At 42.4% G+C, this 144,179-nt stretch overlaps 1 protein-coding gene and 2 long non-coding RNA genes across 3 annotated transcripts; all 3 read left to right on the top strand.

Annotated features, from left to right (window-relative positions):
* Positions 1-30,426: 30,426 nt before the first annotated feature.
* LOC117527108 lies at positions 30,427-43,461 on the top strand. Its single transcript, XR_004565440.1, has 3 exons — positions 30,427-30,439; positions 37,530-37,536; positions 43,396-43,461. It is a non-coding gene; the product is annotated as an uncharacterized LOC117527108 (long non-coding RNA).
* Positions 43,462-46,795: 3,334 nt separating this feature from the next.
* LOC117526669 (solute carrier family 43 member 3-like) lies at positions 46,796-97,679 on the top strand. The gene is made up of 12 exons (XM_034188722.1): positions 46,796-46,985; positions 53,952-54,081; positions 58,307-58,353; positions 58,451-58,527; positions 59,201-59,293; positions 59,400-59,539; positions 59,628-59,794; positions 65,676-65,816; positions 66,261-66,368; positions 66,502-66,688; positions 70,385-70,508; positions 97,575-97,679. Exons 1-12 carry the CDS (start codon positions 46,796-46,798, stop codon positions 97,677-97,679), a joined length of 1,509 nt encoding a protein of 502 aa, XP_034044613.1.
* Positions 71,870-83,967, top strand: LOC117526257. Its single transcript, XR_004565245.1, has 4 exons — positions 71,870-71,939; positions 76,774-76,775; positions 83,573-83,585; positions 83,956-83,967. It is a non-coding gene; the product is annotated as an uncharacterized LOC117526257 (long non-coding RNA).
* Positions 97,680-144,179: the final 46,500 nt, after the last annotated feature.

Genomic DNA, 144,179 nt, shown 5'->3' with positions numbered 1-144,179 from the left:
AGAATTAACAGGAAGCCAATGAAGAGAGGCCAATATGGGTGAGATATGCTCTCTCCTTCTAGTCCCCGTTAGTACTCTAGCTGCAGCATTTTGAATTAACTGAAGGCTTTTCAGGGAACGTTTAGGACAACCTGATAATAATGAATTACAATAGTCCAGCCTAGAGGAAATAAATGCATGAATTAGTTTTTCAGCATCACTCTGAGACAAGACCTTTCTAATTTTAGAGATATTGCGTAAATGCAAAAAGCAGTCCTACATATTTGTTTAATATGCGCTTTGAATGACATATCCTGATCAAAATGACTCCAAGATTTCTCACAGTATTACTAGAGGTCAGGGTAATGCCATCCAGAGTAAGGATCTGGTTAGACACCATGTTTCTAAGATTTGTGGGGCCAAGTACAATAACTTCAGTTTTATCTGAGTTTAAAAGCAGGAAATTAGAGGTCATCCATGTCTTTATGTCTGTAAGACAATCCTGCAGTTTAGCTAGTTGGTGTGTGTCCTCTGGCTTCATGGATAGATAAAGCTGGGTATCATCTGTGTAACAATGAAAATTTAAACAATGCTGTCTAATAATACTGCCTAAGGGAAGCATGTATAAAGTGAATAAAATTGGTCCTAGCACAGAACCTTGTGGAACTCCATAATTAACCTTAGTCTGTGAAGAAGATTCCCCATTTACATGAACAAATTGTAATCTATTAGATAAATATGATTCAAACCACCGCAGCGCAGTGCCTTTAATACCTATGGCATGCTCTAATCTCTGTAATAAAATTTTATGATCAACAGTATCAAAAGCAGCACTGCGGTCTAACAGAACAAGCACAGAGATGAGTCCACTGTCTGAGGCCATAAGAAGATCATTTGTAACCTTCACTAATGCTGTTTCTGTACTATGACGAATTCTAAAACCTGACTGAAACTCTTCAAATAGACCATTCCTCTGCAGATGATCAGTTAGCTGTTTTACAACTACCCTTTCAAGAATTTTTGAGAGATAGATTGATCATATTTAAGATCGAAGCATTAAATAATGGTAGGGCTTCCTTGAGCAGCCTGGTAGGAATGGGGTCTAATAAACATGTTGATGGTTTGGATGAAGTAACTAATGAAAATAACTCAGACAGAACAATCTGAGAGAAAGAGTCTAACCAAATACCGGCATCACTAAAAGCAGCCAAAGATAACAATACGTCTTTGGGATGGTTATGAGTAATTTTTTCTCTAATAGTTAAAATTTTATTAGCAAAGAAAGTCATGAAGTCATTACTAGTTAAAGTTAAAGGAATACTCGGCTCAATAGAGCTCTGACTCTTTGTCAGCCTGGCTACAGTGCTGAAAAGAAACCTGGGGTTGTTCTTATTTTCTTCAATTAGTGATGAGTAGTAAGATGTCCTAGCTTTACGGAGGGCTTTTTTATAGAGCAACAGACTCTTTTTCCAGGCTAAGTGAAGATCTTCTAAATTAGTGAGACGCCATTTCCTCTCCAACTTACGGGTTATCTGCTTTAAGCTGCGAGTTTGTGAGTTATACCACGGAGTCAGGCACTTCTGATTTAAAGCTCTCTTTTTCAGAGGAGCTACAGCATCCAAAGTTGTCTTCAATGAGGATGTAAAACTATTGACGAGATACTCTATCTCACTTACAGAGTTTAGGTAGCTACTCTGCACTGTGTTGGTATATGGCATTAGAGAACATAAAGAAGGAATCATATCCTTAAACCTAGTTACAGCGCTTTCTGAAAGACTTCTAGTGTAATGAAACTTATTCCCCACTGCTGGGTAGTCCATCAGAGTAAATGTAAATGCTATTAAGAAATGATCAGACAGAAGGGAGTTTTCAGAGAATACTATTAAGTCTTCAATTTCCATACCATAAGTCAGAATAAGATCTAAGATATGGTTAAAGTAGTGGGTGGACTCATTTACATTTTGAGCAAAGCCAATTGAGTCTAATAATAGATTAAATGCAGTGTTGAGGCTGTCATTCTCAGCATCTGTGTGGATGTTAAAATCGCCCACTATAATTATCTTATCTGAGCTAAGCACTAAGTCAGACAAAAGGTCTGAAAATTCACAGAGAAACTCACAGTAAGGACCAGGAGGACGATAGATAATAACAAATAAAACTGGTTTTTGGGACTTCCAATTTGGATGGACAAGACTAAGAGTCAAGCTTTCAAATGAATTAAAGCTCTGTCTGGGTTTTTGATTAATTAATAAGCTGGAATGGAAGATTGCTGCTAATCCTCCGCCTCGGCCCGTGCTACGAGCGTTCTGGCAGTTAGTGTGACTCGGGGGTGTTGACTCATTTAAACTAACATATTCATCCTGCTGTAACCAGGTTTCTGTAAGGCAGAATAAATCAATATGTTGATCAATTATTATATCATTTACTAACAGGGACTTAGAAGAGAGAGACCTAATGTTTAATAGACCACATTTAACTGTTTTAGTCTGTGGTGCAGTTGAAGGTGCTATATTATTTTTTCTTTTTGAATTTTTATGCTTAAATAGATTTTTGCTGGGTATTGGTAGTCTGGGAGCAGGCACCGTCTCTACGGGGATGGGGTAATGAGGGGATGGCAGGGGGAGAGAAGCTGCAGAGAGGTGTGTAAGACTACAACTCTGCTTCCTGGTCCCAACCCTGGATAGTCACGGTTTGGAGGATTTAAGAAAATTGGCCAGATTTGTAGAAATGAGAGCTGCTCCAGCCAAAGTGGGATGGATGCCGTCTCTCCTAACAAGACCAGGTTTTCCCCAGAAGCTTTGCCAATTATCTATGAAGCCCACGTCATTTTTTGGACACCACTGAAAAAGGCTGAGTACGCACATATTTCGGGCGTATTTAAATGAAACACAACACTGCAATGAGCAGCTCTACAAATACGCCAATGTGACAGGGGCTTAAGGGCAGCAGCTCATAGATCAGCCCAGACAACACTCTGCCTAACACCCTAAACCATTTCTTTGCATGCTTTAGCATGCAGAATGTCAGAGCAGATCCTCAAACCACCTCATCAAGTGAAGAAGCAGCACTTGTCCTGCAGCAACACCAGGTGAGTTCTGCTCTGAGGCGCATCAAGTCCTCAAAAGCGGCAGGACCGGACAGGGTGTCAGGCCACACACTGTTCACCAACATCTTCAACCTCTTGTTGCAACAAGCTGCTGTTCCCACTTGTCTTAAATCCACCACTATCATCCCTGTACCAAAGAAAACATCCGTGACCTGCCTTAATGACTATCGCCCTGTCACCCTGACCTCGGTAGTCATGAAGTGCTTTGAGAGGATCATCCTGTCCCACATCAGAAACATCATCCTTGTAGATCTGGTTAGATACCAGTTTTCCTACCAGAGGAACAGATCTGCAGAGGATGCAGTCTCTTTGTTGCACTCCACTCAGCCCTGACCCACCTGGACCAACCAAATACATACGCACGGATGCTCTTCATAGACTTCAGCTCCACCTTCAATACAATAATCCCCTATAAACTGGTTCAAAAACTCCAGGATCTTGGACTTACCACTTCTCTCTGCACATGGATTATGGACTTTCTCACCTGTAGGCCGCAGAACATCAGGATAGGAAGACATACATCCACCACCATCATGCTGAACACTGGGGTGGCACAGGGATGTGTGCTCAGGCCAGCCCTGTTCACACTCTTACCCAGGACTGCACCACCATCCACTCTTCGAACACTGTGGTGAAGTTTGCTGATGACACTACTGTAGTTGGACTTATTAGTGACAATGAGGAGGCTCTCTATAGGAAAGAGGTACAGCATCTGAACCAGTAGTGTTCAGAGAATAACCTGCTTCTGAACACACCAAAACCAAGGAGGTCATTGTGGATTTCAGGAGGATCAGGAAGATCATCCCATGACCACTTCATATCAACAGTGAGACGATGGAGGTTGTGGACAACATTAAATTCTTGGGACTCCACATCACCAGTGACCTCTCATGGTCAGTCAACACCTCCCACCTGATGAAGAAGGCACAACAAAGGCTCTTTTTCCTCAGGAAACTGAAGCGAGCTGGTCTCTCCCCTCAGCTCCTGGTGAACTTCTACAGGAGCACTGTGGACAGCATCCTCTGTCAGTGAAAGGCTCATTAAAAGTCTGCTAACGAGTCTTTCATTGGATTCAGGTGTGTTGGAACAGGGAGACAACTAAGAGTATCAGGAAGGTAGCTCTCGAGGACCGAACTTGGCCACCCATGCTGTATGGTATGCCAGTTGCACAGCAGAAAACAGAAAACACTTGGCTTGGGTTGTGAGGACAGCCTAGAGGATTGTTGGAGCTGAGCTTCCTGTCCTGGATGCTGTGTATGCTGGACGCCTGCAGAGGAGAGCCACCAGGATCTCCACTGACCAAACACACCCTGGACACCATCTGTTTGCCCCATTCCCATCAGGGAAGTGAATCCGCAACATAAAAACCCAAACTAGCAGATTGAGGAACAACTTTTTCCCCAGAGCTGTATCCTCCATGACTCCCCCCCCCCCCCCCCCCCCCCCCACACACACACTCATACTCACCAGCTTCAGCTACCATGTCAGCCACAGACTCTTGCACCTCCTACTGGATTTTAAACAGCCATAGGCAGTGCAATTTTTATATCTTAGTTTACACTGTTGCAAGTGACAACATGTCTGTTGTTGTCTCTTGCAACTTATTGCGCTAATTTTTTTTATTCTTATTTATTTTATCTTTTATGTTTAATCTTTACTGCTACTGACTGGTTGTCACCAAAGAAGATTTGCTGTTTATTACAATGACAATAAAGTCTCTGTTATCTCTCTTATCTCATCTTACCCTATTCTGGAGCTTTCCACACAATCTGTAGCTCATCAACAGGGTGTATATAAGCTTCACTGGTTGCACTAGTTCTCTGCCAGATTGTTGTGCTTTATGCCATCACTTCCAGCTCTGTTCATGTGTTTTTCTAGTTCTGCTTGCCATGCTGTTTTTTTTTTTTGATCACCTGCCCATTTGTATGACCACGCCTTTTCCCCTGCTATGACTGATTTGTTTGCTGTTCTTGGACTGCCTTTTTGTGTACCAGACGTAACCTGCTTTACCAACCAATAAGCAATCTTAAATTTCAGAGGTGTGAGTTTGAGTCCAGCATTTGTGTCCAGATGTCTCTCTCTACTCAACTTGATACCGAATCTCGAGCTGTGAGACTCAAATCATTCTTTGTAGGCCCAAAACAGACTCCTTCCTTGCCTTATCAGTGAACAGAACTCACTCAACCCCAGCTAGATGGCCTGAAGAACAGAGGTTAAAATTCTCACTCACACTGCTACAGAATTCTGTGTTTGAACAAAATGCTATTTAAACAGTGAAATCTAATATAATTCACTCCAGGAATTGCTTGGACGTAGCAAGAAAACCACTCAGCATGTTGTTTTGTTACACCTACAACAAGGGATGCTGCTATAGTCCAGTATGTCCCCTCAAACTTCTGCTGACAACACCACATAATGTCAACATGAAAAAAGTATTTTTTCAATTTTTGCAAATTTATAAAAAAAAAAAAAAAAAAAAAAAAATCACGTTTACATTAGTATTCACACCCTTTGCTTAAAACTTTGTTGATTCACCTTTGGCAGCAACTACAGCCTCAGGTCTTCTTGAATATGATGCCACAAGCTTGGTGCACCTGTCTTTGGGCAGTTTTGCTCATTCCTCTTTGCAGAACCTTTCAAGTTCCATCAGGTTGGATGGAGAGCGTCAGTGCACAGCCATTTTTAGATCTCTTCATAGATGTTAAATTGGATTCAGGTCTGGGCTCTGGCTGGGCTACTCAAGGACATTCACAGAAGCAACTCCTTTGATATATAGGCTATGTGTTTAGGGTCATTGTCCTGCTGAAAGATGACCCATTGCCCCAGTCTGAGGTCTGGGGCACTCTGGAGCAGGTTTTCATCCGGGATGTCTCTGTACATTGCTGAATTCATTTTTCCCTCAATCCTAACTAGTCTACCAGTTCTTTCCATTGAAGTATTTAAATAATGTGCAGGTTAAAGTCTTTCAACAATATGATGCTGCATTAGAAAAGAACAGCAATGGTTAGTGAGTAAAATATAATCTGTTCAGCAGGAGAACAATTTGCTGTTTTCTTCACTGTCTCCACTGTGTTTTACCTTAAACTCTAGGACATGAGCGCAAAAGTGTTTCTATGAAAATGTAGATGTTGAAAAGCTTATTATTTGGCTGTGAAAATAATTTGTTAGAATTTTATTTTATTTATTTATTTATTTTATTTGCTTTAATCTAGAGCAAAGACACTTTAAAGACTAACACACTGAGGCACTGTCAGTACATTAACTTTGCTTCCACTTCTTAGACTTTAATATGAAATCCTGCAGTTGAAATACAACAGTGAGAAACCACAAACATGTTCAGCCTCTGTCCTTTCTCTGATTGGCCAGCTTCTTACAGTGGAGGCTGATGTAGATCGGGTGAATAAAGGTGAGCAGAGACACCGCGGTGATCACCACGTTCAGCTGACAGTGAGAGACAGACAGAGTAAAAGAGACAAACTGGATTAGACCCAACTATGTAGTCATAAGTTTACTCTAACAGTAACTCATGTTGATGCCAAATATGAGCCTTGTTCAGTGGCACTTTAACCACTTGGTGCAGACATTTTTTGTAGCCTGAGAGCCACGATCTCAGACAAATGAACCCATGTTGTGATTCTGCTTTACTCACGGTTGATTTGTGAACCCTGAAAATTTAGACTACTGTATAATATATTGTATATTTTTTGGTCAAATTCATTAACTTGCAGTTTCAGATAACTCACGGATCAATTTTGTGGACACCAACTCACCCTAGTTATAGCTGCTCACCTGTATTTCTGTTGTGCTGCCTCGGTGTTTGCTCTGCTCTGCTCCCCCATCCCCTTCTGTAGCTCCAGGCGCTGCATCACGGAGCTGATTTGCCACACCTGTCAACAATCATCCTCACCTGCATTTAAGATGAGGATGTATTTGATTTTTCCACTTCACACTCACCAGAAACTCAGTTCAGCTCTGTTTCTGTGTAGGCTCTCAGTTGTCCAGATGGTTTCCATAGTGGAGAAGCTTGAATCTTCGACTGGACTGCGTTGCTTCATGCGAGGATGTTTCGCTTCAAATCGCAGAAGCTTCATAAGCTAAAATTCTTGCTCTGGTAGTCTGACTTCTGTCTTGACTCTTGTAGAGAAGCATGAACAGAAGCCACAAAAGCTGGAGTTTTAAACCTAACCAGACCCCTCCTACCTAGAGGCAGACTGCTATAGGCTAGTGACTAAACAATAGCTCTAATTAGGACCTATTGTGCTCTAGTTAGCACCCTCCTAATGACAGGGCAGCTGTCCCTCCTAATGATGGGATGGACGCTTCTCCTGCCGGCTCCCTTGATGGCTCTCCTGATGACGTGAATGTCTCATTACCATGAACAAAAGACTGAAACTGCTTTGACCTGAGTACCCCATTGTAAACAGGGGACAAAGCATGTCTCAGACCCCCTCCCCGGTTAAGGCTGGGTTTCAACTGTTTCACAAAGAATGCCTCCTTGACCCCTCTCTCAAACCATTTCTTCTCTCTGGCTAAGATTTTAACTTCCTTGTCCTCAAACGTGTGGTTAGTGTCTTTAAGGTGGAGATGAACTGCAGACTGAGGTCCACTGGCGCCCTCTCTGCGGTACTGGTATAGCCTATAGATTGGAGCGAGTGGAGAAGACAGCCTTGACGTCTTTCAGGGGCATCCCTCCCAGTCACTGGTTCAGATATGTCGATGACACATGGGTTAAAATCAAGCAACAGGAGGTTGAGGACTTTACAGAACACATCAACTCGGTGGACTCCCATATCAAGTTCACACGTGAGGATGCCAGAAACAACCATTTAGCCTTCTTGGACTGTGATGTTACGATTGGAGAGAACAGGCAGCTCCAGACATGGGTTTACAGAAAACCCACGCACACTGACCAGTATCTGCTCTTTGGCTCAAACCACCCCCTTGAACACAAGCTTGGGGTGATCAGGACTCTTCAACACAGAGCCCTACAGGTGCCCACAACTGCAGAGGGAAGGGCTAAAGAACAACAACTTGTCCGGAAAGCCCTCACAGTATGTGGGTACCCACGATGGTCCCCGGACAAAGTACAGAAGTCCCAGAAAACAAAGAGACCAGATAGACAGGAGACAGAGACAAGAAGAAGAGGAGTGTCTCTCCCTTATTTAGCAGGAGTAGGGGAAAAACTACAGAGGATCTTCAGACAGCACAAAATCCCAGTTTACTTTAAACCGGTTAACACCTTGAGACAGAAATTACTTCACCCTAAGGACAGGATCCCTAGTTACAAACAGAGCAATGTAGTGTATTCTATCAGATGTCAGGAAAACTGTAACAAACACTACATAGGTGAGACTAAGCAACCTTTACACAAAAGGCTATACCAGCACCGCAGAGATGGCACCAGTGGACCTCAGTCTGCAGTTCATCTCTTGAAGCGAAATGTCCTCACATCAAGCAACCCCGTCCAGTCAAAGATTCAAGCTTCTCTACTATGGAAACCACCTGGACAACTGACAGCCTACACAGAAACATTGTTTCCACCATGCTGATCAGAAACTTTGAACTATACTTGTTTTTGTTGATCAAATCAGAGCAATAGGCCGGCTTTGTAGCCAGTAGTGGTTATAGTCTAAAACAGCATTGCGCCACAAGAGGTGGTATACTTCTAGTTTTGAACTAGACCATTATCGTTCTTGACCTATAGTCTTGTTCTTGAGGCCACATAAGCGATCATTAAAACTAAGGTGACTGTGTTTTGGGGGTGTGTGGTTCTAATATAGGTGGCGCAATCGTGTCAAGTGTGGATGTCAGCACTGAGTTTAAGCTGTCCATAAAACTGTCTCCTGAATGGTCATTTTTATATCAGGTATTCTGGCTCCAAGATCAGTTGCAGTTGAAGGGTTGATGTGTTGCCGCAATGACAAATAAGGTTCTTGTTCCAGAAAACATGGCAATGAGACTGTAAACTGAATAAGTGAGTGATCAGAGATGCAAGAGGCATGTCAGTATTTGTGACAAAGATACCGCGAATGAGGACCAAATCCAGGGTATTTCCACTAATGTTGAACCCTGAATGCACATCCATATTGTCCATGAATGAATGGCAGAGTGGGACAGAAGGCTTGTTTATAGTATGAATGTGGAAATCACCAACAATCAGAATGCTATCTGCACAGGTTGCCAAGTTAGAGATAAACTCACCAAATTCATCTCAGCATTCAGAATATGGGGCGGGAGCCTACATACAGGGACAAACAGCATGGTTGATTTTTATTTTTCTGACCTTGGCGTAGTATCCTGGGCAGAGCGGAGAGTCAGATTTTCAAACAAATTATATTTTAGACACCCAACAGCCAGTAAACTAAACCCAGATTTGCTTGCTCCATATCATGAAGGGTGTGACTAAATGAGTACGCTGGTGGGCAGGCTTCATTTAAGGGAAGGACAGCAGTAGGTTAAAAATAGGTTTTACATAAACCAATCATATCTAAGTGGTGTTCCATAATTAGTTCATTTATCAACAGTGATTTTGAGGACAGTGAACTTATGCTAGTGACCCAAACTATGGGGTTAACTATTGGACTATTGCGATTTGTGGGTGGTTCTTGAGCATTATATATGTTGTTGTTCATTCGGCTGCTCCCGGTTTTTTGTTCGGGGTCGCCACAGCGGATACAGTCAGATCCGCATTGGTAATTGGCACAGGTTTTACACCGGATGCCCTTCCTGACGCAACTCCAGTTTTACCTGGAGAAACACACACAGCCACTGGTGTTCCAAAGAGGTCTACCATCCAAGTACTAACTGCTTAGCTTCTGAGATCTGACGGGATCAGGCGGGATCAAGCAGACCGGCTGCTTCTAGAGCATTATATATAAGATAACTAAAATCAGGTTTAGGTTTAATAAAATTCCACGTGAGTTGTTGGTAACAGGTACAAAATGCTTGATGTTACAGGAACAGCTAGTGGGACATCCTCAATTTTAATGTCATCCAATGTAGTAATGGGTATTAGGTTTGCAAGGCATCTCCCTCGATGCTCTTCATGGACACATCTGTGTAAACAGGCTACAATCTCAATCTGATGAATTTGCCTCCCTGCTACATAAACTACATGATCACCATAGTGGATTTTCTGTGCTAATTTCCCCGCTAAGCTAATGGATTCTGTGGCCACATTAATCATGTGCCCTGCAGGTTCTCTAATCGTGCTACGTGGCCTGCTGTAGACAGTGGTGGGGACAGTTCCGCTAATCTGCTAACTGCTAATTATAAAAGCTAATGTTTTTATTATCGGATTAGCTTTTCAGATAACTTTGAAAACCATCAGCGGACCAATTATCTTCTGATAAATTTTGGTCCGATAATTTTTAGACCCCAAACTTATTATTGCAGGCTTAGTGAACAAAGTTTTAACAGTTAAACATTTTTGAAGTCTGATACCAAAGATTTGAGAACCTACCTATTTAATGTTTTGTAGTTGACATATAGTTCTATCATCCACAAACAGAGGAGAGCTGGCTTCAGAAGAAAATGCTTTATCCTCTGCAATCACAGAAGAACTTGTCACAGAAGAGAAACAAAATGAGAGCAGAAAAAATAATTTCTCTTGACACTCTACGAACTAGCCGACAATATCACTCAAGTCATCAAGAGGCATACAGTTTTAACTTATGGTTAAAATTATAACCAAAGTAATTTCGGACAAGTTACTTAAATTAACGTCATGTCTAAAGTTTTATAAAGTGAAAATATCAGCTATATATTTTAGTTTGAAAGTATTGCACTAATTTTAAAGGTTTCATTGTGGACATGGTGTATCCACAGTGCATTATGGGTACCATAAAAGTTCACGATAGGAGAAATGTATTTGAGACGCTCTGATTAGGCACCACATGGACAACAGCATTAAACCCTTTGTATATTGTGCCTAAAACTCTCGTGAATATATTCTCTGGGTTTATAGACATTGTCACTGTGTTTGTTTTATGTAAAAATGCCAGAAGAAGCTCAGGTTGCTTTTCCATTTTTTTCATTTGGAATCACTGTGAGCTGCAATTGCTTCCTGTTTGCTCTATAACGTCCTGCTTGTCTTTTTCAACACTGTCTGTCTTCTTTGTTTCAGAGTAATATATATAAGATGTCTGAATTTCGGTTTGCGTTTATTAAATTCCACGCAGATTAAATGTAGCAGACACGGAATATTTATTTGGAATATTTGTTTTAGCAAGTTTTCAGGGTCTCTACTGCCATCTCCTGGCCAGTAGTGTTCATAGCAGTTTTTGCCCTAAGTATTGAGCAATCCCATAACCCTTTTGCATGCCAGAGAGTTGATGCAGCATCTTTGTTGAAAAGAAATAAAAATGTACATTTTGGCTGTATAATGTTTATTTAAAATTATCGTCATGTATTCTCTCTGCTGTTTAAACCGCAGCAACTCTCTGGCATGCAAAAGATTATGGGTTAGGGTCTGAGCGTCTGGGCACCAGTAGATGGCAGTGTTCTATTTATTTTGACCCCGGTTATATTAGATGGTTGTCTAATCACAACTTGGCTTTTGGCTTTTGCAAATGGCTTTTTTTTTAACATATGAAAAAATGGCATTTTATTTCATCATATTTTACAAAAGCACATTTAGATGTAAACTAACACACACATCACATTAATGTGTTTGTTTTTACATAGAATGAATAAGTCAATCAATCAATGTTAGCGGAGGCTCATTTTACCCATAATCCCTTTGGCATTTGTGTATGTTTGTTACAAAACTTCAGAATTAATGCATTATTTAAAATTAAAAGATATGTGTTATATTGTAACTTTGTACAAATGACAGAATTGCCATTAATGTAGTTATTCTATCCAGAGTAATTTGATTTATGAACCAAAACCATAAGTCAAACTACTTTATTTTCCAAGACCTCTGCCTCACGGCGGAACTGCTGTATGCGGTTAAGGAATAGTAATGACTTTTGGTGGTCAGGCTTTTTTTTTTTTGCTATGGTAGAGTTAAGCTTAATGCTTCTCAACTGCTTCAATGCTGCAGAATACGTAATAAACAAGAGCTTCCAGCAGGGGGCAGAGCGCACAAAGACAGAAGTGGTGATACATTGTTTGGGTTTGTGATTGTGGTGTTAAAACTCAATTTTCAAAGTTATTGGTTAGCTGTAGCTTCCATTAAATTTTGGGGTGGTTTATCGGTTTAGCTTTATAAAAGCTAACTTTGAAGTTAGCTGATTAGCTGTTATCAAAGCTAACTTTTTGGTTAGCTGTGCCCACCACTGGATCTCAAGATCTCTATCAACCTTCGCAGATAAGATGGTGACACCTTCCCCAGTTCTCCAGAAGCCGAGGCAATTTCGCAGAGACTGCACGTGGAGAGAGGTTAAATGGACTGTGACATGACGACACAGACGAGACACACCTGGGAAAACACAACAGGAAGAAAGCCATGACAATGCACAAGAGACAAGGGATTTCAAAGTAACATGGGCAGTGCAGAAGACAGGACAGACAGGACAAAAACACTTCTGCTCTGTTAGATCCAAACGTTTATCAGTAACTGCACCAAATCCTGCACCTGCAGATGTTCAAACTGTAATATTCCTGAGACATGAATGAAATGGTAACAAATTAAGAAGTTTGATTACAGTATTAAGCTGAACTGAATTCAGTCCAAAATATGACATGTTCTTCCTTGGCTGATGCACATACTTGCCACCAAGTCACAGTGACTGAATCGAGAGGCAGCAAGCTGGTTTGTGAAACTGACCCATATGGTTGGTCCTTAAGGACATGTTCGCATTTATTCAAGTGCTCGTTAAATTGCCACACAGGGAGCTCAGTCCGTGTTCCACATCAGTACAACCAGACCACTACAACCGCCCAGTTTCTCACATCTCCTCAGCAGATTCCTTGACCATCACGTACCTATGTGGATGGTTTCCTTCACCACTATTGAGTGATAGGAGGTGCAATCAAAACCACATTCTTTCACATCTGGTTCTTGTATTTGAATCAGCAAACAACAAACCACAGAAGAGTTAAGACACTTACATAGAGAGGATCACCATGGAGCTGGAAATTAATGATGTGCAGCATCGGAAACTGGAGAAGCAGGAAGACAGTTAATACCAGACAGTGGAGTCCAAATAACTTCCCAAAGTGAGTCCTTGGAAAGCTAGACGGGAGAGATGAGAAAGTGTCAGTGGAAGAAAAGGGAACATAATTCAGAACATTACAAAAGTAGAATTTTGGACCAAAGTGTCAGATGAAATCAAAAGCAATGATAGTTGCTTTGAGTAAAAGGGTGTCTTATTGCTCCTTGTTAGTCTGGACGTGGCTACAAGACATTTCCGTCCAGTGGTTCGATAACAGAACAGAACCCGACGCAGTGAGGAACAAATATTCCTGTTTCTTCACTTTCTGTAAAATAATAACAAATTTGATACATTTTTCTTTGTTTTGATTTGGAATAGACTGTACAGTGTTCCTGGTGCATTTGCGTGCATGGAAATAAAAGCTATTCTCAGGATTTTGGACTTTTTTTAAACACACTGCTATTATTTTCAACACAACTGTATGTGATTAAATTTTGGAGGTGATCTGGAATATATTCTGGAACTGAGATCCTGATGAATATTTGCAACATTGCAACATGTAAATCACAAACTTGTGAAATCATGTTGATGATATTTGGTGAGCAGATTGATAATGTCCTAGAAAATGAGCGCTGCTATTTTGAATTTAATCCACAACATGTATCCCCCCCGAAACAGAAAATATTGTGACAATATTGCAAATGGGGGGAAATAATTTGTTACATTTACTTTGACTTCTGCTTAACTGAAGACAGTATGAACCCAACATATGTTACAGCCAGCGTGACCAACCAGTCGATTGCATAATGTAAACAAAATAAATAAATCTGGTGCATTTCTTTCTGTCTGCACCTGTGCAGAGTATGGTTTGTATGCTAGCTTGTAACTAAGGAGTTGAAAAGGCAGGAGAAGTTATACTTGAGTGACTGGATACTACAGTGGTGGAAGATTAAAAAAAAAAAACTAAAATGTACGAGGTCTGTTAGAAAAGTATCCGACCTTTTTATTTTTTTCAAAAACCATACGGATTTGAATCACGTGTGATTGCATCAGCCAAGCTTGAACCTTCGTGCGCATGCGTGAGTTTTTTCACGCCTGTCGGTTGCGTCATTCGCCTGTGAGCAGGCTTTGTGTGAGCAGTGGTCCACCCCTCTCATCGTTTTTTATTGCGAATAAATGTCTGAACGATTTGGAGCTTTGCTGCATCAATTTTTTTCCAGAAACTGTGAGAGACCTCCAGGTGGACACCGTTCGGAAAATTAATATGGCTTTCAGGGACGATTTTATGGGGATTACACAGATTAAGGAGTGATCCAGATGGTTTAAAGACCGCCCACAACTGCTGAGAGCATGCTGCGCTCCGAGCGCCGATCGACAGGCTCAAACCCCGCTGAAACAACCAGATCATTTCCAACGTGAAGGCTTTGTTGATCCGGGACGTCGTCTGACTTTCACAAAAAGGCAGAAGGCGTGGATATCAGCACTTTTTCGGCACATTCCACTGTTACAGGAGTTTTTTTCATGGAAAGAAAAGCGGAGAGAGGCGCCACGGAGCCGTTCATTACGCGGCACAAAACCACCTCTGTGTTGGTCTCACAGGACGGCTTTCAGGTGGATTTCAGACGGCTGTCGGTTGCTTTTCAGTCGTGTGATTATCCGAGAAATTGAGCATGAGCTGGACATGCCCCAACATGTCCTGTGAGGCTTCATCACGGCGTTGCGCCATGCAGCTCCACCGCGACGCGCGGAACTCCTCCGCACGTCTGTCTCAATGTGCCGAAAAAGTGCTGATGTCCACGTCTTTTCACAATTCCTGTGCTAGTCAGACAACATACCGGATCAAGACAACGTCCAGTTTAGAAATGAATGGCACATTCCACTGTTACAGGAGTTTTTGTCATGGAAAGAGGAGTGGAATTCCACGCGTCGCAGTGGAGCTGCATGGCGCAAAGCAACGCCGTGATGAAGCCTCACAGGACATGTTGGGGCAGGTTCAAGCTTGGCTGATGCAATCACACGTGATTCAAATCCATATGGTTTTTGAAAAAAATAAAAAGGTTGGATACTTTTCTAACAGACCTCGTATCATTTTCATTCAGAGTGGGAGGAGGATTATTTTTTCATGTATTCAAAAGCCAAGTCCATCTGTCTTATTTGCAATGCAAATGTAGCTTTACCAAAGAAAGGGAATTTGGAACGACAGGTCAAAGCAATCCAAAAGAGCTACGATGTGAACGTACTGGCTAAATCACCTCTGCATGCCAGTTTCTGTGTAGGCTCTCAGTTGTCCAGGTGGTTTCCATAGTAGAGAAGCTTGAATCTTCAACTGGACTGGGTTGCTTGACGTGAGGACGTTTCGCTTCAAATCGCAGAAGCTTCCTCAGCTAAAATTCTTGCTCTGGTAGAATAAAACAGAAGCCAACAAAAGCTGGAGTTTTTAACCTAACCAGACCCATCCTACCGAGAGGCCGACTGCTACCTCTAATTAGCACCTATTGTGCTCTAGTTAGCACCCTCCTAATGACAGGGCAGCTGTCCCTCCCTTCCAGTCAGAGATTCAAGCTTCTCTACTCTGCATGCCAGAAAACTCCAGGAATTAAAAAGTCAGCTAGCAGCACAACAGTCTGTAAATATGGAATATGTGATGGATGTGGCTTATAAGATTTTGTGTTCTGTTCAGGCCAGTAGTCTGCAGAGGCAATTATTCCATGCATAGCTGGAGAAAACAGGTGTAAAACACAGATCTGCTGGACTCTAAAAAATGAACCACTGTCTCAATTAGGAAAAGTGATGTAAAAATTTGCATTGATTTTTTAAGTTATTTCAACTTAACTAGAGAGGTCCTGTTGTATTAATTGATTTGAAATATAAAAAATAAGTTAAAATTAATTTTTAAAATATATGCCAACTGCGACATCAATTTTTCTCATTGAGACAGCAGGTCTTTTCTTAGAGTGTGCTGCACACAAATGTTAGGTGGCTCAGTCAAGCTAAATTTCTGGAACGGCTTTTTGAATTGTTGCCAGAAATGAAAGAGTTTCTGAAATGTTCAAACCATGCTGGAAATGCACATACAGAAAACAGACAATGGCTCTTGGATTTTACCTTTCTTACAGATCTAACTGACAAGCTCAATAAGTTGAATCTAGAGCTGCAGGGTGAGGACAAACACATCATCAACATGATCAGCTCCATGAACATGTTTAACAGCAAGTTACACCTGCTATCAAGTAAGCTGCAACAGTGTGACCTGTGGAACATTTCACACATGGACACAGAACTTGAGTGTCAGGGCAAAGACTGTGTGGGGCTTGAGAGTCCACGTTATGATGATCAAGTGCAGAGCATCTTGTCAGAATTTGTCAGGCACTTTTCTGACTTTGCATCCATTGAACCTGTTGTCAGTTTTCTCTGTTTTCTTTTTGGGGAAAATGTAGACATGGATTGTATAACGTCCAACCTGGACAGATGTGCTATTGAGAATGAGATCCTCACTCTGAAATATGACATTGAACTCAAATCCAGAGTAACACCTGACATGAATGTACAATTCTGGAATCTAATGCAGAAAGAGAAGTACCCCAACCTCAGACAAATTGCACAGAATTTGACTGCAATTTCTGGATCAACATATTTTTGTGAGTCTGCCTTTTCACATGTGGACATCATAAAGTCAAAATACAGATCAACCATGACTGATGATCACCTTGCGGCCTGCTTACGGCTGCACTCAGGTCCTACTGTCCAGACTATGAGAGACTAGCCTCCTCTTCTCAGTGCCAGAAGTCCCACTAAGGTAGGGAACAACCTTTCCAACTTGAATTAGGCATTGTGTTATTTAGGTTGGTTGTTGTTGTGTTGTTATGGGCCAGTCCTCGGCCTGCTTTTCCTTATTCTTTCCACTATGTACGTTGACTTCATTAATGTATGATTACTGTTAAAACTTTATTTTTGTGTCAGAAAGTTGTGTTATTATATTTCTGCACAATAAATTGTGGCTATGTTATGGCTTTCGGTATGGCTTGGTAGATCTCAATACACTAACAACTTTAAAAGTAGATCTTGGTTCCAAAAAAGATTGGGTGCCCCATTTGTGCAGTCAAGTTCCTTCTTTTTGTTAAAATATGTCCATTTATGTACTGCATTACATTAAAAAAATAATGCATGGGACAGGGTAATATCTTCTTGCTCTTACCTTCAGCAGCACAGTAGCTTAGTGGTTAGCACTGCTGCCTGACAGGAAAAAGGTCATGGGTTTGATTCCCACCTGTGGCCTTTCTGTGTGCAGTTTGCAAGTTCTTCCCATGTTTGCGTGGGTTTGTTCAGGTTTCTTCCCACATTTAAAAACATGCAAGTTAGGTGAATTGGAGACTTTATAATTGTCCAGGTCTCCCTTGCAAAAGAGGTCTCGATCTCAATGGGACTAACCTGGTTAAATAAAGATTAAATTGTACACCTGATATTGTTTTACGCTGACGTGTGGTGTCTGTAGGAATGTACACGACAGTTATAAACGAATGATCCGTTACAAACGTAAAGCAGTTGGTGATGGTTTGCAGGAAGAATGTGAGGTACTGCAGACGGAGGACAGGGATGGTGAAACACATGCAGAATAAAATGCACTGGAAGGCGCTGAGGAAGAGGCAGAAAATGCACGAGTGGATGTCTGATTCCTGCCTGGTTTCTCCTAAGAAAGAGGCAGAAAGATAATGATCAACACAAATCCTGACAGGACGTTCCACTAACATGAAATACAGCACAGATCCATGAGGTCTACATTCCAGGAGGTAGAGTTCACAGAACACGGGAAACCGGGGCACGGTGAATCAGTAGCCATATCTGCAAAACTACATATATATTTGCAGCAGTTATGCCATATTTTTATGCATAAAGACATCCCCTTTACAAATTTGTGTTTTATTTTTGGACACATTCATGGTAAAACTAAGTGGCTAGTGAAGTCATTTTTTTCCTATCAAAAGTAAATTTTGTGGATGTCAGTGTCTTTGTATTTATTTTTCACAACAGAGGAAAGGTGGCCCAAAAAAATTATTAGTTAGAAGACTACCCCATCCAACTGATGAGCATGTGTTATGTCTTTTCCAGACTGTCAGCTATTTGATAACATGACTCGTGTGTCACATGCACCCTGGGCACAGTGAATCAGTCTAGAAAGTGATTTACTAAGAACCAGTATCATATGGATGACAAATATTACTTGTTGAAGCTTATACATTTATTTTTCCATGAATTATTTCTATAATTTGTGCATATAAAAAACTGTTTTCAAATTTGAACAGAAATTATGACAGTTGTATTTATGATAGTTTCTAAAGGACTTATATCACTATATAAGACACTCACACATTACATAGCTGGTTTGCTGGATTATAGTTTGTATATACATTGGCATATATTTAATAATTTTGAAGAAATCTTTATAATCATGTGTTTTTACATTATATTCTAAGTTGATTCAATGTGCCCCGGACACTGATTCACTGTGCCCCGTAAATTAGTGTCCAGGGCGCAGTGAATCAAAAACTTTAAAATCGATTTTAAACACCTGTAAAATTACACTTGGGGAGACATAAACAACACAGCCTTATAAACAATAACTTGCTGTATTAAATCCACAAAAGAATGACTTAAACTTATGCATAATGTGTTTATGCTGCCACAAAACAACATTTCTGATCCACTGTGCCCCGACTTCCCCTACAGAATTTGACAACTGACCTGCAGCCACAGACCTGTTCTTGTTTCTGTCCACAATGAGGCCGGCAACAGGAGCAAACAGAATTCCAGTCATCTGGATGAAGGCAAACACGTCGATGTAGTGACTCACTGTGGAAAGAAAAGAGTGTGTAGGGGGACTCCAACAGAGTGATGAGTGTGTCTGGTGATGAAAGTCCTCAGACCATAAATAATTTAAAGTGATAATTTTCTATTAAATAATCCTAATTTTTAGATTCTCCAGTTACTTATGAAGTCTGAAAAAGGAGGATTTGTGTGCAAATGGCCGAAATTTGTAAATGATGAATGCAGTGGTTCCCAAAGTGGAAGTACTGTATAAGCCACACATACCTCTTTCATGTTGAAGAAAAGTGATATGCTTCTTTTGAACATGTGTTGGTCTCAGTCACTTCAGAGTGATTCAAGATTCAAAGATTCAAACAACTTTATTGATCCCTAAAAGGGCAATTCATATCACACCCAATTACCTCAGACAAAAAAATACAGCAATTAATCCACAATTATTACTAGTTGAATGTAATAATGACACACATCGGAATTAAAATACTGCACATATACATTTGATTGTTTATGTACGCTAAACTTTAAGACAGTCCGTCATCTGAATTGAGGCAATATGAGTGTGGCAGGGCCACAGCAGTCTCCAACACGAGCTTGGGGGAAAACGGACAGCTGCAGCAGCTGAGCTGCACTGCTTCCCAGTGGGGGGAAAGGAGCGGCAGAGTGGAGGCCTGGGAGGGTGGGTGGGTTCAGAGACACAAGGGGGGATGGTGGAAATCTTGGTAGGGGAGGAGTGCATCATGCGTGAGTGTGCAGATGAGTTTATATCCATTACTGTCCGTGTGTACATAACATCTGGAGTTGCCTTGACAACATCTGTAGGGGAGGCAGAAAGATAAGAGGGGGAGCCGAATGGTTCACCAAGGCCATAGAGATTCTTTTGGAGTTTTGGTGTTTTGACCTTCGGTGGCTGATAAGCCTGACATATTTAGGGTTAAGAAGTGAAACACAGAAATTCCATTTACTGCTCCTCTGACAGACCAAATCCAATTCCGTGGTCTCCGATATCTTCCTTTGTAAGTCAGACAGTTGCTAGGAGATGTTTTCCAACTTCTGTCTGAGTTCAAGGGTTAACACAGTCTGAGATTGTACTGCTTTGCCCACCTCATTAATGATGACGGACAGGTGAGGGGCCGTGGTTCTGGTAGCTGCTGTCTTGCTAATTCTCCTGTAGGTCAGGGCAGCACATAAACCAATAAGCTCTCCAACTATAAAACCAAATAAAAATAAATCTTCAACATCTTCAACAGAGAGTGGACCCAAGCACGTGCCACTTCTCCCAGGCACCGAGAACATAGTACACAGGGTAGGTTCCATCTGGGCACGCAGGGTCCCCCAGCCCTGATTTCCTTGTTGAACAAATGGTGTCAATAGCATTCAGAAACCAGCTGACCAATTTCATGGTTATTCCAATATAGTTTGAAGAATTCACAGTCTGGTGAAGTAGACACTTTGAAGTTTGGAGCAGAGATAGAGAAACACACAGGAGAGGAGAGAGGAGGAGGAGATGCAACCGCCCTCGCCGAAGTCCCAGCTTGAAAGATGGTGATACATCATCATCATCATCATCATCACCATCATCATCATCATCAGCCTGCTGTCAGTGTGGAACAGCAACATGCTTTACATGCAACACTCAGAAAAACATTTTCTAACTCACCGAGGTTTTGGTCACCCTTGGCCATTCGGGTCAACATGGGGTTGAGGGTGCTTAAGTACAACCACTGGCATAAGCAGATGATGCTGAACCACAGCAAGCTGAACATGTAGAGCCAAGAAAAGACACAACTCGGGAAACTAACTGTTGGACAGAAGTAAAGCAGAAAAGTGGATAAAAGAAAGACAGAACATTTTTAAAAATGAGGGATTAAATAACTTCTATTTCAAAATTTAGTGTTGAAACAGGCAATGATGTAGTTCAAGCAAAGTAATGTAAAAATCATGTACTAAAAATATTTTATGTGCATATTTTTTGATTTCCACCACTTGATGGACTGATCATGTATTTTTTTTTTATTTGCGGACCACTGATTTTTATTTAATATCTCACTGGTGGCTTAGTTTTTAGCACTGTTGCCTCACAGCAAGAAGATAATGGGATCAATTCTCACGTGTCCTTTCTGTTTGGAGTTTACATATTCTCCCTGTGTTTGCATGGTTTTCCTCCCACATTTAAAGTCATGCAAACTTTATAATTGCCCGGCAAAACAGATCGCAATCTCAATGGGACTAACACGGCAAAATAAAGGTTAAATAAAAATTATGTGCTTTCATTTTTTATTTATTATAGTTATTCAAATCTAATTTTAATCCCAAGCCAACTTTTAATTGCATCAAATTTCCACTTTGCAACTTTGAAACCTACATCGAGTGAGGCCAAACAAAAAATGTTCGAGGCACAGAATTTGCCTCAAACGTTTTTATAATCGAATTATTTGAGTTACTCGACTAAATGTTTCAGTCCTAAAATAAATGTTGATTGATCAATTGATTGAAACTGACCACTTAGTAAGGCACTCGGATTACTCATGTCTGTAACAACATCAAAAGTGATCAAGAATCTGTGATATTCTTTAAATCAGAGGCAGAATATTCACATAAGTGTGAAAGTAACATACAGAATTAAGAATATTTATTCAAAAGCCTGCCAAATTATTTCTCTTAATCAAATTTATTTGACTTTTTTGCGATCAAATTACGATCGCTGGTTTCCCCGCCCATTCCAATACAGAAGCGGAATGGTTTTAGCCATGCTTGTGCTCCTCAGAACCATTTACTGAAAAAAAAGTCTGAAGGACCTAAATGACATGGTGAGGAGCTTCCAGGCATGTGAGAGGCAAATAAAGAAAAATGCTTAAAAAGGCAAGGGGTCACAGCACCCCCAGAACTTGAAGGGTTTTAGCCATGCTCATACTCCTTAGAATCATTTACTGAACAAAAAGTCTACACGGCCTAAATGGCATGGTCATTGATGTCGGTGACACGAAACATTATTTTCATGAATACCTTCAATAAACCCATATGTATGTATCATTGAAACCTACAATAGTTCATCATTAACAAATTGTGTCAGTCTATTTGAAATACCTTCATACACCCAAGCAATTTTGAACTATGTGTATCACACAGAGGTGGGACGAAGTCACCATCAAGTCACTCTCAAGTCAAGAATCAGCAAGTCCCAAGTCAAGTCTCAAGTCATAATGACCACCAATTGTTTGCAAGCTGACTTGAGACTTGACTTGGGACTTGCAGACTGATGACTTGAGAATGACTTGATGGGGACTTTGTCCCACCTCTGGTATCACATACAATCAAAATGATATATTTATATTTACAACCTACATGAATTTTCTGTTCAAGGCTTTGCCTTAGTCAAATTAATAATAATATGAGCAAAGTGCCACACAGTGTTGCGAAGCTCCCTAATGGTACACTATGTCTGAAATGGGAAGTGCCAAATTTTGAGTCCACAGTGAAACAGGAAATGTCAAATGTTGAACACTTCCTGGTTGACAATTGATGAGATCTTGTGGAATCTCATGGGAATTCAGGGGCAAGTTCACAATGAAACAAGGAAATGCCAAATTTTGAGCCCACAGTGAAACAGGAAATGTCAAATGTTGAACACTTCCTGGATTGACAATAGAACTGATCTTGTGCAATCTCATGGGAATTCAGTGATAAGTTGGGGCTGAAACAGGAAGTGCCAAATTTTGAACCCACAGTGAAATAGAAAATGTCAAATGTTGAACACTTCCTGGATTGACAATAGAACTGATCTTGTGGGATCTCATGGGAATTCTGTGGTAAGTTGGGACTGAAACAGGAAGTGCCAAATTTTGAACCCACAGTGAAACAGGAAATGTCAAATGTTGAACACTTCCTGGACTGACAATAGAACTGATCTTGTGGGATCTCATGGGAATTCTGTGGTAAGTTAGGACTGAAACAGGAAGTGCCAAATTTTGAGTCCACAGTGAAATTGGAAATACCAAATGTGTTTACCTTTAGAAAGTTTTTTTTTTAGAATTTCCCCTAATTTTGGTTACAGGAAATGCTTCCACTACTTTGTGGTCATTGGAGGCTATTTTGTGTAGCTTTAAGCTACACTCTGCCAACATGTTTTGAGCATTTGTGAGTATCTTGACAGCTTCTCCTGAGGTTGCTGTGGATGCAAGGGCATCATCCACATAGAAATGTCTCATAATGAAATGCTTTGCATCTTGTCTGTGCTCCTCTGCTCCCTCAATTGCAGCAAATAGCCACAGTTGGAGAGGGACTGTTTCCAAAGATGTGGACCTTCATTCTATAGTCACAAATACCTTTGTTCAGATCATTGTCCTCATACCAAAGGAATCTCAAATAATCCCTATGATCCTCTCTCACTTGAAAGCAGTAGAACATTTGTTGTACATCAGCGGAAAATGCTACAGGCTCTGTCCTGAAACGCATAAGAACACCTAGTAGAGTGCTGTTTAGGTTGGGTCCACTCAGTAAAACTTTGTTAAGGGACTGTCCTTCAAATTCTGCACTTGAGTCAAAACCTACTCTCAGCTGGTCAGGTTTTTGAGGGTGGTACACAACGAAGGATGGTAAGTACCAGTGCTCTTTGTCTGAGTCCAGAGGTGGAGTGAGATCTGCGTGGTCATTGGCCAGCATGTTTTGTATGAAATCTGTGTATTGCTTTTTCATTTCAGGGATGTGTTCCAGTGTTTTTCTCATGGACTGAAGGCGTTTGAGAAATTGCTCTTTGTTACTGGGAAACTGTGGTCTGGGAGAGTGGAATAGTAGCAGTGCCACCCAGGTGTTACCTTCATTTTGGTATACTTCCTTTTCCATGATGTCAAGAAAATCTTTATTTTCTACTCACAGCGCTGGTTTGTCATCATATTTTGTTCTGTCAAAAACTGTTAATCCCAGTTGATCAGTGCATTTGTTTTCACTGTCTTTTTGGGGGGTAGGCGTGGCATTAGGCTGGTAGCTGTAACCACTTGACTCTTTGATTTGAAAGGTGTTAGGACATGGACTCAGGTAAGAAGCACGGCCGTTCTGGAGAACACGGGTTTTGAGGATGTTCACGTTAGGGGCCTTGTGTCTTCTCCAGGCAGGCTTCCCCCACTATAACCCAGCCTAAGTCTAAATGCTGTGCATAGGGCGTACTGTGTAGCCCATTGATTCTCTCTCTCACTTTGTGTACCTGTATAATGTGTCTTCCCAAAAGCAGAAGAATAGGCACTTGTTCTTCCACAGGAGGTATTTGGTCAACTACCATCTGTAAGTGTGAGAATCACATAGCAACCTGTGGAGACGGGATCTCTGTCCTATCATCTGGAATCATGTCACATTCACGTTTAGGAGTGGGAGCTTTACTCGACCATCCACTGACTCAATGATAAAGTTTGATGCTGTTCTGCCAACACTATCTGACAGTCCTGAACATGTTCTGAGCTTGTAGTTGTCCCAGTGTGAATTAATATCAAAGAGCTCGAAAAACTGCGACTTAAGCTAGTGACTTGTTACTTTGTTCATCAAACACTGCATGCATCTTTCTTTCCTGTTCTCTTTTACCATCAGGATAGATTAACACAGGGCTTATTTTTGAGCAGGAGTGTGGGATATCTACATCACAACAGACCACAGACCACAGGTGTCTGTCACTACCACAGTCCGTACATTTTATTTGCACCCTGCAGTCTTTTGCTAAATGCTGAGTAGTGCCACAACACTTAGATTGTTTTCTTTCAGAAATGACTTGTGTTCATCTATCGTTTTGCTCTAAAGCCTTTGCACTTTTTAATTAGGTGAGGCTTCTTATGTATTGGACACAGCTTGTCTGGGTTCTCTATAGGCTTATGTGTTTTGAGCTGAACTTCTTCCATCCATAGGGATGTCTGTTTTCTGCACACGAATCACTGGCCTATCATTGCCCTTGCAGCTTTTCTCTTTTTTGACGCTTGTGTTGGCAAGAGGTGTGATGACAAAGCTTGGGTCATTTCTTATTTTGGCTTGTTGTCTTACAAAGTTTGAAAAGACAATGAAAGGTGGAAGGGCAACTTTGTGTTCCTCCTTGTACTTTGCTTCTGTTGCGATTCATTTTTCTTGTAGTCCGTAGGGTAGTTTGTCCACTATGGGGTTGACTCCGTGAGCTGTGTGCAAATATGAGAGCCCTGGTAAGTATTCTCCATTCTTAGCACATTCAATTGCCTATAGAATGTCACCCAGCTCTCTTAACTTTGTGTTGTCTCTGTTGCTGAGTTTGGGAAACTGTTCAGTCTTTTTCAGCAGTGCATTTTCCACGACTTCAGGAGACCCGTAACATTCCTCGAGTCTTTGCCACACAAGGTCGAGAGCTGCAGTTGGGTTGAAGATGCTGACTGAGCAAATTCTTTTGCCTTGCTGATCAGACCAAGACATTTTATCATTAAATCTAACTTTTCTTGTGCTGTAACATTTAAGTCTCTAATTGCATTTTGAAAGTGCACCTTCCATGCCCAATAGTTCTCCGGAAAAGCATCAAACTGCAAAAGTCCTGTACTTAACACTTCTCTCTGTGTTAGGTACCATGTAATGTCCTGAAAACCCTGTATCTCTGCAGGTGATTTAGGTGTATCATATGTATCATATCATATGTATCATAGCCCTTTCACATTGTTCACATGCAGCTTTGTGACAAGCGAGCGGATCAACTTGCAACATATATATCAGACCGAATATCAGACCGAGGTCTTGACAGTACAGACTGAGCATTGCCAAGGTCCGTGAAAAAACACCAAAGTTATTACCTTCCTTTTCCGTGGGCTCATGCTGCGTCTGTGCACCATCCTGTTGACATGGCAAAGCCACAGGTTTTATTCCTTGTTCCATATTTTTATTATGTACACAGCCATTTTCGGGGTTCTTCTGCTCGCTCCTCTCTTCTCTTCCTCCCCTTTGGATGGGACATCTTATCCTGTCAAAGGAAGACAGAGGTAAATTGTGACCAAGCATGAAGAATGCACAGGAATAGATACTGACGACAAGGATAAAATATTTATGACCCGTAAGTGTATGTTTCTGGTAGCGGGTACGGGATGTGTCCAGGAGGCAGTAGGAAGAGGGTCCGGATGATGGGGATAATGGAACACACTGACAGGAAAAGAAAAGATTAATGGACTGACACTCCTGCTTCCTGTAGGAACTATAAGAGAAAACCAAAAAGTCCAATTGAAATTTTTATACAAACAAATTATGGTTAATTACCAGTAAACGTACATTTGCAGCTGAGATCATTACCTTTATGATGACAAAAATCCCAGCAGAGGCGATTTGGAGTCCTTCGTACATGCCGATGATGGTTGAGCTGTTGGGAAAGTGTAGGAACACGGACCCACAACAGGGGGCGCAAATGAACGGACAATGGAGGAAGTCAAATAACAACACTTTACTGTTGTGAATAAGCACAACAAACACAACAGATTACAACAATAGACAAAGAAGTCAATTCACAAAATGTGTCACGTGGGCAGGCTCGAAGATAAGAGACGTCTGTCCAAAGCAGAACCGGAACCACCACGATTTTCCTCCGCCATCGAACCCCGGGAATACTGGAGCCGCCAAGTCCCAAACTCCCAGGTGGGCCACTGCCTCCGCGTGTCGGATCTGGTACTGCTGGCGAGGAACAAAAACAGTTTAAATGTGGGTGCGTTTGCACCCCAGCCAACCCGTATGGCGGGGGAAAACCACCTCCACCTCTCGTCGGAAAGAATGTCTGCTATATTAACGCACAAAAGTAACAAAGTGTTAATGTCAAAAAGACAACACAGTCGCTGAGTACTGTACCTCCTAGGTAGAGCGATATCTCGGCAAAGAGGTGGAGATGTCGTCTTGCTGATATACCACTGTCTGAGTCAGATGATTGGTGACAGCTGTTGTAGGCGAGAAGTGACAGCTGTCACCCCGGCTGCTCCTGTGAGGCGGCAACGCCCTCTGGTGCCTGGAGCCCGCACTCCAGACAGGGCGCCCTCTGGTGGTGGTGGGCCAGCAGTACCTCCTCTTCAGCGGCCCACACAACACGAGCGATGAGTGTAAAAAAGGTTCCCCACCTGAATGGACAATAAGAGAACATTTATGTTCCCATCAGTTTTCTCAAAACACATTTCACACATGTACATGAATGCACATTCATAGTTTTCTCAGGTATCGGTCTCCTGCCAGACAACACACACTCCACTGGACTTCACTTTGCAATCATCTTTGAAGGATTTCAGCTGCTGTGTTGACTCTGTGCAATTTGGGGTCCTTTTCTTGGTATGTTATTTATATGAGCAAAGCATCATGCAGCGGAGCGAAACTCGCTCATGGTACACTGTGTCCCAAACAGGAAGTGCCAAATTTTGAGTCCATAGTGAAACATTCATTACATATCATTCATATCATTCATTCATCAGTTCATTCAGTCGCGGGGGGCTGGGCCTATCCCAGCAGTCACAGAGCGCGAGGCGGGGTACACCGGACAGGACGTCAGTCTGTCCAGAGCCAATATAGACAAACCAAAGACATTCACCACACAACGTGCACACCTACGGACAATTTAAAGTTTCCAATCCACATAACCTGCGTTCTTTGGATGTGGGAGGAAAGCGGGAGCACCCGGAGAGAACCCACGCAAACACGGGAAGAACATGCAAAATCCACACAGAAAGGCCACAGGTGGGAATCAAACCCATGACCTTCTCTCTGTGAGGCAACAGTGGTAACCACTAATTCACCATGCTGCCAAGACTGAAACAGGAAGTGTCATATTTTGAGTTCATAGTGACACAGGAAATGTCAAATGTTGAACACTTCCTGGCATGGAAAGAGCTAGAGGGGAGGCCAGGGTGGCACACGACATGCCTGAAATGTGATTGGACACCCCAGGTGCCACCCCAGATAATTGTCATGTGACGGCACCGCACGTCTGGTGTGAAAAAAGCCAGCTACCTATTGAAATCTGTGACACATATTGACTGCTAAGTCCCTCTTGTACAGTAGCTGGTGCTGTGTACCACAAAAAGTTCTAATCCACCTGAGTAGAAGAAGAAAAACCTTTGAACCAGATATGAACCTGAGCAGTGCACGTCGTCCCAACCCCGGACTCCTAATGACACCAAAATTATATCAGTGAGTCATCTACCATATTTTATGGCAGGAATGAGGTCCGGTTTGTTAAAAGCGGCATTTCTCCTTTAATTTGGGTTGCCTTATATATACGTGTTTCTTCTGTGATTTTAGCTGAATAAAACTAGCAGACAGCAGCTGATTCATGCTCTGTTGGCTTATATGAGATGTAAGATGCTTGGGATGAATGAAATACAGCTACAGTTTTCTTTCTCTGTTCTGTATAAAAGCTCTGGACTTCACCATCAGGCTGTTGTGAGAGTGGTAACCGAAAGCCGGTGAATTACATCAGCAACACCTTATTTCACAATTGTTTCACAGCGGTTACATTCAGCAGCATAAGGCATCTAGAAGTTGAATCTTTTATTGATAAGTAAAGACAGTTAGTTTACTTATTTGAAGAAACATGATCTAGAAGAGGGTATATTTAGTTTAATAAGTCCATTAAGGACTGGAAGGCCTTTTTTTGTTTGTTTGTTTGTTTTTTACAACTGCTTAATTTTACTCTCTGAATGAATTTTTTTAATAACCTCTTAATTCTGCTCTCTGAAGGACTTTTCTTTTAAAAAAAAATGCTTAAATTTGTTCTGTAAGTGACACCAAGGACGATGCATTTCACTTAAAAATACACCTGCCACTGAGAGTTTCTCAACTGCCCTTCAAAAGTATTGGAACACTTGGTATTTCACACATTTTAGTTTGTTTATGCCATTTCAATACCACAAATATAAAAATAAGCTTCCTGATGAAGTGGTGTAGAGGAGGATTTCTTAAAAAGAAGACTGAAAGTCCAGCTACAATTGACAGAAGTACATCTGAGCTGCAAGCTTAGATTTGATGTTTTGGTGAAAGAAAATTTTGTATTTCTTCATAACTGATGTAAATAAAGTCGAGACATATTCAGTGACTTGGAAATGTTCATGTATCCATCCCTGACTGTCTGAAGAAAACTGTCAATAAACTATTATTACAGGCATTAGGTTTTTGTATTTGTAATTAATTTATATCAAGATTTAGAGATTTGCTTTCAGTTTGAGTTTAATTAAAATAATTTTTGAATTTTTTTCTGTTTTGTATTTTTTTTGTATTTCTTCTATTTGAAATGGCATAAACAAATTAAAATGTCTGAAATACCAAGTGTTCCAATACTTTTGGAGGACACTGTATCCTAACCTTATGATGAGTGCAAAATGAGTGTAGCATTAGTACTGTTTTGTTTAAGAATGCTTAATTTTCACTGTTGCTCCACTTTGTGTGAAATTATAATAATATCGTATAATATCATGTCAATAGAGAGATAATATTTGGCTTCAATATTGAGTTGTGATCATTTGGCCATATTGTGCTGCCCTACTGTCAACTAGCTGAAATGTCTGAATATTAATTTACATCTACATTAAAAAAAATGCTTAAGTGGCAGGGGCTTGCTAATGCTCCCAGAAGCATTTACTGAAAATAAATGTGAAGGACCTAAATGAGATGGTGAGGATTTTCCAGGTATGTGAAAATGCATAAAGGATAAAAGGTAAAAATGGTAGGGAGCTATGCCTCACATTCACCCATTTACACCACACACACACACACACACACACACACACCACACACACCACACACACACCACACACACACACACACACCACACACACACACACACATACACTTATACACCGATGTGAGTGCTGCCATCCAAGGTGCTCACTAAACATGGAGAGCAACATGGGGATTAAGGACCTTGCCCAAGGGCCCTTAGTGATTTTCCGCTCAGGCTGGGGGTTTGAACCTGAGGATCCTCTGGTCTGAAGCCCAACACTAAACCACTAGAACCATCCCCTCCCCAATGATGAGATGATGAGGATTTTCCAGGCATGGAATGAAAATGCTTAAAATTGTGTGTGGTGTGTGTGTGTGTGTGTGTGTGTGTGTGTGTGTGGTGTGTGTGTGTGTGGTGTGTGTGTGTGTGTGTGTGTGTGTGTGTGTGTGTTGGGGGGAGAGTTAAGAGAGCCATACTTGAGGGGTCTGGGGGGACAAAGCCTATGGACGCATATGTAATTAAGTCCCGAGTTGCCAATAGGAGGTCAAAATGACCTAGAGGTCAATCACTGGGATCAAGGTCAAGAAATTACATTTTTAACAGGATTGAGACCAAATGTCAAGCAGTGGTACACACTCACAGTTGAGCATCATGCAGCCACAGACATGCACTGGTCCATGCTGCGGTTGTTACATGAAGTCTTTAATTGAAAATAAAGGGTTTTTAGAGTGACGTGTTGTGTGACGTGTGTGAACGGTGTGTGACGTGTCCTGCACCCACAGTGTTAAAGCCCATAAAAGTGGACATTTTTGCACCAGGATTTACAAATTACATAAATGGTAAACACAAATGCCCAAGTACTGAACGTGTGAGACACCATTGCTGATGGAAAAGACATGGATAATTCTTGGTGTGTGGGGTTGTGTGGGGATTGGTTTTTGGCAGCCTTCGGGGTTGGCCTTGGGTTGGGGGGGGATGCTGTCATGCTCAACCCTGGCTCACGGTTTAGGTCCTAGTCTTTGCATAATTTCCTCTGATTTCTGTTTTTTCTTTTCATATGTTCATACTTTATCATGCTAGTCCTCAGGTTGGTTCTGTTTATTGTTTTTGCTTTGTTAACTATTAGTCACTGGTTTCATTCAGCACTCTTCATTTAGTTTGCAGTTATTCAGTTATTTGTTGCTTTTCCTTGAATTACACTTTTGTCACTGGTTCATTCTTTGCTCATCATTTATTGTGTAGTTTGTATTTGTTCACTCTGGGTCTTTTAAGTTACTTTAGTCTTAGTTTAGTTGTGTTTATCACATTTATTGTATAATGCTTAGTCACAGGTTTTTTGTTGTTATTTATATTTGGTGTTGCTCATCAGATTATGTTCCATTTGTTATTCATTGCATTATCTGTTTATCAGTTATCTTGTTTTATTTATTGCATTATTCTGTGTTCACCAGGTTTTGTTTATTTGCGGTTTAACCAATAGTTTGTTTTGCTTTCATCAGTTATTGTATTCTGTTTAGTCTCAGCCAGTATCTGTTTCGTCCGAGTGTGATTTAATATTAAGTTCCTTGTTTTTCCCTCTTTAGACTAGTTCTATGCTATTAGACCTACGCAAATCCCAGAGTCACACAGCACCAAAATGTAAGCAATTGAGTGGCAGGCCAAAGTATCTGGCAAAGTATCTGGTTAGAGAAGAGGCATTCCTGAAGGTAGCCGACTATCTGGAGGAGAATGTCAATGAGATAACAGTAACTGATCTTATTGGGAAAATGACAGAATACACACAAGGTGAGTCTGTTGATCAGTTTCACACATATAAAAACTGAGCAGAAGAGACACTTTGGAGAGCGCATTATCATTTTAGAGTTCAATGGAAAGCCAAATGTGGTCACCTTCCATACCACTGTAGCCAAAATTGCTCAGGACTTCCACTGTCAACAGCAAAAGAGTGACCTGAATGACAGCTGCCACATTTACATAGAATGACATCAAAGATGTTAAAATATCCAAAGACACCTACCCTGCTTATGACAGTATGTCATCCTCTGAGTGACCAGGCTGAGTCTCAATTCTACCCCTTGGCCCTTCCTCTTACCCCTTCCCCTCCATTTTGCGTGGGCACGAGAGACGGAGGGGTGTCTCAATTCTCTTTTTGGAGCGAGGCGGAGGGGAAGGCGGAGGGTTACAAACCCCTCCGTTTGGAGTGAATCTGGATGCACACTCCGTTTGGAGGGGTAGGAGGAGCTTACTGCTGTCTCCGAAAACACAAACATGGCGCCGAAAGAGTCACACAAATGAAGCAGCTTTCATTACAAATTACACTGTTTAGAAAGTTATAACTTGCCAAAAAACTTTACAGACAGTTGTCTATGACAGCAACGTGTATGCTGCTGGATGCATGTTGCGTATATTGTCGTTCTGAAGAATATCGTAACTTCGCTCGTGCGCTGAGCGTTATAATGCACATACACATGAACGCTACGATAAGACACTTTTATATCTCACAACGGAGGAAAATCATGATAAAGTGTAAGCATGTTAATTTGTATGTTCATAAATCTTTGCAGAATATCATGTTGGGAAGGTGTCGTGACACGGACCCACAACAGGGGGCGTTAATGAACGGACAATGGATAAGCCAAAAAGTAACAATTTAATGTTGTGAATCGCACAACGAAATACAGACAATAACAATATTGTGGATTTGTCAATTATACACAAGGTGACGTGTGGGCAGGCTCGAAGATAGAAGACGTCTGGTGAGAGAAGAGCCGGATCCCACACAGCTTCCACCACCAATGGATCTGAAGAACACCGGAGCCGCCAAGCCCTGTGCCCCAGGTAGCCACTGTCTTCAGCAGTCAGACCCGGTACTGCTGGCAGAAACAGAAACAGTTAGTGGTGGGTGTGTGAATACACACCCAGCAATCTTACGGTGTTTGATTCCTCCAGGAGGGAAAACCTCCACCTCCAGATACAGAATCACCCATGCAGCTCCTGTCAGTCTCTTCCCCTGGAAGGAGTGAGAGGCGAAGACGTCGCGCTCACACAATCCACCAATCCAGCTTCAGACTATATCCACAGGAAAAAACGGCTGCACACAGAACATGTTCAAACACTCAGAAAATGACAGCAGAGACGATTACCTTGAATGGTAGCTGATTCTCGGCGGGGAGGTGGAGTTGCAGTCCAGCTTTTATGGAGGATGAAGTTGATGAGTGAACAGCTGGTAGTTGATGATGTGTGACAGCTGTCACTCCAGCATTTCCGACGCCCTCAATCGTGCATTGAAGCCCGCACTCCAAGCAGGTCGACATCTGGTGGTGGTGGGCCAGCAGTACCTCCTCTTCAGCGGCCCACACAACATCAACCCCTGCTGTTGGATTTCAAGGTCTGTAACGTGTGTATTTAGTAAACAAACAGGAGCCCTGAACACACTCGACTCCTAATAAGCTTTCAGGCAGAAAATGAGGAGAAGTTTCATCAATGGAAATAAGTTGGAAAATATATAAAGACGCACATGTACATGTGTAACACATAACCTGACATCCTAATAGACTGCTATTATTTGTCAAGGAAATTTCTAAAGGAAATAGAGCTGGATGCAAAAAATGGGAGAATTTGAAAAAGAAATATTAACCTAACTAGATGCTGCCCAAAACATATATACAGGTGCTGATCATCAGTGTTGCCACAGTTACTTTGAAAAAGTAATCCAATTACTGATTACTGATTACTCCTTGAAAAAGTAACTTAGTTACTTTACTGATTACTCAATTGTAAAAGTAACTAAGTTAGATTACTAGTTACTTTTTTAGTTACTTTTCCCAGCTGCCGACAACAACCCTCTGCCACCTCAACATGACAATGATACCTGTTTTGCCAAAACTTACTTTATAGTCCCCCTTTCTTGACTTCAATGAAAATAAATACTTGTTTTATAAAAAGTAAAATAAAGACCTCTTTCTTGACCTCATATTTAACTGTTGACAGCACTGTAACAGTAAAACTTGCAATTTCGAACCTACATTGTTTATAAATGTAACTATTAAATTCATTCTAGCATTTTTCTAACATTTAAATTCTCTCTAAATATTTTACTTGTCGAAATTAATATTATTTTAAGTAGTATTAGTAGTTGTAGTAAAAAAAGGCTTCAAAACTGGACCTTTAATCTAGGGGTGTTGTGGGGGAGGGGGGCACATCCTTGCCCCACGCCCCCATTCCATCTGGATTCGCCCCTACTTTGGCGTTTGAGCACAAGAATGGATAACATTTATTTATGCAGAAAACGTGACCAGATTTACAGGTAAGAAAGTTTTAATTGTGTTTTCACATCATGTGGTCCTCAGAAAGAGAGTTTAGGTGCATTTGAGTGGAAAATAGTGTTAGTTGTTGACGCGTCGCGGAGGATCAGCTGTTTTTAACGAGCAGATACAGAGCGGCTCAGCTCAGAATTCTAAATAAGGAGGAAAAAAAGTAATAAAAAATGTCTTTGTAAAGCTCAGTGCAGTGTGCTGATCCACCGCGCTTAAAGAGGAGACGACGAGTCGAGCAGCTGCAAAAACCGCGGATGAAAAGGCTCACAGCTCACTGAAAGTGGGCAGTTCAGTCGAACCCCGACCTCCTGCCCACAGACCAAGTTTAATGCTATCGACCCACAATGAAAAATAATAGTAACACACAGTGACATGGAGAAGTAACTTTAATCTGATTACTGATTTGGAAAGATTAACGCGTTAGATTACTCGTTACTAAAAAAAAGTGGTCAGATTAGAGTAACGCGTTACCGGCATCACTGCTGATCATATAATTAGAATATCATGAAAAAGTTGATTTATTTCAGTAATTCCATTCAAAAAGTGAAACTTGTATAATGTATACATTCATTGCACACAGACTGATATATTTCGTGTTTATTTATTTTAAATAAATAAATTGTTTTCCTGTTTTATCATTAGTATTTTATATGATTGTGTGTCTTTTTTTTATTATTTTTATTATTTTACTTCTTTTACTTATTTATGTTTTAAAATTTTTTTTATTGTGTTTTAATCTTATTTCATTTTATTCTGCTTTTAAATGATGTTTGTGAAGCGCCTTGAGGCAATTAGTCGTGATTTGGTGCTATATAAATTAATAAATTATTATCACAAATTATTTTAATTACTAATTCATTAATTACTAATCAATCAATTAATGATTAATCAAAGAAAATTAATTATTATTGATTAATTACTAGTATCATTAACATTAATAAATTACTAATCAATTAATTGTTAATACTATTAATTATTCTTCTTATTATTATTATAAATTACAAATTAATTTAATTAATTAACATGACATGATTTCAATGCGTCAAAGAAATATGCGATTTCTTCTATTTCCTTGCATTTACGCAGAAAGGCGAGAAAATAAAAAGAGCAAACAGGCTACTGCAACAAGTTGCATTTCAGTTGCCATGTTAACAGTGAAGATGGCAGTTTGACACCGGCAGTTTTTTTTTTCTCCTAAGGCGGAGGGGTGTCTCAATTCATAGGGCTAGAGGCATACCCCTTCGCCTTACCCCTTGTTTTAAGGGGTAGGCGTAGGGGTAGGGTAGGGCCAAGGGGAAGGGGAAGGGGTACAAAACAGAATTGAGATTGGGGGTAGGAGTTTCTGTCAGGATCCCTGTTGACGTTTCTCTGGGTGCTCTTTTCAGCAAAAGATGTAGCTCTAAAACTTGCTTCTATAGGCCAGGTATTTATGCAAGAGACACACCCAAGAGGGCTTCAGTCCCCTCTTCAAATTGGGCTGGGTGTCCAGTTGCACCACCATTTCCAGACAGTTCTTCATAGATTCTCTCCATGAACATGGGTTTTGTTGTTCATATTCAGAGGTTAAAAAGTTTGAAAGGAGTGCTGCAGTAATGCATGGTACAGAGTACAGAGGGTCTGTTCTAACACGCCATATGATGGTAACAAGGTCAGACTCTAATGATGATCCTTTGACAGAATAAACTGACCATGTACCAGTTAGTATATACAGCCCATTGTATAAAGTTTAATAAACAGGAAATATGTATATCAGTTGTCTTTTACATTTATGTACTATATGTTTTGCATTTACTGGATGTACAGATGTTAATGTTATTTCCTGAGTGTTAATATTTGCATTTCCTATTTCTTGTGACAAATATTCTCAATTATTGCACCATCTAAATGGTAAATGGACTGCATTTATGTTGCGCTTTTCCATCCGCATCAGACGCTCAAAGCGCTTCACAATAATGCCTCACATTCACCCCGATGTCAGGGTGCTGCCATACAAGGCGCTCACTACACACCGGGAGAAACTAGGGGATTAAGGAACTTGCCCAAGGGCCCTTTGTGATTTTCCAGTCAGGCTGGGATTTTAACAAAGGATCCTCTCGTCTCAAGCCCAACACTTAACCACTAGACCATCACCTCCTCCTCCTCCATCTAATCAAGTGATACCTCACTGAAGTTCATATTTTGTTGTGTGGAAATACTCTAGCCATTCTCCATTGCACTGGAAGCAGTGGCCGCTAATATCCAAACATCTACATAGATAATGTAGTTAATAACCAACCAGTAAACTCCAGCTCAAGTCTCAAATTAGCCAGGATACGTGTCTTAGTGAGCAACCAATAATATTGTGGCCATTTAATTTTTTATTGCATAATGAGGGAATTTTTTTTTTTCTGAAAAGAATGTGAAAATCCAAGAATGATTACTTTTATGCACTTGTTGACTGACCTAAAATCTTGTCAGAACTTGAACATAATTGATACTCGACTTCTAGAGGTTTAAAATGAGGGGTCCATTGCTTTTATATGTTACACAGATCAAAAGATATGTTTTCCCAACCTTGCTATAGTGATTGTAAAATTCAAGGTTTCCATCATTGACATGGTTGTACTTGACTGCAAATTTGGACTTCTTCCACCAGATATATTGATCTATAATTTTAGTATGTTATTTTCACATATTTTGGGAACAAAATAAAATAGGAATGAAAATATTTGCATATTTTTCCTACCTCGAGCCAATTTTTCCCATAGAATGCCTGGACTTAAGCTGTTAATCGCTTGTTCAGACAGACCTGCGTCAAAATGCTTATGTCTGAAAATAACAACTGTTATCAGCCAGGGCTCACTTTGTGGTTTAAATTTGACTGATCACAAACCTGAACATTAGTCACGAAGAGCATTGATCCAGCCAAACCAAGAAACACTTCTGCAGGATACAGTAACACAGATGTTTCTGTGTATGAAAGAAAACAGAGAATCAGAGGCCTGAGAGACAAATTAATGCTGCTCATATCAGTGGTAGAAATGTAGAATTCATTAAAATCAAGAAACCTTTGTTTGACAGAGTGACAATCAGTGTCCCGCAGGTGTAAAGAGATCTGCAGATAGATGATGACAGAAACACAGATTAGGTTTAAAGCCGTAAAAGTTGCAAAGAAAATCCATTTATTTATTTACAACATTTATTGTCTTTTTTTCCATTTTTGACCACAAAAATGGAAAATTTGTCTGCTACCAAAGTATCAACCACCTAGATAATTTAGTTGTTGACTGGATGATTTTTTTGAAATTAGACATATTTCACATTTTAATTTCTTTTTATGAAATGCCAAAAACAAAACAAAATTAATTACTCTTAAATTACTCAGTGGGACTAACAAAGATTAGTCCCATTGAGATGAAGATCTCTTTTGCCAAGGAGACCCGGGCAGTTATAAAGCTTCCAATTCACCTAACCTGCATGTCTTAAATGCTGGAGGAAACCGAGCACCTAGAGGAAACCTACGCAAACACGGGGAGAACATGCAAACTCCACACAGAAAGGCCACAGGTGTGAATAAATTCCATGACCTTCTTGCTGTGAGGCCACAGTGCCACCACCACACCTCCATGCTGCTGTGCTGTCAGTCACTTTTTGTCGTCTATCCAGCGGTCATGTTTGAGCTGTCAGATTTTAGCATTTTCCTCCCAGTAAACGTCAAGCAACAGCGACCTCCAGTGGCCATCAGGATACTGCAATGAAGAACAATGGCTTCATAACCAACAGTCTAATATTTTATTTTGGATTTTAAAGATGCCAATATAGCCAAAAATAGGACATTCACAGGTCATCACTTGTTTCTACCAGAACCTGAAATTTCAGAGCTGAATATGTAGTTTTCATGGCGTTACTGACCACAATTCTGCAGACTCTTCTTTCACTGACTGAACTGCATTAATCCACATGCACTGCTGATCAGAGGGGTACATCCTGGACAGTTGCCGGTCTGTTACAGGTGGGAAGTGACTCCAGGACCTTCTTGCTGCAGGGCAGCAGTGCTAACCACTAAGTCATTGGGAATATAAAATGCTTAAATTATTATCAAAATAGCAGACAATTACTTTTTGCAGACCAACCATTCTGATCATTGAGAGGCTGAGTTCTTGCAGGAATAACCAGCCCAGTCACAAAATGTGTTACCTTTTCATGATGCGGTTACCCTTCACTGACTAAATTTAATCCTAACACCGAATACACCCCATGTGTCTCCCCAAATTTTGTCATGCTATCGCAAAGGTTTTTTGTGATACATCACAAACATCTGCTATAATTCATGTCAGTGTCACAAAATAGATTATATCAGTTTTCGTGATGCCATCATAAACTTGATGTGAGATCGAGTTGGAATAATAAACCTAAAGCTACCATTTGAAACCTGACATGGTATGTTGGTAATTTGTGGAGCTGTTACACAGATATGAAAGGTCATCCATGCCAATATTTTACAGTGAGCTCAATTTTGGTAAACGCTGACACTGTGACTGTAATAAATGGCCATGGGTATCTTGTTAGCTAGCTGTGTCATATAATACAACTTTATAAATGTCTGCTTAATGTAAATAAATCATTCTATAAAAAAAATTTCTTAGTTGTTATAGTTTGCAGTTGTAATCCAAGACAGAATAATACAAAATGTTCCTTTGAACAGTTTAGACCTCAATCTATCCAGCTAATCTTAGAAAATCTATCCAGCTAGCTTAGATAATTAGCATGCAGCTGGATCAAAAACCTATTTGATGAGTTGGCTTGATTGACAATAATGTAATTTGATAATATGTGTTCACTAGGTAATATTAGACATGCACTTTACATAATTCAACATGCAATGATCACACTGTGGACATAATTCACCATACCCTGTGGTAAGTGTGTTCTGTGTTGTAAGTTTGACAATGAGCTGAGGTGTGTGCTGCACACATTAAAATGTGTCTCATTCAGGGTTACAGGGATGTTGTTCCTTTCATGTTTTCATGCCGGGAATGATGTGTTTTTTTGGGCAACTCCAAGGTTTGTTTGGTTCAGTTTTTAGTTTTAACCTTGAAAGAGGAATAAACTACACTTTGTTGCAGAAATTTGTCTCATCTTTTTCACCAATCACAATTTCAACACTGTTGACCCTGACATTTGTCTTTTGGCCATTTTTAAAAGACATTCTGAATGATCATGATGGCAAATTCTGTATTTGAAGCTTCCAGAGTTTTTGCAATTGTCAGTTTCACCTTCGTTTGCTCAGAGAAAGGCGCAGTTTGTGTTATGTGACATTACCATGACAACACCAAATATAAGTATGTCTTGTCTGCCTTCAGAAGTTCTACAGTGTCAAGAGTGGTTATTCTCCTGAAAAATCCCCCTGTATTGGATAAGTATGCAGCTCTGAAGGCTTACTTGTTAAAGACCTTTTCACTTTCTGATGCTGAGAGGACTGGAAGGCTATATGCTCTGCACGGATTGGGGACAGAAACAACCAACATGTTGTGTCTGTGGTGAGCTCCGAGATGTGGGAGAGCTGTTGCTTTTGGCAGGCAATCCACGGCTTAGACACCTTCGCCATGGCAACTATCAACAGTTTGTGATCACTGAAAGCTGTAAACTGCGGGCACCCCAGCAGCGAAATGAAGTGTCAAACAATGGGGTTAAGGGCTTGCAGCTCCTGGTCAGAAGTGTTACACTTACTCACTCACTGGGGTGTAGCTGTTGTTGAAAGAAAGGAAGTGATTGGTAGGCACTGTTCACACACTGCTCATGCACGGCACCTACTGCATAGTCTGACACATCCATGGTGATGGCTACTTGGGCATCCGGTGATCGATGAACCAGCATTGTCACATCAGCCAGAGCAGCTTTAGCATCTACACTCAACAAAAATATAAACGCAACACTTTTGGTTTTGCTCCCATTTTGTATGAGATGAACTCAAAGATCTAAAACTTTTTCCACATACACAATATCACCATTTCCCTCAAATATTGTTCACAAACCAGTCTAAATCTGTGATAGTGAGAACTTCTCCTTTGCTGAGATAATCCATCCCACCTCACAGGTGTGCCATATCAAGATGCTGATTAGACACCATGATTAGTGCACAGGTGTGCCTTAGACTGCCCACAATAAAAGGCCACTCTGAAAGGTGCAGTTTTATCAAACAGCATAATGCCACAGATGCCGCAAGATTTGAGGGAGCGTGCAATTGGCATGCTGACAGCAGGAATGTCAACCAGAGCTGTTGCTCATGTATTGAATGTTAATTTCTCTACCATAAGCCGTCTCCAAAGGCGTTTCAGAGAATTTGGCAGTACATCCAACCAGCCTCACAACCGCAGACCACGTGTAACCACACCACCCCAGGACCTCCACATCCAGCATGTTCACCTCCAAGATCGTCTGAGACCGGCCACTCGGACAGCTGCTGAAACAATCGGTTTGCATAACCAAAGAATTTCTGCACAAACTGTCAGAAACCGTCTCAGGGAAGCTCATCTGCATGCTCGTCGTCCTCATCGGGGTCTCGACCTGACTCCAGTTCGTTGTTGTAACCGACTTGAGTGGGCAAATGCTCACATTCGCTGGCGTTTGGCACGTTGGAGAGGTGTTCTCTTCACGGATGAATCCCGGTTCACACTGTCCAGGGCAGATGGCAGACATCGTGTGTGGCGCCGTGTGGGTGAGCGGTTTTCTGATGTCAGTGTTGTGGATCGAGTGGCCCATGGTGGCGGTGGGGTTATGGTATGGGCAGGCGTCTGTTATGGACGAAGAACACAGGTGCATTTTATTGATGGCATTTGAATGCACAGAGATACCGTGACGAGATCATGAGGCCCATTGTTGTGCCATACATCCAAGAACATCACCTCATGTTGCAGCAGGATAATGCACGGCCCCATGTTGCAAGGATCTGTACACAATTCTTGGAAGCTGAAAATGTCCCAGTTCTTGCATGGCCGGCATACTCACTGGACATGTCACCCATTGAGCATGTTTGGGATGCTCTGGACCGGCGTATACGACAGCGTGTACCAGTTCCTGCCAATATCCAGCAACTTCGAACAGCCATTGAAGAGGAGTGGACCAACATTCCACAGGCCACAATTGACAACCTGATCAACTCTATGCGAACGAAATGTGTTGCACTGCATGAGGCAAATGGTGGTCACACCAGATACTGACTGGTATCCCCCCCCCAATAAAACAAAACTGCACCTTTCAGAGTGGCCTTTTATTGTGGGCAGTCTAAGGCACACCTGTGCACTAATCATGGTGTCTAATCAGCATCTTGGTATGGCACACCTGTGAGGTGGGATGGATTATCTCAGCAAAGGAGAAGTGCTCACTATCACAGATTTAGACTGGTTTGTGAACAATATTTGAGGGAAATGGTGATATTTTGTATGTGGAAAAAGTTTTAGATCTTTGAGTTCATCTCATACAAAATGGGAGCAAAACCAAAAGTGTTGCATTTATATTTTTGTTGAGTGTAGTTTAGTTATTTTAGTTTATTATTATAGTCCTTAACTTTAATCTCTGCCTCTCTTGATTTACTTTTAATGAATTCTCTGTATAACATATTTTTCTTCTTACAAGCCTTTTGAAGACCTTTTGTTATCCATGGGTTAACTTTATATGTATTATTTTTATTATACTGTATAATTGGACATTTTTTGTTGTATATATTGAGAAATATGCTTTCAAATTCAGAATATGCTAAATTTGCTTCTTGCTTCTCATAAATGGGATTCCAATCCTGTAAAATTAAACCATTTTTAAGGCAGTGATAGCTTCTTCAGATTGCAGGCGTTTGCAATATTATATTTTATCAGTACATTTTGTATTGAAATTTAGATCAGTTACTATAAAAATTGGTTAATGGTCACTAATATCATTAATTAATTAGCCACTTAATGTTTTGGTATCTATCATTTCTAAGTATATTATCAATGAGAGTAGCTGAATGTGAAGTAATTCTTGAAGGCCTAATAATTTTTGGATATAAATTTAAACTGTACATAGTGTTAATGAAATCCTCTTTCACTTTATGCTGATACGGGTTTAAGAGATCAATGTTTATATCTCCACAGACAAATACTTATTACACATCTGTGAAAAAAACTTTGTCCAATTTTGAAACTCTCAATCTTAGAGCCTGGAGCTCTATATGGAGAGCTCAGATACAAAACCCAGTATCTCCAAAACCATACAGGTCATTTAGGTCCTTCAGACTTTACTTTGAGTAAATGCTTCAGGGGAACAGGGCTGTACAATATGGCCAAATTATCATATCTTAATATTGTCATATAAATTGTCATGTAAATGTCACTTATATACATGCTGTCCATATTCCCATGGGATAAAAAAAGCTTTTCAACCTACCATCCCTGGTTCTCAAGACCAGGCACCTAAGTGGCTCAACTCTCTCTTTTTTTTAAAGATATTTAGGTGTACCTTAGTAAACACTAGTAGAGTTCCACCTTAGATTTGGAATGTATAATAGAAGATATAGCTTACTGAATGTTCATATCAACATGATATACGATATGACTATGATTTGACACAAAGTGCAGCAACAGTGAAAACTAAACATTCTTAAACAAAACTAATAATACCACACTCATTTTGCACTCATCATAAGGTTAGGATACTGAGCCCTCCAAAAGTATTGGAACACTTGGAATTTCACACATTTTAATTTGTTTATGCCATCTTAAATACAACAAATACAAAAAAATAAAGAATAAAAATTTCTAAAATTATCTTCCTCAAACTCAAACTGAACCTGATAAAACCTGTAAATAATAATCAGTTTTATTGCCAGTTTTCTTTAGACAAGTCAGGGGATGGAAACATGAACATTTCCAAGGCACTGAATATGTCTTGGACTTTATTTACATCAGTTATGAAGAAATACAAAAATTTCTTTCACCAAAAGATCAAATCTAGGCTTTCATCTCAAATGTGCTTTCTGTCATATTGTAGCTGAACTGTCAGATCTTCTTTTTAAGAAAATCCTCCTCTACAACACTTCATCAGGAAGCTGGATTTTAGATTTTTTTTATTAATGTATATCAAGTTGTAGAGCTTTGCCTTCAGTTTGAGTTAAGGAAGACAATTTGAGGAAAAAAAAATGTATTTGAAGTGGAATAAACAAATTAAAATGTGTGAAATACCAAGTGTTACAATACTTTTGAGGTCCGGGTCCACGCCGTCGCCTTCCCCCCTTGCCCTCACGCGGAGAGGTGCGTTTCTATCGGGTGGCCTCGGGGCGGGCTCCCCGCCCGTCGGGAAGGGAGGGCACTGTCCCTCAGCTGGAACAGCCAAGGAGACTTCCTCGGTCCGGTGGGCGAGCGGGTTGGCTGCCGCCACCGTCTTGTTCTGAAGACCATTAATGATCCTTCCGCAGGTTCACCTACGGAAACCATGTTACGACTTTTACTTCCTCTAGATAGTCAAGTTTGATCATCTTCTTGACTTTCTGCCAGGGCCGTGTTCCGATCCTGGCGGGACCAATCCGAGGACCTCACTAAACCATCCAATTGGTAGTAGTGACAGCCAGTGTGTACAAAGGGCAGGGACTTAATCAGTGCGAGCTTATGACCCGCGCTTACTGGGAATTCCTCGTTCATAGGAAATAATCGCAATCCCCAATCCCCATCACAAGTAGGTTCATCAGTTTACCCGCGCCTCTTGGCGAAGGGTAGGCACACGCTGATCCAATCAGTGTGGCGTGCGTGCAGCCCCGGACATCTAAGGGCATCACAGACCTGTTATTGCTAAATCTCGTGTGGCTGAACGCCACTTTTCCCTCTAAGAAGTTGACGCCAACCGCACAGGGCCGCGTAACTACTGAGCATGCCGGAGTCTCGTTTGTTATCGGAATTAACCAGACAAATCGCTCCACCAACTAAGAAAGGCCATGCACCACCACCCACAGAATCGAGAAAGAGCTATCAATCTGTCAATCCTTTCCGTGTCCAGGCCAGGTGAGGTTTCCCATGTTGAGTCAAATTAAGCCACAGGCTCCATTCCTGGTGGTGCTCTTCCATCAGTTCCTTTAAGTTTCAGCTTTGCAACCATACTCCCCCAGAACCCAAATACTTTGGTTTCCCGTTATCTGCTGCACTAATAAGCCAACAGAGCACGAACCAGCTGCTGTCTGTTAGCTTAAACATGTATATAAGGCAACCCAAATTAAAGGGGAAATGCTGCTTTTAACAACCTGGACCTCATTTCTGGCATAAAATACAGTAGTTTACTCACCAATATAAGTCTGGTGTCATTAGAAATCCATAGTTCAAACGATGTGTTCAGTTCAAATCTGAAACAAATATTTTCCTTCTTCTACTAAGGTGGATTAGAACTTTTTGTGGGAAAGAGCACAAACTACTGGACAGGAGGAACCTAGCAGTCAATGTGACTCACTAATTTGAAAATGCAGCTCTTTCAACCAGATGTGTGTTGCTGTGACATGTCAATCATCTGTGTCCAATCAGATTTCAGGAAAGTCCAGTGAAACCCTGGCCTCCGATCTAGCTCCACCCATGCCAGGAAGTGTTTGACATTTGATCATTTTCTGTTTCACTGTGAGAATTCTGAGTGAGTGAGAATTCTGCACTTCCTGTTTGAGTGTGAGCTTGCCACTGAGTTCCTGGGAGATTCCATGGGATCTTGTCTGTCAATACAGGAAGTGTTTGACATTTGAACATTTTCTGTTTTACTGTGGATTTGAAATTTGGCACTTCCTGTTTAGGACTCCCTGTACCATAAGTGAGCTTCGCTCATATCAATCGCCTTTAAATTCTACAGTAAATAATTGAATGAATGAATTAATTTATTTATTCAGCACACACAGACTCAAAAAAGCAAAGAAAATTCATGAAGGAAACAATTTAACAATGTACATATGTGCCCAAAGGGTGTAGGCAGAAGCAAAAGTCTATGGTTGTCGAGGACTTGACAATCAAAATTGTATCTTCTGCACTTACAAATTATTCAGATATTTCTCACATGTTATCTAGTGGATGTTTGTCTTCGGCAAACAATTGTAACGTGATATCACAATACCTGCCTAAGGTCAAAGCATTATTGTGTTTTTCAAATGTTCCACACCCTGCTAAAGACTCAAAGAAAGCACTTTAAAAGAGAAGGTGCTGGGTCAGAGGGTGCAACAGCGTGTGAGAGAAGGATAAATGTTCAGACATATAGCAGGACCTCTGACAGACAACAAAGAGCAAACGCCACGAAAGGTAGGTCATGCACAACTCACAAGTCCATCGACTACTGCCACTGTCTAGAGTTTTGAAGGAATATAGATATTTTGTAAAAATAAACCTGTATATTTTTTCATCGTTATTGCTTTAAATGGTTTGAGAAGTTTCCAGTTCACTTTTTGAGTGTGCCAGAGATGTCAAAGTATCTTTATTAGTCTCCATAGGGAGAAATTTGTGTTGGGCAGAGGGTCTGCTGCACAAACAACACATCCAACACATAGCACCCATCCATCCAAAAAATTACATAATAGATGAAAATTAAAACCCAAATAACAAAATCATATCAGCATCTCAGCGCAAATTCAGCTCCACGTGACCTTATACTATCTTTTCTGTCCACCCTGAGCCATCTGCTCATTTATGAGCTTCACTGACAGTTTGTATCAGTTATATTTACAAAGAGGAACTTTGTACCACTTCCTGAGTAAAATATATTCACAAATTAAAAAACTGTGGCTATGGTACCCAGAATTATTCTGTGAAAAAAAAAGCTATAAATAACACTGTAGGACAAGCTCTCAACTGTATTTTATAAAATTGTTATTTACAAAAAATTACATTTTAAACAAGTCAATCCATCATTTTCCCTGCTAAATTAACATTATCATTGACTTTATGCTCTAAATGACATATGACATATGTTTGGTTTCTAGGTTTGTGAGTTGCATTTTATTTGCTGATGATATGACTGTGAGGATCATTTGGGACAGGTTCTGGACATGATGGAGAGGGAACTACAGAAGTTCAAAGAATGGTCTGATTCAAATGAATTATCACTTCATTTTAGTAAATTAAAGTGTATCATATCTGGAAATAAGCCCAAGAATTTATGCAGAAATGTATTAGTACACGATACTGAAATTGAACTTGTAAGTGAAACTAAATTTCTTGGTGTTGTTATTGATGATAAATTAAGTTGGAAAACATATGAATTATGTTAAATGTAAAATGTCAAAAGCCACTGAAATTTTGTATAAAGCACAAGACCTCCTCTCCCAACACTCATTAGCTACCTTATATCATTCATTTGTAGTTGATCATTTGGCTGCTCCTGTTTTTATTTGGGGTCGCCACAGCAGATACAGCCAGATCCACATTGGTATTTGGCACAAGTTTTACCCCCGGATGCCCGTCCTGCCAGTTTCACCTGGAGAAACACACACAGCTGCTGGTGTTCCAAAGAGGTCTCCCATCGAAGTTCTAACCACAACCTGCACTGCTTAGTGTCTGAGATCTGAGACTAGTTTTATTTTAAGTTGTTTTTTCCACCAATTGTTCACATTTCTGCAGCTGTTCAGTCATCAGCTGTGCATGTAATTTTTTATGGTCAGGTTAAATTTATATATCAACAGAAATAAATCATCAATGTTCTTCAGACTACAATCAGCAAAGTGTTTGTATTGAGTCCTGATATATCCTCAACTCACTCTTTTCTAGGTTTATTTTGTGATCCTACCGGTAAGGTTGTAAAACCTCTGAATCACCTCAGAAGGAAACCAACACTTTCCAGGATGTGTGAATGTCAAAGAAGAAAAACAAATGTGCAGCACTGGGTGACTCTGCTGTCAGCATTTTTAGAGATCTTGCTCTTCACTGGGTTCCTGCTCTGCTGGGCTTCTCTGGTGTTTGTCTTCAAAGTCAATGGCTACTTTTCCGAACACTGTACAAACATCACAACAAAAAACCACTCTGTCTATAGAGGTACGGACAAATACATCATTCACTTTCTCTGTTTTACTCACTTGTGCATAGACTGTATTTTCCAAATTCTAAAAATGCATCCTGAAGAGGAAAACTCCACATATGAGTTGTAGTGGAGCACAAATCACACATTTTTCTATATTATCAGCTCTTTGATATTTTGTGCACTGTTGAAATGTACTTTTTAACAATGGAGATTTATTCTTTTATTATTAGTTTATTTTATCATGGAAGTAGAGAAACAAATGTAGCACCAAGTTTTGGACAAGAAAACAACAACAAAGTTAGCCCTGAGATTTGGACTACAAAATAATGGACTAGAGGATAAGCTAGTCTTTTGGACCAAAAATCATATCAAAAACAAATAAAAGTGTAGGGTTTCTCTTCCCTTAGCTGACTGAATAAAACTGTCTAACTGTTTTTTAAATCTTGCCTTGTTGCTAATCGACTGCAAGATCTATATTTTATAGAAGCTATTTTGTTGAAATAGTTCCAGACATGGGATATGTGGGCTATGTCTTGATTGTTCAACTTAACCGGTTGTTTTTCAAACCTTCGCAGCAATAACAGTGCAGCACCAACGATGCATTTTCATTTTGAGAGCAGCATGACTTTGTCAGCGATAATCGGAGCAGCTACAAAATGTAAGGGTTGGAAAATTATTCAGATTAATTGATCAAAATATATGTTAATCTTTAACCTTATTTTGTGATGTTTGATATCGGAAGTAAAGAACCCAAACTCCTCTCGTACATACGTGGCACAACAGCAGCGTCCAAGATTAGAAGTTGGTATTCCATTTCTCTACTTCCATGGTTTTGTTTAGTGCTTTGATTCCTGGGAAAGTCCAGTATTCATAGCCATTAGAATGTTATTAGAATTACATAAATAAGTTATGTTTCGGTTTATAGGTCACAACTGCGTATAAGACACAGGACCTCCTAAACTCGTAAAAAAAAACCTTTGGAAAATGCGGTATTTGCAGGCCACTGACAAAGCTTCTATAAAATAGAACACCATGCTTGTAGAGCGCAAACCTCCGCCAACACTAGTTTTCAATTCCACAAATTTTTACCTTAGGAAAAAAAAGATTAAAATATCAAAATTAGAATCGATTTTTCATAACTTCAAATATAATACAAAATATAAATCAAAAGGGATTTTCAATGTCAGATCAAATTTACAAATTGAATCACTTCTTGCCTATCAGGATATGAACCTTCAGTAAAAGTTTCATAACGATATATGAAAAATTATGGGCTCCAGACTGTTCACAAACAGACAAACATACCAACAGGGGCGAAAACAGTTTGAGGAGGTACATAACATACACAAATGCAACACATTTTGTTCCCAGTTTTCATGCATTGGATTACAATATTGAAGTCATGATCATTATGCACGTGTGCATTGTACTCCAAAATGTGCTGGTTTATTAAGTAAGTAAATAAGTAAACTTTATTTATATAGCGCTTTTCACAGACAGGGGTCACAAAGCGCTTTACAAGGTAAAACAATAAAAATATACAGTAAAACACTCAGTACTAAAAGATTATTGGCCATGAAAAGCCTGTTTAAAAAGTAGAGTCTTTAGTTGCTTTTTGAACATCTCAACAGAGTCCAGGGATCGCAGGGATGGAGGGAGTTCGTTCCAGAGACGAGGCGCTACGGCTTTAACGCAATTTGACAGATGTCACACTTTTTGAGGGAGTGTGCGACTGGTATGCTGACTACAGGAATGTTGACTGTGAACTAAATATTCATTTCTCTTACCAAATATGCCTCCAACATCATTTAAAACCAGTCTGACAACTGCAGAGCAGATATAAACCACACCAGCCATCACATCCAAATTCTTCCACTAGGAAAGATCATTTTTCAAGATCAAATACACATTTTAGACTGGGCTTTTATTGTGAACAGTTCAAGGCAAATTTTTGCAATAATCAGGCTCTTAAATCAGTATCTTGATCTGCCACAGCAGCCAGGTGAATTTTGCAGTGGAACCACAAGACTGAATTAAAAAGAAGCACCAGTGTTGCTCCCTTATACACTATCTGCTGGTTGTTAGTTCAGGTTAACAACTGGAAGATAGTGCATATGGCTTTATACATGAAAGGCGAGAGAGCATGAATCCCCATCGCTAAACAATGAATAATAAATAATAATAATGGCTTTTAGAGGCTCTTAGAGGCAGAATATTTGGCTAATGAGGCTCATCTCTGAGTGTGGCACTAATTTCGATAAGTTCAAAATTTAGCAAAACAGCTTGGCGCAGTTCGTGTACAGGGTACTACGAGGACACACAAGGACGTTAGTGGTGAGTACAGGGCTGTAAGAAGCCCATTATATGAGTACCTGGCAGCTACGAGGACAGGACAGGCTATTTTGATAGGATATTTTGACTCTGCATTCTCGCACACTTCTTCATGACAGTCCCACCCGATTTGTTCATCTGGATGCCATGCTGTGTGCACTGGACAGTGCGGCTTAATAATTTTCTCTCAGAAAACACCTGATGAAACTGATGATTTGGTAAAACAGTTGCATGTTCATTCCTTCTTATGAGCAGCTGTAAAAGTGTGTTTATGATAGCTTTAACATCTCATTATAATCGATCAGATGAGCTGCGCTGTGTGCACTGACTCAATGACTCACATGCAGTGTTTTTTAATTGTGCAATGTTCATATACGTGGCTCATTGTTCAAATAATCACTGAATTTCTGACAAATCCATACGTGGCTCATTATTCGTGGGCTCAAGGTCTCATCACTGCTTTTTGTATATGATGTGGTCATGTTGGCTTCATTGGCCGGTGACCTCCAACACTCACTGGATCGGTTCACAGCCGAGTGTGAAGCGGCTGGGATGAGGATCAGCACCTCTAAATCTGGTGCCATGGTTCTCAGCAGGAAACTGATGGATTGCTTACTACAGGTTGGGAATATGGTCTTGCCCCAAGTGAAGGAGTTCAAGTACCTCGGGGTCTTGTTCACGAATGAGGGGACAATGGAGCTTGAGATTGGCCAGAGAATCGGTGCAGCAGGGGCAGTATTGCATTCGCTCTACTGTACTTTTGTGACAAAAAGGGAACTGAGCCAAAAGGTGAAGCTCTCGATCTACTGGTCAATCTTTGTTCCTACTCTCACCTGTGGTCATGAGGGTTGGGTCATGACTGAAAGAACTACCTCATGGGTACAAGCAGCCGAAATGTGCTTCCTCAGGAGGGTGGCTGGTGTCTCCCTTAGAGAAAGGGTGAGAAGTTTGGTCATCCTTGGGGAGCCCAGAGTGGAGTCTCTGCTCCTTTGCATTGAAAGGAGCCAGCTGAGGTGGTTCAGGCATCTAGTAAGGATGCCCCCTGTGCGTCTGCCTAGGGAGGTGTTCCAGGGATGTCCATCTGGGAGGAGACCCTGGAGAAGACCCAGGACAAGGTGGAGAGATTATATCTCCATACTGTCCTGGGAACACCTCAGGTTCCCCCAGTCAGAGGTGGTCAATGTGGCCCGGGGAAGGGAAGTCTAGGGTCCCCTGCTGGAGCTGGTGCCCCCGTGACCCAAACCCAGAAAAACGGTTGAAGATGAGTGATGAGTGATTATTTGGTGGGACCAGTGCTTAAATCCTCGGAATGTTTCAGAGGGGAGGATTTTTTTTTTTTTTTTTTTGGTTACCAGAACTTTGATAGTAATGTTAGCACAAACATTCTGAGAATGTCAGAACTGTTTTGGGAACATTTTTCAGGAAAGTTTCTTTTTGGTTCCTTGAACATTTGACAATAATGTTAACACAAACATTTTGAGAATGTTACTCCTAACATTCTGGGAACATTTTTCAGGAAAGTTTCTTTATGGTTCCCAGAACATTCTGGTAATCAGAATCTGAATCAAATTTATTGCCAAGTAAGTTCTCATATACAAGGAATTTGATCTGATGTCATTGGTGCATAAACAGCAATAAAAGAAAATACTTCTGTAATAAGTAATAGGCACATAAACAACAATAAAAAGAAAAGGAAAAATACTTCTGTAAGAAATGAAGGACTCAGATTGACAAATGGGCAAAAATATGTTTACTGTCAGATATATATAGGGGAATGGGGCTGTGCAGGTATGCATATGAAGAGTTAGGGATGATCAGTCTGTACTTGGTTGGAGTGGAGAAGGCAGGGTAAATGGTGTCTAGCATTATTTATAAGTTTAGCTGTGGACAGAAAGAAGCTGTTTTTGTGTCTTGAGGTTTTCATCCTGATGGACCTCAGCCATCTGCCAGAGGGGAGGGTGACAAAAAGTTTCCTTGCTCACCTCAGTTTTCAATTTATTTTTATTTATATAGCATCAAATCACAACAAAGTTCCATCAAGGTGCTTCACACAAGTAAGGTCTAACCTTACCAACCCCCAGAGCAAGAACATAGGCGACAGTGGTATGGAAAAACTCTTCCAGATGATTTGAGGAAGAAACCTCAAGCAGACCAGACTCAAAGGGGTGACTGTCTGCTTGGGCCATGCTACCAACACAATTTACAAAACAATTCACAAAACTAATATACAGGAAATGTTGCTGGTGCACAGAAACAGATACCACTCCCATCTCTGGATGGAGCCATACCTCAAACAGAGAGAAAAAATACAAAGTCAGACATCAGAAAGACAACAAATACAGTATAATTTGTCAGCATTAAGCAACAAGAAAAGCAGAAGAAATACTAGGGTGATCGCCGGCCACTAGCCCAAAGCGTCACTAAAAGACGCAGAATCTCGATAAAGATGAGGCTGCAGCACCGCTCCATTTCCTCATAAAATGAATTTAAAAGATTCATAAAAGAGAATTTAAAAGCATAGTAACATACTATTCCACTATCCCAGCCATACGAAAGGGAAAATAAGTGCTTCTTAAGTGTGGATTTGAAAGTCTCTACAGAATCTAACTGTTTTATTGATGCAAGGAGATAATTCCAAAAAGCATCTCTGATCATGCACCAAAAAAGGTACATGATAAGAGAAAGCTCTGTGACCTGCAGATTTTTATTCTCCCTAGGGACACAAAGTAGTCCTACACCCTGAGAACGCAGAGCCTGGGCCAGTATGTAGGGTTTAAGTAGGTCACCTAAGTAAGAAGGTGCTAGTCCATGAATAGTTTTATAGGTCATAGAGGAGGATCATTCAATCGTTTATGAATTTTAGGTAAACCATAGAATACTGGGCAGCGAGGGTGGTCACTTAAAAGAAAAGTCTTCTCTTTTTCTGTAATCCAGACTTTTTTATGAGATGAATCAATCATTTCGAAGTTTCAAAATACTACGTCCATAGTTCTATAACCCTGTAACAACAGCAACCCCTTGTCGGCAGGGCAAATGATGATATCCCGATTGGATTGCAACACGTCCCCAGGGAATGCAATGACTTTACAATGGCGGCTGAGGAGTCACACAGGGTAATGGAGCTGGCCGGGACTGGGTTCTTCCTGAAGTCAACAACCATCTCCACTATCTTGAGGGCATTGACCTCCAGATTGTTCTGTTTGCACCAGGGCACCAGGTGATCGATCTCCCGTCTGTAGGCAGACTTGTTCCCATCAGAGATGAGTCAGATGAGGGTTGTATTGTCTGTGAACCTCAGGAGATTTACAGACTGGTGACTAGAGGTGCAGCTGTTGGTGTACAGGGAGAAGAGTAGGGGGAAAGAACACAGCCTTGGTGGGATCCGGTACTGATGGACCGTATGTTGGAGCCATGCTCCCCCAGCTTCATGTGCTGCCTTCTGTTGGACAGGAAGTCAGTGATTCACCTGCAGGTGGAGTCGGGCACACCAAGCTGAGAGAGCATGTCCTGCAGCAGGGCCGGGATGAATGTATTGAAAGCAGAGCTAAAGTCCACAAACATAATCTTGGCATGGGTTCCTGGGGAGTCCAGATGCTGGAGGATGAGGTGGAGGGCCATGTGGACAGCGTCGTCAGCTGACCTGTTGGCTCTGTAGGCAAACTGCAGGGGATCCAGGTGGGGGTCAGAGATGACCTTGAGGTGTGTGAGGACAAGGTGCCCGATGATGCATAAAATAACCTAAAGATATGTTTCATCCAAACATTTCTAGAACATTCTGATAAACATTACCTAAAGTCATAATCTAATCACTGACAGAAATTTGGGGAAAGAAAGACAATGAGACTAGAATTAACATATTTGTTAAATTGCCCTCAAGTATAAATATGACTTGTCAAAATATAAAAGGAAGTAATAACATGATGAAAACATTCTAGAAATGTTTCTGATAACCATAACCTAAATATAACCAATATATATATAATGTTACCAAAATGTTATGTGTTAGCTGGGCAAGTCACAATATCTTACCCCCACCTCATCATGGACAGATGTTCAATATTTCAGTGTGTCAAACACGTCCATATATTTGTAGAGTATATTTAGAAGGCTGATAATATATTTCAGAACAGGAAATGTTACTATTGTAGATAACTATAGATGGATACAGAAAGAATATCAACATGGTTCACTGTCAGTGAAACTGGGCTTCATCTGGGACCATAAGACATCCATGAGAAATAGACTTTAAAAGTTGCTCTAACCTGATTGGGCCTTGTCACGGTTTGGATAAGCTTTAATCAGTGCTGCCCTGCAGGAATGTTACCATTAAAGGGTGGGGAGAAAGATATTCAGGGGGGAAGATATACTGTTAAACCAGATTTGAGGTGAATTGGAAACTTTATAATTGTCCAGTTGTCCCTTGTTAAAGAGATCTCGATCTCAGCTGGATAAACCTGGTTATAAAAGGTTCAATTAAATTCAATTTTGTGTGCCTTGAAGATATCTTCTATCATTTACTTCACTCATGAAAAATGGAAGCGAAAACAAAGGTGTCACATTTTTATTTTTGATGTTTCTAAATGTGATCATGTTGAAGGTTTGAATACTTACCTCTTTTCCTCGTTTATGCCTGTCTTTCCTTTGTACAGATTGTCGCGGTCAGGATAATGACTTCTCAAACGTCTTGTTGATTGCTACCTTTCTCAATTCTGCATCCTTCTTCCCAAGTGGATTTGTATTTGACCACTGTGGAACAATGGTAACAAGGATAATTGCTATGTAAGCACAAAAATTGCATTTTATTCTTTGTTCTGCATTTTGTCCTTCATACAAGTGTCATACTGTGCTACTTGTACAAAGCCCAAGTTTTCATTTGTCCACATTACAAAATAATTATTTTTTTAAATGCCCTGATTGTCTTGGACCTTGTCTGCACATGCAAACATTAGCATTTCCTTAGTAACAGAACCCATCTGCATAAAGACAGTAAGGACCTCAGCAATCTGACATCTGACCCCAGTGACTTTGACTTTCACTCAAATGATTGACCTCTGGCTGACCTTCACTGGGCAATTTTGGAATGCACATATTGTTAAATTCCTTGACCATCACCAAAATAAATTCTTTAAGTTCAATTTCATGGTTGACCTTCATTGACAGACCAAGTTTGGTATAAATCAGCAAATGGACCTGAGACCGGAATCCATGACCTTTGCCCTCTTTGGTAAATTTGATCTTGCAGGGCAATTCTGGAACTTACCTCCATATGTGTAGCATGTTTGCGCTAAATTGAAGTGAAAAAAAACAAAACAAAACAGCATTTTGACCTGTGACCCCAATGACCTTGACTCCAGTGAATGTCCTTTTCTGAATTTGGTGTCATGCATGAATTTCCAGAACCCACCTCCATATGTGTGTAAAGTTTGGCCGGTGTTACAGTAAAGAAAGAAAGTTCAAGTTTTTGTTTTTGTTTTCTTTTTAACCTTTGACGCCATTGAGCTTGAGCTTTTCCAGAACCAACACTTTCCTGGCAAATCTGGACTGGACATTCATCCACATGGCAAGTCTGGTGGAAACTGGGCAAATGACCCGGGAGATGTAGAGGAACAAACAAACACTGGTGAACTTTTACCACCAATTCATTCCCAAAGCTGCTGTGGTCATGAGGTCCCTCCATGAGGCCATGAAGGCAAAAATCAACCAAACACCCGGTGGATTGGTCCACTGAGACAGAAAGGGCATTCGCAGATGCTTAAGCTGCTCTGGCTGACGTGATGATGCTGGAACATCCGTCACTGGAGGTCCCAGAATTAATCACCACAGATGTGTCAGACTATCATGTGGGTGCAGTGCATGAGCAGTGGGTGAATGGTGCCTGGCAACTGCTTCCTTTCTTTCGACAACAGTTACGCCCCAGTGACTTGGAGCTGCTTACCCTTAACCTCACTGTTCAATGCTTCAGTTCATTGCTGGAGGGCCGGCAGTTTACAGCTTTCATTGATCACAAACCATTGCTATTTGCCACGGCTAAGATGTCTAACCTTGGACCACGTGCCAACAGCGACACCTCTCTTACATCTCAGAATTCACCACAGATACAATATGTTGGTCTTTGCTGTCCCACTGTTGTGAAATTTTTGTGATGAAGCCAGCAGAGAAATGAGACCAGTGAGCAGGGACCATCAGGAATCAATATACAATGCAGAGAGAAAGATTTAATTGCAGTTTAAGCACATTAACAGGTATACCTGGAGGGACTCCCAATGCACATGCAAACAAACATAAAACAGAGAGTCTTCTGATCTTTGCAACCCCGAGAGCCATGTTAAGGTCCCCTGCCTTAGTAAAACAAATCCATAATACAGACATGGCCTTCAGTCAGTCTGGGAAACAATCAGATGTTTTGGACTCGGAGAAACATCACCTGTTCTATCAACACAGGCCAGCAGGCGATGGATGAGCCTGACCAGTATGCAGACATGGGGGAAAAATAATTTTTCACTGACACCCCAAGCAGTGCAGAGAAAATAGCCTGCTAGCCCTCTCAGCATCAGAAAGTTCCAACATCTTGAACAAGTAAGCCTTTAGAGCTGCATACTTATCCACTGCAGGGGGATTTTCAGGAGACTAACCACTCTTGACGATGTGCAACTTCTGAGGGTTGACATGACATAATAGTATTTGGTATTGTCCACAGTAATCTCACATTATGCAAATTTCGCCTTCATCTCAGCAAACCAAGCCAAAGCTGGCTATTCCATAAACTGTGGAAGCTTCAACGACACAGCATTTGCCATCATGATAATTCAGAATGTCCTTTAAAAATGACAAAAAGATAATTGTCAGGGTCACCAGTGTGGAAATTGTGATGGGTGAAAAAGATGGACAATTTCCCACAGCGATGTGTCACTTATTCCATGTTCAATGTTCAATTTATTTTCAATTTATTTAATTTATATAGCGCCAAATCACAACAAAGCTGCCTCAAGGTGCTTCACACAAGTAAGTTCTAACCTTACCAACCCCTAGAGCAAGCACACAGGTGACAGTGGTGAGGAAAAACTCCCACTGATGATTTGAGGAAGAAACCTCAAGCAGACCAGACTGCTACCAACACAATTGACAATAAAAATACACATGAAATTTTAGGAGTCCATGCTTGTGTCCAGAATAGCAGGCTTGCAGAAGAAGACACCCACTCCCACTTCTGGATGGAGCCACACCTCAAACAAAGAGAGAAAAATAACAGAATCAGGTGGCAGAAAGACAACAAATAAGGTATAATTTGTCAATATTAAGCAAAAAAAAAAAAAAAAAAAACATAAGAAAAACTAAGGAGATCGCCGGCCACTTGACCTAAGCTTCACTAAAAAACCCAGACCTGCTCTGTTTACTAATAAAATGAATTTAAAGGGTAGGAAGCACAGTACCATAATATGCCAGTATGCTAGGCATATGAAACAGAAAATAAGTGCATCTTAAGTCTGGACTTGAAAGTCTCTACAAGATCTGGCTTTTATTGATGCAGGGAGATCATTTCACAAAGTCGGTGCAAGATAAGACAGCTGTGACCCACAGACTTTTTATTCCAATGTTAATACTAAAAACTGAACAGAACAAACCTTGGCACTTCCCACAATAACACAATAGTAACGGCACAAGAACAGCAACGGAACAGCATCCCTGTAACCCTGATTGAGACACATTATGATGTGTGCAGCATGCACCTCAGCTCATTGTCAAACCTACAACACAGAACACACTTACCATAAATGATAATAGTGCATGGTGAATTATGTCCACAGTGTCCACTACATATTGAATTATGTACAACTGGTTAATGCATATTATCAAATTACTTTATTGTCAATCACTCCAACTCAGAAATAGGTTTTTGATCCAGCTGCATTCTAATTATCTAAGCTAGCTGGATAGATATGCTAAGATTAGCTGGCTATATTGAGGTCTAAACTGTTCAAAGGAGTAATTTGTACTATCCTGTCTTCTAACAATTGCAAACTATAACAACAAAAGTATTCATTCATCACAAAAACTCATTTTTTCACTGACACCCCAAGCCGTGCAGAGAAAATGCTACAGGTGGAAACTCTAAATTATCAATTTAGCTACTTTGTGAACTCCACTGTATAGGTCTGGCCATCCAAAATTTAACCCTTTTGAGAGATGCCATGAGTAAGAATTTTATTATGGATAATACCTGGTACTCATGGCTCATTTCTGGGCCATGGTATCACATCCTGTTAAAACTGCTTATCCCAATTATTGTAATACTGGGCCTGCTGAGTGTTATGGCATCATTCATATGATCATTAATTCAGCAAATTATTTCAGGCACAGTAAACAGCTTGCTGCTAGATCGTGACTATATAGCTCTGTTACAGTCTGATCTTGATACTTGTCGTACCACCTAGATGGGAAAATATAATTGTTGTGATGTCTGGAGAAAACATTGACTCCTCTGAGTGTAAGATGTAATGCATCTATGGATATGACCAAACTGCTGGAAATCTATGAAATGGAAGAGGCAGATTTGTGATAATGGGAATATAGACATTACAATTGATAAACAGGAGGGAAATGTTAGAGAAATTGTAAATATGTGTTATTATTTATAATGTCTTTCTTATACATTGTATGTGGGTTTTCATTTTCTAAGTGAATCACTGATCATTTACTGTGTGAAATGCCTTGTTGTTGTTTTGAGGAGAATGTGAACCTTATCAGCTAAGCTAACTTCTACTGCCTAGAGAAATGAGCTGAGAACAGAAGTGTAAGTTTAATTACCTAACTGTCCCTGAAGAGGAATGGTACGACCCTGTGAAACCAGATGCAGGCAGTTTTGTTTTGACTCTGTCCTTTCTATTTTTGACCACAAAAATGGAGAAAGACAACAAAAAATATGAACAAAATAGATCAGTGGATTTTCTTTGCAACTCTGACAGGTTAAAATGTAATCTATGTTTCTGTCATCATCTATCTGCAGATCTCTTTACACCTGTGGGACACTGATTGTCATTCTGTCAAACAAAGGTTTTTTTTATTTTAATAAATTCTACTTTTCTATCACAGATATGAGCAGCGTAGATTTGCCTCTCAGGCCTCTTATTCTGTTTTCTTTCATACACAGAAACATCTGTGTTACTGTATCCTGCAGAAGTGCTTCTTGGTTTTGCCGGATCAATGCTCTTCATGACCAATGTTCAGGTTTGTGATCAGTCTACATTCAACCACAAAGTGAGTCCTGGCTGATTGCAGTTTTATTTTCAAAGCATTTTGATGCAGGTCTGTCTGAACAAGCAATTAACAGTTTTTCTAAGTGTCCCACTGATATATTTCAGTGCATTAAATATAAGAATCTCCCATTTCTTTTCCATCAGCAACGGTGTTCCCCACAGTTCACCACTTGAGCCTTTATTGTTTACCATTTATGCTATTTATGCTATCTAGTGCAAAAATGTCACCTTTATGGGGCTTTCACACTGTGGGTGCAGATGTGTCGTGCATCGCTCTAAAACAACTTATTTTAACCTTTTGGTCATTTTGACCTCACACTGCCAACTCAGGTACCTAATTACATATGTGTGCATATGTTTTGTGGAAGTTGTAGTGGAACTCAAAACTTGACTGGGACAAGAACAGACAAAAAAAATTGTAAATGCAGATATCATATCAATAATGTGCCAAGAAAAGGACCCCAGGCTGCACAGAGTCAACACAGGGGCTAAAGTCCTTCAAAGATGATTCCAAAGTGGAGTCCAGTGGAGTGTGTATCATTTGGCAGGAAACTGATGACCTTTAACATGCATTCATGTTCACATGTGAAATGTGTGATGAGAAAACTGATGGGAACATAAATGTTCTCTTATTGTCCATTCAGGTGGGGAACCTTTTTTACACTCATCACTCGACCATCATCGGCATATACGAAGGACTCCAAACCACCTCTGCTGGGATTTTTGTCATCATAAAGGTAATGATCTCAGCTGCAAATGTACTTTTACTGGGAATTAACCACAATTTATTTGTATACAAATTTCAATGTTTTTTTTTGTTTGTTTGTTTGTTTTTTCTTAAAGTTGCTGCAGGAAGCAGGAGTGTCAGTCCATTCATCTTTTATTTTCCTGTCAGTGTGTTCCATTATCCCCATCATCCGGACCCTCTTCCTTTTGCCCTCCGGACACATCCCGTACCCGCTGCCAGAAACATACACTTATGGGTCAGAAATATTTCAACCTTGACCTCAGGTTCTATTCCTGCACATTCTTTATGCTTATTCACATATTAAATCTGTCTTCCTTTGACAGGATAAGATGTCCCATCCAAAGGGGAGGAAGAGAAGAGAGGAGCGAGCAGAAGAACCCTGAAAATGGCCGTGTACATAATAAAAATATGGAAAAAGGAATAAAACTTGTGGCTTTGCCATGTGAACAGGATGGTGCACAGACGCAGCATGAGCCCAAGGAAGAGGAAGGTAATAACTTTAAAACAAAACCTACATATGGCTGAAGCTCAGGGAGAAGACACTCGATCGTTTGACTTTCAAAGGAACAAATCAATATAAATTATTTCTCTTGACAGTTGCTGTTTGCTGAGGATCTTCACAATTGGGGCTTGTTTCAGAAAGCAGGTTTAGTTAAAACTCTGAGTTTGTTCAGCCTGAATTGGAGGGAAACTCTGAGTTTTCTGTTTCACAAATTGAGATAAATTAAGGTCAGTCCTTTACTATGGTAACTTAGTCATGAACCTAAGCTGTCCAGAGCATCATTTTGTCAATAAGCCCAAAGGTTCTCTTGCTGTTTCACTTCCTCATTTATTGTTTTGCATAAGCTCTGCCCTTCTTTGATACAAATAAGGTGGTTGGGGGACTCCAAAGGGAAAAAAGTCAGGAACCAAGATAACCAACATTTTGGAATAATCATTGTGGAGTGGTGCAAGGGTTTCTGTTTAGGCATGATGGTCTGCATGGGGTACAGTGAAGTAAATAAGTATTTGATCCACTGTCGATTTTGCTGAAGTTTTTCCACCCACAAAGAATGGAGAGATCTGTAATTTTTTATCGTAGGTACACGTGTTCACCTCTGCTGTAGAAGATCTCCGTTAAACAAAGAAATCTCTCTTGCCGTCAATGATGACAGATGCTGCTGTTGAACAAGGTCTGATAGAATTTTATTTTGTTTTTTCATTTCTGTGAAAAAGTCTCCAGACTGCTTTAGATCCCTTGACTGAGTGCTGGGCTGAGAAAGTTCGAGGGCTGGCATCAGTGTTTCTCTTCTCAGTGCATGAAAGCTCTGTCTGTTTGAATTAGTCCACTCCTTTGATTTATTTATGAAGTGTTGGCTCATTCCCTGAGGCAGCAGTCCAGTTTTTAATGGTGGCTTGCAGTGACGACTCCTGGTGTCTGCTGGAGATTACTTTGTGCCACTGGATTGAAGACCTTTGCCACTGGGTCTAAGTTATTTGCAATTGCAGATTTTCTCATTTTTCTTACCAAGAAAGAATTCATTGTATTTGAAACCTTTGAATGACTATCAAAAGCCCGGAACACTGCAAGTTTAGCAGCAGACTCAGCGAGCATAGTTTCCAGCTTCTGTTGTTCTTTTCATCTCCTTATTTGTTGCCCTCATTCCTCCAAAGCATGTTTTTCCTTTAAAGCTGCCATACAGTCAAGCAGTTTGGCCTTGTCTGCTTTGCAGAAGAAGTAGGGCTTAATATCCCACTGCAAGCATTCTTTCTGCTTGAATGTTTACTGGCTTCATTCAAAATGGAAACTTCCCACAGGTCTGAGGGTCCACTAGTCCTATGGTCCACTAGTCCTATGGTTCACTAGTCCGGGTTAGAGTTAGAGTTAGAGTGAACTTTAAAATCTTTTTTGGGTTGTAATATACACCAACAAATAATATAAAAAGGTAGTACCAGTGGACCCGTAGGACCAGTGACTGTAGGACCAGTTGACCCAAGGATCCTCCCCATCCAAAACACTGTTCTCTGGGATAATACAATCATCAATATTATGGTCATTAGCACCATTAATTTTGACATTTTGTTAAACACATGATACCCATTATTGTACTTTACCAATGATGTCATTACTGTTCAACATTCTGGCTTTGAACCACACCTCGTGTTTTTCTTGTTCAGCCTCAGGTAACATACCCATCACAGAATTGTGGACACACTTTGCTTCATCACATAATTTTACAAGATCATCAAAAAGCAAGTTAAACCTGTAGTTTATCTCCCCTTTCTATTAGCTTTTCCGTCTTTAATTTTATATTACTTGTGTTATTTCGCTTTGCTCTCCTGTCTTTTGCAATTGTTAAATATTTTCAATAAATGCTTTAGCAGTTAATTTAACATGCCTTTTTCTTTGGCCCTTAACTTATCCACGCCACATGAAGTGTCACTCAAATCACCGGATAGCTCAGCTGGCCTTTCCTTGATTTTATCTGCCTCCATAGCACAGATAAAATGTTTGTAACGAGCTCCAAGCAATAAAGTAGAAAAATAAATAGCAAGTTTGCCACAAGGCAGCAACATTACCCACTCTGACCGTCACCAATGCATTGGATTTTTAAACCTGCAGGTTATGTGCTTACAAAACTGATTGGCTATTTTAGTAGTGCAACACGTACCGCTCTTTGGGTGCCATAAATCCAAGGAAGTGATTCCAATGAGCTTTCAACAAACCACGCAATCTGAGAAATTTGAGATTTAGGAGGGAAAATGCCTATCGAGATGTGTCTGCTCTACTGGTTTATGATCACCAAACTCTTTTCAAAATTAAGGCTTCATCTGAGGCTTTATTGTCATCGGATCATTCATTGTTTGTTCGGCAAACACTTCCTCCTGTGCTGGCAGACGTTCCTCATCACATGTGCCAACTGCCCGGTGTCTCTCCGTGTAGCGGGTGCAGTCAGAGTCACGCTCAGCCAATGTTTGGGACACCGGCACGGAACATCAACACTGGCTGTCTTGTCTACCCCCCGCCTGAAGAAAGCGCATTAGAAGATGAGGAAAATGCGCTGGTGCGCTCGTCAGACTTAAGGATTACTTTTTTGCGTCCTCGGCTGATTGTCACCTTGGATTTGGACTTTCTGCCCAACATTTGATGTGGCGGTGGATCCGCCCCATTTTCCCGGAGTGGTCGTCCGTGCCCTCGCCGTGGTGTTCACCATGGCAACCGCCACCAGGTGAGACGTGCTGTACCGTCAGCCGGCTCAGAGATGAACTTGAGCGCGGCCCTGCTTTACGCAAGGTCAGTTATGAAAAAACACTTTTCTTTTAAATGACCTTTTCACGTCCCACAAACTGGATAATATGTGTGTGACAGAGATGTGGATCCATGCCGGTGACCATACTCGTTTTCGGAACTCCTTCCTCCTGATTGTTCATTCTTTAGCTTGCCCCACTCCACCAACAGTGGTGGTGACGTAGCCTCTGTGTTTAAATCTGAACTTCAGTGCTGTTTGTCCCAGCCTGGGATGAGTCACAGCAGCTTTGAGCTGCAGCTTTTTGAAATGAATCTGAGTCTGTCATTTTCCGTCATTTGCGCCGTTGTTTATCATTCATCAAAACACAATAAGGAATTAACTGTAAATGAATTTGCAGACTTTCTGTCTGGGATCGTGGTGAAATACGATCATATTTTAATCTCTGGTGATTTTAATATACATGTCTGTTGTGAATCCCATCCTCTGGACAAGGACTTTTTAAACCTGATTGAGTCCTTTAATTTTACCGAGTGTGTATCTGGCCCAACTCATGAAAAGAGGAATATTTTAGACCTTGTGTTGTCTTATTGATCTTGTGTTGTCTTGTTGATCGCTGTGATTTTTAAAAAAATGTATTTTCATTTATGTAGCACCAAATCACAACAGAGTTGCCTCAAGGTACTTCACACAAGTAAGGTCTAACCTTACTAACACCCAGAGCAACAGTGGTAAGGAAAAACTCCCTCTTAGGAAAAAACCTCAAGCAGACCAGACTCAAAGGGGTGACCCTCTGCTTGGGCCATGCTACAGACATAAATTACAGAACAATTCACAAAACGAATATACAGGAAATGCTGATAGTGCACAGGTCAGGAGGGTTTCCAGCACAAATACCACACCCAACAAAAAAACAGGAAACACTAAGGTCATCGCTGGCCACTAGGCCTAAGCTTCACTAAAAAACCCAGAATTTAGGTAAAGTTGAGGCCGCAGCACGCTGTTTCCTAATAAAATGAATTCGAATGAATGGATCAGGATCACAGCATCAGCCATAGACAGGGTGGGATGACTCTTCGCTATATTTCGCAGGTGGAAGAAAGCAGTCGTCATAATATTTGTGGGGGTCAAAGGACAATGTAGAATCAAAAATGATCCCAGGGTTCTTCACTTTGTCAGTGTGGTGTATGACACACGAGCCTCGGCTAAGTGTTAACTGGTCAAATTGATGCCGATGTCTCACTTGACCAAGAACCATCATTTCAGTCTTATCAGAGTTTAAAAGCAGGAAGTTTCTAGACATCCAAAATCTCACTGATGCAAGGCAATCTTCTGAGGATTTTATGTGAATGAGATTGCCAGCGGTTATCGGCATGTATAACTGATTATCATCAGCATAGCAGTGAAAGGTAATCCCAAAATGCCACAATATGTGCCCAGGGGGTGCTATATAAAGGGAAAAAAGCACAGGGCCTAAGACGGACCCCTGTGGAACCCCAAATTTCATGTCACTAACGTTACAGGTAGTGTTACATCAACTATGCAATGGCACACCCAGTAATCCCAAAGTGATTTTCCGTCTTATCAAGTAGAATATGATGATCCACAGTATCAAATGCAGCACTAAGATCTAACAGCACCAGAACCATAGTGGTGTCCGAATCCATTGCAAGCAGAAAATCATTCACGACTTTAGTGAGAGCCGTCTCTGTGGAATGATATTTTTTAAAAGCAGACTGCGGTGGCTCAAAGAGATTATTCTCAGTGAGATAGTCCACGAGCTGCTGTGACACCACTTTCTCCAGAATTTTAGAGCAAAATGATAGTTTTTATATCGGCCGACAGTTTTTCAATACACTAGGGTCAAGAATAGGTTTCTTAAGTAATGGTTTATTCACTGCAGATTTGAAACATTTAGGAACAGATCCAGAAGTTAAAGAAAGATTAATAATTTCCAGTACAATCGGCCCAAGAATGGGCCACAGGTCCTTAAACAGTTTTGTTGGTATAGGATCAAATAAACAGGTTGTGCTTTTTGTTGACGTTACGAGTTTCGTCAGCATTCCTAGAGAGATACTCTCAAATTCTGTAAATCTAGGTAATACCTCAGTAGTGGCACCCACTTCAATAACAGGGTGTAGTGGCTGGGTTAAGGTATGCAGGGATACTTGAAGCTACGAGTAATGGGGTCCGTGTGGCGACATGCCAAATATCGATCCTTCGCCATGAAATTATGTTCTTCCTTTTGATGGCTTTACTTTTGTCATACCATCATGAAAATTTATACACAGTTCAAGCATGACAACCTCTTACAGGAGCATCACCCATGGGAGGGGCAATATTCCTCTATAGCGCCCTCTTGAAACTTTCAAAACCCCTCCCCTTAGGGTTTTTTCTTTTGCAGTAGGGAGATGAAAATTGGTGCATGTGTGAATTACATAGATGTACAAAAAAGTCTCTTGCACCATTAGTCTACTCCAAACAGGAAGTTGGCCATTTTGAATTTTTGTGTCATTTTGCTGTGATTTCCACACATTGTATTTGAACAAACTCCTCCTAGTGGTTTTGTCCAGTGTACTTCAAATTTCTTTCATATCATCCAGACACTATCTGGATCAAAAGTTATCAAAAGCTTTTTTTCTATGTTGAAGGGTGTGGCTGCTATGGCCGCCATTTGTAACCTTTGCCAAGGAACATCAAGTCATGATAACTCCTTCATGCTTTGTCTGATTGACTTGAAACTTCACATGTGTGATGAGGGTCGGCCCCTGAACACACTTGTCCCCTCTGTTTGTGCAATGAGTGCCCTCGAGTGGATGAACCATCAACCTGTCATAACTCCTTCATGCATTGTCTGATTTGCTTGAAACTTGAACTGTGTGATGACTGTCTGCCCCTGTACACCCCTGCCCAGTTCTGGTCACAAGGGGATGTGCTGGCCTGGGGAGGCAGTGGCGCAAACATGAGGGCCCATATATGACTGCTTGCAGTCCTAGTTGTTATTATTATTATTATTATTATTATTATTATTATTATTATTACATTTCAGGTTTGAAAGTTGAAAGTTTCAAAGTGTTTCCTTATTCCTCTTTTTATTTATTTTTTTATTTGTTTGTTTTTTTCCGCTCTACTTCTGTCCAACAGTTAGTTTCCGGAGTTGTGTGTTTTCTTGGCTCTACATGTTCAGCTTGCTGTGGTTCAGCATCATGTCCTTCTCCCAGGGGTGGTACTTATGCACCCTCAACCCCATGCTGACCCGACTGGCCAAGGGTGACCAAAACCTTCGTGAGTTAGAAAATGATTTTCTGAGTGTTGCATGTAAAGCATGTTGCTGTTCCACACTGACAGCACGCTGATGGTGATGATGATGATGATGATGATGATGATGATGATGCAGACCACTCTGAATTCTCACTCTGAACTGAATGAGTCCAGCCCGTGTTCAAAAGAAGTGTATCACAGATTTTTCTGCAACACAACAGAGGTATATCTGCCCTGTACTCCCACTTTGGGAACTACTGCATTCACCATTTACAAATTACCACCATTTGCACACAAATCCTCTGTTTTCAGAGCTCACAAGTAACTAGAGAAACAAAAAAATCACGATTATTTAATAAAAAAATCATCACTTTAAATTTTATTTGTGCTCTGAGGACTTTCATCAACAGACACACTCATCACACTGTTGGACTGAATTCACCCCAACACACTCTGTTCTTCCCACAGTGAGTCACTACACCAATGTGTTTGCCGTCATCCAGATGAGCGGAATTCTGTTTGCTCCCGCAGTCGGCCTTATCATGGACAGAAACAAGAACAGGCCTCTGGCTGCAGGTCAGTTGTCAAATTCTGTATTCTGTGAATTCGACCTCCAGGAATGTCGACCTCATGGATCTGTGCTGTACTTCATGTGAGTGGAACGTCCTTTCAGACTGTGTTGATGATTACCTTTCTGCCTCTTTCTCAGGGGAGACCAGGCAGGAATCAGACATCCGCTCCTCCATTATCTGCCTCTTCCTCAGTGCCTTCCAGTGCTTTTTATTCTGCATGTGTTTCACCATCCCTGTCCTCCGTCTGCAGTACCTCACCTTCTTCCTGCAAACCATCAACAACTGCTTTATGTTTGTAACAGAGCAATCATTTATCGCTGTTGTGTATGTTCCTACAGACACCACACATATTTTAACAAAAGGAATGAACTTGACTGCACAAAACATACTTTAACACAATCTTTTTTGAACAAAGCTCTACTTTTAAAGTTAATAGTATATCAAGATCTACCAAACCACACCGACAGCCATAGCATAGCCACAATTTATTGTGCAAGAATATCATAACACAATTTCATGGCACAAAGATAAAGTTTTAACAATAATGACAATACATAATTTAAGTAAATGAGCATAGTACAAAGAATAAGCACAAGTATGCCTTGGACTGGCCCATAACAACCTGAATAATACAGTCTCTCATAGTCTGGACAGTAGGAGCAGAGTGCCAGCCGTAAGCAGGCTGCAAGGTCCAAGCACCATCAGTCACGGTGGATCTGTATTTTGACTTGATGATGTCCATATGTGAAAAGGCAGACTCACAGAAATATATTGACCCAAAAAGTGCAGTCAAATTCTGTGCAGTTTGTCCGAGGTTGGGGTACTTCCAGGTCATTCCAGATTTGCACGTTCATGTCAGGTGTTGCTCTGGATTTGAGCTCAGTATCATTTTTCAGTGTGAGGATCTCATTCTCAATAGCACAGCTATCCAGGTTGAAGAGTGAAGCCACTTTGGACATTACACAATCCACATCTACAACAGGCTCAATGGATGCAAAGTCAGTAAAGTGCCTGTCAAATTCTGACATGATGCTCTGCACTTGTGGACTCTCAATCTCCGCACAGTCTTTGCCCTGATGCTTAAGTTCTGTGTCCATGTGTGAAATGTTCCGCAGATCACACTGTTACAACCTGCTTGATAGCAGGTGTATCTTGCTTTTAAACGTGTTCACGGAGCTGATCATGTTGATGATGTTTTTGTCCTCACCTTGCAGCTCTAGATTCAACTTATTGTGTATGTTAATCAGATCAGTAAGAAAGACTAAATCCAAGAGCCACTGACTGTCTTCTGGATGTGCATATTCAGCATGGTTTGAACGTTATAGAAAATCTTTAATTTCGGGCAACAATTCAGAAAGCCGTACCAGAAATTTAGCTCTGCTGAGCCATCTAACATCTGTGTGCAGCAGCAGATCTGTGTCTACATCTGTCTCCTACAGCTACGCATGGAATAATTGTCTCCCCAGACTTCTGACCCAAACAGAACATGCAGTCTTATTAGCCACATCCATCACATCTTCCATATTTATAGACTGTTGTGCTTCTAACTGCCTTTTTAATTCCTGGACTTTTCAGGTGTGCAGAGGTTATTTAGCCAGTACGTTTACATTGTAGCTCTTGTGGTTCTTCTTGACATGATGATTCATATTCCCTTTCTATGGTAAAGCCACATTTACATTGCAAAAAAATCTTCCTCCCACTCTAAATGAAAATCATACATTTTAGTTTTTTAGCTTCCACCACTGTTTTATCCACTCGCTCTAATCGAGCTTCTTGCACAGTTTTGAGTCCTTAGTTACAACCTAGCAATCATACTCTGCATGTGCACATACAAAGAAGTGTGTGAGATTTTTTATTATTATTATTATGTGATTTACTGGTTTGGCATGCTGGCTGTAACATATCTTAGGTTCATACTGTCTTCAGTGACACAGAAATCAAAGTAAAAAAAAAAAACAAATCATCTCACCCAGTATCATCAACATGCTATCACAAGTTTTTGATTTACATGTTGTGATGTTCCAAATATTCATCATATTCACAATCTAGAATTTAAAATTCTTCTTCTTACTTATAAGGTTTTGAATAATCAGGTCCCATCTTATCTTAGGGACCTCGTAGTACCATATTACCCCATTAGAGCGCTTCGCTCTCAGACTGCGGGCTTACTTGTAGTTCCTAGGGTTTGTAAGAGTAGAATGGGAGGCAGAGCCTTCAGCTTTCAGGCTCCTCTCCTGTGGAACCAGCTCCCAATTCAGATCAGGGAGACAGATACCCTCTCTACTTTTAAGATTAGGCTTAAAACTTTCCTTTTCGCTAAGGCTTATAGTTAGGGCTGGATCGGGTGACCCTGGACCATCCCTTGGTTATGCTGCTTTAGACGTAGATTGTGGGGGGTTCCCATGATGCACTGTTTCTTTCTCTTTTTGCTCCGTATGCATCACTCTGCATTTAATCATTAGTGATCGATCTCTGCCCCCCTTCACAGCATGTCTTTTTCCTGGTTTTTTCCCTCAGCCCCAACCAGTCTCAGCAGAAGACTGCCCCTCCCTGAGCCTGGTTCTGCTGGAGGTTTCTTCCTGTTAAAAGGGAGTTTTTCCTTCCCACTGTTGCCAAGTGCTTGCTCATAGGGGGTCGTTTTGACCGTTGGGGTTTTTCATAATTATTGTATGGCCTTGCCTTACAATGTGGAGCGCCTTGGGGCAACTGTTTGTTGTGATTTGGCGCTATATAAGAAAAAAGTTGATTGATTGATCTCAGTTCCAGAATATATTCCAGATCACCTCCACAATTTAATCACATACAGTTTTGTTCAAAATAATAGCGGTGTGATTAAAAGTGAGTAAAGCTCAAAATCGTTCTAATCACTTTTATTTCCATACATGCAAATACATTGGGAACACGGTACTACATTCTATTTCAAATCAAAACATGAAGAAAAATTTATCAAATTTGTTATTGCTTTGCAGAATAAAGAAAAAGGAATATTAGGCTGTTTCAAAAAATAGCAGTGTCTGCATTTTTCTTTCTATGACACTAATTCCACCCTTACACATGACTCTTATTCATGAATGACGGCAGCAAATCTTGTCCACGCGGGTTGTGGGGCATTTCTCTCTGAAAATTTGAGTAAAAATGGGTCATTCTAGATGTTCAGAAGAACAGCGTACTTTGATGAAAATTTCATTGGGGAGGGAAAACATATAAAGAAGTGCAGAAAATGATAGACTGCTCACCTAAAATGATCTCAAATGCCTAAAAAGGGCAACCAAAACCAAATCACTTTTTTGTGACCTCATGAAAAGTGATTTAATCTATTAGTTCAGGATCCCATCACTAATGTTTTGTGATGATGTTACGAAATATTTTGGGGTTCCCCTGTTGGGGGAGCATGTGGCTATGATTGGTGTTAAAATTAGTTATCAAAATACTTTGTGCAACGCAAATTATTGGTTGTTACCAAGATATTAAAAAATAATCTTGGATTTATTATTAGTAGTAGTAGTAAATTGGCTTTTTTGTGGGGGAGAGTTAATTCATTATTTTAAGTGTTCAGCTTTGCACTCTAATCTTCTTTCGAGGTTTAAAAATCTTAATTCAAGAAATCCTGTCAAGTGAAATTATCTTGCTGCATGGACAGATAATTTCCTTTGCTTTAAGTGCATTTTCCCTCACATTTAGTGTTTTTATCTTGTTTTTAGACACCCTTTTATTGCAGTGTTATGGTATTATGGAGAAAAAAAACATGAGTCTGGGCTAATATGCATGTGTTTTAACTTTCTGTGGCTACAGCACAGAGTTCTGGTGGGATATTCAGAATAGTACCACTGCACGGAAACGTCTTGTAGCTACGTCCAGCAAGGCGCAATAAGACACCTTTGAGAGTACTTTTACTCAAAGCAAATGCCTTCACTTCTGATTTTAATTTCAGGTCCAAAATTATACTTTTGTAATGTTCTGAATATGTTCCCTTTTCTTCCACTGACACTTTCTCACTTCTCTCATCTCTTCCATCTGTAGCTTTCCAATGACTCACTTTGGGAAGATAAGTGGTCTCACCGGGCTGTTAACAACTGTATTCCTGCTTCTCCAGTTTCCGATGCTGCACATCATTAATTTCCAGCTCCATGGTGATCCTCTCTATGTGAGTGTTTTAACTCTTGTGTGGTCTGTTGTTTGCTGCTTCAAACACAAGAAACAGATGTGAAACAATTCGGTTTTGATTGCACGCGCAAGTCACTCAACAGTGGTGAAGGAAACCATCCACATGGGTATGTGATGGTCAAGGAATCTGCTGAAGAGATGTGAGGAACTGGGCGGTTGTAGTGCTCTGGTTGTACTGATGCAGAACACGCAATGAGCTCCCTGTGTGACAATTTAAAGAGCGCTTGAATTCATGTCAACATGTCCTTAAGGACCAACCATATTGGTCAGTTTCACAAACCAGCTTGCTGCCTCTCGATTCATTCACTGTGACTTGGTGGCAACTTTGTGCATCAGCCAATGAAGGACATGTCACATTTTGGACTGAATTCAGCTCAGCTTCATATTGTAATCAAGCTTCTTAATATTCATTCAATGTCACAGGACTATTACAGTCCTAACATTTGCAGGTGCAGGATTTGGTGTGGTTACCGATAAAAGTAACTGGCATCTTTTTATTTATTTACTTTATTTTATTTATTTATATTTACTTGGACTTCTTCCTCCTTACTTGAACATTTACATTCTCCCGAGGCTTGCCGGGACGTATCACCTACATTCACAGGATTTGTTTTTATTAACTGTCCCTAACGTCCGCACTGTCTTTGGCAAAAAGGCTTTTAATTTTGCAGCATCTTCTGCATGGAATCAGCTTCAGAATGAATTACAATTGAAGGAGTTGGTCTCATTTTATTCATTTAAAGGTTTTTAGAAGACCTTGCAGAAAGGCAGTCTGTCTGTCACTGTTTTTAAATTGATTTAGGTCCCAGGTTTTTATGATGACTTTGTTTGAGTATGTTGAAAGTTTGTCTATGTATTTATTTGTACGTGTTTTTGTATTTATTTGTAACCGCAATGCTGCCACTTGCCAGGACACTCTTGTAAAAGAGATTTTTGATCTCAATGAGTTTTTATCCTGGTTAAATAAAGGTTGATGAAAAGTTTGGATCCGACAGAGTATAAGTGTTTTTGTCCTGTCTGTCCTGTCTTCTGCACTGCCTGTGTTATTTTGAAATATCTCGTCTCTTGTGCATTGTCATGGCTTTCTTACTTTTGTGTTTTCCCAGGTGTATCTCAACTGTGTCATGTCTCAGTCCATTTAACCTCTCTCTCCACCTGCAGTCTCTGCTAGAATGTATCCTCTTCTGGAGAACCGGGGAATGTGTCCCCATCTTATCTGCAAACATAGATAGAGCTCTACAGGGAGGGTAACATTAGTACTCTACAGCAGGCCATGGAGCACTTGATTAGAGAACCTGCAGGGTCTACAATTAATGTGGACTCATTATTCGTTGGCTTAGTGGGAAAATTAGTGCAGAAAATCCACAATGGTGATAGTGTAGTTTATGTGAAAGGGAGGGAAATTTGTCAGGTTGAAACTGTAGCCTGTTTCTAGTCCATTTAACCTCTCTCTCCACCTGCACGCTCTGCTCAATTGTTGCATAGTGCAGAGCTTTCCTGCATTCCCAGTGTTTCCTTTCCTGATGTTTGACCTTTGCCTCATGTCTGTTATGTGTGGGACGCGGCTTGAGGAGCGGTCCAGCGTCTGACTGAACCCAGCGCTTAATAACCAGAAGCAGCTCCCAAAGAAACAATTTTATTTTCTAATCACCCATCGGTACTGTACAAGAAATACAAATTAAATAATACTGGTGAGGTGAAGAGGCTGCGCGCTCTCTCAGCGCCTCAACGGACCGGAGCCCGAACGTTCTGGACTCAGGTTTTCTGCCAACACCCCCCAGGTGGCCCTTCCCAGAACTGTACTCTGTGGAGGGGGAACAGAGGTGAGATTATTCAATACTATTACCAGAAAGCTATTAAAGGCACACTTATCAGCAACACGTTCAGTTCAGGTTTCAGAGTTAATTCAGATGAACAGCTGCTCACGGCTTGTGTAGGTTTATTATTCCGCACACCACAGCCGCGAGGAGCAAACAAGACAATTTCTTCAATGTTCAAATTTAGCTGTGCAAAAAACGCCACATTATATTCACAAATAAGCCTTTAAAGATAATCACCTCTGATGTGTGCTGACAGCTTTTGCCTCTCACCCTAGTCCTCCCTCACAGATGTAACGTCAAACTCTGGAGCGGCCCTCAGCGTCCCCAACGGTCGATACAAGGTCATAACAAGGTTGTATTCTCCGGCAAACAGCCCTCATCACTGCTGGCTTAAATGCAACTCCTCATTTCTTCATTGACCCCAGCTGAGAGTCCTTAGTCTGCACGTGAATGTCACAGGTGTTGCAGATCATCCTGATAAAGAGCCGCACGAGGATGCAACAGGTGCAACCAATCATCACAGAGGTGAGAGACTCTTCTGCAGCACAATTTTCCCAGAGGTCAGTCCCAGACCACCTAGGAAGGAAAACAAACACAAACCCAACAAAACAGTGTCCAGCCAAGCCCCCCAACACACAACAGTACCCCCCCATTAACGGGAAGCCTCCTGCCAACCGCACAGACCTGACCCGAAAACCGCCTCCTGGTCTGGGTCCAAACAGGAAACAGGCAGCAACGACGCCCACAGGGTCCACAGCAGGCAACAGGGCCAGGAAACGCGGCCGGAAGGCAGGCTGGCAACAAAACAAAAACACCCCCAAAAACCCCAAAAGAGTCCCAACACAACCCCACATAAAAAACAAAAATACAAACAAAAAAAAAAACCCAGCATCCCCCCCCAGAGAACCTCACTAACACACCCCAGGGAAGCACACTGGGGAAAAACAAAAGAAAAAACGTAACACCCACCCAAACACCTCCCCAGGGGACCGTCCCATCAAACCCCGGGGAGAAACAAAAAACGTACAACCCCAAAACCCCCCCAAGAAAACCCCAACACACCAGAACACAGGTCAAAAGAAAAAACAACAACGCCCTCCCACAACATGTGGAGCATCCCAGGAATCCCCAGGCATACACGGGAGCCTTAACGTCCCCCAGAGGACCGTTCCATCAAACCCCAGGAGACACCCCCACAACCCAGGAACCCCACCCCAGCCCAACACAGCCGGTCGACCCCACAGCCAACCTCCCCCCCAGAGGACCATCCCATCAAACCCCGGGGGGGAAACAGGAGGAAACAAAAACCCCAAACCACCAGGGATCCCCAAAAACCACCCCAGGAGCAAACAAAAACAACAGGAAGCCCCGTTGACCTCCCCAGCACCCCGAAAGACCCCAGAACACGCCCAGAGTCTATCGGCAGACACGTCGTGGCAATCGGCTCAGGACTACTGAGCCAGGGAAGACAACAGGAAAAACACAACCCAGCTCCACCCCCAAGGGCAGGGGAAAACCGACAAGACGGCCGGCGTCGACCCCCCGACTATACTCCAGCCTACCGGGAGGGGTGGGCAGCGGAACAGGCGTACGGCACTGATCGGCCCCACCGCTCTGATTGGAGTATATCCCCACAGCCCTACACCTCAGTGACGCCAATGGCGAACGGTCAGAGGCTCACTGAGGCTGGAGTGGAACTGGGAATTAACTAAATCCAAAAAAAAAGCCCTGGACCCCCCCCCCCCAGGTGCAGAGGTCCTCATGGGAATGCCCAGTGACCAACCTGCACCACCCCACAACACTAAAGACAAACGGTCAGAAGTGTGTGAGGTTGGGGTTAGAGGACAGGGAAATAAAAACCAACAAAACAAAACAACCCACCCCACTAAAAAAAAAAATTAAATACTATAAACAATAAAAAAAAACTCCTACTCACCTGAGTCCAAATGAACTCCGATCAGCCTGTTCACTCCACCAGGACTACATACAAATACTGTGCCCCTAAATCAAAATACCGATTTTTTTCCCATTTACATCCCAACCCCTCCAAAAAACACCTGGAGCAACATCAATCAATCAATCAATCAATTTTTTTTATATAGCGCCAAATCACAACAAACAGTTGCCCCAAGGCACTTTATATTGTAAGGCAAGGCCATACAATAATTATGTAAAACCCCAACGGTCAAAACGACCCCCTGTGAGCAAGCACTTGGCTACAGTGGGAAGGAAAAACTCCCTTTTAACAGGAAGAAACCTCCAGCAGAACCAGGCACAGGGAGGGGCAGTCTTCTGCTGGGACTGGTTGGGGCTGAGGGAGAGAACCAAGAAAAAGACATGCTGTGGAGGGGAGCAGAGATCGATCACTAATGATTAAATGCAGAGTGCTGCATACAGAGCAAAAAGAGAAAGAAACACTGCATCATGGGAACCCCCCAGCAGTCTACGTCTATAGCAGCATAACTAAGGGATGGTTCAGGGTCACCTGATCCAGCCCTAACTATAAGCTTTAGCAAAAAGGAAAGTTTTAAGCCTAATCTTAAAAGTAGAGAGGGTGTTGTGAAAGTGTAGTGACACGGACCCACAACAGGGGGCGCAAATGAACGGTCAATAGATGAGCCAAAAAGTAACAATTTAATGTTGTGAATGTGCACAACGAACATACAGACAATCGCAGAATATCATAACAGTCAATACACAGAGGTGACGTGTGGGCAGGCTCGAGGATAGAAGACGTCTGTCCTGAGAAGAGCCGGAACCACACGATTTCCGCCGCCCCAGAACCTGGTGAATACTGGAGCCGCCAAGTCCCGAATTCCCAGGTGATCACCGTCCCCGACTGTCGGATCTGGTACTGCTGGCGAAGAACAAAGACAGTCAAGTGTGGGTGTGTGTACACCCAGTAACAACAACGGTGGGAATGCCACCTCCACCTCTCATTCAATATGTTGCAGTGGTCTCAGCTGAAAAGGAGCGCCGTCTTGCACAGCCTCCTCACAAATGACCGGTTCTCCTGCAAATTCTCACAATAACAGAGTTACAAATCTCACAAAAAGGCTGAGAGTATTACCTCCTATGAAGTATGATATCTCGGCAACGAGGTGGAGATGACGTCTGGTCTTTGTGGAGTGAGATGATGTTGAGTAGATGGGTGACAGCTGTCAAGAGGTAATGAGCGACAGCTGTCACCCCCGGCTGTGTCCATGGCGGCAGCGCCCTCTCGTGCCTGAAGCCCGCACTTCAGGCAGGGCGCCCTCTGGTGGTGGGCCAGTAGTACCTCCTCTTCTGGTGGCCCACACAACAGGACCCCCCCCTCAACGGGCGCCTCCTGGCGCCCGACCAGGTTTGTCGGGGTGTCGGCAGTAGAAGTCGGCCAGGAGGGCCGGATCCAGGATGAAGCTCCTCTTCACCCAGGAGCGTTCTTCGGGTCCATACCCCTCCCAGTCCACCAAGTACTGGAACCCCCGACCCATCCGACGGACGTCCAGGAGCCGGCGCACCATCCAAGCCGGCTCCCCGTCGATGATCCGAGCAGGAGGCGGCGCCGGTCCGGGAGCACAGAGGGGTGAGGTGTGGTGAGGTTTGATGCGGGACACGTGGGAAAACCGGATGGATCCGCAGTGAAGCCGGGAGTTGGAGCTTCACTGCGGCAGGACTGAGGACTTTGAGGATCCTGAAGGGGCCAATGTACCTGTCCTGAAGTTTTGGGGAGTCCACCTGGAGGGGGATGTCCTTCGTGGAAAGCCACACCTCCTGCCCGGGCTGGTAAGCAGGGGCCGGGGATCGCCGGCGGTCTGCATGGGTCTTCGCCCTCGTCCGGGCCTTCAACAAGGCAGAACGGGCGGAGCGCCACACCCGACGGCACTTCCGCAGGTGGGCCTGGACCGAGGGCACACCGACCTCTCCCTCCACCACGGGAAACACGGGGGCTGATACCCCAAACACACCTCAAATGGGGAGGAGGCCGGTGGGCAGAAGACACCTGGCTGTTATGCGCATACTCGATCCAGGCCAGATGGTTACTCCAGGCCGTCGGGTGCGCGGATGTGACGCAGCGGAGGGTCTGTTCCAAGTCCTGGTTGGCCCGCTCTGCCTGTCCGTTCATCTGAGGATGGTACCCGGACGAGAGGCTCACGGTGGCCCCAGTTCCCTGCAGAAGCTCCTCCAGACGTGTGAGGAGAACTGGGGACCACGATCAGAGACGATGTCGGAGGGTATCCCATGCAGACGGACGACGTGGTGGACCAGGAGGTCTGCTGTCTCCTGGGCTGTTGGGAGCTTCGGGAGGGCCACGAAGTGGGCCGCCTTGGAGAATCGGTCCACTATCGTGAAGATGGTGGTGTTGCCGAGGGACGGCGGGAGGCCCGTGACGAAATCCAGGCTGATGTGGGACCAGGGGCGATGAGGCACCAGCAGCGGCTGGAGGAGTCCTTGGGCCTTCTTATGTACTGCCTTGCCCCTGGCACAGGTGGTGCAGGCCTGGATATATTCCCGGACGTCGGCCTCCATAGACGCCCACCAGAAGCGCTGCCGGACAACTGCCACGGTCCTTCGCACCCCTGGATGACAGGAGAGCTTGGAACCGTGACAGAAGTCCAAGACTGCAGCTCTGGCCTCTGGTGGGACGTACTGACGGTTCTTCGGACCGGTTCCAGGGTCCGGGCTCCCTGCCAGGGCCTCCCGGACGGTCTTCTCCACGTCCCAGGTGAGGGTGGCCACGATAGTGGACTCCGGAATGATGGGCTCCGGTGGATCCGACAGCTCTGTTTTGACTTCGTCTTCGTGTACCCGGGACAAGGCATCCGATCTCTGGTTCTTGGTCCCGGGGCGATAGGTGATCCGGAAGTCGAAACGCCCGAAGAACAGTGACCAGCGGGCTTGCCTGGGGTTCAGCCGCTTGGCGGTCCTGATATACTCCAGGTTCCGATGGTCAGTGAAAACCGTGAACGGCACAGACGCTCCCTCCAACAGGTGTCTCCACTCCTCAAGAGCCTCTTTCACCGCAAGGAGTTCTCGATTGCCGACGTCATAGTTCCGTTCAGCCAGGGTCAACCTGCGGGAAAAGTAGGCACACGGGTGAAGAACCTTATCGGTCTCTCCGCTCTGGGACAGCACGGCTCCTATCCCTGAGTCAGAGGCGTCCACTTCAACCATGAACTGGCGGCTAGGGTCGGGCTGCACCAGAACTGGTGCAGTAGAGAACCGTCGTTTCAACTCCTTGAACGCGGCTTCGCACCGATCCGACCAGGTGAAGGGGACTTTTGGAGAGGTCAGGGCTGTCAGGGGGCTAACTACCTGACTGTAGCCCTTAATGAACCTCCTATAGAAATTAGCAAAGCCGAGGAACTGTTGCAGCTTCCTACGGCTTGTTGGTTGGGGCCAATCTCTCACCGCCGCAACCTTGGCCGGATCAGGGGCGACGGAGTTGGAGGAGATTATAAACCCCAGGAAGGACAAAGACGAGCGGTGAAACTCGCACTTCTTGCCCTTCACAAACAGTCGGTTCTCTAACAACCGCTGCAGGACCTGACGTACATGCTGGACATGGGTCTCAGGATCCGGAGAAAAGATGAGAATATCGTCCAGATATACGAAGACGAATCGGTGCAGGAAGTCCCGCAAGATGTCGTTAACCAAGGCTTGGAACGTCGCGGGGGCGTTGGTGAGGCCGAACGGCATGACCAGGTACTCAAAGTGACCTAACGGGGTGTTAAATGCCGTCTTCCATTCGTCTCCCTTCCGGATCCGAACCAGGTGATACGCATTCCTAAGATCCAGCTTAGTAAAGATTTTGGCTCCATGCAGGGGGGTGAACACGGAATCTAACAATGGCAACGGGTATCGTTTGCGAACCGTAATCTCATTCAGCCCCCTGTAATCAATACATGGACGAAGTCTGCCATCTTTCTTGCCCACAAAAAAGAAACCTGCCCCCATCGGGGAGGTGGAGTTCCGGATCAGCCCGGCAGCTAATGAGTCCCGGATGTAGGTCTCCATTGATTCGCGCTCAGGTCGTGAGAGGTTGTACAGCCTGCTGGATGGGAACTCAGCGCCTGGAACCAAATCAATGGCACAATCGTACGGACGGTGCGGGGGAAGGGTGAGTGCCAGATCCTTGCTGAAGACGTCAGCAAGATCGTGGTACTCAACCGGCACTGCTATCAGATTGGGAGGGACTTTGACCTCCTCCTTAGCCTGTGAACCGGGAGGAACCGAGGATCCTAAACACCCCCGATGGCAGGTTTCGCTCCACTGAACCACCACCCCAGACGGCCAATCAATCCGGGGATTGTGCTTCAACATCCATGGGATGCCCAAAATCACGCGGGAGGTAGAAGGAGTCACAAAAAACTCAATCTCCTCCCGATGGTTTCCAGACACTACCAGAGTTACTGGTTGTGTCTTGTGTGTGAGTAAAGGGAGGAGGGTGCCATCTAGTGCCCGCACCTGCAATGGCGAAGGAAGCGCCACCAGAGGGAGCCCTACCTCCCTTGCCCATCTGCTGTCTAGCAGATTCCCTTCTGACCCCGTGTCCACCAGTGCTTGGGCTTGAAGAGTTAAATCCCCGCTCAGGATTGTGACTGGGAGTCGTGTGTCAATTTGTGTGTGTCTCACTTGAATGGTTTGAGCCCTCCTTAGCCCAGTCTCTAAGGGCGGTTGTTGTCGTTTTGGCCGTTTGGGGCAGTTTCTCTGTGCGTGCTCAGTTGAGCTGCAGAGAAAACACTCTCCACGGATCAGCCTCCCCATTTTGGCCCTGTGCGTTTCCCTAACAACGTCAGCAGGGGGAGCTGTTGCCCCACAAAGAGCTGCGGCTGTGGAGCGTGGGGAGGGCGGCGCCTTATCGAACCCGGAAGGGAGAGGGGCGGCGCGTATCCGGTCACGTCCTTCGCCTCGCTCCAGACGGCGTTCCTCCAACCGATTGTCTAACCATATAACAAGATCGATAAGCCCATCTAAATCCCGCGGTTCCTCCTTAGCTACCAGCTGCTCCTCAGAATCAACGACAGTCCGTTTACGAAGGCGGCGCGGAGCGCAACGTTATTCCAGCCGGACCTCGCAGCCGCGATGCGGAAGTTGACTGCATAAGCGGCTGTGCTCTTGCGTCCCTGTCTCATTGACAGCAGCACAGTTGAAGCGGTCTCTCCTCTGTTAGGGTGATCAAACACTGTTCTGAACTCCCCCACAAACCCAGTGTATGCTGATAACAACCGTGAGTTCTGTTCCCAGAGCGCCGTAGCCCATGGCGCGTGCTTTACCCCGAAGCAGAGCAATCACATAAGCTATTTTACTAGCATCTGACGCGTACATGACGGGACGTTGTGCGAAGACGAGCGAACACTGCATAAGAAAGTCCGCGCACGTCTCCACACAACCTCCGTACAGCTCAGGAGGGCTTATGTATGCTTCAGGGGATGGTGGGAGGGGTTGTTGAACCACCACTGGAACGTTCATATCCTGCACAGGGTCGGCAGGAGGACGAGCCGCAGCAGCGCCCTGAGCGCTCGCCGCCATCTGTGCGGAGAGAGCCTCCACCCTGTGGTTCAGGAGGATGTTTTGCTCAGTCATTTGATCCAACCGAGCCGAAAAAGGTGGTGAGAATGTGCTGCAGCTCACCAATCACGTCTCCTGCAGACGCCTGTGCTCCCTGCTCTCCCATTGGGTCGTTAACAGCCGGTGTACGCCCCTCGGAGTCCATGAAGCTGGCCGAGATATCCTGTTGTGAAAGTGTAGTGACACGGACCCACAACAGGGGGCGCAAATGAACGGTCAATAGATGAGCCAAAAAGTAACAATTTAATGTTGTGAATGTGCACAACGAACATACAGACAATCACAGAATATCATAACAGTCAATACACAGAGGTGACGTGTGGGCAGGCTCGAGGATAGAAAGACGTCTGTCCTGAGAAGAGCCGGAACCACACGATTTCCGCTGCCCCAGAACTGGTGAATACTGGAGCCGCCAAGTCCCGAATTCCCAGGTGATCACCGTCCCCGACTGTCGGATCTGGTACTGCTGGCGAAGAACAAAGACAGTCAAGTGTGGGTGTGTGTACACCCAGTAACAACAACGGTGGGAATGCCACCTCCACCTCTCATTCAATATGTTGCAGCGGTCTCAGCTGAAAAGGAGCGCCGTCTTGCACAGCCTCCTCACAAACGACCGGTTCTCCTGCAAATTCTCACAATAACAGAGTTACAAATCTCACAAAAAGGCTGAGAGTATTACCTCCTATGAAGTATGATATCTCGGCAACGAGGTGGAGATGACGTCTGGTCTTTATGGAGTGAGATGATGTTGAGTAGATGGGTGACAGCTGTCAAGAGGTAATGAGCGACAGCTGTCACCCCCGGCTGTGTCCATGGCGGCAGCGCCCTCTCGTGCCTGAAGCCCGCACTTCAGGCAGGGCGCCCTCTGGTGGTGGGCCAGCAGTACCTCCTCTTCTGGCGGCCCACACAACAGAGGGTGTCTGTCTCCCTGATCTGAATGGGAGCTGGTTCCACAGGAGAGGAGCCTGAAAGCTGAAGGCTCTGCCTCCCATTCTACTCCTACAAACCCTAGGAACTACAAGTAGCCTGCAGTCTGAGAGCGAAGTGCTCTATTGGGGTGATATGGTACTACGAGGGTCCCTAAGATAAGATGGGACCTGATTATTCAAACCTTATAAGTAAGAAGAAGAATTTAAATTCTATTCTAGAATTAACAGGAAGCCAATGAAGATGAGGCCAATATGGGTGAGATATGCTCTCTCCTTCTAGTCCAGGTCAGTACTCTAGCTGCAGCATTTGAATTAACTGAAGGCTTTTAGGGAACTTTGAGGACAACCTGATAATAATGAATTACAATAGTCCAGCCTAGAGGAAATAAATGCATGAATTTGTTTTTTTAGCATCACTCTGAGACAAGACCTTTCTAATTTTAGAGATATTGCGTAAATGCAAAAATCAGTCCTACATATTTGTTTAATATGCACTTTGAATGACATATCCTGATCAAAAATGACTCCAAGATTTCTCACAGTATTACTAGAGGTCAGGGTAATGCCATCCAGAGTAAGGATCTGGTTAGACACCATGTTTCTAAGATTTGTGGGGCCAAGTACAATAACTTCAGTTTTATCTGAGTTTAAAAGCAGGAAATTAGAGGTCATCCATGTCTTTATGTCTGTAAGACAATCCTGCAGTTTAGCTAATTGGTGTGTGTCCTCTGGCTTCATGGATAGATAAAGCTGGGTATCATCTGCGTAACAATGAAAATTTAAGCAATACCGTCTAATAATACTGCCTAAGGGAAGCATGTATAAAGTGAATAAAATTGGTCCTAGCACAGAACCTTGTGGAACTCCATAATTAACTTTAGTCTGTGAAGAAGATTCCCCAGTTACTAGAACAAATTGTAAATCTATTAGACAAATATGATTCAAACCATCGCAGCGCAGTGCCTTTAATACCTATGGCATGCTCTAATCTCTGTAATAAAATTTTATGGTCAACAGTATCAAAAGCAGCACTGAGGTCCAACAGAACAAGCACAGAGATGAGTCCACTGTCCGAGGGCCATAAGAAGATCATTTGTAACCTTCACTAATGCTGTTTCTGTACTATGATGAATTCTAAAACCTGACTGAAACTCTCAAATAGACCATTCCTCTGCAGATGATCAGTTAGCTGTTTACAACTACCCTTTCAAGAATTTTTGAGAGAAAAGGAAGGTGGAGATTGGCCTATAATTAGCTAAGATAGCTGGGTCAAGTGATGGCTTTTTAAGTAATGGTTTAATTACTGCCACCTTAAAGATAGATTGATCATATTTAAGATCGAAGCATTAAATAATGGTAGGGCTTCCTTGAGCAGCCTGTAGGAATGGGTCTAATAAACATGTTGATGGTTTGGATGAAGTAACTAATGAAAATAACTCAGACAGAACAATCGGAGAGAAAGATCTAACCAATACCGGCATCACTGAAAGCAGCCAAAGATAACGATACGTCTTTGGGATGGTTATGAGTAATTTTTTCTCTAATAGTTAAAATTTTGTTAGCAAAGAAAGTCATGAAGTCATTACTAGTTAAAGTTAATGGAATACTCAGCTCAATAGAGCTCTGACTCTTGTCAGCCTGGCTACAGTGCTGAAAGAAACCTGGGGTTGTTCTTATTTTCTCAATTAGTGATGAGTAGAAGATGTCCTAGCTTTACGGAGGGCTTTTTTATAGAGCAACAGACTCTTTTTCCAGGCTAAGTGAAGATCTTCTAAATTAGTGAGACGCCATTTCCTCTCCAACTTACGGGTTATCTGCTTTAAGCTACGAGTTTGTGAGTTATACCACGGAGTCAGGCACTTCTGATTTAAAGCTCTCTTTTTCAGAGGAGCTACAGCATCCAAAGTTGTCTTCAATGAGGATGTAAAACTATTGACGAGATACTCTATCTCACTTACAGAGTTTAGGTAGCTACTCTGCACTGTGTTGGTATATGGCATTAGAGAACATAAAGAAGGAATCATATCCTTAAACCTAGTTACAGCGCTTTCTGAAAGACTTCTAGTGTAATGAAACTTATTCCCCACTGCTAGGTAGTCCATCAGAGTAAATGTAAATGTTATTAAGAAATGATCAGACAGAAGGGAGTTTTCAGGTAATACTGTTAAGTCTTCTATTTCCATACCATAAGTCAGAACAAGATCTAAGATATGATTAAAGTGGTGGGTGGACTCATTTACATTTTGAGCAAGCCAATAGAGTCTAATAATAGATTAAATGCAGTGTTGAGGCTGTCATTCTCAGCATCTGTGTGGATGTTAAAATCGCCCACTAATTATCTTATCTGAGCTAAGCACTAAGTCAGACAAAGGTCTGAAAATTCACAGAGAAACTCACAGTAACGACCAGGTGGACGATAGATAATAACAAATAAAACTGGTTTTTGGGGACTTCCAATTTGGATGGACAAGACTAAGAGTCAAGCTTTCAAATGAATTAAAGCTCTGTCTGGGTTTTTGATTAATTAATAAGCTGGAATGGAAGATTGCTGCTAATCCTCCGCCCCGGCCCGTGCTACGAGCATTCTGACAGTTAGTGTGACTCGGGGGTGTTGACTCATTTAAACTAACATATTCATCCTGCTGCAACCAGGTTTCTGTAAGGCAGAATAAATCAATATGTTGATCAATTATTATATAATTTACTAACAGGGACTTAGAAGAGAGAGACCTAATGTTTAATAGACCACATTTAACTGTTTTAGTCTGTGGTGCAGTTGAAGGTGCTATATTATTTTTTCTTTTTGAATTTTTATGCTTAAATAGATTTTTGCTGGTTATTGGTGGTCTGGGAGCAGGCACCATCACTACGGGGATGGGGTAATGAGGGGATGGCAGGGGGAGAGAAGCTGCAGAGAGGTGTGTAAGACTACAACTCTGCTTCCTGGTCCCAACCCTGGATAGTCACGGTTTGGAGGATTTAAGAAAATTGGCCAGATTTCTAGAAATGAGAGCTGCTCCATCCAAAGTGGGATGGATGCCGTCTCTCCTAACAAGAACAGGTTTTCCCCAGAAGCTTTGCCAATTATCTATGAAGCCCACCTCATTTTTGGACACCACTCAGACAGCCAGCAATTCAAGGAGAACATGCGGCTAACATGTCACCCCGGTCCGATTGGGGAGGGGCCCAGAGAAACTACAGAGTCCGATATTTTTTTTGCAAAGTTACACACCGATTTATTGTTAATTTAGTGACCTCCGATTGGCGTAACCGGGTGTCATTACTGCCGACGTGAATACAATCTTACCAAATTTTACGCTTAGCCTTAGCCAGCAAGTTTCAAATTTCCTTCAATGTCGCCTGCTCTGGCCCCCGGAAGACAATTGACTTATGGTTGCTGGTGTCGCTAACTTCACATTTCTCAAAACAGAGTCGCCAATAACCAGAGTTTGATCCTCGGCGGGTGTGTCGTCGAGTGGGGAAAAACGGTTAGAAATGTCCTTCTGTTTAGGACTACGCTTCCTCCTCACAGTCACCCAGTCGGCCTGCTTCCCGGCTGCTCGGGATCTGCCGGGAGGGAACTAACGGCGGCTAAGCTACCTTGGTCTGCACCGACTACAGGGGCCTGGCTAGCTGTAGAATTTTCCAAGGTGCAGAGCCGAGTCTCCAATTCGCCCAGCCTGGCCTCCAAAGCTACGAATAAGGTACACTTATTACAAGTACCATTACTGCTAAAGGAGGCCGAGGAATAACTAAACATTTCACACCCAGAGCAGAAAAGTGCGGGAGAGACAGGAGAAGCCGCCATAGTAAATTGGCTAAGAGCTAGTAGCTGTGCTAAGCTAGCGGATTCCTAAAAACACGCAAAGTGAATAATGTGTAAATAATTTAGACGTGATTCAGCAGAAGGAGTGCTTTAGTTAAGGCACGTGAAGATTACACTGGGAACAAATCGTTATCTAGATAACTAGATCATATCTAACTGCGCAGATTAAACAGCTAACAGATACAGAAAAAACACCGCTGTGCTCCGGAACAGGAAGTGATACAATACCGCAGTGAGAGCCAACCATCAGTAGAGGCAAGCAAGAGTATGACCATCCGTGAACATCACTGAGCTGTTTCCTGTCGCTCAGTCAACCGGGGCATATAACAGTTCTATTCCTTCTGAGTTGCATCGGCTTACTCCACTAGAGGAGCTAGAGGTCCGTTGGAGGAGTCTCAGTGGCACGAAGAAGAGGCGGTCCGGACTTGTGTCGAGGAGCAACCCCAAGACCCAAAACTCCGCTTGGACACTCGACCTCCTCTCCCGTCCACGCTCCTTAATCTGATCGTCCAGACGGATAACCAAGGATATCAACTCATCTAATTCCTTCGGTTCGTCACGGACCGCTAGCTCGTCTTTCAGGAAATCGTTCAACCCATCTATAAACACCTCCCTCAAAGCAGCAGCGTTCCACCCAGACTGTGCGGAAAAGATTCGAAAATCCACAGAATAGTCTGCTGCGCTACGTCAATCATCGCCAGGTGTTTCTGGACTCTCTCCTGAAATGGAGCTGCTTCTGCCGCTGGGTCCATACTGGTGTGGCCGGAGAATTCTGTTATGTGTGGGACGCGGCTCGAGGAGCGGTCCAGCGTCTGACTGAACCCAGCGCTTAATAACCAGAAGCAGCTCCCAAAGAAACAATTTTTTTTTCTAATCACCCATCGGTACTGTACAAGAAATACAAATTAAATAATACTGGTGGGGTGAAGAGGCTGCGCGCTCTCTCAGCGCCTCAACGGACCGGAGCCCAAACGTTCTGGACTCAGGTTTTCCGCCCGACACCCCCAGGTGGCCCTTCCCAGAACTGTACTCTGTGGAGGGGGGAACAGAGGTGAGATTATTCGATACTATTACCAGAAGCTATTAAAGGCACACTTATCAGCAACACGTTCAGTTCAGGTTTCAGAGTTAATTCAGATGAACAGCTGCTCACGGCTTGTGTAGGTTTATTATTCCACGCACCACAGCCGCGAGGAGCAAACAAGACAATTTCTTCAATGTTCAAATTTAGCTGTGCAAAAACGCCACATTATATTCACAAATAAGCCTTTAAAGATTAATCACCTCTGACGTGTGCTGACAGCTTTTGCCTCTCACCCTAGTCCTCCATCACAGATGTAACGTCAAACTCTGGAGCGGCCCTCAGCGTCCCCAACGGTCGATACAAGGGTCGTAACAAGGTTGTATTCTCCGGCAAACAGTCCTCATCACTGCTTGCTAAATGCAACTCCTCATTTCTTCATTGACGCCAGCTGAGAGTCCTTAGTCCTGCACGTGAATGTCACAGGTGTTGCAGATCATCCTGATAAAGAGCCCACCGAGGATGCAACAGGGTGCCAACCAATCATCACAGAGGGTGAGAGACTCTTTTGCAGCACAATTTTCCCAGAGGTCAGTCCCAGACCACCTAGGAAGGAAAACAAACACAAACCCAACAAAACAGTGTCCAGCCAAGCCCCCCAACACACAACAATGTCCCTGATGTATTCACTTCCCCCTCAGATTCTGGTTCCTGTGTTGGCTGCTTTTCTGGAGACTACCCTGCCTCATGGACCTGTGAACCTGCCTTAACTGTATGTAACTATCAGTCTTGTTTACCACAACTGGTTACCTCTGCTTCTGGAAAACCAAACTGTATTAAACATCATTTAACCACCTAGCTGCTTCCTGCAAAGGGGTTCTGGCTTGTGCCTTGTGTTTCACCCTTAAAGGGGTCTTATGCTGATGTCTCTGCAACACAACACAGGTCCAGGTCTGTAGGCTTTTGTGCTTCCAATCTAACTGTATGGTTGTGAGACTTGGACTCTAACCAGTGACCTAAGGCAATGATTGGATCTTTGGTACTGGGTCTGCTCAAAGTTTGTTGTCCTGCGTTTGTCATTGTTTCTTCCATGCATTAGCTGATTTTCATGGTATCACGATAAGGAAAAAGCACATGTGAGAAGGCATCACACACCGGAGGGTGGATTAGAGTTCCTGATTGGCCCCTGGCACAGATGGTGCAGGCCTTGAGGATGTATTTTCCATCTGCTTGGTCGGTGGCCACCACAAGTCTCTCTGGAGAAGTTTCTGTGGAATACGGGACAGACGACGATTTTGGATTGAGTGAATGAAGTGTTGGACCTCAGACCAGGCTGAAGGAGGCATGAAGAGCCGGCCATTAGGCCCTCCTCCAAGGTCTGGGTGGTGCTGTTGTGCCTCCCGCATGACTGTTTCAATGTTGCCTGTTTTCTATCTGATTTCTATGTTGTCTGGCAGTATTTGATCTGGAGAAGCAGGTTGGTCAGCATCTGGAGAGAACTGTCTAGAGAGAGTGTCAGGTTTTGTGTTTTTAGATCTGAGGCTGGCAAGTGATGGTAAAATTAAAACATCCAAAAACAGTGACCACCTGGCCTGTCTTGAGTTCAGTGTTTTGGCTGATTGGATATATACAAGATTTGGTAACACTTTACTTGAAGGTACCATCATAATCGTGTCATGACACTACCAAAACTGTTACATGACACAGTCATGAACGTGTTATAAACATTATGTCAATGTCATAAATGTTTATGACTGCTGTCATAAATTGTCATTCGGCTTTTGTCATGACAAGTTGACATTTTTTGGGTGGTCTTGATTACGACAATTTGACATTAATCAAAGTGACATTACCAGAAGTTGTCTTTGTCATGACAACTTGACATTAAATTTGGTTGGGATGTCCTTATTATGACATCTTGACATTAGTGACGTTACCACAAAACGTGTTTGTCATGACAACTTGACATTAAGAAAATATGCATCTATTTTTGTGTTTATGGCAAGTTTCTGTGAAGGCTCTCAGTTGTCCAGGTGATTTCCATAGTAGCGGAGCTTTAATCTTCGACTGGACTGGGTTGCTTGACATGAGGACGTTTCGCTTCAAATTGCTGAAGCTTCCTCAGCTAAGATTCTTGCTCTGGTAGTCTGACTTCTGTCTTGACTCTTGTAGAGAAGAATAACAGAAGTCACAAAAGCTGAAGTTTTAAAACCTAACCAGACCCCTCCTACCGAGAGGGGGACTGCTATTGGCTAGTGACTAAACAATTGCTGTAATTAGCACCTATTGTGCTCTAGTTAGCACTCTCCTAATGACAGGGTAGCTGTCCCACCTAACGATGGGACTGACGCCTCTCCTGGTGACTCTCCTGATGGCTCTCCTAATGATGTGAATGACTCATTACCATGAACAAAAGATTGAAACTGCTTAGACCTGAGTACCCCATTGTAAACAGAGGACAAAGCGTGTCTCAGACCCCCTCCCCGGTTAAGGCTGGTTTCAACTGTTTCACATACAATGCTTCCTTCACTCCTCTCTCAAACCATTTCTTTTCTCTGGCTAAGATTTTAACTTCCTTGTCCTCAAACATGTGGTTAGTGTCGTTAAGGTGGAGATGAACTGCAGACTGAGGTACACCGGCGCCCTCTCTATGGTGCTGGTGCTTTTGTGTAACGGCTGCTTAGTCTCACCTATGTAGTGTCCTTAGGGTGAACTAAGGACAGGATTTATGGCAAGTTGACATAATGATTATTAGGTAGCACTTTCTAATCACTACACCTTATTTAGCCTTAATTAAGCATGAATAAATATGTAATGAATTCATCACAAATAATTAAGAATGACTCGTACTTAAGGGGAGTGAAGGAAGCATTGTATGTGAAACAGCTGAAACCCAGCCTTAACCGGGGAGGGGGTCTGAGACATGCTTTGTCCCCTGTTTACAATGGGGTACTCAGGCCAAAGCAATTTCAGTCTTTTGTTCATGGTAAGAGTCAGTCACGTCATCAGGAGAGGCGTGAGTCCCATCGTTAGGAGGGACGCTGCCCTGTCCATTAGGAGGGTGCTAACTGGAGCACAATAGGTGCTTCCAGTTAGCACCCAGTTAGCACAATTAGAGCAATGGTTAGTCACTAGCCAATAGCAGTCTGCCTCTCGGTAGGAGGGGTCTGATTAGGTTTAAAACTCCAGCTGTTGCTGGCTTCTGTTATTCTTCTCTACAAGAGTCAAAACAGAAGTCAGACTACCAGACCAAGAATTTTAGCTGAGGAAGCTTCTGCGATTAGAAGCGAAATGTCCTCACATCATGCAACCCAGTCCAGTCAAAGATTCAAACTTCTCTACTATGGACTCATACTTAAGTAATTAAGACGTCCCTTAGGCTGCTCCATGGTTTGCACTCGCGTTGTCACAGCAAATCCTATGTGCATCTGCATGTTGAATTGGCATGTTTTATGCCACATGCCTTTCTTGACGCATTTCCATATTACATGGAGAAATGTGGAGAGGTGGGGTTTGAAGTGGGAACCTTCGCACTTAAACCAAGGGCATTAACCACTTTGTTGTGAAAGTGTCGTGACACGGACCCACAACAGGGGGCGTAAATGAACGGACAATGGATAAGCCAAAAAGTAACAATTTAATGTTGTGAATCGCACAACAACGTACAGACAATAACAATATGGTGGACTGTCAGTCATACACCAGGTGACGTGTGGGCAGGCTCGACGATAGAGACGCCTGGAGAGAGAAGAGCTGGATCCCCACACAGCTTCCAACACCAACGGAGCTGAAGAACACCGGAGGCCCGCCAAGCCCTGCGCCCCAGGTGGCCGCTGTCTTCAGCAGTCAGAACCCGTTACTGCTGGCAGAGAACAGAGACAGTCTGATGAGTGTGAGTTCACACACTCATAATCCCACAGTCTGTATTAAGTAAAGAGGGAAAACCTCCACCTCCAATCACACACACTCGTGCAGCTCCTGGTCAACCACTTATCTGGGATGGGGTGTGAGGCGAAGCCGTCGCTGTCACACCAAACGCCAATCCTCCCAGATAAGGCAACACTCCAGGAAAACGGCTGCAATAGAAGTTCAAGTTATTACACACAACAGTGTTAGTCAGCAGAGAAATTACCTGAATGGTAGTTGATTTCTCGGCGAGGAGGTGGAGTTGCAGGTCTTTGTAGTGGTGGTGATGGGTGATAGCTTGTGTTGATTAATGACAGCTGTCACCTCCAGCAAAGCCGACGCCCTCTCGTGCTTGAAGCCCGCACTTCAGCAGGGCGCCATCTTGTGGTGGTGGGGCCAGCAGTACCTCCTCTTCAGCGGCCCACACAACAGGACCCCCCCTCAACGGGCGCCTCCTGGCGCCCGACCAGGCTTGTCCGGGTGTGCCGCCAGTAGAAGTCGGCCAGGAGGCCGGGTCCAGGATGAAGCTCCTCTTCACCCAGGAGCATTCTTCGGGTCCATACCCCTCCACAGTCCACCAAATACTGGAACCCCCGGCCCTTCCGACGGACGTCCAGGAGCCGGCGCAACGGTCCAAGCCGGCTCCCCGTCGATGACCGGGAAGGAGGCGGCGCCGGTCCAGGGCACAGAGGGGTGACACGTGGTGAGGTTGATGTGGGACACATGGAAAACCGGGTGGATCCGCAGTGAAGCTGGCAGCTTCAGCTTCACTGCAGCTGGACTGAGGACCTTGAGGATAAGGAAAGGTCCAATGTATCTGTCCTTCAACTTTTGGGATTCCACTTGCAGGGGAATGTCTTTTGTAGAAAGCCAAACCTCCTGCCCAGGCTGGTACGCAGGGGCCGGGGCACGCCGGCGGTCTGCATGGTTCTTGGCCCTCGTCCGGGCTTTGAGCAGGGCAGAGCGGGCGGTACGCCACACCCGATGGCACCTTCTCAGATGGGCCTGGACCGAGGGCACCCCGACCTCTCCCTCCACTAGCGGGAACAATGGGGGCTGGTACCCCAAACACACTTCAAATGGGGAGAGGCCGGTGGCAGACGAGACTTGGCTATTATGAGCGTACTCGATCCAGGCCAGATGGTCACTCCAAGCCGTCGGGTGCGCGGAGGTCACGCAACGGAGGGCCTGCTCCAGTTCCTGGTTTGTCCGCTCTGCCTGCCCGTTCATCTGGGGGTGGTACCCAGATGAGAGACTGACGGTGGCCCCCAGTTCCCTACAGAAACTCCGCCAGACCTGGGAGGAGAACTGAGGACCACGATCCGAGACAATGTCTGATGGAATCCCATGCAGACGCACGACGTGGTGGACCAGGAGGTCTGCAGTCTCCTGGGCCGTCGGGAGCTTCAGGAGGGCCACGAAGTGGGCCGCCTTGGAAAACCGGTCCACTATCGTTAGGATGGTGGTGTTTCCCTGGGACGGCGGGAGGCCCGTGACAAAGTCCAGGCCGATATGAGACCAGGGGCGACGAGGCACTGGCAGAGGCTGGAGGAGGCCTTGGGCCTTGTGATGGTCAGCCTTGCCCCTGGCGCAGGTGGTGCAGGCCTGGACATACTCCCAGACGTCGGAAGGGCGAGAAGTGTGAGTTTCACCACACCTCTTTGTCCTTCCTGGGGTTCATCATCTCCTCCAACTCCGTCGACCCTGATCCGGCCAAGGTTGCGGCGGTGAGAGATTGGCCCCAACCAACAAGCCGTAGGAAGCTGCAACAGTTCCTCGGCTTTGCAAATTTCTACAGGAGGTTCATTAAGGGCTACAGTCAGGTAGTTAGCCCCCTGACAGCCCTGACCTCTCCAAAAGTCCCCTTCACCTGGTCGGATCGGTGCGAAGCCGCGTTCAAGGAGTTGAAACGCGGGTTCTCGTCTGCACCAGTTCTGGTGCAGCCCGACCCTAGCCGCTAGTTTGTGATTGAAGTGGACGCCTCTGACTCAGGGATAGGAGCCGTGCTATCCCACAGCAGAGAGACCGATAAGGTTCTTCACCCGTGTGCCTACTTTTCTCGCAGGTTGACCCCAGCTGAATGGAACTATGACATCGGCAATCGAGAACTCCTTGCGGTGAAAGAGGCTCTTGAGGAGTGGAGACACCTGTTGGAGGGAGCGTCTGTGCCTTTCACGGTTTTCACTGACCATCGGAACCTGGAGTATATCAGGACCGCCAAGCAGCTGAACCCCAGGCAAGCCCGCTGGTCACTGTTCTTTGGGCGTTTTGACTTCCGAATCACCTACCGCCCCGGGACCAAGAACCAGAGATCGGATGCATTGTCCCGGGTGCATGAAGACGAAGTCAAGACTGAGCTGTCGGATCCACCGGAGCCCATCATTCCGGAGTCCACTATCATGGCCACCCTCACCTGGGACGTGGAGAAGACCGTCCAGGAGGCCCTAGCACGGAGCCCGGACCCCGGAACAGGGCCGAAGAACAGACTCTATGTCCCACCAGAGGCAAGAGCTGCTGTCTTGGATTTCTGTCACGGTTCTAAGCTCTCCTGTCATCCGGGGGTGTGAAGGACCGTGGCAGTGGTCCGGCAGCGCTTCTGGTGGGCGTCCCTAGAGGTTGACATCCGGGAATATATCCAGGCCTGCACCACCTGTGCCAGGGGCAAGGCAGACTACCAGAAGGCACAGGGACTTCTTCAGCCACTTCCTGTGCCTCATCGCCCCTGGTCCCACATCGGTCTGGATTTTGTCACGGGCCTCCCGCCGTCCCAGGGCATGACGACCATCTTCACGATAGTGGACTGGTTCTCCAAGGCGGCCCACTTCGTGGCCCTCCCGAAGCTCCCCACGGCCCAGGAGACTGCAGACCTCCTGGTCCACCACGTAGTCCGTCTGCACGGGATACCTACTGACATCGTCTCTGATCGTGGTCCCCAGTTCTCCTCACATGTCTGGAGGAGCTTCTGCCAGGAACTGGGGGCCACTGTGAGCCTCTCGTCCGGGTATCACCCGGAGACCAATGGACAGGCAGAGCGGGCCAATCAGGAATTGGAGCAAGCCCTGCGCTGTGTGACGTCCGCACGCCCGACGGCCTGGAGTGAACATCTGGCCTGGATCGAGTATGCGCATAACAGCCAGGTGTCCTCTGCCACCGGCCTCTCCCCATTTGAGGTGTGTTTGGGGTATCAGCCCCCATTGTTTCCCGTGGTGGAGGGAGAGGTCGGTGTGCCCTCGGTCCAGGCCCACCTGCGGAAGTGCCGTCGGGTGTAGTGCTCTGCCCGTTCTGCCTTGTTGAAGGCCCGGACAAGGGCGAAGACCCATGCAGACCGCCGGCGATCCCCGGCCCCGCTTACCAGCCCGGGCAGGAGGTGTGGCTATCCATGAAGGACATCCCCCTCCAGGTGGACTCCCCGAAACTCAAGGACAGGTATATTGGATCCTCAGCCCTGCCGCAGTGAAGCTCCAACTCCCGGCTTCACTGCAGATCCACCCGGTCTTTCATGTGTCAAGGATCAAACCTCACCACACCTCACCCCTCTGTGCTCCCGGACCGGCGCCGCCTCCTGCCCGGATCATCGACGGGGAGCCAGCTTGGATAGTGTGCTGGCTCCTGGACGTCCGTCAGATGGGCCAGGGGTTCCAGTATTTGGTGGACTGGGAGGGGTATGGACCCGAAGAACGCTCCTGGGTGAAGAGGAGCTTCATCCTGGATCCGGCCCTCCTGGCCGATTTCTACCACTGTCACCCGGACAAGCCTGGTCGGGCGCCAGGAGGCGCCCGTTGGGTGGGGGTCCTGTTGTGTGGGCCGCCAGAAGAGGAGGTACTGCTGGCCCACCACCAGAGGACGCCCTGCCTGAAGTGCGGGCTTCAGGCACGAGAAGGCGCTGCCGCCACGGACACAGCCGGGGGTGACAGTTGTCACTCATTATCTCTTGACAGCTGTCACCCATCTACACTACATCATCTCACTCCATAAAGACCAGACGTCATCTCCACCTCGTTGCCGAGATATCATCTACCTGTGAAGGTACTTTTCTCTGCTGACTTAAATCATTGAGTAATAACCTGAACTTCTATGCAGCCGTATTCCTGTGGCGTTTCATTATCTGTGGATTGGCGTAAAGTGTGATCAGCAACGGCTTCGCTTCACACTCCAACCAGATAAGTGATTTAACAGGAGCTGCATGAGTGTGTGATTAGAGGTGGAGGTGACTTTCCACCTTCTGACTGTTTTTGTTACTGGGTGTGCACACACCCACATCTCACTGTTTGTGCTCCTCGCCAGCAGTACCAGATCCGACAGTCGGGGACGGTGATCACCTGGGAATTCGGGACTTGGCGGCTCCAGTATTCACCAGGTTCGGTGGCGGTGGAAATCGTGTGGTTACGGCTCTTCTCGGAACAGACATCTTCTATCCTCGAGCCTACCCACACGTCACCTTTGTGTATTGACTGCTATCAGATTCTGTGATTGTCTGTATAATCGTTGTGCACATTCACAACATTAAATTGTTATCTTTTCACTCATCTATTGACCATTCATTTGCACCCCCTGTTGTGGGTCCGTGTCACTACACTTTCCCCAACACTGTCAGTGTTAGTTTTACACTAGTGATTTTACTGTGCATTAGACTTCTAGTCTTTAATCAGCTGTCCTTCCTCTGGATCCTCTGTTATTACAAATGCACACTGCGCTGCAAACAGAGAGCTTAACCTGACTGTAGTTTTTAAGACTTCCCTATATTTGCTGTCTGCAGTGATTGACAGCTCTGCGATGGGAGCTGTTGTCACGATGGTGTTCCGGTCCACTTGATAGCACATAAACGCTCTAGCCATTGTTGCATCTCTCCTGAAGAGCTTGAGCAGACATCGGTATCTGCACACCACCTGATTTGGACTTTGGGCTGGAATAGAAAGTATTAAATACCAATTGTAAAGGTCAAAAATAAAGATACACAACATAATAATTAACACATGCAAATAAAACAGGAAAAATATTAGTAACAAATTTACCTCTGTGAAAATCTTGTTGCGCTGCAGAGACTTCTGGTTAGTGAGCCTCTCGCTCACGTGTTTGGCATCATTAGAAACAACAGCTTGTCATGATGCCTCACAGCTAACCAATAAGTTGCTATGAGCCAGTTATCGTGTTTGTGAAGCGTTGTGTCTTCTCCAAAAAAGTGAAAATTAAAAAGCAAAACACTGCAAGTCTGAGCAAAAAACAGAAGAGTGAAGGGCTTCTGCTGACAGGAGCTTCTTTCAGAGACTGTTCATCAGTGTGGTCCTGGTGTGAGGAGAGTGCTGAGCCCCTCACACTGGCAAGAGAGAGACAGCAGCCAGGTGAATAGCAAACTTCGACTGCGAGTGCCTGGCCACCGGGTCAATAGTCACTCCCAGTTGTTATGACACCTCACGGAGCGGCTAACTGATCTGTCATTATGACACCTCATGGAGCGGCTAACTGACCTGTTGTTATGACACCTCATGGAGTGGGTAACCTAATCGAAGATGGACGCTGGTTAAACGATGTCTCCGAAAGTCAACAAACGTCCAGATTTCTTGTTTCATTTTGACTTTGGTGTCCTTCGTTAGTGCTATGTGACCGGGGCTTTACATTCGATGGTAGGAAAGTTCAGCGACCAAAATACCAACATTCTGGGCGCAATGAACATGTTTTCACTATTATTTGATTTCTTTGTGCGACTGACATCGTTATTCAAGCATTCAGAAGACGATTCATACCTCTACACAACTCCAAACTGTGACAAGAATGGTTCTTGACAGTTATTTTTGTTGAACAAAACCGCATCTCCCTAACCAGACAGAGTTGTGATGTCATTACGCATGCGCATAGGCACTGCTCTAACGCAACTTGAAAATCCCCCATTGTGTAAACACCGTTAGAAACAAAACCATATATATATATACAAGGTCTATTAGAAAAGTATCCGACCTTATTATTTTTTTCAAAAACCATATGGATTTGCATCACGTGTGATTGCGTCAGACACCCTTGTGCACATGCGTGAGTTTTTCCACGCCTGTCGGTTGCGTCATTCGCCTGTGAGCAGGCTTTGAGTGAGGAGTGGTCCAGCCCCCTTGGCGGATTTTCATTGTCAGGAAATGGCGGAATGATTTGGGCTTTTTTTCCATCAGAATTTTTTCAGAAACTGTTAGAGACTGGCAGCTGGAAACCATTCGAAAAATTTATCTGGCTTTAGGTGAAAATTTTACGGGCTTCACAGAGAATAAGGAGTGTTATTACAGCTTTAAGGATGGCTTTAAGGACGCTCGGCGTGCCACACTCTGTGCCGCCATCGAGAGCCACAAACCACCGGATCATGTCTAAACGGATGGCTCTATGGTGCCGGGACAGTCGTGTGCACTTTCTCTGGTTATCACAAGAGCTGGACATCAACCATTTTCCAGCAGATTTCACTTTTAACAAGAGATTTTGTCATGGAAAGCCGAGCGGAGGCTTCGTGTGTCATGACCGATTTGCTGATGGAGCGAGACAAAGGAACACCTCCGTTTTGGTCTCCATCGAGTGATTATCCGAGAAATTGTGGATGTGCCTGGACATGCTAGAACATGTCCCGTGAGGCTTCATCACGGCATTGCTTTGCGCCATGCAGCAATCCCGAACCCGGTGGTGGATGCCAGAAGTAAGGGATGCCATCAAGCTGAAGAAGGAGTCCTACTTGTCTTTGTTGGTAGGTGGGACCCCAGAGGCAGCTGACAGGTACCGGCAGGCCAAGCGTACTGCAGCCTGTGCGGTCGCAGAGGCAAAAACGCAGGTCTGGGAAGAGTTCGGAGAGGCCATGGAGGAGGATTATCGGTTGGACTCGAAGAAATTCTGGCAAACCGTCCGACGACTCAGGAGGCAGAAGCCATCCAAATGATGGGTTTGTGAACTGCTGGGGCCAGTGAAGGAACTAGAAATGTGGGTGGTGGTGGAGATGGTGGTGATGCGGAGGTGATTTGTGAAAGCTGGTTAATTAGTGTTAACAGTTGTGAACAAAGCTGGGATACCTGTACTGATAAAGCCTGTTGTTGGTCGGTGACGGTCTGGATCTTTTGCTGCTGGTGTCTGAGTGTGAGCTGAGAGCTTTATGTACAGAGTCTGCTCCCGCTGAATCCATGATGCAGCCAGAAAATGTTGTTACAGTTGAGCCAATAAATGATTCGAACCCAAAAGCAGTGAGCTGTGGTGAAAACAAAGTAACAATTTATTTGATAAAGGAAGATATGAATATTGCAGATGATCTTTTAGGAAGCACCAGAGCAGAGAGACACTGGCTTGATCAGAATGTGACGTATGGCAGAGGACCAGAACCAGACGGCTGCAACGGAGACAGGAACTCTGAAACAGAGCACAAGAGACAAGTCAAAATAAAGTGAACACAGAGTCATAAACAAACACTGAAAACTATCTAACAAGATAAACAGAGGCCAGGTACCACAGAGCTGAACTGAGTTTCTGGCGAGTGTGAAGTGGAAAAACCAGGGCTTAAATACAGGTGAGGATGACTGTTGACAGGTGTGGCAACTCAGCTCTGTGATGCAGCACCTGGAAAAACAGAAGGGGAGGGGGAGCAGAGAAGAGCAAACACCAAGGCAGACAAACAGAAATACAGGTGAGCCCCGATAACTCGCACAAGTTGGGGTCCACAAAATCGGACCGTGAGTTATCTGAAACCGCGAGTTCATGAAGTTGATGAAAAAGATATATACAATATATTATACAGTAGTCTAAATTTTCGAGGTTCAAAAATCGACTGTGAGTAAAGCAGAATCACAACTTACACATGCCTGAGTTTACAGGGTTCACCTGTCTGAGATTCTGGCTGTCAGGCTACAAAAAGGTCTGCAGCAGGTGGTTAAAGTGCCATATTTGGCATCAACATGAGTTAAAGTGTTAGAATAAACTTGTGATTAAGTAGTCAGGTCTAATCCAGTTTGTCTCTTTTACCCTGTCTGTCTCTCACTCTCAGGTGAACGTGGTGATCACCGCCGTGTCTCTGCTCACGTTTATGCAACCGATCTACGTCAGCCTCCACTGTAAGAAGCTGGCCAATCAGAGAAAGGACAGAGGCTGAACATGTTGTGGTTTCTCACTGTTGTATTTTACTGCAGGATTTCATATTAAAGTCTAAGAAGTGGAAGCAAAGTTAATGTACTGACAGTGCCTCAGTGTGTTAGTCTTTAAAGTGCCTTTGCTCTATGCAGGATTAAAGCAAAAAAAAAAAAAAAAAAATTGGACCGAAAGTTTTTCACATTCAAATCATAAGCTGTTCACATCTACATTTTTATAGAAACTCTGTTGTAATTGTGTCCTGGAGTTTAAGGCAAACAAGGTGAGACAGTGAAGAAAACAGCAACTGTTCTCCTGCTGAACAGATTATATTTTACTCACTAACCATTGCTGCTCTTTTCTAATGCAGCATCATATTACAGAAAGACTTTAACCTGCACATTATTTAAATACTTCAGGATAAACTCATTTTAAGGGGACAGCTTTTCTACAGCTTTGACTTCATTCAGTACCAGTTAAATTCTCAGGCCTGTAGCCAGAATCTGAAATGGGGGAGGGCGTCTGCTGATTTTCAGGTGCCAAATAAACAGATGGACAGAAAATGGTCAAAGCCATCAGATGCCCAATTTAAAAAAAAAAAAAAAAAAAAAAAAAAAGGAGGAGAAATGAGCAAAGGATAAAGGTATGCAGCTGTGTTCTCTTTGTATGATTGCTGCAGAGCAAAGTCTACTTCGGATGCAGCAGAACCAGATCTCCAGCAAACGAGGTAGGCAGCTAGTTTATGAAATAAAAGGTGTTTGAAAGCGGACAGACAGGGTGGAACAGCGGGTTTGAATCTCACCGAGAGAACAGGGAGCTCCGTTCACACTTCTCACTGAAGTGACTTGAATCGGACCTTTTTTGTTTGCCTGCAAGAGTGTGTGTTATCCAGTTTTGACAATAATTTTCCAGCAGCTGGAAACTCTCTTTTTGTTGTCATGTACATTGAAATAATAATAATAATAATAATAATAATAATAATAATAATAATAATAATAATAATAATAATAATAATAATAATAATGAAATTTAAAATGAGGCTTATCTTCATCATGAACTGGTTTATTTGATGGAGAACAAGATGTTGTGAAAGTGTAGGTACACGGACCCACAACAGGGGGCGTAAAAGAACGGGCAATGGATAAGCCAAACAGTAACAATTTAATGTTGTAAATTGTGCAGAACGGAATACAGACAACAATCAGTTTGGGACCATAGTCAATTACACGTTGGGTGACGTGTGGGCAGGCTTGAGGATAGGAGACGTCCATCCTGCTACAGAATTCTGTGTTTGAAGAAACACAGTTTGAACAGTGAAATCTAATATAATTCACTCCAGGACTTGCTTGGACGTAGCAAGTTAACCACTCAGCATGTTGTTTTGATACACCTACATGAAGGGATGCTACTATAGTACGGTACGTCCAGAAAGTATTTACTTTTTTTACAGTTTATGTTACAGCCTTATTCCAAAACAGATGAAATTCATTTTTGCCCCAAACTTCTACTCACAACACCCCATAATGACAACATGAAAAAATCTATTATATGCAATTTTTGCAATTTCATAAAAAATAATAGTAATAAAAAAAATCACATGTACATAAGTATTCACAGCCTTTGCTCAATACTTTGTCGATGCACCAGCAATTACAGCCTCAAGTCTTCTTGAATATGATGCCACAAATCTGCCACACCTATTTTGGCCAGCTTTGTTAATTCCTATTTGCAGAACCTTCAGGGTTGGGAAAGGAGTGTCGGTGCACAGCCATTTTCATTTTCAGAGATGTTCAATCAGATTCAAAGTCTGGGTTCTGGCTGGGCCACTCAAAGACATTCACAGAGTTGTCCTGAAGCCACTCCTTTGATATCTTGGCTGTGTGCTTAGGGTCATTATCCTGATGAAAGATGAACCGTCGCCCCAGTCTGAGGTCAAGAGCGCTTTGGAGTAGGTTTTCATCCAGGATGTCTCTGTACATTGCAGCATTCATCTTTCCCTCAATCCTGACTAGTCTCCCAGTTCCTGCTGCTGAAAAACATCCCCACAGCATGATGCTGCCACCGTCATGCTTCACTGTAGGGATGGTGCCTGGATTCCTCCAAACATGGTGCCTGGCATTCACATCAAATTGTTCAATCATTGTCTGATCAGAGGAGAGAATTTTGTTTCTCATGGTCTAAGAGTCCTTCAGCTCCCTTTTGTCAAACTCCAGGTGGGCTGCCATGTGTCTTTTACTAAGGAGTGGCTTTCGTGTGGCCACTTTACCATACAGGCCTGATTGGTGGATTGCTGCACAGATGGTTGACCTTCTGGAAGGTGCTCCTCTCTCCACAGAGGAATGCTGGAGCTTGTAGACAGTAACCAGTGGGTTCTTGGTCAACTCCCTGACTAAGGCTCTTCTCCCCCAATCTCTCAGTTTAGCTTGTGGACGTGTCCTGGTGGATCCGAACGTTTACCATTTGTGGATGATGGAGGCCACTGTGCTCATTGAAATCTTCAAAGCAGCAAAAATGTTTCTGTACCCTTCCCCAGATTTGTGCCTCGAGACAGTCCTGTGTCAGAGATCTACAGACAATTCCTTTGACTTCATGCTTGGTTTGTACTCTGACTGTCAAGTGTGCGACCTTATATGTAGACAGGTGTGTGTCTTTCCAAATCATGTCCAGTCAACTGAATTTACCACAGATGGACTCCAATTAAGCTGCAGAAACATCTCAAGGATGATCAGTGGAAACAGGATGCACTTGAGCTCTACTTTGAGCTTCATGGCAGTCTGTCAATACTTATGTATGTGTGATTTTTTTTTTTTAATTTAGCAAAAATCCCCAAAACACTTTTTTTTCCCCACATTTTCATTACAATGTAATGTGTGTACAATTTCTGGGAAAAAAGTTAATTTCATCCATTTTGGAATATGGCTGTAACATAACAAAATGTGAAGTGCTGTGAATACTTTCCAGATGCACTGAATTTACATTGGAAGAAGCCCTTGTAATATAAGCCACAGGTATTAGACCAACAGTGAGTGCCACCTACTGACCAGGATGGAAGAGCATGGACTTTAGTTCGGCAGAACTCTGCCATGTCTGACATGTTCCCCAACAAATTTAGAGGAGGTTATGTTTTTGCCCCTGTTTCTTTCTTTGTCTGTTTGTGAACAACCTGGAGCTTACAAGTTTACAAATATCATTATGAAATATTTAATGAAGATTCAAATCCTGATAAGTAAAAACTGATTCGATTTTCAAGGTCATAGGTCAAAGGTCAAAGTCAGGAAATCTTGGAAAATCACCATCTTTAACATTAGATGAATTTTCAAAAATTCACTGAGAGTGTTATGTAGGATGGTATCCTTTATCACCTGGCAAAGTTTGATACAGATGTGATCCAGATTATGTATTTTTTGGCAATTTAATATTGAAAACCCCATTTAATGTATATTTTCCATTATATCTTTAACAAACATGCCCCAATCACTCTCCTATTTGAAACTGAGGTGCACACTGGCACTCACTATTGGCTGGCAAAGTTGAATCTGGATGTGATCAGGATTGTGGATTTTGTGGACATTTGAATTTAATATTGAAAAACCCAGTTGGTGTACATTTTGTATTATATCTCAATCAAACGTGCCTCAATTACTCTAATTTTTCTGCTATGGATTTACCTTCCAATTTTATGCCTGTTTATCTATCTTCCAGTTATCAGTTGGAAACCAAGTTCTAAAAAGAAATGTGTTAGGAAAAAATGACCTAAAAACCCTCTGACACAGACAACAAATGAGACACCAATGAAGCAGGTTTCAACTTTTGATATTTTGTTATTTAAAGCTTTAAAGGTACATGTCATACAGAATACAGGTGTGAAGACAAGTACCCAGAACATTCAGTTTCACACCACTTATATACAGTCACCAAGGTGTGCCCATAGAATAACACATTCAGTCTCAGTGTTTCTTCCCGCTCCTTCATCGTGCACTGATGAAAGAACATCTCTCCTCAATCTAAACTGTGCTCTTTGCACACTTCTCTCTTCCATGGCATTTGTTCTCCTTTTGGTTTCTGGACCATGACCTAATGCTATCTAAGTGTTACTACAATATAACCTTTAACACATAAACCATTTCAATACACTGTTAAATGTTATGCCAAAGTTCATTGAATGAAATAATTTGATAACATAAGACAGTCTCATAGTCCGTTCCTGCATTTTCTGTCACTCTTTCATAATTTAGCAGCACCACATACAGTAGTGTTCAGAATAATAGTAGTGCTATATGACTAAAAAGATGAATCCAGGTTTTGAGTATATTTCTTATTGTTACATGGGAAACAAGGTACCAGTAGATTCAGTAGATTCTCACAAATCCAACAAGACCAAGCATTCATGATATGCACACTCTTAAGGCTATGAAATTGGGCTATTAGTAAAACAAAAGTAGAAAAGGGGGTGTTCACAATAATAGTAGCATCTGCTGCTGATGCTACAAACTCAAAACTACTATGTTCAAACTGCTTTTTTAGCAGTCCTGTGAATCACTAAACTAGTATTTAATTGTATAACCACAGTTTTTCATGATTTCTTTACATCTGTGAGGCATTAATTTTGTTGGTTTGGAACCAGGATTTTGCTTGTTTACTAGTGTGTTTGGGGTCATTGTCTTGTTGAAACACCCATTTCAAGGGCATGTCCTCTTCAGCATAAGGCAACATGACCTCTTCAAGTATTTTGACATATCCAAACTGATCGATGATACCTGGTATGCGATATATAGGCCCAACACCATAGTAGGAGAAACATGCCCATATCATGATGCTTGCACCACCATGCTTCACTGTCTTCACTGTGAACTGTGGCTTGAATTCAGAGATTGGGGGTCATCTCACAAACTGTCTGCGGCCCTTGGACCCAAAAAGAACAATTTTACTCTCATCAGTCCACAAAATATTCCTCCATTTCTCTTTAGGCCAGTTGATGTGGTCTTTGGCAAATTGTAACCTCTTCTACACGTCTTTTATTTAACAGAGGGACTTTGCGGGGGATTCTTGCAAATACATTAGCTTCACACAGGCGTCTTCTAACTGTCACAGCACTTACAGGTAACTCCAGACTGTCTTTGATCATCCTGGAGCTGATCAATGGGTGAGCCTTTGCCATTCTGGTTATTCTTCTATCCATTTGATGGGTTGTTTTCCATTTCTTCCATGCGTCTCTGGTTTTTTTTTTTTTTGTCCATTTTAAAGCATTGGAGATCATAGTAGATGAACAGGCTATAATTTTTTTTGCACCTGTGTATAGGTTTCCCCCTCTCCAATCAACTTTTTAATCAAACTACGTTGTTCTTCTGAACAACGTCTTGAACGTCTCATTTCCTCAGGCTTTCAAAGAGAAAAGCATGTTCAACAGGTGCTGGCTTCATCCTTAAATAGGGGACACCTGATTCACACCTGTTTGTTACACAAAATTGATGAAGTCACTGACTGAATGCCACACTACTATTACTGACTACTCACAGTACTACTACTACTATTTCATAGCCTTAAGAGTGTGCATATCATGAATGCTTGGTCTTGTTGGATTTGTGAGAATCTACTGAATCTACTGGTACCTTGTTTCCCATGTAACAATAAGAAATATACTCAAAACCTGGATTAATCTTTTTAGTCACATAGCACTACTATTATTCTGAACACTACTGTAAACATCACCATGGCCCCGCAGAAGGAAGGCTGTCACTTGGAACGAGATGAACTTGTTGACCTGAGCTTTCAGGCATCAAGCAACGCAAGAGGTGAACACACAGAACATCAGCAACACCATAAACACCAACATGACAGCCATTATTAGCAAATGCTTCTAGTTGCCAGTGAACAGCCATGAAAACCAGTCCACTTCAGGAGTCAGGTCTCCGGCTATGGCATCACGCAGGGCGGTCAGGTTATGTCCTGCTGTGCTATAATACCTCCACCAGTGTCATTCCTACGCACAAAAGTGCAGCAGCTTTCTCCAACAATAGCACATACACCACCAGAGGCTACAATAAGTTGATCCAAAACAAGTCAATCCTGTATTTCCATGATCTGTAGAGCCATCAGTTCCTGCTGTATTCCTTTTAATATTTCATCAGTGGTGTTAACAAGATAACTGAACCTGTAGTTCAGTGTTCCCACCGTGAACATTTTCTTTCCCTATTCCCAGCCAAGGAAACAGTGACAGTACTACTTTTCTGTCCGTTGTCCACAGTTTAGCCTCTTGTGGCACATCTGAGCCACAAGAATTCTACAGCTAGCCAGGCCCCTGTAGTCGGTGCGGACCAAGGTAGCTTAGCCGCCATTACTTCCCATCCAGCAGATCCCGAGCAGCCGGGAAAGCAGGCCGACTGGGTGACTGTGAGGAGAAAGCGTAGCCCTAAACAGAAGCCCTGTGTACACCGCCAACCCGTTCACATTTCTAACCGTTTTTCCAAACTCGGCGACACACCCGCCGAGGATCAAACTCTGGTTATTGGCGACTCTGTTTTGAGAAATGTGAAGTTAGCGACACCAGCAACCATAGTCAAATGTCTTCCGGGGGCCAGAGCAGGCGACATTGAAGGAAATTTGAAACTGCTGGCTAAGGCTAAGCGTAAATTTGGTAAGATTGTAATTTACGTCGGCAGTAATGACACCCGGTTACGCCAATCGGAGGTCACTAAAATTAACATTGAATCGGTGTGTAACTTTGCAAAAACAATGTTGGACTCTGTAGTTTTCTCTGGGCCCCTCCCCAATCGGACCGGGAGTGACATGTTTAGCCGCATGTTCTCCTTGAATTGCTGGCTGTCTGAGTGGTGTCCAAAAAATGAGGTGGGCTTCATAGATAATTGGCAAAGCTTCTGGGAAAACCTGGTCTTGTTAGGAGAGACGGCATCCATCCCGCTTTGGATGGAGCAGCTCTCATTTCTAGAAATCTGGCCAATTTTCTTAAATCCTCCAAACCATGACTATCCAGGGTTGGGACCAGGAAGCAGAGTTGTAGTCTTACACACCTCTCTGCAGCTTCTCTCCCCCTGCCATCCCCTCATTACCCCATCCACGTAGAGACGGTGCCTGCTCCCAGACCACCAATAACCAGCAAAATCTATTTAAGCATAAAAATTCAAAAAGAAAAAATAATATAGCACCTTCAACTGCACCACAGACTAAAACAGTTAAATGTGGTCTATTAAACATTAGGTCTCTCTCTTCTAAGTCCCTGTAGTAAATGATATAATAATTGATCACATATTGATTTATTCTGCCTTACAGAAACCTGGTTACAGCAGGATGAATATGTTAGTTTAAATGAGTCAACACCCCCGAGTCACACTAACTGCCAGAACGCTCGTAGCACGGGCCGAGGCGGAGGATTAGCAGCAATCTTCCATTCCAGCTTATTAATTAATCAAAAACCCAGACAGAGCTTTAATTCATTTGAAAACTTGACTCTTAGTCTTGTCCATCCAAATTGGAAGTCCCAAAAAACAGTTTTATTTGTTATTATCTATCATCCACCTGGTCGTTACTGTGAGTTTCTCTGTGAATTTTCAGACCTTTTGTCTGACTTAGTGCTTAGCTCAGATAAGATAATTATAGTGGGTGATTTTAACATCCACACAGATGCTGAGAATGACAGCCTCAACACTGCATTTAATCTATTATTAGACTCAATTGGCTTTGCTCAAAATGTAAATGAGTCCACCCACCACTTTAATCATATCTTAGATCTTGTTCTGACTATATGGTATGGAAATTGAAGACTTAACAGTATTCCCTGAAAACTCCCTTCTGTCTGATCATTTCTTAATAACATTTACATTTACTCTGATGGATTACCCAGCAGTGGGGAATAAGTTTCATTACACTAGATGTCTTTCAGAAAGTGCTGTAACTAGGTTTAAGGATATGATTCCTTCTTTATGTTCTCTAATGCCATATACCAACACAGTGCAGAGTAGCTACCTAAACTCTGTAAGTGAGATAGAGTATCTCGTCAATAGTTTTACATCCTCATTGAAGACAACTTTGGATGCTGTAGTTCCTCTGAAAAAGAGAGCCTTAAATCAGAAGTGCCTGACTCCGTGGTATAACTCACAAACTCGCAGCTTAAAGCAGATAACCCGTAAGTTGGAGAGGAAATGGCATCTCACTAATTTAGAAGATCTTCACTTAGCTTGGAAAAAGAGTCTGTTGCTCTGTAAAAAAGCCCTCCGTAAAGCTAGGACATCTTACTACTCATCACTAATTGAAGAAAATAAGAACAACCCCAGGTTTCTTTTCAGCACTGTAGCCAGGCTGACAAAGAGTCAGAGCTCTATTGAGCCGAGTATTCCTTTAACTGTTGTGTGGGCCGCTGAAGAGGAGGTACTGCTGGCCCACCACCACTAGAGGGCGCCCTGCCTGGAGTGCGGGCTCCAGGCACCGGAGGGCGCTGCCGCCTTACGGGAGCAGCCAGGATGACAGCTGTCATCCATCACTGGAGACAGCTGATCCCAATCAATAAGGAGGTATATCAGCAGGACGGCATCTCCACCTCATTTGCCGAGATATCGCCTTACCAAAGAGGTAACCATCTCAGCCTGCACACACGTGTGACTTTAATTGTATTCTCGTTTGATTATCTGTAGGACAGCTGACTACTAGACAACGTTCGGATAAGTACTCACCTTCCTACATTGTTGTTGACGAGAGGTGGAGGTGGACTCTCCACCCTCCGTGTTGCTGGGTGCAGCCGCATCCACACCTGACTGTTTCTGTTTCTTGCCAGCAGTACCGGATCCGACGAGCGGAGGCAGTGGCCACCTGGGAATTCGGGACTTGGCGGCTCCAGTATTCCCGGGGTTCGGTGGCAGAGGAAATCGGGTTGGTTCCGATTCGACTTGGACAGACGTCTCCTATTGTCGAGCCTGTCCACACGACACCATTGTAATTGGACTCCATTTCAATATTGTAATCGGTTGTATTTGTTTTGCCTGTTTCACAACAGTAAAAGCAGTGTTATTCGACTCCTCCATTGTCCGTTCATTTGCACCCCCTGTTGTGGGTCCGTGTTCCTACACTTTCACAACATTAACTTTAACTAGTAATGACTTCATGACTTTCTTTGCTAATAAAATTTTAACTATTAGAGAAAAAATTACTCATAACCATCCCAAAGACATATCGTTATCTTTGGCTGCTTTCAGTGATGCCGGTATTTGGTTAGACTCTTTCTCTACGATTGTTCTGTCTGAGTTATTTTCATTAGTTACTTCCTCCAAACCATCAACATGTCTATTAGACCCCATTCCTACCAGGCTGCTCAAGGAAGCCCTACCATTAATTAATGCTTCGATCTTAAATATGATCAATCTATCTTTATTAGTTGGCTATGTACCACAGGCTTTTAAGGTGGCAGTAATTAAACCATTACTTAAAAAGCCATCACTTGACCCAACTATCTTAGCTAATTATAGGCCAATCTCCAACCTTCCTTTTCTCTCAAAAATTCTTGAAAGGGTAGTTGTAAAGCAGCTATAAATCACACTTTTTTTAATATATTATCAGCTCTTTATTATGTTTGTGAACTGCTGTCATGTACTTTCTAATAACTGGCATTTATGAGGTCTATTAGAAAAGTATCCGACCTTATTATTTTTTTTTAAAAAACATATGGATTTGAATCACGTGTGATTACATCAGCCAAGCTTGAACCCTCGTGGGCATGCGAGAGTTTTTTCACGCCTGTCGGTGACGTCATTTGCCTGTGAGCACACCTTGTCCAGCCCCTCGTCGGAATTCCTTTGTCTGAGAAGTTGCTGAGAGACTGGAGCTGTGCTTCATCAAACTTTTTTCCAAAACTGGGAGGCACATCCAAGTTGACACCATTCAACAAATTAAGCTGGTTTTCGGTGAAAATTTTAACGGCTGATGAGAGATTTTGGATTGTTTCTATCTCTGTAAGGACTTCCCACGGAGAGGGACGTCGCGCAGCGCTCCTAGGCGACGTCGTCATCCTGTTTCAAGCTGAAAACCTCCAAATTTAAGCCTCTGTTGACCCAGGACGTCGTGAGACAACAGAGAACTTTCAGAAGAGGTCAGAATCAGCAGTTTGTCCGGACATTCCACTGTTAAAGGAGATTTTTTTAATGAAAGACGTGCGGACGGATTGGCGCGTCAGCTCGCAGCCAGCACAGCGCACCCACCACAGGAAAAACACCGTTGGAAGCCTTAAGGACAAGTTGGAACATGCCCTGCTGTTAAACAATTTCTCAGATACTCACTCAACTGAAAGCCACCAAAAGCCGCCTGGATTTTACAAATGGTTATCAACATGGAGCCGACGCGCCAATCTGTTCGCACGTCTTTCATTAAAAAAATCTCCTTTAACAGTGGAATGTCCGGATAAACTGCTGATTCCGACCTCTTCTGAAAGTTCTCTGTTCTCTCACGACGTCCTGGGTCAACAGAGGCTTAAATTTGGAGGTTTTCAGCTTGAAACAGAATGACGACGTCGCCTCAGAGCGCTGTGCGACGTCCCGCTCCGTGGGAAGTCCTTACAGCGATAGAAACAATCCAAAATCTCTCATCAGCCGTTAAAATTTTCACCGAAACCAGCTTAATTTGTCGAATGGTATCCACTCGGATGTGCCTCACAGTTTTTGAAAAAATTTTGATGAAGCACAGCGCCAGTCTCTCAGCAACTTCTCAGACAACGAAAATCCGACGAGGGGGCTGGACCACTCCTCCCACAAGGCGTGCTCACAGGCGATTGACGTCACCAACAGGCAGTCATGGGCACACTTCCGATAATCCGATAACAGATAATTATCGAAGATAATGTTTTCATTATCGGATTATCTTTTTAGATAAATTTAAAAACCATCATCGGATTAATTATCTTCCGATAAATTGCCGTCCAATAACTTTTAGACCGATAACGTACTAAACTAAGCTGAACAGTAAAAAACATTTTTAACACTGTTAAAGCTGTTGAGACCTACCTGTTAAAAGTTTTCTAATAAGCATGTTGTTCTACCCTTTGCAAACAGAAAACACTCTATCATCTGTAAGCAAAAGCGAACTGGTGACCAAAAAAAAAAAAATTTCTTTAACACCATACTAATATAATCGCAATGTCACCAAGTCATCCAGAGGCATACATGTTTAACTTATGGTTCAAGTTTTAACCACTCATTTTAGACAAGTTATTTAAAATTATTGTCATGTCTGAAGTTTATAAAGTGAAAATATCAGATATATGTTTTCGTTTTTAAGTAATGTGCTAATTTTTAAGGTTTTGTGAGCACATGCTGTGCCAGGCAGCAATGCATTATGGGTAGCATAAGGTAATCTCAGACGTTCACGACAGGACAAATGCATTTCAGACACTCTGTTCAGGGTCCACATATAACAGCATTAAACTCTAGTGCCTAAAACGCTCGTGAATATATTCTCTGGGTTTATAGACGTTAGTGTATTTGCATTTGTTAAATTCTACGCATCTTAAATGTAGCAGACACAGATTATCTGGAATTTTGACATTTTTTCAAGGCCGCTACGGCCATCTACTGGCCAGGAGTGTTCATGGCAGTATTAAACGTCTGGGTACATGGCTGCTCTCAAAGTCTTGGTATTGTCCATTGTCCAGGCGCTTTTTGTGTGCATATATGCTAACTTTGTATTCTAAAACTACGGTTAGAAGCAATTCTGACTCCTTATCAGTCCACACGAACGAGGTTGGGCCATGTTTTTAGTTTTTGTGGAAGTGACGACAAGAGAATAAGGCTCCTGATTGGATAGAATTTTAATCAGTACCGCCACCCAAAGGTTTGGCAGACTAATTACAACACATTTATATGGTTCGATGTGGATGGATTTTTTTTTTTAAACGACGTAGTGTGGATGAAGTTTTTTCCCCAAACTGAAAGGGTAAGATATTCGGTTTTACAAATACCCGACAACGTGTGTACATGGCCTTATGTATGTGAAAGGCTCTATATAAATAAATTTACTTACTTACTTACTAATATTGAGTGCACGTTTTACAACATCATAAAAGTTTTAAAACATGCAATTGCGATGACACTACCAGGGTTCCGTAAAAATGCCTGTTTTTACAAATAAAAAGGGAATATTTTACAAAAGCACATTTATCTTTAAACCAACACACGACACACGTCACATTAATGTGTTGGTTTATATAATGGATTACTGAACCAATCACTGTTTAGCACTTTTACCCAGAATGCTTTGCGGTCTGTGTTTGTTACAAAACCTCAGAATTAGTGCCTTATTCAACATTAAAAGATATATGTTATATTTTAACTTTGTACAAATGACAGAATTGACATTAATGGGGTTATTCTATCAGTATTTTAAAAAACCATAAGTTAGTATGACTTTATTTTTCAAGACCTCCGCCTGACCGGAGTGTTGAAATTGATAGGGATCTGGCCTTATGACTGTTCTTGGTCTGCCTCTGTGGTGGGAGCGCTGTTTTAAACAAGAGCTTACAGTAGGGGCAGAATGTTGAAAAAAAATGATTATGATTGATTAGTAAAGAGGTGGTTTTGTGGGTGCTCTCAGGATTTGTCTGCGCAGCTTCCTGCAAGGGGCAGCATGGTCAAACATTCTTGCTTATTCTTTAGGTCTTTTACCGCTTTTGATGTTTTCAAAAGCGATCGTGTTAAAAATCAATTTCAGCTCTTCAGTAACTGCACGTCCCATAGGCAACACCGGAATTTATCGGTTATCGATTATCTGTAACTTCTGATACATTTTTGGGTGGTTTATCGGTTTATTTTTATCAAAGATAACTTTTCAGTTATCTGTTATCGAAGTTAATTTTTTGGTTATCTGTGCCCACCACTCCCGACAGGCATGTGCACAAAGGTTCAAGCTTGGCTGATGTAAAAACATATGAATCAAATCCGTATAGTTTTTTTAAAAAATAAAATGGTCGGTTTCTTTTCTAATAGACCTCATATTCTTTTATTATTAGTTTATTTTGTTTAGTGCTTTGAATCCAATATTAATAGCCATTATAATTATTACTATAATTATATGAATCTATGATATTTCGGTATGTGGGTCACACCTGCGTTTAAGTCGTTGGACCTCCTAAACTAGTAAAAAAAATATATATACTCTGGCAAATGTAGTACTTGCATACCACGGACAAAGCTTTTGCAAGCTACAGCACCACGCCAACACTGGTTTCTGGTTCCACAAATTCTTAACTTGGGAAAAATTTTCAAAGTAAAAGTCCTGTTAGTGGTCTCACCTCCCACAGGGGGAACCAGTGGTGTCAGATGCACTGTCCCATGGACGCAGTGAAAGTCGAGGGCCTCGATGGACCAGACCTGGGCGGCAGTGGCTGGCTCTGGGGATGTGGAATGTCACCTCGCTGTGGGGGAAGGAGCCGGAGCTTGTGCGGGAGGTGGAGCAATACCAGTTAGATCTGGTGGGCCTCACCTCCATGCACAGCCTCGGCTCTGGAACCATTCTCCTTGATAGGGGTTGGACCTTATTCTTCTATCGGGAAGGTGTGGGGATACTCACAAGTCCCCGGCTGAGCGCCGCTACGTTGGAGTTTACTCCAGTAGACGAGAGGGTCGCCTCCCTGCGTCTTCGGGTGGTGGTGGTGGTGGGGGGGGGGGGGGGGGGGTCTCTGACAGTTGTTTGTGCTTATGCACCAAACAGCATTTTGGAGTATTCAGCCTTCTTGGAGTCCCTGAATGGAGTCCTGTATGGGGCTCCAGTGGGGAACTCCATTGTTCTGCTGGGGGACTTCAATGCTCATGTGGGCACTGACAGAGACACCTGGAGAGGTGTGAATGGGAGGAACGGCCTCCCTGATCTAAACCCAAATGGTCGTTTGTAACTGGACTTCTGTGCTAGTCACGGACTGTCCATAATGAACATCATGTTCGAACATAAGGATGCTCATAAGTGTACATGGTACCAAAGCACCCTAGGCCGAAGATCGATGATTGATTTTGTGATTATATAATCTGATTTGAGGCCACGTGTTCTGGACACTCGGGTGAAGAGAGGGGCAGAGCTGTCAACTGATCACCATCTGGTGGTGAGTTGGATCAGAGGGTGGGGGAGGACTTTGGACAGATTGATGTGATTTTGAAGAAATGATTTAAAAGAATGAATTTGTCTGAAGAACTGTTTATACGTCCCACCAGAGGCCAGAGCTGTGGTCTTGGACTTCTGTCACGGTTCCAAGCTCTCCTGTCATCCGGGGGTGTGAAGGACCGTGGCAGTTGTTCGGCAGCGCTTCTGGTGGGCGTCTATGGAGGCCGACGTCCGGGAGTATGTCCAGGCCTGTACCACCTGTGCCAGGGGCAAGGCAGACCACATGAAGACACAAGGACTTCTGCAGCCTCTACCGGTGCCTCATCACCCCTGGTCCCACATTGGCCTGGACTTTGTCATGGGTCTCCCACCGTCAAAGGGCATGACGACCATCTTCACGATAGTGGACCGATTCTCCAAGGCGGCCCACTTCGTGGCCCTCCCGAAGCTCCCAACGGCCCAGGAGACAGCAGACCTCCTGGTCCGCCACGTTGTGCGTCTACATGGGATACCAGCGGACATCGTCTCGGACCGTGGTCCTCAGTTCTCCTCACAGGTGTGGAGGAGTTTCTGCTGGGAACTGGGGGCCAGCGTGAGCCTCTCATCCGGGTATCAGCCTCAGACGAACGGACAGGCAGAGCGGGCCAACCAAGAACTTGAACAGGCTCTCCGCTGCGTCACGTCCGCGCACCCGTCGGCCTGGAGTGACCATCTGGCCTGGATCGAGTATGCCCATAACAGCCAGGTGTCCTCTGCCACCGGCCTCTCCCTGTTCAAAGTGTGTCTGGGGTATCAGCCCCCACTGTTCACCGTGGTGGAGGGAGAGGTCGGTGTGCCCTCGGTCCAGGCCCACCTGCGAAGATGCCGACGGGTGTGGCGTACCGCCCGCTCTGCCTTGTTGAAGGCCCGGACGAGGGCTAAGGCCCATGCAGACCGCTGGCGTTCCCCAGCCCCTGCTTACCAGCCCGGGCAGGAGGTATGGCTATCAACGAAGGACATCCCCTTACAAGTGGACTCCCCTAAGCTGAAGGAATGTTACATTGGACCATTCCAGATCCTCAAAGTCCTCAGTCCGGCCGCAGTGAAGCTGAAGCTACCAGCTTCACTGCGGATCCACCCGGTCTTTCATGTCTCACGTGTCAAGCCATACCACACCTCCACCCTCTGCACTCCTGGACCGGTGCCGCCTCCTGCCCGGATCATCGACGGGGACTCTGCATGGACAGTGCGCAGGCTCCTGGACGTCCGTCGTAAGGGCCGGGGGTTTCAGTATTTGGTGGACTGGGAGGGGTATGAACCAGAAGAATGCTCCTGGGTGAAGAGGAGCTTCATCCTGGATCCGGCCCTCCTGGCCGATTTCTACCATTGACACCCCGATAAACCTGGTCGGGCGCCAGGAGGCGCCCGTTGAGGGGGGGGTCCTGTTGTGTGGGCCGCCAGAAGAGGAGGTACTGCTGGCCCACCACCAGAGGGCGCCCTGCCTGAAGTGCGGGCTTCAGGCACGAGAGGGCGCTGCCGCCATGGACACACCCGGGGTTGACAGCTGTCACCCATCTCCACTTCATCAATCCACTCCATAAAAGCCGGACGTCATCTCCACCTCACTGCCGAGATATCATCTACCTGTGAAGGTAATTTCTCTGCTGACTTAAACTTAAATAATAGTCTGAACTCTTTTGCAGCCGTTTTCCTGTGGTGTGCCTTATCAGCTGGATTGGCGTTTGGTGTGAACAGCGACGGCTACGCTTCACACCCAATCCAGATAAGTGGTTTAACAGGAGCTGCACGAGTGTGTGATTAGAGGTGGAGGTGACTTTCCACCTTCTGACTGTTTTGTTACTGGGTGTGCACACACCCACATCTCACTGTTTGTGCTCCTCGCCAGCAGTACCAGATCCGACAGTCGGGGACGGTGATCACCTGGGAATTCGGGACTTGGCGGCTCCAGTATTCACCGGGTTCTGTGGCGGTGGAAATCGTGTGGTTCCGGCTCTTCTCAGGACAGACGTCTTCTATCCTCGAGCCTGCCCACACGTCACATTTGTGTATTGACTGCTATCAGATTCTGTGATTGTCTGTATAATCGTGCACATTCACAACATTAAATTGTTACCTTTTGGCTCATCTACTGACCGTTCATTTGCGCCCCCTGTTGTGGGTCCGTGTCACTACACTTTCCCCAAAGGAATTCTCAGAAAAGCTGAAGTGTTAACAGAAAAGAGGAACTTGAGAAATAAGTTACTGGTAGGGGCTGCGGAGATTTCCAGTAAAGCAGAAGGAGAAGGGAGGAGGTTTTGAGTCAACAGTGTCTCCATGGTAACCAAGATCATCTGAGGACGACTGGAGTCAAGAACATATATAACTTGTTGAAACACCAGGAAACAGGGTTATTCTTCCAGGGAGAGGTGCTGTTGCCACTACTCCCCTGCTACGAGGAGATCACAAGACTTGACCATCTTGTGAGCAGCAATTGGAATCGTGGAGTGAGAGGATTGGAGCCATAAAAGATCATTTGAGAGAGATTTCAACTCCCACTCAGGCCGTCCAGTCATGGAGTAGCAGAACAATGGAAGATAACCACTGGCCTTAAGTCTGAGTTGGGAATGTTCAACGATTTCTCTCTCAAGGAATATCACAGCATACCAGAATGGATTAGATCAACTTTTGGTTGATTGAAGATGGAATAAATTCTTATGTGGATTAACTTCCTGAAGGATTACAATATCACACAAGGATCATGGTCAGCTAACGACTAATAGCTGATGAAGAGGAAATCAAGTTCATCGAGCTGGGGACCTCAACCTCGAAAACCTTCCTCCCTCACTCCTAGGAAAATTTGTTGAGAAATCAAACCAGTCCCAGTCAAAGTAAGATCAGTCAGAATTATTAAATTAAAAACAAAAATCTCTGCCAATCATTATTCTAATTATACTTGAATTACTGTTGTGAAATTATCACCATATAACCTATACTCAACAAAAATATAAACGCAACACTTTTGGTTTTGCTCCCATTTTGTATGAGATGAACTCAAAGATCTAAAACTTTTTCCACATACACAATATCACCATTTCCCTCAAATATTGTTCACATACCAGTCTAAATCTGTGATAGTGAGCACTTCTCCTTTGCTGAGATAATCCATCCCACCTCACAGGTGTGCCATATCAAGATGCTGATTAGACACCATGATTAGTGCACAGGTGTGCCTTAGACTGCCCACAATAAAAGGCCACTCTGAAAGGTGCAGTTTTATCACACAGCACAATGCCACAGATGTCGCAAGATTTGAGGGAGCGTGCAATTGGCATGCTGACAGCAGGAATGTCAACCAGAGCTGTTGCTCGTGTATTGAATGTTCATTTCTCTACCATAAGCCGTCTCCAAAGGCGTTTCAGAGAATTTGGCAGTACATCCAACCAGCCTCACAACCGCAGACCACGTGTAACCACACCAGCCCAGGACCTCCACATCCAGCATGTTCACCTCCAAGATCGTCTGAGACCAGCCACTCGGACAGCTGCTGAAACAATCGGTTTGCATAACCAAAGAATTTCTGCACAAACTGTCAGAAACCGTCTCAGGGAAGCTCATCTGCATGCTTGTCGTCCTCATCGGGATCTCGACCTGACTCCAGTTCGTCATCGTAACCGACTTGAGTGGGCAAATGCTCACATTCGCTGGCATTTGGCACGTTGGAGAGGTGTTCTCTTCACGGATGAATCCCGGTTCACACTGTTCAGGGAAGATGGCAGACAGCATGTGTGGCATCGTGTGGGTGAGCGGTTTTCTGATGTCAGTGTTGTGGATCGAGTGGCCCATGGTGGCGGTGGGGTTATGGTATGGGCAGGCGTCTGTTATGGACGAAGAACACAGGTGCATTTTATTGATGGCATTTTGAATGCACAGAGATACCGTGACGAGATCCTGAGGCCCATTGTTGTGCCATACATCCAAGAACATCACCTCATGTTGCAGCAGGATAATGCACGGCCCCATGTTGCAAGGATCTGTACACAATGCTTGGAAGCTGAAAATGTCTCAGTTCTTGCATCGCCGGCATACTCACCGGACATGTCACCCATTGAGCATGTTTGGGATGCTCTGGACCGGCGTATACGACAGCGTGTACCAGTTCCTGCCAATATCCAGCAACTTCGCACAGCCATTGAAGAGGAGTGGACCAACATTCCACAGGCCACAATTGACAACCTGATCAACTCTATGTGAAGGAGATGTGTTGCTCTGCATGAGGCAAATGGTGGTCACACCAGATACTGACTGGTATCCCCCCCAATAAAACAAAACTGCACCTTTCAGAGTGGCCTTTTATTGTGGACAGTCTAAGGCACGCCTGTGCACTAATCATGGTGTCTAATCAGCATCTTGATATAGCACACCTGTGAGGTGGGATGGATTATCTCAGCAAAGGAGAAGTGCTCACTATCACAGATTTAGACTGGTTTGTGAACAATATTGAGGGAAATGGTGATATTGTGTATGTGGAAAAAGTTTTAGATCTTTGAGTTCATCTCATACAAAATGGGAGCAAAACCAAAAGTGTTGCGTTTATATTTTTGTTGAGTGTATTTTGATTATGTTATCGGCACTTGCAAAACCTGCAATAAAATTCCAAGCATGCAGTTAAAGTGTTAAGGCTCGGACATTGGATTATTGATGCTTCTTAAGGTGCAAAAGTTAAGTTTATTAGGTGTACAACATCAAAAGGCTCTAAAAGGTTAGTCTGGTTTTTAATGAAAATAACACATCCTGGGGACTCGCTGTGCGAGTCACTAAATTTAAAATCTAGCAACATTCCAAGAGCCCTGATCCATAAGAGGAGAGCTGCCATTAACTGGCGTGGCCGGTTCATATCCTGGTTCCTGAGAAGGCTATTCGACCAGGGTGCGAGATCAGCTTCAGCAGGGTGGACATCCGGATGGAGGCAGTGAGCAGCTAGACGAATCTCCTCGCCACCAGCTTGAACAGCCTTTGTGCAGCCCTGTCGGGTAATACCCGTGGAGACACGAAGGTCGGACCCCAGAGACGGAGAGCTGGTTTTACACAAACACACTGAGTTGCTCAAGGCCTTTTATCACTGCTCCATTGAGAGTGTTGTAACCTATTGTATTACAGCACTGTTTGCTAACTGCTCTGAAAACAACAAGGAATCCATCAGACAAATCATAAGAAAGGCAGAAAAGATCACTGGTCTCCCTCTGCCCTCACTGGATGATATTTTTAGGACTCGCTCCCTCCGCCGAGCAAGCAGTATTCTGCAGGACGGAACACACCCCTCACCCCACCTTTTTTCTTTGTGTCCATGAGGTGTTATCGGGCCTTCAAAGCCCACATCACGCGGCTAAAAAACAGCTTCTTTCCTAGAGCCATTACAGAACTGAACAGATATGCCCAAGCTCCGGTCAGAACAACTGCAGTACTCTAATTAGAAGAAGGGGGGACATGTACAATATTTGTTTTCAGCTATTTTAACTTTTTAGGTATATTTATTAATGTTGGGTTGGTTTTATTTAGCTATTTAAGGGTTTTATAAAAGTTGGGTATTTTAAATGTCAATTGATGTTTTAGAGGGATGGGCAGTATGGGAAATCTGCAATATGGAACATGTGTAGCATGGGACATTTGCAATATAGGACAAAGACAATGTGGGATTATTGCAATATGAGTTATGTTTGTTGGGGACAGTGCAATATGAGATAAATGTCTAACTGGAATGGTGTAATTTAGAGGTCTCTGAGCTCGCCTTACTCCTGCCCCCCACCCCCACCCCAAATCTCCTGATGTTCTTAATATTTATTGAAGTATGTGTGTGGTTAAGTTATGTGTGAGGGTGGCATTGTTTTTGGGGATGCACAAGCAAATTTCATTGTGCTGATTTGCTGTGCAATGACAATAAAGGTGATTCTGATTCTGAAAACAATGTTTGCAGCTTATACTGTGGTGTGACGTATATCCCGAAAAATCAGATGTAAATAGAACCCAAATGTCAAATAGATTATCATCAAAGTTGAAAGTCATCACACATTTCATTTATTTATGAATATTTATCAGGTTTTCATCCTCTTTAATGCTTTTATGATGCATTAAATGTGACTAAAACTTTTGCATAGTACTGTATATAGGCACTTTTTGAGAGTGAAAATTAACACCGTGGGTGTTCATGCTGAACTTTTGATTTTGCTGTGGGTCAAGTTAAATTGGCACCTCTCTGGCACCCTCAAAAACAAACTGGGAACTTTTCAAACCATTTAAAGCAGAAATGATGAAATAAAATATTCACATTTATTTGTATGAAATATATATTCCTGAACACTTTGGACTGTGGGTCCAAAAAATGCAAAGACGATATACTTGTGAGTTGTGCATGACCTACCTGTCATGGTGTTTGCTCTTTGCTGTCTGTCAGAGATCCTGGAATATGTCTGAACATTTATCCCTCTCTTACACGTTGCTGCACCCTCTGACCCTGTACCTTCACTTTTAATCTGCCTTCTCTGAGTACGAATCTTTGCTATATTTCGCAAGTGCAAGAATGCAGTCCTCATAATATTTCTAGTGTGGAGGTCAAAATGTAGGATCAAAAATGACCCCAAGGTTCCTCACTTTATCAGTGTGATGGCATCCCCTCAGAGATCATCAAGGCTGGCAAAGACACCTCTCTCCTACAACACCTCTATGAACTCCTGCTACAGTGCTGAGAAGAAGGGACAGTGGCCCAAGAAATGCGAGACGCAAATATCATCACGCTATATAAGAACAAAGGTAACCATAGCGATTGCAACAACTATCATGGAATGTCCCTGCTCAGCACTGTTGGCAAGGCCTTTGCACGAGTCACCCTGAATCACCTACAATCTCTTGCCAAAAGGGTTTACCCTGAGGCACAGTGTGGCTTCAGAGCTGGAAGATCAACGGTCGACATGCACTTGTCCTGGAGTTGTCACTCTAACAACTCCAGGAGAAGTGCCATGAGCAATGCCAACCTCTGTACATCACCTTCATCGATCTGACAAAGGCATTCGACCTTGTCAGCAGACACGGCCTCTTCACCTTACTCCAGAGGATTGGATGCCCTCCCAAGCTGCTGAAAATGATCATGAGGAGATGAAAGGTACTGTCCAGTATGATGGCTCATCCTCTGAACCCATCCCAATCAAGAGCAAGGTGAAACAGGGCTGTGTGCTGGCACCATCACTCTTCGGCATCTTCTTCCCGCTGCTGCTGAGACATACCTTCAACCAGACTGAAGATGGAGTCTTCATTCACGCAAGAAGTGATGGCAACCTCTTCAACCTGGCCCGCCTCCTTGCAAAGACCAAGGTGAGGAAAGTTCTCCTCAGAGAGCTGCTGTTCGTAGATGATGCTGCCCTCACCACACACACAGAGGAAGCCTTACAATGGCTTATCAACAGCTTTGCTTCTGCCTGCACCGAGTTTGATCTCACCATAAGCATCAAGAAAACCATCATTATGGGTCAAGATGTCAGTAACACCCCCCACATAACCATCTGTGACCATACCCTTGAAGTGGTTGAAAACTTCACTTACCTGGATTCTACCATCTCTAGTAACCTCTCTCTTGACACCGAGCTTAACATAAGGATTGGCAAAGCATCATCAGCAATGGCTTGCCTGGCAAAGAGAGTGTGGGACAACTCCATGCTGACTACCAACACCAAGATGAAAGTGTACCAGGCCTGTGTGCTGAACACTCTCCTCTATGGCAATGAAACATAGACCCTGTATTCCCATCAAGAACGCAGGCTGAACGCCTTCCATCTGCACTGCCTCAGATGACTCCTGGGCATCACCTGGTAGGACCGTGTCCCAAACATCGAAGTACTGGCTCAGGCAGGAGCACCAAGCATGTTTGCCCTACTTAGCCAAAGACGGCTACGCTGGCTCAGTCATGTTGTCCATATGGATGACGGCCATATCCCCAAAGATATGCTGTACGGCAAGCTAGCCACTGGCTCCAAACCCACAGGATGGCCTGCACTATGCCACAAGGATGTCTGTAAGCATGACCTCAGAGCAAGCAACATCAACCCAACGGACCTGAAAACATCAGCAGCAGACCGTGACAGCTGGCAGCTTACCACCAAGAGTGGAATCCAGCTGGCAGAAGTGAGGAGGGAGGAGCATTGGGAAGAAAGGAGACTCCAACGATGACAGCGAGCACAGTTAGCACCCACAGAAACAGAAAATTATACCTGCAGCACCTGCAACAGAGTCTGCTGATCCAGGATCGGGCTCTTCAGTCATAGCAGGCACTGCAACCCAACTACCAACTGACCCACGGCGCAGCTCCACTGTCTCCCGAGACAGGCGGATGCCACAGGGTCAAAATTAGGTTTCTTAAGTAATGGATTAATCACTGCAGATTTGGAACATTTAGGGACAGATCCAGAGGTTAAAGAAAGATTAATAATTCCCAGCACAGTTGGCCAAAGGTTCTTAAATAGTTTTGTTGGTGTAGGACCAAATAAACAGGTTGTGCTTTTTGTTGAAGTTACGAGTTTCATCAGCATGCCTAGAGAAATACTCTCAAATTCTGTAAATCTAGGTAAGTCCTCAGTAATGGCACCCACCTCAATAGCAGGGTGTAGTGGCTGGGTTAAGGCATGCTGGGATATGTTTAACATAATGTCTTCTATTTTCTTCTCAAAGTAATCCAGGAAATCTTGTGCTGTAAAAGGAGAGCGAAGTACAGGTGGTTGTCCATGAATAAGTGTTGCCACCGTGTCAAACAAGAACTTTGAGTTATGCTTGTTTTTGTTGATCAAATCAGAGTAATAGGTCCACTTTGTAGCCAATAATGCATGCTTATAGTCTAAGATAGCATCATGCCACGCAAGGTGGAATACTTCTAATTTTGAAGAATGCCATTTCCATTCTAGACCTCTAGTCTTATGCTTGAGGTCATGCAGGTAATCACTGAGCCAAGGTGCCTGTGTTTTGGGGGATCGTGGTTTCAACACAGGTCGCGCAATCATGTCGAGTGTAGTTTTGAGCACTAAGTTTAAACTATCCACAAGACTGTCTTCTGAATGGGTATTTGCCAAATGTGAAGCTAAGACATTAGGCAGTCTAGCTTCAAGTTCAGTCTTAGCTGAGGAGTTAATGCATTGTCAGAGTGATATATAAGGTTGTTGTTCAACTAAACACGGCAGTAAAACTGTAAACTTAATAATTGAGTGATCAGAGACCACTGATGTACGAGGCATGATGTCAATATTCGTGATAGCAATACCACGTGCGAGAACCAAATCCAGGGTATTTCCGCTAATGTGCCTCGAGTCCCTAATACATTGCTAAAATCCTAATGCATCCACAATTTCCATAAATGATTTGTAGAGGAGATCACAAGGCTTATTTATATGAACGTTAAAGTCACCAATGATCAGAATGTTACATGCACTAGTTGACAAGTTAGAGATAAACGCACCAAATTCATCTAAGAATTCAGAATATGGGCCAGGAGGCCTATATACACTGACAAAGTAATACGGCTGATTTTTATTCTTCTCATCTTTGCAACGTGTAATATCCTGAGCAGAGCGGAGAATCAGATGCTCAAACGAGTTATATTTGTGACCTCATCAGCTAATGAGCTAAACCTAGATTCACATCATGAGGGATGTGACTAAATGTATATGCTGGTGGGTAGGCCTCATTTAAGTGGAGGACAGCTGTCAGTTTAAGCCAGGTTTCACATAACCCAATCATATCTAAGTGATGATCAATAATTACATCATTGGTAGCACTTTACATTACAGCACGGTAATAATATAATATGGTAATATTAGTGTAATAACATGGTAATAAAATGAATAATATGGAAATTATATGGTAATATAGGTCTTATTTGCATGAAACTACACTAGTTATATTTAATAATAATTGTGTAGTAAAATAGTACTTGTGTGTAATTTATTTATTTCCATGAATTTACATAATTACGGTATTAAGGTAGATTCTTAAATTTTGTTTGTATAAAATGTTTTCATGAATTTACCACTGGATTATACGTAAACAAAGTATTAATCGGTAATTACCAAGTAATAGCTGTCACATCACACTTGTTTCTTCATTTTGAGAGGATCTTGAATTGATGTGTTACAAGGTAATTTCTGTGTTATTGTATAACTGCAGTAACATAATAGCCACATAGTGGAAAACATCTGTGTAGTTTAAGGTAACTCAACTGATTCTTTACACATATTACCATGATGTTCCTATAGAAATTACGTTTTTATTAATTTAGGGAAAACGTTAAGACGAGAAGATATGTAATTTATTTGTAATTGCTATGAAATTGCACTAATAATGTGATGAGAGGCTAACACCCTTCTAACAAAGACTACCATATTATTTTTATGAAATTACATTTGTAATATTCATATACTTTATCAGAAACAGGGCTGCAAAATTCACTTTGGACTGTTTCAATTCTATTATATGGAAACAAAACCAAGAAACACATTTGGTAGTTTTTATGTAATAAACAGGAATCAGGGCTGCAAAATGCACATTTCACAATGTCTGCTTTATTTACTGGAAATAAATGAACATTCTTTTAAACAAGACAATAACAATAGTGCAACAGCATCAAGTTATGTACAACTGTCCATATAAACTGGCATCAATACACAATCAAAAAATTAAGTGAAAAATAAATAAAATGAAATTGTTTTTTATGTTCTGCATAGAGGCTCCCTCTACAGGCAGTAATTGGAACAACACAGGGTTTGATTGAAACAAGCAAAACAAATTAAATGGTTAACACTGCTCACTACAGATGTTGGTGAGTAGTGCTCAAACACGATGTGGAGGAAAGTTTTATGTTTTAACAATATACTGCAAGCTTGAACCAGTAACCAGATTCTTTTTTTTTTCTAAAAGAATAAGAACATTATAAAACCCTAAAACATGTCATTTAGATCTTAAACTTGTGGGCTATGGGGATCAAGTCCTTATCTCCTTTCATTTCAGCAATTTTGGCCTTCAAGTCAGGTTCCCCATCCAAAAACACTTTGACTGTGTGAGCATACTTCAGAATTGAGCCTCCTGTAAAAGGCGGGATCCGTGAAGCCTCTGTCTCTGCAGCTATTCACACTTCTGCGATGATTGCAGTGTATGCAAGGGTGTTTCGATCTATGCTGTACTTTTCGCAGCTTCTGTGCCTTTTGCGCCTGGTTTTTTTGAATGTCTTTAAAATTGCTTGGTAGCGGTGAAGGATGCCCTCAGGATCACTGACTGGGGAAAAAAGAGGAAAAAATGATAAATATCATAATTGCTCAAAAAAAAAAAAAAAAAAAAAAAAACTTGAAACATTGCTTTGGTTCATACTTCTTTTGCCAAAGGTGTCTTTAGATTTTCTTTTCTTCTTCTTCTGAAGAGTCCTCATCAGAGGAGGGTGAAGAACTGGAGGAAATGACCTTTTTCCTTATAATAAAACCCAACAATTCAAGTTACTAGGGAGGCAACATTATTTAATATTACACTGAACCATTCTTTACACTGTTACCAAACCGTGAGAAGGCTGAACCGAATTGTGAAAAAAAAAAATAATAAAAAAATTTTTATATATATATATATGGCTATGGACAGGACTCAACTTCAAAACTAAGTGCTACACCAGAAATCAACATAATATTCATATTTCAAATTTCTGTTCATTTCCATTGACTTACACATTAGACATTTTGAAAACATACAGAAACTTAAGCCAATTTGTTTTGTTAAAGATGAGGGAAAAAAAAGTTAAATTTGAATGCAATCTATTTTCTGCCTCATCTGCGCATTGATTTACCTTCACATTAGATGCTGTCGCACACCACAGGAGCAACAGGTTTAGGCTACATGTTATCAAAGGGAAAATGCTATGTGTGTAACTTAGACAGCGATGTGATCTGCAAATACTGACTGACATTTGAAGCATTTGTAGCATAACAGAAGCAACGCTACGGTGCATTGCAATGCGTTCATTCATCATTTTAAATAGAAATATCTGAACTTCTCTTATATTGCACCACGTTACGCTGAACAGAAGTGGTGACAGCACAGACAGGTCACAGAGTGCACACACAGGGAGAGGATTTCATGTTCGCACTCGACTCTGTATCTTCTTTGTCACCGTTGCGCTTACTCATGTTTCCCACTTAAAATATCACCAAAACATTAGCTTTATCCCTATAAACACGAGTGAGCGACCGTCCATCTGCTTGCTTATAGAAGCGAGTTGCCCCTTTTTGCTGCCTACACTCGATGCAGTAGTGGGAGATGCTGATGAACAGCGGTACACGTGTGTATTAAACAGAGACAGTCTAATCATACGGTTCTGTAACAGTCTTATCCAGTGGTGGGCACAGTTCTGATAATCCGATAACCGATAATTATCAAAGATAATGTTTTCATTATCGGATTATCTTTTCAGATAACTTTAAAAACCATTATCAGACTAATTATCTTCCGATAAATATGTCCCATAATTTTTAGACTGTTAACGTGGTAAACAAAGCTGAACAGCTACAAACATTTATAAAATTTCAAATTAGTTGAGCACCTACCTGTTAAATTTTTTGTAGCAGATGTGTAGTTCTACCCACTATCCTCTGCAGTCAAAGGAGAACCGGTCACAAAAAAAAAAAACTCATTTCTTTTAACCCCATACTGATACGCTGGCAATATCACCCAAGTCATCTAGAAGCATACATTTTTAACTTATGGTTCAAATTTTAACCAAACTAATTTCTGACAAGTTATTTAAATTAACGTCACGTCTGAAGTTTTATAAAGTGAAAATATCAGATATATGTTTCAGTTTTAAAGTAATGCGCTAATTCTTAAGGTTTTAGTGTGGACATGCTGTACCCAGTGCATTATGGGTAGGATAGGGTAATCTCAGTACGTTCACGACAGGAGAAATGCATTTCAGACACTCTGATCAGGCTCCATGGACAACAGCATTAAACTCTAGTGCCTAAAACTCTCGTGAATATATTCTCTGGGTTTATAGACGTTGTTATTGTGTTTGCGTTTATTAAATTCCACGCACCTTATGCCGCGTTCACACCGGGCGCGACGCGAGCGACAGGTTACCATGTAATCCCTATGTAAGGATGCATTTTGGCACCAAGTCACACAGCGCGACGCGATGGACGCGAATGAAGTGACACGAGTGAAGCGATTTTGAGCGATTGGCGCGTTTGTGGCGCGATATTGCGTCGCGTCACGTCGCGTTGCCCTCCTCCCCAAGTTGAAAAATCTGAACTTTTTCATCTTGTTGCGCCGCGATGACCAATCAGGGACTGAATATGTAGTGACGTGGAGATGTCTGGAGTGTGACTGAGAATGTGAACATGTCCTGTCTCTGGTAGCCAACCTGTGAGCAGGACTACATCTGTGAGCAGCAGCCCACAGATGTATAATAAAGCAAATGGTCACTGGTTTCTAAACACAATTATAACAGAGTTTTTTGGGGACGAGTGAGCAGCAGCCCCACAGCAAGCAGCGGAGTTTCATTTTTTTTTTTTTTTTTTTTTTACATGTGCGCGCGTGAACGGGACAAGAGGTCCTCAAACTGGCTCCTGCAGAGGTGGAAGGACCGCTGAAAGCGGCCGTCATCCAGACACAGCTCCTGCAGCAAATAATGATACTCCCCAAATTCCAGATTATCTGGAATTTTGTTTTGGCAGGTTTTCACTGCCATCTACTGGGCAGTAGTGTTCATGGCAGTATTTGCCCTGAAGCTGGGCAGACACTGTATGATATTTTCAACCACTGTACTCGGTTTCAGCTCAAACTGTACGACAGAACTGCACGGTGTAAAAGTTCAGAGTGCACAATTTATGTTCTCACACACATTGTATGTTCAAAAACCATGTCGGACTCGTGCTTCCAGAAGCAAAACGTAAACAGAAGCTTTTTTTTTCTCAAACTTAATTTACATTTCTTATTTTTTACAAAAACTCTCGATGGGAGACATCAAAGTTTAAAAAAAAATTTTTTAAATTACAGGACAGGTCTGCGGTGTTTGCACAGGCAGTGTGAGACGTTGGACGCTTGTAGCTCTTCAGCAGCGGGATACCCTCACGACGGCCAACCAGAATATCAAAGAGGTTTGATTTTCATCCGACCATACGGTTGGCGATCAGGAGGTGGTCATGAGATGTTAAATGCAGCTCGTTACTCCATGTATAGTAAATAATGCAGGACGTGTGATTAACCTGAAACTCTGTGCGACCCAAAAAAATTCTCGCACGAATGATAAATCAGCTGAAAAAGGGCCAAAACTCACACTGGCACTAGGAGATCATGGCAGTGTTCTATTTATTTTGACAGCGGTTATATCAGATGGTTATCTAATCACAACTTGGCTTTTGTTTTTTTTAAATGCCTTTTTTTTACAAATAAAAAAAATGGCATTTTACAAAAGCACATTTATCTGTAAACATCAAGACACGACAGACGTCACATTAACATGTTGGTTTACATAATAAATGAGTCAACCAATCAGTGTTAGCGGAGGCACATTTTACCCAGAATCCTTTGCCATCTGTCTGTGTTTGTTACAAAACTTCAGAATTTGTGCATTATTCAACATTAAAAGATATATTTTAACTTTGTACAAATGACAGAATTGACATTAAATAAAGCACTGCTTTATTTTCCAAGACATCCGCCTGATGGCAGCGCTGTGATTGAGTAGCGAGTTGAGCTTTGCGGCTCCTCTCAGCTGCATCTGTGCTGGAAGCCATGTAGTAAACAGGAGTTTCCGGCAGGGGGCAGGATGCTCAAAGACAGAAGTGCTGACTCATTGTTTGGGTCTGTCATCACCTTTGATACTACCAGAAGTGATCGCGGTGTTAAAACTCAAACTCTTGTTAGTAGTTGTAAGTGTACTGGAGACAATACTGGAATTTATCAGTTATCTGTAACTTCTGATACATTTTTGGGTGGTTTATCAGTTTAGCTTTATAAAAGATAACGTTTCAGTTATCTGATTATCTGTTATCCAAGTTCATTTTTTGGTTATCTGTGCCCACCACTGGTCTTATCCCTAGTGTAGTAAGATAACACATTGTGTGCTTTTATAGGGCGCCATTTACATTAAAAAGATACACTCCTGATCAAAATCTTAAGACCAGTGAAAAACTGCATGAATTTGCATTCTGCACTGTTGGATCTTAAGAAGGTTCTAAGTAGAGCTTCAAAATGCAAAAAGAAGAAATGGGAACAAGAGACCAAAAGTTGTGAGCAGGCAATTTATTGAAAACAATTTAGTGGAAGTAGGTTGTTCATCAGCTAATTGCTGTTTGTATTGTTTAATTGTTTAAAAAAAAAAATGCCTGCTCACAACTTTTGGTCAATGATGCCAGTTTCTTCTTTTTGAATTTTGAAGTTTTACTTAGGGCCCTGTCCCACTGGGGAGAGGATTAAATCTGCATACATTGAGTACACAAATTACGGGCATTCGTTGTCATCTGCGACAAAAATGGCTAAAAATGACAAATGTCCCAGTATGAATTATGGATTTATTAATAATGTATAGTGAATATATGATGAACAATCACATTTGTATAACGCATGTAGTGAGGAAACGGATCCGACGCATTGCGATTATCACGGCAGTATTACGGGTGTTTGCGCGTGCACGGCATCTGCATTGCGGTCATAAAAGAAGTGCACTTGCTCCTTTCAGCATCACTATTCACACCAACAATACAGCCTCTGGAGCATTTGCTGGACTTGGACAAGTTGATTGGAGTAAAGAAGCAGTGAATAGGGCGAGTGGTGACGTCAGCAGATCGCACCAGAGCGCAGCTCGTCGGAACAATTATAAGAAGAAGTTAAATCTGTTATAAACATAGGAATAAATACTGTAACAGCTGCAGAAAAGGAGGACAAAACATGCAACTGTTTTATCAAGCCTGACAATGTAAACAACTCAAATAATTACCTTTTTAGACGGCTCAAAATGCTTTCTGCAGCTTGTTAGCCGTTCGCGCGCACGTGCGTGTGAACGGCCCAGCTGCAGCTTCCTGTGATTCAGGAGGTGATTAGAGCTGTTTTCAACAGCCAATTTGCACAATAAAATGATTAATCCACCACAAAATAATAATTTTATATACACAGCATCCAGCACAGAGCACGTGGCAGCTGGTGGAAAAAAGAACGGCATACAGCTGTGAACACAGCCCATCTGATTTGCATACGCCGCAAATCAAATGCAAAGCAGACGTAATAAAAACACTTTATTTAAGACTAATCTGTATGCATTCGCTACAATTTATTTTAGTTTGTGATGTGGACATTTTGGTGCATGCAAAATATCTGTTTTACACCTTAATCCCTGTCAGTTGCGGATATCAGCAGATGACGGCGGATATACAGCGCATAGATTGCGTATGTATATGTATGTATTGAGTATGTATGGAGTATGTAAGGCGGATGTCATCCGCAGCCAAAATTTTGTGCAGCTCAAAAATCCTGGTAACAGAAAAACGTACCTCTGCAGATAATTGCGGACGTACGAGGGCTGTCAATAAAGTAACGGTCCTTTTTATTTTTTTCAAAAACTATATGGATTTCATTCATATGTTTTTACGTCAGACATGCTTGAACCCTCGTGCGCATGCGTGAGTTTTTCCACGCCTGTCGGTGACGTCATTCGCCTGTGAGCACTCCTTGTGGGAGGAGTCGTCCAGCCCCTCGTCGGAATTCCTTTGTCTGAGAAGTTGCTGAGAGACTGGCGCGTTGTTTGATCAAAATTTTTTCTAAACCTGTGAGACACATCGAAGTGGACACGGTTTGAAAAATTAAGCTGGTTTTCAGTGAAAAATTTAATGGCTGATGAGAGATTTTGAGGTGATTCTGTCGCTTTAAGGACTTTTCACGGTGCGAGACGTCGTGCAGCGCTCTCAGGCAGCGTCATCAGCCTATTCAAGCTGAAAACCTCCACATTTCAGGCTCTATTGATCCAGGACGTCGTGAGAGAACAGAGACGTTTCAGAAGAAGTCGGTTTCAGCATTTTATCCGGATATTCCACTGTTAAAGGAGATTTTTTTAATGAAAGACGTGCGGACGGGTCCGCACGTCGGGACGCAGCCGCCGCGACGCTCCGCCACAGGAAAAACACCTCTGTTGAAAGCCTTAAGGACAAGTTGGAACATGTCCTGCCTGTTAAACAATTTCTCATATACTCACTCCACTGAAAGCCATCAAAAGCCGCCTGGATTTTATAAATGGTTATCAACACGGAGGTGTTTTTTCTGTGCCGCCGCACCGCGTCGGCTGCGTCCCGACGCGCGGATCCGTCCGCACGTCTTTCATTAAAAAAATCTCCTTTAACAGTGGAATATCTGGATAAAATGCTGAAACCGACTTCTTCTGAAACTTCTCTGTTCTCTCACGACGTCCTGGATCAATAGAGCCTGAAATGTGGAGGTTTTCAGCTTGAACAGGCTGATGACGGCGGCTGAGAGCGCTGCACGACGTCTCGCACCGTGAAAAGTCCTTAAAGCGACAGTCTCACCTCAAAATCTCTCATCAGCCGTTAAAATTTTCACTGAAAACCAGCTTAATTTTTCGAACCGTGTCCACTTCGATGTATCTCACAGGTTTAGAAAAAATTTTGATCAAACAACGCGCCAGTCTCTCAGCAACTTCTCAGACAAAGGAATTCCGACGAGGGGCTGGACGACTCCTCCCACAAGGAGTGCTCACAGGCGAATGACGTCACCGACAGGCGTGGAAAAACTCACGCATGCGCACGAGGGTTCAAGCATGTCTGACGTAAAAACATATGAATGAAATCCATATAGTTTTTGAAAAAAATAAAAAGGACCGTTACTTTATTGACAGCCCTCGTATGTGGGTGTCAGCCGACTCATACAAGCATGTTTCACGCATATTGCGGATGTTAAGCGAATATGAGCCAATTTTGTGCGCAATCCATAGCAAATCCTCCTAAATGCCAGTGGGACAGGGCCCTAAGAACCTTCTTAAGATCCAACAGTAAAAGGCAAATTCATGCAATTTTCAACTGGTCTTAAGATTTCAATCAGGAGTGTATTTTGTGGTTTGAGTGTATCTTTCATTTATTTTTACATTCAATATTGTTATTTGTACTGCGAGTAGTTTTATAAAATACAAATATGGGGGTGGAGGTATAGCAACCAGCCCCAAAACTAATGAACAGCAACAACAAAATAATTTATACAAATTACAATTTCAAGTTTTTATTTTATTTCCAATTTAAGACTGCAAAGAAGTAAATTTCTTATGCAATTTTAATCTGCAATATTTTAAATAGAAATGATTTTAAATAAAACTAATCATTCATCATTAGTGGGGAAATCCCCAAGATATTCAAATATTAATAAGTGTGCCTCAAAACACCAAACTTTGAGAATAGCTAGTTAAAATATTTGCCATTTGCCAATTCCAACTGTTCAAACAGAAATGGAGATGCAACTCTGATCAAGTTAATGTGCTTAGTTGAGTTTTGGTGCTCTTTTAGACAATGTTTTTAAATTTTCTGTACATCATATTTGAATGTCTTGAAAAGTGCTTTAGAATTAAATGTATTATTATTTATAACCAACACACTAACGCAGATATTATAAACTGATTTATAAAATACTAACCGGGTAAGGATGCAGACGTGGACGTGGATGGGCCACTATCAATCAGTTTTTTCATCTGCTCTCTTAAAAAGTCACGCTCTTCTTCCAGAGCCTTAATCTTTTCCCTCTGTTGTTCCAGTAATGACGTGGCGGTTGGAGCAATTGCTGTTGCACCTAATAAAATGAAATTTTTTTTTTATGCAATATTAACATGATTATTGGGATAGGTTAGATTGTATACTTACTTTCCACATCTGTGCTTTCTGGTGGTATAGGGATAATGCTACTAGGTCCTGCTACGGGCTTCCGATCCCTTTTATTTCTTTTGAGGGGCATACTGAAAAATTCAATGCACACATAAAGACAAATGTTAGAATACATAAAAAAGGCGTTTAGAGAAAGATTACTATCATATATTGGTTTCCAAAACAATGGCCATACACATAAGCCTACAGAACATCTTTCTACATCTTTAATCAGCATAATGCATGTCTATTATTTTTTAAAGGGTTATTAAAACAGCATGAAGAGAGCAATTTATTTTATGAAGGGTCATTATACAATTTAAAATCCCACATCATCTTTTTTTAATCACAAACTAATGCCACATAAATCGTAAATATATAGTTAGAAAGTTAAGCAAATAATTTCTCTTGCTGTTTTTAAACATGGTAAACGTGACAGAAGCTCAGTTGAAACACTCATGAGATGAGCTTTACTCTTAAGTCACAAATGTTTGGCTCAACTAAAATCAACTTCTAGAAAGAAAACGTGGTAAATACACTCGAATGCATAGCCTTCACCCCCTATGTACACTGCCTGCCAGAGGTATCAAAAACAGCTTCAGAAAGTAAAAGTACAGCCACATATTTGTTCCATCTTCCCAATAAACCAGCTGATTGTAATTACTTTAGCTCTTCGGGCAGGTGGATGAGCTAATTACTGAGATCACCTGTTTTAGGAGCGCAGGTAGAAGCCACACATGGGAGGGTTTTTAATTTCTGAAGCCAGATCTGACACATTTGCTTGCCTGCAAACGGTGTCCTGAACGGCATGCGGGCGCTGCAAGGATTCAAACGACTTTAACCAAGCTTGTAATGTTGAGTGGCTGCGTGCTGCGCCATGCGGTTACCGAGGGCGCACTGCCGCAGGCGCCCATTGGATTTAACGAATAGTACCCCCCCCCTCTCCGGGCTGGGGCTTCCCTTGAAAGGAGCCCCATCATCAGTGTACATACTCTGTTGGAACACCGCGCCGTGTTCAGGACCCGCGCCCGTAACCATGTGCTGTGTATGAGGCGTCAGCAGGCAGCACGTCCATGTGCGGCTCTGTGCCATGGCGCCGCAAGCAGCGGCGTGCACGCCTGTTCAAACGCACTTTCTATCACCCTCATTTGAGGTTCTGACGGGCTGATGATATATGAACTAATACACTAAGGCGAAAAGTTGAAAAAGTTTTAAAAATCCCTTTCATATTTGATGGGAATGTGGCGTGTTGGATGCGACTCTGCCCCAGGTAAGTTACCTACGACAGCAAATCACTCATTTACACTACTCTTTTTTTAAGCATTAATACATAACATTCATTTCTTACCTTCTTTTTTGTTTCCTTGCGTGGTTGTTGCACACTGTTCTCGGATGCTCTCGACTTGCGACGTACATGTAAATGCCGGACAGTTTTGCGCGTGCGCATGAGTTTTCGCGCTGGCCATAGTTTAGTTCCGCCTCAACGTTTGTTAATATCTATTAAAAAATAATTGAAAGTATTATTTTTTTATTGTTCACAAATCTCTTTGTCATTCATGTCGCTTCATAACGCCACTTGGGTCTTTCTGCATTTAGTCATTTTCTAGACGGACTTAATTTTCGGGATGGACCAGTATCCATTTTTTTTCTACTCCCGCCAAAATTTCTTCAGTCCGTAGTGTCTGAATCATCTGAACATTGTGCTTCATTATGAATTTAAATCAAAAATTATTAGAGAAAATTGAAGAGGGGAAAAAGAAAAGAATAGTGCTGATAAAATGGCTGCAGAAAATGAAACTTATTAGCAAAAAGAAGCGATGTTCCCTTTGCAACATTAGAATGCAATTAAAAAAATGTGGCAGTACTAAGGATGGATACCGTTGGTAAGTTTTCTCACAACTTGTTAATAACAGCTGCTGGACTTTTTATCATTTATTATGATTAATGTTGATATCTGCCATATGTAGTATGTAGACTACTATAAAAATTATTATACTGATGATACCAAATTAATTAAGTCATCAGTGTGCTGTTAATATTTTGTGTGTTAACATAGCTCTTCTCCTCAGGGTTTGTCGAAGACATAGGAAATACATGTCCAAATCAATTAGAGATGGCTCTCTCTTCTCCGGATCTCGTTCCATGTTGACATCATGGATGATGTACATTCATAGGTCAGTATATACAAAATTTAACTTTAAAGAGTAAATTACGCTCACAGTGGGCTGTGGAAAATAAAACATTTACTCCTCAAAACCTAGAGATTTTATATATCATCATTACTGTTTCGTACTTTATATAAAGCAGAAGAATATGGATGGATATTATTATTATATCATAAGTTGCTTATATAAGAGTCTCTTTACTTAAAATGATTTTATTTAAGAAATAAAAAGTGGCTCCAAAAATTAAGTGTAAAAGATAAATGATTAAGATTTTTTTTAAACAAGGAAACTCAGGCAGGATAATCAGATTATTTGTTTAGAGTTGATTTCGAACAGAATGTAACATGACAAAAATCATGCAAAAATCCTGATATTTATAAGTACAAGTAAATTAGCTAAGAACCTTTTATGTTTAATCATAAATCTAATCTAGTACAGATCCTCTTTGAAAATAAACATCTCCAAGAGGTACAAGAAGAAGGCTACTATTCATGAGATAATGTAACCTAATAGTGTAATTATATATATATATATATATATATATATATATATATATATATATAATACATAAGCTCTACTTTACTGCAGTGTTGGGCAAGCTACTTTAAAATGGTAATACATTATATATTACAAGTTACACCTTCAATAATGTAATATGTTTGTATTACATATTACCATCTTTAAACATGTAACAGTTACACTCCTTTGAGTTAATTGTGAATTACTTTTGGCCATTTACCTTGCTCAAGAATGTGACATCATCATTTTACAGTTCATATTTATCCTGTCCTCTAGCTTTATAGCAATGGCATTAGGTCTGTTATGGTGTACAACTTGATTTGTTCTGCCCATTGCACTTTATTTTGTGAAGTCTGGCAGTGTTTTGTTCATTAATTAATTACGTAAAGTAATATGCATGTAACTCAAGTTACTTCAATAGCAATATGTAATATACAGAGATATTTTTAAAAAGTAATATATTACCAAGTTATGAAAAATGGAATATATTACTGTAATTCCCAACACTGCTGTGCTGTAGTACGATGGTGTATTGTGTTAATTTAATGCTTTTTTGTTGTCAAGCCCCATCTACAGAGTAAACACTGTTCAAACAAAAAGCTAACAGTCCCATTTTCCAAGTTATGTGTTTTTTGATAAAACCATTGAGCAATAAAGTGGACTGAAAATGAAAACAAAACATACATTTCAATGAACATTTACAAAATTGTCTTTTGAAGGTTTGCTCAAGGGCTGAGACTGAGACATGTTGATTTAATCCAAGAAGGACTTTGTAGAAGCAGCCGGACACTGTCCAAGATGGGCAAGGCTCTAAAGAAAGTGTGCATAAATGCTATGAAGCGGATGGAGAGGAGAGGAAGAATGACCATTGGTGGAAGAAGGGCCTATGTGTGCATAGATGAAAGCAAATTTTGCCACAAGAGAAAAGTAAGAAATTAAAGTTGTATTTTGCATTTTATTTCATTTTTGTTTTTATACTCAACAAAAATATAAACGCAACACTTTTGGTTTTGCTCCCATTTTGTATGAGATGAACTCAAAGATCTAAAACTTTTTCCACATACACAATATCACCATTTCCCTCAAATATTGTTCACAAACCAGTCTAAATCTGTGATAGTGAGCACTTCTCCTTTGCTGAGATAATCCATCCCACCTCACAGGTGTGCCATATCAAGATGCTGATTAGACACCATGATTAGTGCACAGGTGTGCCTTAGACTGTCCACAATAAAAGGCCACTCTGAAAGAAGCAGTTTTATCACACAGCACAATGCCACAGATGTCGCAAGATTTGAGGGAGCGTGCAATTGGCATGCTGACAGCAGGAATGTCAACCAGAGCTGTTGCTCGTGTATTGAATGTTCATTTCTCTACCATAAGCCATCTCCAAAGGCGTTTCAGAGAATTTGGCAGTACATCCAACCAGCTTCACAACCGCAGACCACGTGTAACCACACCAGCCCAGGACCTCCACATCCAGCATGTTCACCTCCAAGATCGTCTGAGACCAGCCACTCGGACAGCTGCTGAAACAATCGGTTTGCATAACCAAAGAATTTCTGCACAAACCGTCTCAGGGAAGCTCATCTGCATGCTCGTCGTCCTCATCGGGGTCTCGACCTGACTCCAGTTCGTCGTCGTAACCGACTTGAGTGGGCAAATGCTCACATTCGCTGGCGTTTGGCACGTTGGAGAGGTGTTCTCTTCACAGATGATGCGAAGGAGATGTGTTGCACTGCATGAGGCATATGGTGGTCACACCAGATACTGACTGGTATTCCCCCCAAGTAAAACAAAACTGTACCTTTCAGAGTGGCCTTTTATTGTGGGCAGTCTAAGGCACACCTGTGCACTAATCATGGTGTCTAATCAGCATCTTGATATGGCACACTTGTGAGGTGGGATGGATTATCTCAGCAAAGGAGAAGTGCTCACTATCACAGATTTCGACTGGTTTGTGAACAATATTTGAGGGAAATGGTGATATTGTGTACGTGGAAAAAGTTTTAGATTTTTGAGTTCATCTCATACAAAATGGGAGCAAAACCAAAAGTGTTGCGTTTATATTTTTGTTGAGTATATTTCTTTTTTTTCATAAATGCACAAGGTTACTAAAAGTGCAGATCAAATTCAGAAAAGTGATACAGTTAAAATTTAAATGTATTTCTGACATTGAGATTATTGTGAGGCTCATCTCACATCTTCAAGAGGACTGTTCCATATAATGTGTGCATAAAGTTATACACATCCTCACTGTGTATAGTTACTGACCACCAGCAGAAGATCTGTCTTTGAGGTCTAAATCACATCTACCCAGAATTAACCCAGGTTGTAATCAAAACTGTGTAGTTTCCTGACTATACCCCACTCCCTGAGGTTCTCAGAGCTGGCAATGGGTCATATTGCACACATGTACAGATTGCATTCGAGTTATACTTTCTGGTTCTATTCAGAACTAGAGCAGCACTGTTCTGGATGTGCCGCAGCTGTCCTACAGTGAGAAGGTTGTTACAGTAGACACACTGAGACAAATAGCAGACTGATTATAGTACAAATACGTGATAATATGAGTAAAACTGCACCACTAAACTTTTGTAAAACTTTAAGTTCCATTCATTTACTCTGTTTCCCATTTTCCAGTATGGCCGTGGAAGGTTTGGCACTGCTTGGAGAAGAAGTGGTTGGGTGTTTGGGATGCTGGAAGTCAGAGGAAAGCGAAGGCGTCCAGTGTTAAAATTTGTTCGTAGCCCAAGTGCTGCAGAGTTGATGCCAAAAATACAGCAGTATGTAAAACCATTAAGCACAATCATAAGTGATTCCTGGCGTCCGTATCATAGACTGAGACAACATGGATATATTCATTATCAAGTCAACCACAACAGATTTTTTGTTCATCCCATTTCCGGCGCACACACCCAACACATTGAGCGGGCTTGGAGAACATTTAAGCAGGAGGTTTACCGATTCAGGGGAAATCTCACTAAACACACCTTGAAAGACACCCTTCGGTGCATTGAGTGGAACTACTGGTTAGGTCGTGAACACAAAAAGGGAACACTATACCGCCTTTTAAAGGATATCCGTGCAATATACACAGTTTGATTTATTTTTTTTTTCACTTTCCATACATACTGTAACCCTTTAAACACCAGCAAAATAAATAGAATTGTAATTTCTACTGTCTTTCATGGCAAGAAATGTCAAAAAACAATTTCTGTGAACTTTAGATTCAATAACCACCTTCTACAAGAAAACTTTACAAAAATGGCAAATAAATTAGGTCAAAGCCAAGTCTAAATTAGGACTAAACCAGGTCTGAATCTGGATTAAACTGAGACTAAAACCTAGGTCTAAATCAGGCGCAAGCCAGGTCTAAAAACAAGGAAAAACATAATCTGGATTAAAATAAGGATTAAAACTAGGTCTACACTAGGATCAATCCAGGACTAAAACCTAGTCTATAACTAGGTCTAAGCATATCTAAACCAGGGCAAAAAAAACAAGACCAAAAAGAATAAAACCAGGTCTAAAGCAGGACTAAATTTGGGTCAGCAGTGATCCCTTTGGGGTTTAAAGGGTTAATAAAGTTGAACTTGTAAGCTGTCAAATTCATTACAATTTAATTTGACATTTAGTGAATGAAGTCCGAGTTGGAACACTCTGAGCAGGAGTATCTAAGGGTGGGGGTGCCCCGGGCATATTTAACCATTAGACATTATATCTGTATTCACATTTGATAATCTGTAACAACTACACATGCTTATTGAGATGCCTTTTGAGGCTACCTCAGTTGTGATATTGGGCTGTAAAAATAAATCAGTTTGATTTGATCCAGGGCCATGAAAATTTAAATGTACCATTACAATCTGCACTTCTGGGCTATATTGTGTCATTGGCCGTTTTCCAATCTGTGTGCTTGTGTGAGCTTGTGCGCTCGTGAGGCGTCATACATAAGTCCTGTTCAAATTCAGAGTCTGCTTTTCAGCAGCTCGCTGAAAATACCCGGATGCAAGTTTGATCCTCCCATTTTACCCAACAAGCATCAGAGCAGGCTCACGCATTCTCGGTCAGGTATGTTTCCCATAAACTGTTTCGCAGAGAACACGTGGGTCAGAGTCACCCACCGCAAGCCCCCCGTGTGCTCCCCCTCCTCCTTGCGGACAGAGCGGCTGATTAATAGCTGATCGTGCACATGGAAATAAATGAAGGAGATGAACTGATTTCACAATCTTGTATCCTCAGAGATGTAGCTCACAGCTCAAAATAGTTTTTACTTGATTTCCAGCTCATGTGTTGAATCAAACATTGATCTATTTTGTCATTTTTGTCAGGTATGAATAATAGAATGTTCATTTACATGTTAGACTTTCAAATTTAACCGTAAAACGTTTGGATCACAGTGAACCATTTTTCTCTTAACACTCAGCAAATCTGGCAAAATATATTATATTAAAATCATTATTACGAAATAAAATTAGTTAATACAGCACATTTCCTTATGCCAGGAATCTACTACAAGTTTCAAATTAAAATCTTTAGAAAAGTGTTCATTTTCAATGTATTACTTATTTTAGTTTTTTCATTTCAATAATTTTCCTTTTATTTTCTGCAAACACCAGCCCAATAAACATGATCTGCTTCCTGTAAGGTCATAAAGTTCAGATGTTCCAAAACCTGAATCAGGGAACTCTGGACTTCTCGCCGTCCATGCTTTGAGTCTGAACCCGCAAGTCTGTTGTCCCTGAGCAAACGAGCACAGAGCATGCAGGCTAGCAATTGAAAAACAGCCATTGTTAAAACATAAAACTTTCCTCCACATCGTGTTTGAGCACTACTCACCAACAGATCTGTAGTCAGCAGTGTTTACCATTTAATTTGCTTGGCTTGTGTTTAATGTTGGAATGTGATGTAGCTGGATGACATTCCTGTGTTGTTCCAATTACTGCCTGTAGAGGGAGCCTCTATACAGAACATAAAAACAATTTCATTTTATTTATTTTTCACTTAATTTTTTGATTGTGTATTGATGCCAGTTTATATGGACAGTTGTACAGAACTTGATGCTGTTGCACTATTGTTATTGTCTTGTTTAAAAGAATGTTCATTTATTTCCAGTAAATAAAGCAGACATTGTGAAATGTGCATTTTGCAGCCCTGATTCCTGTTTATTACATAAAAACTACCAAATGTGTTTCTTGGTTTTGTTTCCATATAATGGAACTGAAACAGTCCAAAGTGAATTTTGCAGCCCTGTTTCTGATAAAGTATATGGATATTACAAATGTAATTTCATAAAAATAACTTAATATGGTAGTCTTTGTTAGAAGGGTGTTAGCCTCTCATCACATTATTAGTGCAATTTCATAGAAATTACAAATAAATTACATATCTTCTCATCTTAACATATTTTTCCTAAATTAATGGAAACATTGTAATTTCTATAGGAACATCATGGTAATATGTGTAAAGAATCAGTTGAGTTACCTTTGATATTTAAATCTGATGGAAACTACACAGATGTTTTCCACTAACTATGTGGCTATTCTGTTACTGCAGTTATACAATAACACAGAAATTACCTTGTAACGCATCAATTCAAGATCCTCTCAAAATGAAGAAACAAGTGTGATGTGACAGCTATTACTTGGTAATTACCCATTAATACTTTGTTTACATGTAATCCAGTGGTAAATTCATGAAAACATTTTATACAAACAAAATTTAAGAATCTACCTTAATACTGTAATTATGATGTAATTTCATGTAAATAAATAAATTACAAATAGTATTTTACTACACAATTATTAAATATAACTAGGGTAGTTTCATGCATATAAGGCCTATATTTCCATATAATTTCCATATTATTCATTTTATTACCATGTTATTACGCTAATATTACCATATTATTATCATATTACTGTGCTGTAATGTAAAGTGCTACCAAATCTTGTTCTGTAAAATAGTTCAGTTACTATTGTAAAAACATTGAATCTCAATTTTGAGGCTGCTCTGTAAATATTAATTCATACACTTAAGAATATTCATGTTCTGAGTTCATAAAAAAAAAAAAAAAAACTTGTTCTGTAAATAGTTCTCTTACAACCCCTGGCAAAAATTATGGAATCACCGGCCTCGGAGGATGTTCATTCAGTTGTTTATTTTTGTAGAAAAAAAAGCAGATCACAGACATGACACAAAACTAAAGTCATTTCAAATGGCAACTTTCTGGCTTTAAGAAACACTATAAGAAATCCACTTCTGGCTTTTATAACAGCTTGCAGTCTCTGAGGCATGGACTTAATGAGGGACAAACAGTACTGTTCATCAATCTGGCTCCAACTTGCTCTGATTGCTGTTGCCAGATCAGCTTTGCAGGTTGGAGCCTTGTCATGGACCATTTTCTTCAACTTCCACCAAAGAATTTCAATTGGATTAAGATCCGGACTATTTGCAGGCCATGACACTGACCCTATGTGTCTTTTTGCAAGGAATGTTTTCACAGTTTTTTCTCTATGGCAAGATGCATTATCATCTTGAAAAATGATTTCATCATCCCCAAACATCCTTTCAATTGATGGGATAAGAAAAGTGTCCAAAATATCAACGTAATCTTGTGCATTTATTGATGATGTAATGACAGCCATCTCCCCAGTGCCTTTACCTGACATGCAGCCCCATATCATCAATGACTGTGGAAATTTACATGTTCTCTTCAGGCAGTCATCTTTATAAATCTCATTGGAACAGCACCAAACAAAAGTTCCAGCATCATCACCTTGCCCAATGCAGATTCGAGATCCATCACTGAATATGACTTTCATCCACAGTCCACGATTGCTTTTCCTTAGCCCATTGTAACCTTGTTTTTTTCTGTTTAGGTGTTAATGATGGCTTTCATTTAGCTTTTCTGTATGTAAATCCCATTTCCTTTAGCCGGTTTCTTACAGTTCAGTCACAGACGTTGACTCCAGTTTCCTCCAGTTTCCTCCCATTCGTTCCTCATTTGTTTTGTTGTGCATTTTCGATTTTTGAGACATATTGCTTTAAGTTTTCTGTCTTGACGCTTTGATGTCTTCCTTGGTCTACCAGTATGTTTGCCTTTAACAACCTTCCCATGTTTGTATTTGGTCCAGAGTTTAGACAGAGCTGACTGTGAACAACCAACATCTTTTGCAACATTGCGTGATGATTTACCCTCTTTTAAGAGTTTGATAATCCTCTCCTTTGATTCAATTGACATCTCTCGTGTTGGAGCCATGATTCATGTCATGTCAGTCCACTTGGTGCAACAGCTCTCCAAGGTGTGATCACTCCTTTTTAGATGCAGACTAACGAGCAGATCTGATTTGATGCAGGTGTTAGTTTTGGGGATGAAAATTTACAGGGTGATTCCATAATTTATTCCTCAGAATTGAGTGATTCCATATTTTTTTCCCTCTGCTTGGTCTAAAAAAGTAACCGTTACTGACTGCCACAATTTTTTTTCTTGATTTCTTATTGTGTTTCTTAAAGCCAGAAAGTTGCCATTTGAAATGACTTTAGTTTTGTGTCATGTCTGTGATCTGCTTTTTTCTACAAAATTAAACAACTGAATGAAGATCCTCCGAGGCCGGTGATTCCATAATTTTTGCCAGGGGTTGTACTTTTGTGATCAAAAACATTGACTTGAATCTCAATTTTGAGGCTGCTCTGTAAATAGTTTTCGACTAAACAATAAATATAGCAACTTCTGATCAATCTATATCAGTTTCAGACTTAAAATAATGTAAACCACGCCCACTTTTGGTTTCAGCCCCGCCCATTACGACTACAGATATGGATACAGATCATTTAGATTGTTGAACAGATACACATACAGATAGTGGTGTACTCGCTCATCCCTATTAGCGAATATCTGTAGTTTATCCACATTAGTGCTATCAATGTTCCATTTAAGCAACGTGCATCCTTGACCCAGAATCCATGAGCATAGCAAATGGCAGCTCACCCCAGTTTGTCAGTGATCAATGTTATACGCACGCACGCACGCAGAGGTTGTTGTCTTTTCTGCATTCTGCCACAAGCTGGTGCTTCTATTTTTACACATGCACAAACAGAGACAGTGGCAAAAGAGATCAAATGCACGACAGTTTTCACTCACGGTAATGGCAACATGACACTTATCTAAACTGACTAAACCAGTTGAACTACAAAAACAATAAATCAATAACACTAACAACACTGTTAAACTGACATGATCCACAATAACAACATTTAAAACTCCAAACTCCTATTGCGCATTGCAACACAATGTCCATTGTTCACGGTTGTTAGCTAATATTGCTAATTTCTTCAAAAATATTTGTCCTATCAACTTTTTGTTTTTGCAGCATTCAACCTTGACCCAAAATACATAAGCATACCAAACAGCAAATGTCAGATCTCCCCATTTTCGCCATGATCATAGCATACGTACACACACCCACACAGAGGCCACTTGGCTATTATAACATAGATTTGTGAATTACTTGGGTTGACACATATAGTATCCTTGATCCAGGCTGATGCAATAAACACCCTGGTGTCAACTTGAGTTAATGCAGACCATGATAGTTGTGTAGTGTTCCAGTATTTTCTTGAGGTTGGAGCAAGTAATATTCCTCTCCAGAGAGACTCTTTGAAAATACTGATTTTTCCATCAGTGGACGGAGACATTTGTTACTCAAATAACCAAAATGTCTAACAAGTTTTAGTCCAAACTGGACTGAAAATAAAATTCCTTGATCTGGAATGCATTGACATTGACCGTTGCTAAAATGAACCCTTAAAGTGCAATTCCAGGGTCGGCCTTCATCCACAAATCATGCTGACCAAAGGTCCTGAGAGGAGGAGGCCAACAAACAGGCAGATACACCTGACCTTGACCCTAAAGATTGACTTTTGGTAAATCTGATCTAAACCTGGATGGACACTTCAGGAACCCACCTACATATGACTGTCAGGTCTGGTAGAAATTGGAATGAAAATCCAATTTTTGACCATTGCCAAGACAAACTATTTACAGGTTGATCTTCATCCACATGACCTTCCATGACCTTGGAGCAGGAGAGGAACAAACACGGACAAATATTGCTCACATTATGGGATGATACCGCTGGGAGGGGCAAAGTCAGGACTTGACAACCAACACTGTATATTCTACACAAATATTTCTCACTAGTTTTCTGGTGGATGTTTGGTTTCAGCAAACAAGTGCAACGTGATCTTAAATTAACTGCCTAAGGTCAAAGCATTTTTATATTTCTTAACTGTTCCACTCCCTACTGAAGACTCAGAGAAGGCAGATTAAAAGTGAAGGTACAGGGTCAGAGGGTGCAGCAGCGTGTAAGAGAGGGATAAATGTTCAGACATATTCCAGGATCTCTGACTGACAGCAAAGAGCAAACGCCACGACAGGTAGGTCATGCACAACTCACAAGTACATCATCTTTGCATTTTTTGAAGCCACAGTCTAAAGTGTTCAGGAATATATATTTTGTAAACATGAATTTGCATATTTTATTTGATCTTTACTGCTTTAAATGGTTTGAGAAGTTCCCAGTTTGTTTGTTGAGGGTGCCAGAGAGGTGCCAATTTAACTTGACCCACAGCAAAATCAGAAGCTCAGCATGAACACCCACAGTGTTAATTTTAACACTCACAAAGTGCCTATATACAGTATGGTGCAAAAGTTTTAGTCACATTTGATGCATCATAAATACATTAAAGAGTATGAAAACCTGATAAATAATCATAAATAAATCAAATGTGTGATGACTTTCAACTTTGATGATAATCTATTTGACAATTGGATTTTATTTACATCTGATTTTTCACTATATAAGTCACACCAGAGTATAATTTGCAAAAAATAAATAAATAAATATTTTAAGCATAATGTGTCTTAAAGTATGAGTAATTGTGTTTTATGATCATTTTAATATTGCATGATCATTTGCACCTGTGTTTGTGTGTATATTCCACTGGCCAGCACACTTGCAATGAAATGATTTTTATATGTATATGTCGCGGACATGAACGAGTGAAGCTCTTCAGCATGTCACTATGTCATTTATGTCCTTCAGACTTTTTTTCAGCAAATGCTTCTGGGGAGCATTAGCATGACTAAAGCCCCCACTAACTACAGCCCTCTTAACCCCCTGCCACTGAAAGCATTTTTTTTATGTAGATGTAAATTAACATTCAAACTTTTCAGCCAGTTGACAGTAGAGCTACACAATATGGCCAAATTATCATATCTCAGTATTGAAGCCAACTATTATATCTCTATTGATGATATTTTGCAATATGACTATAATTATACACAAAGTGGAGCAACAGTGAAAATTCAGAAAACAGTGAAAATTAAGCATTCTTAAACAAAATACCACACTCTTTTTGCACTCATCATGAGGTTAGGATACTGTGCTCTCCAGCAGTATACACTTGGTATTTCACACATTTTAATTTGTTTATGCCATTTTAAATACAAGAAATACAGAAAAATATAAAGAATAAAAATTTCTAAAATTATCTTTCTCAAACTCAAACTGAAAGCAAATCTCTAAAACTTGATAATACCTGTAAACAAGACCAAACAGATTGCTGATTTCCGCCAATCTGGATCTGGATCACCTCCAAAATTCAGTGGAATCTTCCATGCTCTAATATCTTTCTGTGGCGCAAATTTGGTGAGAATCCGGTAAGTAGTTTTGAAGAAATCTTTCAAAGCCTATATAAAGGGAAATCTTGATCCAGAATCCAGCATCCAGATCTGGATCAACTCCAAAATTGAGTGGAGTCTTCCATGCCCTAATATCTATCTGTCATGCA

The sequence above is a fragment of the Thalassophryne amazonica genome, chromosome 15 (genome assembly GCF_902500255.1).
Source record: "Thalassophryne amazonica chromosome 15, fThaAma1.1, whole genome shotgun sequence".
Taxonomy (NCBI): Eukaryota; Metazoa; Chordata; class Actinopteri; order Batrachoidiformes; family Batrachoididae; genus Thalassophryne; species Thalassophryne amazonica.
Note: the sequence above shows the minus strand (reverse complement) of the source record. Positions and strands in the feature narration are given on the sequence as shown.

Coding starts and splice junctions, on each gene's coding strand:
- LOC117526669 (XM_034188722.1), top strand. CDS start 46,796: ATGTGTGAATGTCAAAGAAGAAAAACAAATGTGCAGCACTGGGTGACT. Junction 46,986..53,951: donor AAACCACTCTGTCTATAGAG/GTACGGACAAAT, acceptor TCCTTTGTACAG/ATTGTCGCGGTCAGGATAAT. Junction 66,369..66,501: donor GAACAGGCCTCTGGCTGCAG/GTCAGTTGTCAA, acceptor CCTCTTTCTCAG/GGGAGACCAGGCAGGAATCA.